The sequence below is a fragment of the Euleptes europaea genome, chromosome 6 (assembly GCF_029931775.1).
Source record: "Euleptes europaea isolate rEulEur1 chromosome 6, rEulEur1.hap1, whole genome shotgun sequence".
In the NCBI taxonomy this organism is placed as follows: Eukaryota; Metazoa; Chordata; class Lepidosauria; order Squamata; family Sphaerodactylidae; genus Euleptes; species Euleptes europaea.
Window position 1 is genome coordinate 49,620,368 of NC_079317.1, and position 144,179 is coordinate 49,764,546.

General features: G+C 43.6%; 3 protein-coding genes and 1 long non-coding RNA gene across 5 annotated transcripts in view; 3 read left to right on the forward strand and 1 right to left on the reverse strand.

Annotated features, from left to right (window-relative positions):
- Positions 1–6,146: 6,146 nt before the first annotated feature.
- CCDC9B (coiled-coil domain containing 9B) lies at positions 6,147–71,717 on the reverse strand. Its single transcript, XM_056851872.1, has 11 exons — positions 71,623–71,717; positions 63,521–63,634; positions 61,614–61,718; positions 55,601–55,765; positions 50,479–50,631; positions 29,310–29,384; positions 20,242–20,426; positions 18,313–18,368; positions 15,442–15,495; positions 14,288–14,393; positions 6,147–6,216 (listed from the first exon to the last, which is right to left on the reverse strand). Exons 1-11 carry the CDS (start codon positions 71,641–71,643, stop codon positions 6,147–6,149), a joined length of 1,104 nt encoding a protein of 367 aa, XP_056707850.1. The 5' UTR covers positions 71,644–71,717.
- Positions 71,718–75,100: 3,383 nt separating this feature from the next.
- Positions 75,101–124,486, forward strand: DISP2 (dispatched RND transporter family member 2). The gene is made up of 11 exons (XM_056851873.1): positions 75,101–75,190; positions 94,974–94,987; positions 99,113–99,197; positions 100,676–101,274; positions 110,983–111,435; positions 112,701–112,730; positions 113,668–113,791; positions 114,752–114,864; positions 115,606–115,724; positions 119,698–119,795; positions 121,067–124,486. Exons 1-11 carry the CDS (start codon positions 75,101–75,103, stop codon positions 124,466–124,468), a joined length of 5,127 nt encoding a protein of 1,708 aa, XP_056707851.1. The 3' UTR covers positions 124,469–124,486.
- A 13,443-nt stretch (positions 124,487–137,929) lies between these two features.
- Positions 137,930–138,948, forward strand: LOC130479710 (uncharacterized). The gene is made up of 3 exons (XR_008933371.1): positions 137,930–137,967; positions 138,461–138,535; positions 138,859–138,948. It is a non-coding gene; the product is annotated as an uncharacterized LOC130479710 (long non-coding RNA).
- A 2,630-nt stretch (positions 138,949–141,578) lies between these two features.
- Positions 141,579–144,179, forward strand: part of IVD (isovaleryl-CoA dehydrogenase) — a 19,182-nt gene continuing 16,581 nt past the window's right edge. For both annotated transcript variants that reach the window (XM_056851228.1, XM_056851229.1), the window contains exons 1-3: positions 141,579–141,722; positions 143,300–143,389; positions 143,841–143,892. In XM_056851228.1, the coding sequence (XP_056707206.1) occupies positions 141,579–141,722; positions 143,300–143,389; positions 143,841–143,892 (286 nt within the window). The remainder of the gene's footprint in view (positions 141,723–143,299; positions 143,390–143,840; positions 143,893–144,179) is intronic.

Here is a 144,179-nt window from a genome sequence, read left to right on the forward strand (position 1 = left end):
TGCCACTGGCAGGAGGTTTTGGGGGGGGGGCGGAGTCTGAGGAGGGCAGGGTTTGGGGAAGGGAGGGACTTCAACGCCATAGAGTCCAATTGCCAAAGTGGCCATTTTCTCCAGGTGAACTGATCTTTACCAGCTGGAGACCAGTTGTAATAGCAGGAAATCTCCACCTCCTTATTTACCATCACAGTATGCTGCATGCACTCACTCCAGTTTGTCTTAAGGTTTGTTTTCAAGGCCCCTCAATATGAATTAAATAAGCCTTCATGGCCTATAATCACTTGTCATCCCGATTTCTATGCTTCCAGAGCACCACAGTTAGCCTTTCCCCTACACCAGGGGTCAGCAACCTTTCATAATTTAAAAGCCAACAACATCAACATTCAGAGCAAGAGAGCCAGTATAAGAAAGCCAATTTGCATAACTGAAAATATACATTACTGAACGCTGACATGTTGATTAAAAATCTATAAAGTTTCTGCAGCCCATGCATTGGTTGTTGTGAATTGTTTATGAGAAAGCGGCACACCACCAGATCTCACAATAAATAATAAATATACATTGGTTTTTTTTTTGGTTTTTTTATTATTTTCTCCAAAATCTTAACTCGACTATTCAACAAGTTTAAAAGTCCATTGTCATCAAAATTACAACAGAAAAACAAAACTTTGTTGATATATTATAACATTAAATTTAAATTGCGTTTGACCTCCCTCCACCTCCTTCCATCTAGAAATAAAATTATTTCTCTTTTGTAAATGGTTACTAATCTTACATATCATTGCATTCACTAATATATTAATTACTTAATAAACCAGTTATAACATAACATTTTGCCCTTATTATAAATTTAACATATGATAAAAAGCTATTTTTACTTATATGTATAAAAAGATTAGTTTAATGAATACCCTCTAAACAACCCCATTTGAAATTCAGTTTCACAATAAGTTTTCCAAGCCCCCCATTCTTCCGAAAATTGCGTATTATCTTTTTGATTCATTAAAGCTGTAAGTTTCGCCATTTTCATCAGGTCCATCATTTTCTGTATCCAGTCTTTTTTATCTGGTATTTCAGTCAGTTTCCATTTAGCTGCATATGTCAATCTTGCTGCATTAGTGGCATACATAAAAAATGATCTTTGGGTAATTATGGTGTCCGGTATCATACTTAATAGCATCATTTCAGGTATCTTTGGGATATTATTCTGTAAAATCAGCCTCATTTCATAATATATCATGTCCCAGAATTTTTTAGCTTTTTCACAAGTCCACCACTTGTGATGAAATGAACCAACTTCTTTTTTATACTTCCAACATTGTGGGGACATTGTTTTGTAAGTCTTTGCCAGTTTTTTCCGTGTCAGATTCCAACAGTACATCATTTTGTAAATATTTTCTCTTAATGATTGAGAGAATATGGATTTCATATCTCGAGACCAAAGTCTTTCCCATTTATGAAGTTGTATATCGTGACCCAACATTTGTGCCCAATTAATCATAGGGGCTTAACGCACGGCCAATTTGTCTCGCTTTTGTGCCTTAATAGTAGCGAATCTCTGTGGTCCACACGCACGACCGTCCAAGTGCTGCGCATCGGACCCACCTTAGTCGCGAATTAAGGCAAAAAAAACCGGGTTAAGCAATCCCTGTTTTCTAGCGATCTTTTCAGTGCTAAACCGCTACTTTTTAAAATTTCGCTACATTACTGGAACGCCGGCGTGCGTGTAATCACATGACTAGCCCGCTACTAACCTCCTTTCGTTCAAGGACACGCCCCTTACTGGTCTCCCTCACATAGGCGTAAACTTGGGGGGGGCTCAAGCCCTCGAGCCCCCCCCCGAACTTGCGAGGGGGGACTGAGCCCCCACCCAAGGCAAATGGCAGCTGAAGCACAGTCCTGTCCTACCTTCCTTTTGTATAGGCTGACCCGTTTTTTGTCACATTTCCTGGCCGTCCCGTCTTTTTAATTAAAATGCCCATTTTGTCCTGTTTTGAATAAGCCCAGCCAGTTTTGTTGCCTCGCCCTCACAACACAGCTTTATTTACACTCGGAAGGAAAAGGCACAACTTTCCAGCTTTGGGTGGAAGCAAAACGTGGTCCGTCAATCTGATCAACGCATTCCCATCCGCTGTGCTGTTGCGAGCCTCTGAAGTGGCACGCTGAAAAATGTACAAGGCTTTCCTTCCCCTCTCCTCTGGGCTGGCCACGAAGCAAAGAGGTGAAGTCGGGATGCACTAAAATGAATGACAGGCTAGCCGATTAGAAACAATGGGAGAGGATGCATAGCCTATTGAAGGAGCCTGGATTGCCAATTGCCTTGCATGAGCTCCATTGAAATACATTACAGCACAAACAGAGTTGCAAAGAAAATGTGGAATGGATTTTCCAGTAAGATCTCTAAACCCAGAGCTCTGGGACTGGAATGACAGCCCATGGGACTAGCACAATCCATCTTGTCATCCACACCAGCTTCTACTAGTGAGTTCGTTTGCAATGCCTGTAAACTTCTGAGGTATGCTAGCTTCACCAGATTGCCAGTTTTCTAACATCTCAGCAAAAAAATACCCACATCTTTTTTTCAGTAGCACCAACGCACCTCCCTCACTCTAGAACGCATTCCACTGCCCCACTCCAAAAAGCCATTTTATGCCTGAGAAGATCAATGCTTAACAGGTTGAGACGATGGTATACCGGAACGCTGGTGTTCCAAGAAAAAAAGGGGGAGAATCGCCCTTTGATTGGATAACCCCTCAGCCAATCCTTGGGCGATGTCACTCCCCTGCTATCCCGCACTGCGAACTATCCCACATTATATGGTTGGTTCAAACGCACGGGGAGCCTCCAGCAGCTACTTGTTTCAGACTTAATGTGGGATAGGCTGGCGTCATGCGTTTGATTATCCAGACTTAAATATTGTGGGATTAAAATATTGTGGGATAACAGAGGAGCGAACCAGGAACATTCTGCCCATGCGTTAATGCCCATAGTGGGTTTAATTCTTTCTTGCTCACAATAAAGTTCCAACAATAACTTGTAGTGTCGAAGGCTTTGTAGATATTTTTTTTTGTAGATAACTTGTAGATTTTCGATACTAAGTGTTCATTTGTATCCAATATAAGTTTTTGAAAGGTCGATTTATTTTTTGAAAATCCCACTTTTTGATCTTGAAGAAAAACTGATTTTATTTGATAATATTGGAACCAAGTTAGATTGTCTTTAACTTCTTCATGTTCTTTAAGTGAGCAGTGTACTCCTTCCCACTTTAAAAGATCTTGATAAGTAATAAAGGGCTGGTCTTAATGGTTTCAATGTCAACATTTCTTGTGATGAAATCCATAATGAAATCCATAATGAGTTTCTTGTAGACATATTAATGTATATTTTTGTTTATGCAAAAGTTTAAAAACCCTTTCCCTTTTAATTTTTTCATTCAGTCCATTCACATTCCATGAGATTACTTATGTAAAAAACAAACATCATGGCTAAAGCAATCTTATGATGCTTGTCCTCCAACTGCTCCCTGTAAAGAGAGATCTTCTTGTTGTTGTTCTTGTTCTCTCTCTCCAGGAGAGGTACCCCCTAGGTCTTTTCTGTACTTTCTCATAAATTTTCCAATGTCAACTAATGAGTTGATAGTGATTCTAACCCCTTTGTACAAAAAAGTTAGGCCTTGTGGTAATATCCAGCGGTATTTTATTCCATTTTTTCTTAACGTTGCCGTGAAATCTTTGTAGATATTTCTCTTTGACATCAGATGTTGAGGGATGTCTTTTAAAATTATAAGATGGACTCCACCTATAGACATTGGAGAATCATAATATAACTGCATTATAGCGTCCTTCATTCTGATGTCATAGAAGGTGATCATAACATCTCTTGGCTTAGATTTCTTTAGCCTTGCTGGTAAAGGAATTCTGTAAATCCTATTTATTGCATGATCTAAGGCCTGTTCTTCCATTTGGGTTAAGCCAGCTAATGTCTTTATTAAAATTCCTCTATCAGCTCCATATTCTTCAGGCAGATTGCGTATGCGAAGATTAGTCTCTCCGACTCTCATATCCATCATTGCCAGCTGATCTTTAGTGGATTCATCCTGGGAATGTATTGCATCAATCTGTTTTTCATGACTTTCTATTTTTTTCTTTATGTCCTTCTGTTCTTCTATAACTTTTTTAACTGATGTATCCAATGTTTTCATTTCTGCTTGAATTGTAGTGACTTGAGTCTTCACATCTTTAATTTCTCCTTTCATTGTATCCAGTGTTTGAGTGATAGATTGGGTAAAAGTATTCAGCATTGTAGTTAGTTGGTCCATCTGTTTTGATAGCTGCTCTTGTTGTTTGGACAGCTGATCATACTGTTCAGTATTTGATTCATTTTGTTTGGCAAACATCTCTGTAATTTTATTATCCATGACGACTTCTTGAGTGGGTTCTTTACCTTTAGACAATGCAGGTGAAACAGTATGAATGGATCCTGACCTTTGGCGAGGTGCTGACATTTGGCATTAGACGTTTATTTTTATATGATTTTGGCAGGTTCAGTGAAATGAGTCTCTAGAGTGTGGGTAGTATAATATCTTTTGGCAAGTGTGGCACAGTAAAAATTGCTGGCTAAAATTGCTTATTTCAAAGAATAATTAAGGTTTAAAAGATCAAGGTACCATAAAGTTTTCTGGACGCTCTAGATCGGCTTTTAATCAGGAAACAGGAAGTTCGCTGGTATCTTGGAATCGCGGACCTTCCGTCATCACCTTCTGTATGATTTTATAGCATGGGAGCTATTTGAGTGTTGGACGGAGATGATGCACTTCCGGTCCTACGAGGTGTCCGTCTCTTCCTGTCCCTCCTCCAAGGCTTTCTGATTGGAGTATCCCATTTTCCTAGAGGCTTTTCCGGTACCTCGTCTTAAGAAGAACGTGACTGAGAAATTCTCACAAGCCAAAACAAACCACAGCCATTAAATAGGAGGGCTTTAGCTCTCTTCCTCCACCGGCAATGCTAAATCCAATTGGTAGTTTGCCATGTCTTTCAAGAGTCAAATTGTTTAGTCTACCCACAGATGAAATTGATAGAATCTCTGCCGCTTTATCTGATAAGTTATTTGCCAAGGAAAATTCTTGTTCGGAAGGTAAGAAGACGCAGTTTTCGGTGGTGGTTTTATCAATCGGTTAACAAGTCTTTATGAAGATGAAATCAAAAGAGTTGTTGTCACTCAGATTTCAGGAGGTGAGGTATTCTTTTCTTTAAGATGATTAATTGGCCGGTAATAGGTAGAGGAAGTCCAAGCCTGATGCCAAAGAAGCGCTGACGGTGATGATTTTCCCCTTTTCCCAGTGGGACAGCATCCAGACCTCCGGGGGACTTATAAAAGCTCCCTCAGAGAGTGTGGGAGTCACACCGCTTTCTTCGGGCTGCAGGGGTATTCCTGCTTCCCAATTCACTAATTAAAATCAAGTTGGAGCGTTGAAACACTCCAAAATATAGCGTTTCTTGGATTTCCCTGGGAGACTCTCCCAGAGAACTAATGCTATGGACAAGCACACTACCGGAAGTCTCAGTAATAAATATACATTGGAGCACCCTGCATGATTTAGTTTTAGCCCGCTAGCATCAACCTGTGCATGGTTTGCCCTTGGCCTACTGGTGACTGTTCACCTCCTTTAGGCCCACAAAAAATCTCTGCCTGCCTTTCCTTTCACAAACTGGTTACTCTAGCATCCCACCCACCCTTCCAAAATACTGTCACTTAAAGATTTTGTTTTCTTTTTTTAAAAAAAAGCCATAGCTGGTTCCATACTGAGCCACATGTTGCTGAGCAGCCATTGGCTGCAGACTCCTGCCTTATTACTTGATCCCCCACACTGCTCTCGTCACATCTACGTCCCAGATCCATGAACAAATGGTTTCTCTCATGTCGGCATTTTCCCTTCTTGGAGGCTAGTGACACAGACGGGGTCAAAAGGCCTTACAGAGACTGGAAGCACCTCTCCCAGCATCTTCTAGTTTGGCCCTTGGGGACTGTGAGTAAAGAACAAGGGAGTGGTAGTGCTGCTAGAGGATGAATGCAAAGTGCATGAGTGTGGTTTTTTTGTTTTGTGAGACATTTATGTTATCTAGCTTGTTTTAAGCAGCTAAGCAGATATTCTATAGCCTCACCCGGTTATCAGGATTATCCTTTACGAAGGACAGCTCTTCAGCTTCTTTGGCATCCAATCTGTAAGGCAATACACAGGGTTGTTAGTTCTTCAGATAAAAGTTAATTTTTAAAAAATGTTCTGCCTTTCCACTGAACTGATGACTTACAACAACTAATTGTTTGTGGGCTTCCTAGAGGCACCTGGTTGGCCCCTGCGTGAACAGACTGCTGGACTTGATGGACCTTGGTATGATCTAGCATGGCCTTTCTTATGTTCTTAGGTAGAGGGTGGTGAAGGGTGGGGGGGAAAGGGAAAGCTTAAGACAGAGGGGCAGATAAAGGTAGGTTGGCTGTTGGATGGGAAGGAGATTGGGTTACCAACTCCAGGTAAGGAAATACCTGGAGATTTGGGGATGGAGCATGGGGAGGGTGGAGTGTGAGGAGGGGAGGGACTTCAGAAGGCTTTAATGCCATAGATTCCACCCTCCAAAGCAGCCATTTCCTTCATGGGAATTAAGGTGGCCAGCCTTCAGGTGGCAGCTGGAAAGCATCTGGAATTACAATTGATCTCCAGATGGCGAAGATCAATTCCCCTAGAGAAAATGGCTGTCTGGAGGGTGGACTCTATGGCATGATACCCTGCTGAGGTTGCTTCCATCCCTAAACCTTGCCCTCTCAAGGCTCGATCCCCAAATCTCCAAGAATTTCCCAACCTGGAGCTGGCAACCCTACAGGGGAAACTGATCTCTGTAATTGGGAGACCTGCTGTGTTTCCAAAAGATCTCCAGGGCACACCTGGGGGTTGGCAATTCTAGAAGGAGAGAAGGAAGCGGGAAAAGGGGAGAGGCTATGGGGGCTTTGCAGGAAAGAGGAAAGGTAAAGAGGAAATAATGGGAGAGGGGGAAATGAGATGCCACCCAAAAGTCCTTGCAGGTTCCCACTTGTACCTTCCGTTCCAAACACATTGAAAAGATCAAAATGAGAATATTCTGTTACATTTTCATGAGTGTGCGTTGCTAGCTGTCATGCTTTATGGGGTCATCTCCCTTCCCAAGATCTCTAAGAGCTACTGAGTACTATTATTTCTAGTACTGATGTACATGCATGAATATTAGAGCATCATGCAGTACATAAACAGAAAAGCACATTTCATACCCAGCAGGTGCTGATAACTTTCTGTGGGGACAATTATGTTTTTCTAAACAACAGAACCACCCCTGGCTTTTAAAACAGTGAAGGACAGCTTCTTGCAACATTAACTGCCTGCAAACCCCAATGAGTAACTGCCACCTGAGTACTGGCTCAGGCATGGCCCCATATTATTTTAATCTATGAAATGCTGCAGGGCATGCCAGAGAGAGAGAGAGAGAAGAGGGAACACTCTGCTCCCCTTAATATGCAACTTAAAAAGAAAAAGAAAAAGAAAAAGTGAAGAAGAAAAGTGCCAAAATGGTGGAAATTTAGTAAAAAACAACAACACAGTCAGGTGGGTTTTTTCAGTGAGAAATTCCTTTCTGTCCTTTAATGGCTGAGTCTGTTATTTTGTGTGAATTACTAATCTTCTAATCCCTCTTTTCTTGTTGTTTCAGTACTTCAGCAGATCTTGAAAGAGACTGAAGGCCTGTTACATCGTAGGATTTATGGTGCAATACCGTTTCCAATCCCTACCATATTTCTACACAACTGAGTGTTGAGCCATACACTACTTGTGTGTTCTTGTGACTGAGCCACCAGTTGCTTGAAATAAATGGAGGGCCCTATTGACAGACTGGCTGTCGTGTGAAGAAGAAGAGTCGGTTTTTATATGCCAACTTTCTCTACCACTTAAGGAAGAATCATACTGTCTTACTGTCACCTTCCCTTCCCCACAAACTGGGCCACAGTTTTCCTAGGTAGACTAGAGCAGTAATCAAATTGATCGTAGGTTTGCTACACACAAACAAACCAATTGCTGCTGGCAGGGTACAGAAGGATCTTCCCACTGCAAGATTTTCACTGAGGATCCTCAGACAGTAACCTTTGCAAGTGGGTCATATTTTGCCCCTGTCTCCAATATGCACTAGTACAGTTTTACCACCTCACTTGCTATCAGAATGAATAGGGTTGCCAACCTCCAGATACCCCAAAAACCTCCCGCAGGTGGCAAAGAGGGACCTGGAAACCCTAACAATGAAGTAGACCTTACTAAGGCAAATTATTACTGAATGATGACCAATTCCACCACAGTGAGCCAAGAATGTGCCACCTTAAGTGTAACAATAACAAAACAAAAGAAATCCAACTAATAGTGCTCATTCTTATGAAAGGCTGGAACAAACTAGAACAGAGAAGAGAGTAGGCTATCTGAAGCAGGGTTTCATGTTCCTAAGGGAAGGTCCCAGTCAAAAATAAACCTTGCAATAGAAGATGCTTCACTGACCCACCAGCAACTATCAATAGGTCGAGAGTGGGGGGACATAATTGCCACCATTTCGTTGATAGTGATGTTGGGGAAGAAGGTTTCAGTTGGGGATATCAGCACTTACTCCTTGTGGTTTGTTCAAGAAAAAAACAGCAGAAATAGCAAGGGAAGAGTTAAGGCCTCTCCTTACAGCTATTTATTCCTGCCCCATACTTTGAGTATTCTAGCCATTACAGGATCATCAGTGTCCTGCAGAAAAGGCCCTGTCCCTTTAACAGAGTCTTTACCATGTGGTGTCCATGTAATGAAAAGCTTCAATTGTCCACTTCCACACATTAAGCATTTAAGGTGTCAAAGCATTTTGCTTCAGGCCAGTTGGCAACTGTAGCCATAAATCATATCAGCCATCACAACAATCTCTGTTCTAGAGACACTCAAATTCTCCAATTTCAATTCAATGTTTCTACTTTGAGGCTCATAAAGATTCCATTAATTTTTAGAAAACTGGTTGTTTAAACACTAAACATAATAAACTCATAAAATCCCATTTCTGTTCCAGATACATTTCCATACATCTGTCTGCCACAGCATGGAAACATCTGTACTATAGACAGACAGATAGATAGCCTGGTGTACATTCCAGATTATGGCCTGAAGGTACATGATGGAGATCCCCTTTGGTGGATTTGGCCAGCACCCGGATGGGAGATCTCCTGCAAGCCTAAGTACATTTCCTTAAGTTCCATGATGGAATGAAGTTGCAGCCACGCTAGCCATAAATCTGGCTTTCTTTTGTGGCAGTAGTAGAGGTGGGGAGCAGAGAACTGGAGAACAAGAAAGTAGTGGCGTGAGGAAGAACCAGGCAAGCTGCAATAGGGGGGAAATATTACTACAAACACTGTGTAAATATTTTATGTTTGGTCAAAGGACCGTAATAAACAATTTATATTTATATATACTACAAACACTGCTTCCACACAGGTGTTTTTCTCTGTCTTCTTTGGTCTCAAACTGGAACATTGTTATGAGGAGCATCCACACATCTTAATCCTCTAATCATCTGCTTTCCAGATTTTCTGCATACTCAGCATGCTTTCCCTCAAACCTGGTTTACTGCAATATTTTCTGAAAGAATACATCCAAACTCCTGCTGTCTAGGATGGAAAGGTGCTCATATTCAAAGATCTATATTCAAAGATTTCCTTCTGTCAGTTCCTTGATGCTGCCATTTTCCCTGCTGTGCTACTGTTAGTTTTTTGAAGGCTTTAAAAAAACAGTAATTGCTATAGTGTTATAACGCTGATATTGTAGAAGGGTTAAATTTGTGTGTGTGTGTGTGTGTGTGTGTGTGTGTGTGTGTGTGTGTGTAAAGCATTGGTTTTTAGTGCTTAATCAGGGTAGAATGAGTGACTTTCTAAACACATAGTGCAATCCTAAACAGAGTTACACCCTTCCAAGCCCTCTGTTTAAGACTGCACTGTTAGTTAAGCTGTACTTACATTCACAGCCAGTATAAGAACCTGGTGAAGTAATTCAATGGACTCCAGTGGAATCCAGTTAAGCCACTTCCTGAAGGGTCAGCTGAATCGGTTCCTTATAATTAATCTAGTGAGTTTGTGGCTAAGCAAGTATTTAAAATGGGTTTCCCTAATCCAATATTCTAGCTGTTGTAAAGACTATGGTTCATAGGTAGGGCATCTACTTCGCAGAAGGCCCCAGGTTCAATCCCTGGCATCTCCAGTTAAAGGGATCAGGGAGATAGAATGTCAACTACCTCTTCCTGACACTCTGGAGAGCCACAGCCAATCAGAGCAGGCAACACAGACCTTGATAGACCACTGGTCTAATTCAGTACAGGGCAGCTTCATGTGGCTTGCAGGAGAAATGTTGTTGCCTCATAAAAAGTAATAGGAAGGGGGAGTAAAGAAATAATCTTTTTTAGAGTTCCCGTGGAGCCTTAAAATGCAAATACAGCTACATTGTCCCGCTCTCTAGTCATTTATGCTGTACATATAGTACAATATGGCTTAACTGTGAGGGGAAAACAGAGTAAGTGAAAGAGGTTTAAAATCAGTTTGCATTCTAATATAAATATTCTCTAAGGATTAGACAAGCTCGTTTACTGAAATTAGTCCAAAAATAATAATTTAAGTTGCTGTTTTTAAAAGAATTAACTCCAACACAAAAAAGGAGATGATAATAAATGTATATGTATGGTATATAGGGTTACCAGCTTCGGGTTGGGAGTCTGAGGAGGGCAGGGTTTGGGAAGCTACTTCAATGCCATAGAGTCCAATTGCCAAAGTGGCCATTTTGTCCAGGTGAACTGATCTCTGTTGGCTGGAGATCAGTTGTAATAGCAGGAGATCTCCAGCTGGTACCTGGATGTTGGCAACCCTAATGGTATATGCCTGTAAATGTATAACCAGATCACATCTAATAGGTCACAAAGGTCCAGCAATGACTCTCTTCTGGAATAAATTTCATTTTCTGTGTGTAACAAATGCTAGCCCTCTTATGGGTGAAATGTTTCCACTGTGGCTATGGTGCCAGTGTAAACATTCCAGCATTGCTAGGTATTGTCCATGTGTGGACAATTCTGAAATTCAAAATCATAGTAGAAAGGTGGCAATGTGTCAAGAACTGATCTGGTGTTTGACAGCGCAATCCTGAGTAGAGTTACACCCTTCTAAGCCCACTTACTTCAATGGACTTGGGAGGGGTAAATAAATGATATTTTTTACAGTTTTGCGCTGCTTAGACTAGACAATGGAATTTTGCACACACAAAAAAGGCAAAAACAAACTACACCCAAAGCTAAATCTTGGTGATACTGTAGTTAGAAAACACCAAAAAGAGCAGTCAAGACTTTGCCTCTCCTCTTGGTATGTACAGACTAGCTAGAAGTTACTTAGGAGGCACTCATTGTTTAAGGGGGACTTCTGTTTTCAATAGGGTTGCCAACTGCCAGGTAGTAGCAGGAGATCTCCTGATAATTCAACTGGTCTCCAGCCGATAGAGATCAGATCACCTGGAGAAAAATGGCCGCTTTGGCAATTGAACTCTATGGCATTGAAGTCCCTCCCCTCCCCAAACCCCGCCCTCTTCAGGCTCTACCCCTAAAATCTCCCGCCGGTTGCGAAGAGGGACCTTGCAACCCTAGTTTTCAACCCTCTGCAAAGAACAACTAGTTGCTTTCATTCTGCTAGTTCTTTATCAGATGAGCAAGCTAGCTAAATTCAGAGTGTAGTGAACTGCTGTTCTGATCTCTTTCACATAACTATTAATAATGTATTGAACTACCATTAAAATGATAATGTATAAATGTATAATTCATATTAACTGTTAGTTTGGTTACTGGAAATGCAAAAAGGGACCCCCATCTCCCACCCTCCTGATCAGAAGTGCCACTCAACAACTTTGAGTAAGACAAACAGACGTTGAGGATTACAGTTGAACTCATATTCTCAGTGCAATCCAGCCAGAGCAAATATAATTTGTTTGTTTCATTCAGCTTCTTAGAGTCATGGCCTTGGGGGATTTAAGGGTATTTGCCTGAGTGATACACTCTGTTCTTGAAACAGCTAGTTATCCAATGTATTCTACCGAGACTGTGACCTCATCTACATGTGTAGCAGAACTGGTAGGCACAAATCTGCCCTGGCTTCACAAGTAGGGTTGCCAACCTCCAGGTACTAGCTGGAGATCTCCCACTACTACAACTCACCTCCAGCTAATAGAGATCAGTTCACCTGGAGAAAATGGCCATGTTGGCAATTGGACTCTATGGCATTGAAGTCCCTCCTCGCCCCAAACCCCACCCTCCTCAGGCTCTACCCCAAAAACCTCCCACCGGTGGTGAAGAGGGACCTGGCAACCCTAGCTATTGTGTAGTTCATAAACAAAAGCTATGCTAATTTTATTGTAGTTCCAAATCAGGTTGTTTTTGGCCAAATCAGGTTGTTTTGATTTTGATGGCTGTTTTGCCACTTGAAAAGGTGGGGGGAAGCTCTGTGCCATAGGCCCGATCAAGATTGGGCCCTCACAGCGTTTTAAAACCACTTTTAAAATGGTGGTGGCAAGCTCACGGAGGGGCTACGAGTTCTCCGTCCCATTTTAGTTAAGCTCTCAGAGTCTTTGGGGGCGGCAGGTGCTTACCCAGTTTGTTTTTGGCACCTCTGGGGAGCGAGGGGAAGGGGCAGCAGCACGAGCAGAGACTTGGCACAGCTGTGGTGGTTTCCTGACCTCCCAGGGGCCAACCAGAAGGAACAAGTAAGGGCTTGTGAGTCTACTCCTTCACAGCAGAATAAAGAAGGATTGATCGGATTGGGAAGAGACTGATCAGAACTCAACTGCCCTTCTGACTAAATTTTGGAGACACCATAAAGGCCATTATAGAACTTTACTACCTTAAAACTTTTAGGCTGTTCAAGTAGCACAAACACAAGAAAGGAAATCACACAGATCAAAAGATAAACTTCTAGTTACTCCCCAATCTTTTTTTCTGACATGACCCACAACCAGCCTCTCTTTTTCTAGCAGCCATTGAGTTCAAGCACAGGGTTATTTTCAGTAAATATACCAAGGAAATGAAATAACATTGCTAAGCACACAGTTGAGCCGTTCATCTCATATAGTATACTGAAAGTGTATTTATGACGTATCTTTGTGAATTGGTAGGCAGTGTGTTATCACAGTACTCACCTGACTGTTGTTTATTATGATATACACTTACGTGGACTAGAGCCTACTTCATCAGCTGCATGGTGTTTTCCTCAATTGGCAGACATTTGTATATATACAGGAAAAATGTAAACACAGCAACCAAAAGGCCATAAAATGGAAGAATTATGCCATATGGTCACTGTTTAATTTCCCCCCCCTGTATATTTATGTGCCATCTATACGTGCCAACATTCAATAATACTTCATGCATCTTATGATGTGGACTTTAGTACACCAAAGCTTAAACCAAAACCATTAGTCTTTAAAGTTTCACAGGACTCTATTGCAACAGAGAAATACGGCTGCCCATAAGATATTTTTGTAGGAAAAATATATAATAGAAATTGATTTTTTCTATTTTTGATTGCAAAGGAATGTATGCAACACTTCTGTATAAGAAATGTCACCACATAGTGACTTTGCCCTATGATTACTGATCAAATAGATTTATGAATGCTGCTACTCAAGCACACCATGCCCACTCCCCTTCAGAACTGAGGAAGCTACTTAAACAAACCAAAAATATGATCTTGTTATTGGTTCCTAAGGTCAAGTTAAAAATTCAATTAACATTAAAGAGCTGACCTATCTCTTTAAATGCATGTCTGCTCCAGTCTCACAGAAAGCAGGAGGTGGGAGTGGGGTGGGGTGCAAGTCAGAACAAAAGGGACATATGGAATTCTTCCTCTACCCTTGGCTTTCTTCTCGGCACTGTGTTTGATTTTGCTATCACTGGGCCTCTAACACTAGAAAATGCCACAGCAGGACCCAGAAATCTATCCTGCCTCCAAGAAGCAGGACCCAATGTTTTCACAGACACCAATCGAAATCTTAAATACACAGACTCCATAGTTCGCAGGCATGTACTCTCTCTGCTAATAATTCAATTTTTAATGTTGTGATAATTCAATATGCTGTTATATAAACAAGCAACATATAATGGAACTCCATTCTTTTCATCCAAAGATAGGCAGACAACATACTCAAGAGGCAACTATGGCCCTTTTAGATCTTCCCCCTTACCGTCTGGCTCTGCCTGTTAATCGGTCCTTTCCTCTGGCTTTACTGCTCATTACTGGCAATGCTCTGGAAGCAGACTCACTGGTGCCCATTCTATGTGGTCCTCCACCTGAAAAACATGGCATATGCAGAACTGGTGTCTAGTCCCGCAACAGTCCAGCTCCAAGAGGCCTACCTTAGAGCTCTGAGCTCTGTGTTTGAAACAGAGCCCAGTAGCAATAAGGCCTGACTGTGAGGATAATTATCTTAATCAAGCCTAGACCTGGGAATTTCAATAAAACTCTAGAACACTAGAGAGACAAAGGCTCTCCTGCTCTCCCCCACGCCATGTTTCTGGCTCCTCCTCGGAGGCTTCTGAGTTGGACTTCTCAGCCACCTCAGTGGAGTCATGACATTTCCCTCCTGTTGCAAACTCCCACTTTGTGCTCCATACCAGTATGTATAGGGTTGCCAACATCCAGGTGGTGGTTGGAGATCTCCCGCTATTACAACTGATCTCCAGCCAATAGAGATCAGTTCACCTGGAGAAAATGGCTGCCTTGGCAATTGGATTCTATGGCATTGAAGTCCACCCCCTCTCCAAATCCCACACTCCTCAGACTCCGCCCCACAAATCTCCTGGTAATTCCCACCTGGGAGCTGGCAACCCTAAGTATGTACTTTACTATTCTGCTCAGAATGGTAGGGTACATGCCAGTGTTTGAAGCCTTCCTTCAGCCTAAGGGCCCTTCCTAGGGTTGCCAAGTTCCAGGTGGTGGTGGGCAAACCCCCACCAATCTACCTGGCTGCCCGCCGACCAGCTGAGGGTCGGCAGGCAACACATGCACGTGCGCCTGCCACTGCGCCACGTCATTTCCATTTACCACTCAAACTCCCAGTTTGAGTGGTAAAGGCCCCTTTGCGATGCAGCACTTCTGGTTGTAAACCGGAAGTGATGCAATTGCATCGGTGCGGCGCACTCACACCATCTTTCCCTACCTTTGCCCCAAAAACATCCTGCCAGAGGAGAGGGGGTACCTGGCAACCCTAGCCCTTCCTCCAACTTAAGTGGCTCTTCCTGCAGTGGAAGAAAGCTCCTTGACAGTTCACTGTGTAATAAGTCAGCTTTTACAATATAACTGAACTGAACTAAAAGACTATTCCTAGGTCCTACTCACTTTTTCCTTCAGACGGCAATGATCGAAGCTGGGATTTCCTGATATTTCTTGCACCTTGAAAATACAAAGCATAAAAATAACTCATATTAGTAGAATCCCCTGTTCCCCAACAGCATAGCATTGATTGCCTAATATGACAACACACACAAAAAGCTGTAACTTTAGGAAATGAAAGACTTGGAGGTTCCAACATCTGATAGCTGAAAATACAAACATTTGAGTTAAGTGCACTGAGAATGCTGTTTGTATAACAGTAGTGAGCAAGTAAAATGAACAATATGGTTTTGTATCTGTGCACAAGGTGAAAACTCCATCTTTTCATAAAATATTGCCTTTACATTTGTTTGGCTGAAAGTTTGGACACTATCCTCAGTAGTTTTTTCTAAATATCACATTTTCACATTTCAGCAGAAACTAAATTCTGAGACTAGCTACAATATGAAAACGGTTATGTTTGTGCTTCCCAAATACTGATTATCATGGTTATTTAGGGGATTTCTATCTTGCCATTCTAATAAGATATGTCAGGATGGCTCACAAGCAAATATTAACAGTGGAAAAACTACAATATAAAAATTAAAAGCCTAAAACATTGAATTCTTAATTTCTTTATTACCTTTGGGAGTTTGTCTTCCTGGAAAAAACAAGGCCACTACAAAATAGTATTCTCCAGTCTTATCCCAGCCAGAGTTTCTCAAAGGCTACCATGGTCAATTGAAACACCTGTGTTTGAGTTGCTACCAGTCACTCAAGCACTTTGGCCAAACAATGGGAAATCTGATAGAGTTTGGGGTCAGCACCCTGCCCTTTCGAGTGTCCCTGACTTGCTCCACAGAGCCCCACTGACCTCGGTATTCAGAGGGAAGGATGTTACAAAGACATATAAGTCCTCCTTCTCCCTGGCCTTCCTGCTTTTCACTTAAGGAGATAAGGACCAGCACCTCCTCCCTTTAAAGCCATCTCCTAGGCTGTGCAGGAAGGGGCTGGGGGCTAATCTGATAGAACCTTTCTCTGGGCACTTGGAAGCCCATCCCATCCCAACAGTAGCCATGTCCCCCACCCCAGCCATCAACCACTGTAAGGTGAGCTGGGCACCAAAGGCCTCTGCCACCATGGCTGTTGCATCAAAGCCACGAACCCTAACTCCTATGGGAGAGGTAAGTTCTGGTATCTCTCTGTTGTCCCCTGTGGCTTGCTGGGCAGTTGCAGAGCTCTTAAAGAGCCTTCCATCTATTTGCAGCCATAGTCTGGACTTTGCAACTGCTACTGAGCCAGAGGAGCTGCCAATTGGGGAGGTTATTGTTGATGCCTCCTGACACATTGCCATGGAGGAGGCTCTAAAATGGCATCTTGCCAGTTTTGGCAACTCTTTTCTTTTCTACCATCATTCTAGCTGGCATCCTTATTGCTTCATGGCCCCCAGTTCCACAGTTAACCAAGGAGTGAATGGGCTCTCAAGAAGGAACTGGGGAGCAATCACGGCCCCAGTTCAGACCCATTTCTCATACTGAGCTCAGCTACAATTGATGGGCTAGACAGTCATGTCCAGTGGAAACTCCCCAGAACTGTCAAGAAACCAACTCCATCCATCATTCTGCAGGGACAGACAATTTTAATAGCTCTCCCCCCACCTGCAAGGACAGATAATTTTAATAACACCTCTCCCACCTGCAGTGGTAGAAGCTCTCGAGTCTCCAGGGCTGCAATCCTCAATGAACTTAGTAGGGAGCAAATCCCATTAACTCAGTGAGACTTACTTCTGAGTAACCATTGCACTGAAACAGTCAGCCTGAGCAAACTGTGACTTACCCATAATAGCAGGATAACTATAAACTCTTCCACCTCCAGATTGCTTCAGTCCTGCCCAAATCAGGCAGAGGCTGCTGTGTGAGTTTCCTTTCAGTAGCGGTGTTAATTGGTGGGTTAATTGGTGGGTCAACCAGCTGCAGGCCATCCCTGCAATGTAGGACAGCTCCAAGGAATGCTCAGTCCCCACTTTTACCCCTAATTATTTTGATCCTATGTAACTTGACAGCCACAGGCATCTGAATGCTCCTATTATAGCACTGAATGGCTATATTGGTCTAGCACTATAGTGCAGAAGTTAGAACGTAAAAAAAAAACAAGATGGAAAAGAATGTGCCACAAAAAAGGCAAGGGGGCGGAGACATTTCAAACAACACACTACAAGCACTTCAGAAGCGTGAAGAAGACCTGAAAACTGAAGAAAGGTTGAGCCCTACTTTTTGAACAGGACACAAAAGGCTTTGTATGAAAAGGTTAAAAAAATTATGTTCAGCAGCTGGAAGCCAAAACAGTTGTGTCTGAAATGACACATAAATCCATTAGCAACTAGCTGCTAAAAGGTATTACAAAGGCTGTAGAGCTGCTGCTTTCTGAAGCTGCCTTTTCATTTGAAAGAGGTGCACACACACAGGGCTCTTGTGGGTCACAACTCACTCTGAAGACAGGAAGAATGAAGATTTTTGTCTCCGTTAGCTGTTTTTTGTTCTGGTTGGGTACTTAATGTTTATGTTTTTTATCAAGTTTCACCTTGTAAGGCACCTTAAGCAGATTCTCTGAAGAGGTGGCATACAACTTTTCTAAACAAATAAATAAGTCCAAATGACTCCTAGAATTATCATTTCAGGATTTTCATCACAAGTTAGTCCCCTCTGAAGATAAATGACTGTATCTTTATCCCCCCCCCGCATATCTTGAAGTATATGTTTGAAAGAGACTTTTCACACGCACACACACATACAAACTAGAACCACATTTTTAGCATCCTGACATCCTGACCCACAGCAAGATTTGCATCCCTTCACATCTGACAGAAACACATTTAAGGTTAATCAGGCTCTTACTGACCTTTCTTACTGTGGACACCATCCAACCCTAGTTCCTCATCCTTAGTATCTTCAAACCTTCAAGTGAAAAAAAAAAGACCATTTCAGATATGAAACAAATGAAAAAATGTACTGAAATAAAAACATCCTGTCCATCTTTACTTTCACACTATGGGCCAATAGACATAACGATGGCATTTACAATATAGAAAGTGAGCTGAGCTGGAAGAAAAATGCTTCAAGCAACAGAACATGCCAGCTAAGGTGGGAGAAGGGGCAAGGTTTAGGTCATCTCACCTGCAAACCTCATTTCCGGTAAAAAAAAATAGGGCCCACCCTACTTTACACATGAATGGGTACGTACACAAATAAATGCATATTGATTCTCTGCTGCATCTAGTTGGGTCCTAAAATAGCCATTGTATAAATCAGACATGAATCAAGTTTACCCTTCCATATGGACAGCAACGGGTTACCATGTAAAAACTTCCTACTAATTGTATGCACTGAATTAAAAGACTGCCCTCCTGTACCTTTAGAATCTTCCTTCTTGTAAACCAACCAACCTTGTAGCCATCATATATATATTTTAGCATGTCTAGAGTTGCTATTAAAACATGCTATAAGAAGAGTCCTGTTGAATCCAACCAAGGGTCCATCTGGTCAAGCGTCCTCTTTCCAATAAAAGCAACCAGAGGCTTCTAGGAAGCCTATAATGCTTCTGGGCATAAAGGCAACAGCTCTGTCTTTTCATATGTTCCCGGAATATGGCTCTCAGACATGTGCTGCCTCTGAATAGTAAAGTTTCACTTACCTACTATTGCTAATTGTCCTGACTTTATATAATCCATTTAAAAATCCATAAAAGAAAGGACTATCATAACATCTCGTAGGCTTGAATTTCATACGTAATTTTGTTTTGTGTGAAAAAGGGAGCTCCAGACTTGCTTTCACTGGATGGCCCAAAATATAGTACTATGAATCTAGGAAAGGTGTCTCATTACTCTGAGTGTCTCTAATTAAGTTATCTGGATACAGAATAATCCATGCCCCATTAGAATCACTTGGAATGTCTGCAAAGCATTCACTAATAGAACAGGGACATCAACTAAACTGGCTCTTGGCCAGCATGAAAGGAGCCATAAGCCCAGCGCACATGTGCAGGGAGGGAATGCAGTAAAGAGCCCACTGGCCACAACCCCTCTTTCTGCGCAATCATGGCATCACAGAATCATAGAGTTGGAAGGGACCACCAGGGTTATCTAGTCCAACCCCCTGCACAATGCAGGAAATTCACAACTACCTCCCCCTCACACACTCCCAATGATCCCTCCTCCATGCCCAGAAGATGGCAACAAAAAACCCTCCAGGATCCCTAGCCAATCTGGCCTGGTGGGGGGGGGGAAGCTTCCTGACCCCAAAGTGGCGACTGGCACTACCCTGGGCATGCTAGAAGGAGCCACGAGAGTCAAACACTGATGCAAACCTTCCTGTTCTCCCAACTGTCTGGCCATCTGCAGAGGCTGCCACATGGAGGAAGTGGCCATGCAAATTGTCCCACCCTGTAATCAGCTATGTTCCAAAACCAACTTCTGCTCTCCCTCCCTTACATGTGGGGCTATCATATGCACCAGGCAGACAATATCTGTATTTCTAAGGGGGTCTTTTCTGAACATCTTGAGATGCCCCCTTCCTCTATCAGTTGTGTACATCCGGGCATTATAACAGATCCACTGTGGGTCATTGAATTTGAGTCATCTGTTGATGCCGAGACACTGATGTACTATCGTCCTTCTCTCGCAATCACAAGTCACATAAAACTCAACCCCAAGAGTGTAAGTAGATATATTGCTTCCCCTTAGCAGACTACCTCCCACTAGGATATTGTTCCTATTGTTGACCTTTTTGCAGGCTTCAGCATTCAGGGTGTACTGAGTTGGAGATCACTTACAGACACTCTGATTTTTCTATGTCCCAAGCCCGCCGCCATTCTCCCCTTGCATTCTTGTGGCGCGCCAGTCGCTCAAGGTCAATCTGATCTCGCTCTTTCTTCCACCGCATATATTCTGACCTCTCTCTTCCAGACAGGGTACAACCCTTGTCTCCTGGACTCTTCTGGGGAGATTTCCCTCTCTCCTAATTGAACAAGAGGACAACTAATTAATGCATTAGCCCCCCCCCCCCCAGACACCCAGTATTTAAAGGTGACAATAGCAACCCTGCAGCAACTCAGCCTCTGTTGGACTGCAGACTCCTGTTCCGGTTTGCTTGCTGTTTACAAATCATTGCCCCTTCTTACATTATGGCCACCATATCCCATTGGAGGCTGCTTGGATGGCTTCTGAAGTAAAATTTCTGCACTCATATGCAGCTGTATTGGATGCTCAAGAACGAAAGTATTTCAAGGAAACAAGCAGACATTGCTAGACGTGCTCACATTCCATGTCACCTAGACCAGGATCTCCAATCTCACTGATCCTGTGGGCACTTTTGGAATTTTGAGAAGAGTAAGTGAGCACCACCACAAAATGACTGCCATGGGGGCTGGGACCAATCACAAAACATTTGGAGGTTCTTAAGCAACCATGCCATGACAGAGGCAGCTGTTTCTGAATGGGAACTTCCTGCCAACACAAAGGTAAAAACCTCCTGGGTTCTTCTGAAGTAACTCCTGCTGCAGTGAGGTAGAGGAAAGCCAGGACTTGCTGTTTACTCTGAAGAAAAGATGCTTTGTTGAAGCGTCGTGGTCCCCACCCTGTGGAATGGCCTGCCTGAGGAGGTCAGGAAGGTTCCCGCACTCTTGACATTTCACAAACCATGTTAAACTGAATTGTTCAGGAGGGCTTTTTTGAAAAAGAAATAGGGCTATAAATGATATAAATAAAATAAATAAATAAGAATGATGCAAACAGGCATCAGGAAAAATATTGGTTAGTGCCTAAGGACCTCACATTGACAGATGTTTGGCAGTTTAGAAGTACCACTCAGTTCCAGAACCATTTCACTGAGACTGGTTTTGCATAGTGGTTCTCAAACAGGTCTTTGGCTGCATCAGTAGGATGTGTATGGTGGCCATGAGCATGGCTGGTGGTAGATAGTGCTATCAAGTTGCAGCTGACTTATGGAGACCCCGCAGGGTTTCCAAGACGTGAGGGAAAAAATCAGGTAGTTTGCCATTACCTGCCTCTGCATAGCAACCTAGGACTTCCTTGGTGGTTGTCTCCCATCCAAGTACTAACAGGGACCGGCTGTACTTAACTTCCAATATCTGACGAGATGGCCGGGCCATCTACGTCATAGCAAAAGAATTTAATTCTATAGAACAATTTTCTGTAGTTTGGCCACAAACCTTTGGGTGCAGTCTTGTGGGAGCACACCTTGTGAATTGGTTACATCTCATTTGCTATCCTTTCCTTTCAATCTTTTGTGTCTTTTATTTTTCTTAAAATGTGAGCCAAACTTTGGCCAGGACCTGCCCATTTGAAAGCACTGTGCAGCACTTAGTCCACTATTATGTGCTTAACAAATGGATGGTAATAACATAATGAAAGAGTGTCTCTGCTCGAGTCCATCTCCCCTCTGCTAAGCACACTATGTAGACAGAGTAATGAACTTACAGCTGCGTAATGGTTCCCTTTGTGGTCTACAGAGATGGGTAGGTAATGTATTGTGAAAATTTAATTTACTGCATAGACTTACTCCCTTATCTCCTCTTTATATATTCCCTAATGACGATAAAGATCTGTTGCTTTACAAAATTGAGGGCCAGGAGTTATTCCGCATGGTGTGCAGTTACAGTACAGTGGTTATTTTGTTGAGTCCTAGAAGCTAGAGGCGTGTTTGGGAGTACCGTGTCAATGTTTTGGGAAGTTAGGGTACTAAATTAAGACAAGAAAACAGATCTGTAGCCTGAGGCCTGGTCCACAAATGCAGGGGAATTAGGTAGCAGTGGAAAATCATTTACCATTTCAGACTATGTGGGGGCGGGGGTCACATGCTTAATGCTCCCCTTTCCCATAAAAGCTTTCTGCAGATCAAATAATTGCACATCAGAAAGTATGGGTCAATTTCCCTCTTACTGAAATTATAAATCTAGAGGAATTTAGAAGAATGCAACCATTCCAAAATGCAGCACCTACATGCAATAAGTAGCATCAGAACTAGTTCCTTTATGTAGGTACTTAGTGCTGAATTAATAAACCTTTGAAAACACACTCCCTTAAGCTGATGAATGCAAATGGCTGAGTATCCATTTGGCTTACCCAGCTGTACAAATGGGTTGCACAACTAATCATTCAAGCGACTTGTTAAATATTATTATTATTATTATCAGAATCAGCATTGTTTAAATCTGTTTTAGCATTGTAGAGTGTTCAAAGTGCTTCAGTGTATTACAAGAATCCTGCAAGGTGGGATAATACCATGATCCCCCATATTGCAAATGGTAAGAAACATAAGAAAAGCCCTGCTGGATCAGACCAAGGCCCATCAGGTCCAGCAGTCTGTTCACACAGTGGCCCAACCAGGTGCCTCTAGGAAGCTCAGAGTCTTAATCATTATATTACACCGGCTTTTAATAAACAGCAAACTGTATATAAATGTGTCTTTGCCCGTGTAACTAATCCTATAAGTGCAGGGTGCTCAGAGCATGCCGCAGAACAATCATAAAGCGTGCAAGTCAAAGAATGCTCTTTCAGTAGGGAAGTGCTGGCTTGCATAGCCAGACACCCTCCTGAGCTATTGTCCCATCCTGTGCTGTAACACTGAGTGCTGGTCTCGCTTGAATATTTGAGATATTAACAACAACAACATCAAAAAGGCTGCTTAGAAAAGGCTGCATTTGAGAGCAATGCTATCAACACCGCAAGAGCTTAGCACAGTCCACCAGAGGTAGGAGCCAACCCTCAGTTCCCCAGTATCAAGTTCGACCCCCATAGTGGAGAGCTGAATATACAGCAAGTCCTATGACGTTTATTGTCTGTGGGCAATTCGCTATTTCATATTTCTCCCTTTCAAAGACGGCCACCCCCACCCTTTTCCCAAACAGAATTAATCTCCTTGGCATTTCACTGCAGATCAAAATAGACTGAAGGAAAATTAGAGGCTGAGAAACCTGTTGCCAAGGAGACACACCTGTGTGGGTGGGCAAAGGCGGGAAGGGAACAACAAACTCTTTCCTTCGGTACCACCAAAGGGAGCGGAGGGCCCTGACAGGCCCATCTACATGAGGGTGGAGTAACGAAGAGTTAGTACTACTATTGTGAGAGACCGGAAAAGCCCTGCTGGAGGCCGTGGTTATTCTTGCCTCAAAGACGTGATGGTTCTAAGACACCCTCCAGCAGATTTGTTTCAGCTCTCTCCCTAACTGCTTTCCCTCACTGCACTCCTTCACTTGACAGCCGTGGGAATTCAGTGCTAAAGAAGGCAGTACAAGAAATAAGAGATATATTCATATCAGAAAAGCTCTGAGGGCAATGGGATATTAGGCGTACGAAATAAATGAATGAGGGGGTGAAATGCCAGGTACCTAGAACTTACTATTAAATTAAAAAGAACAGGAAATGAATATTTCCTGTTTCGTATTACGTACAAAGCAGTCCGACCCTGGTCATTTCTTGTTGGTTTTGAACTCATGGGAGATACTCTGGATTTGGCCAGAAGAAAAGAATCCTTTAAGTTCCCTTTTGTAGCTTAAGAAATTATATACAACCCACCCTCCATGTTGAGAATAATCCTACAATATTATCTTTATTAAATACATGGAATATGGCTTAAAGGAAAATTTGTTCTGATAGATCACTTACCTCAGTCGTCTGTAATAGTATTCCTAAATAGGAAGAACTTGGTACTGTTTTAACCATATGGATTGTGTAATAACAGCTTTTAAGACGTTTCAAAATATTGATTTTTTTAAAAAGTGAGAAATTTGTGTGAAAATAGGTGTTGATCCCTGTTCTAGAAATATTTCTTGACAGAGGTATGTGATAATGGAATGGGTTAGGGGGAGAAGCGGTGGGAAGGAAGACACAGGGAAGAGTCCCTGAAGCCGACCTGGAGATTTGCTAACCTGCTCCCCCACCAGTGCTTGGCTCAAGTGATGCCCCCCCAGACCCTTCCCCAGCAATTGAGGAGGGGACAGGAAAAGAGGAAGGACTCCATCTGGACCCCAAGCTTGGCACACCACTTAGCAGGTGCCGCTACTTAAGTCCAGCAGTGGCCTCTGAACAGTGGAAGAGGCAGGAAGGAAGATGCAGGGTCAGGAAAATTCCCTAAAGCTGACCTGGAGATTTGCTAACCTGTTCCCCCCACCAGTGCATGTCTCCCAGACCCTGATTTTCAGAGTATAAGCTTTTGAGAGTCTAAGCTCCCTACATCAGACATGAGTAGGAAGCTATGGCTCTCAAAAGCTTATTCCTTAAAAATCGTTTTGGTCTCTAATGTACTACTGGGCTCTGATCTATCTGTTCTATTGCAGACCAACAAGGCTACCCTCTGAAACTACTAAAACCAGTATTTTTTAAAAAAAGAAAGAACAATGTTTTTTTTTTTTTAATGTATTCCCCTGCAGCTTACCTTTCCTGCAAGAAACTCAGGGAAGCTAGGACAAGAGTCATCCCATAAGCTTCAGGGATAAAGAAGAAGAGTTGGTTTTTATATGCCGACTTTCTCTACCACTTAAGGAAGAATCAAACCGGCTTACAAACACTTTCCCTGCCCCTCCCCACAACAGACACCCTGTGAGGTAGGTGGGGCTGAGACAGCTCTAAGAGAACTGTGACTAGCCCAAGGTCACGCAGCTGGCCTCATGCGTAGGAGTGGGGAAACCAACCCGGTTCACCAGATTAGTGACCGCAGCTCCTGTGGAGGAGTGGGGAATCAAACCCAGTTCTCACCCAGCTGGCTCTTAACCACAATGGGCAGGGATTTGTACCCAGGTCTCCTTCATTTACCGACACTGGTCCACTACATTATCCCATTAGCTCTCTCATATTAACAGACCCTCCCATAAGCATGTGTGCCATTAGCACATCTTCCCCTTGCCCCTTTGCCAGTATGATTTGATTCCAGCCTTTGCACTTCTACAGTGTTGCCAAAGTGCACAATACTTGAATCAAATATATAAATAAGGACTTAGGCCATTGCCAGAGTATGTACTTAGCTCCTTACGAACAGCCAACCAAAGAGCATGAGATACTTCCACCTGAACCAGTCCCTAGACAATCCACATGATTGGTATGGATCAGAGGAGTCAGGGAGATTGATGTTGGTAGCTTTCCACAATAAGTTTAAGAGTTCCCCAAGGAAACTGTACTCTTCTGTCTAGATTGACTGTACAAATAGTTTCCGGGATTTTTCCAGTCCCTGGGGTCTAGAATTGGGAGTAAAGGGAAAATACATAGCTCACTGGCAATAAACTGTTTGCAGAACATGGTCTATTAAAAAACTTCAGTTTAAAATATGGGCTAGTTTATGGGCAAGCCATCTACATTTATGGACAAGCCATCTACTGGGGAGGGGCTGTGGCTCAGTGGTAGAGAATCTGCTTGGCATGCAAGAGGTCCCAGGTTCAATCCCCGGCATCTCCAGTTAAAGGGACTAGGTGAGTAGGTAATGTGAGAGACCTCTGCCTGAGACCCTGGAGAGCAGCTGCCAGTCTGGGTAGACAATACTGACTTTGATGGACCAAGGGTCTGATTCAGTATAAGGCAGTTTCATGTGTACGTCACATGTTCAGGAAGGCATTTTCCTAAAGGGAAAAGGGATGTGGTTATTACCCGTGGAATTCTGGGCAGTCTTTGTTGAATTGCCCATTCTATATAGTATACTGTTTGTTGCATTATTCTCCAGTTCTTTATCCTACTTTATTTTACTTATTACAAGGGTATTCTCTAACTTTGTAAATCCAAGTTTTTCCCCCCTGCATTGTTTGCTGTGTGCACTGCACCATCCTGTTTCCGTGGCATTGTTTCTAACTGTGCATTCTACCTTGAGGCTCAATGAGAAAGACAGACTATAAAAAGAAGTAAATAAAAGACATTCAAATCTACAGGCTGGGATGGGATGCGAGACATGGAGGTGCCCCTTACTAGTGGCCAATGCTTTTGACCAGCTAACTATCGACCTCAGGCGCGGCTCAGCTTGGCCGCAGCTGTGCTTTCTGGGCCGCAAGGGAGCAAGATCAGGCAGCCTCCTGCTGCTCAGCAGGGTGCTAGTTGGGACTGATGCTAAGGAGCTCAGCTGTGCTCTCCTAATGAATCGCATCGCCAAGGAAGGGAGGCTTATTCAATTTGTGCTCCGTTAATTGTGTTTGCCTGCTCGAGGGAGCCAGGCCTTCCTTTGGGGTCTCCGCCAAGCAGCTTGCCAGCCCGGGCCATTGCAAAATCACCACCTTGCATTCCGAGCATGACATGTTGTTGTTTTTCTTCCTGGACACCAGCACTCAGCAGCCTCTCGCTCAACAGCCTCCCCTACAAGAGTTCACTAGACCTGTGAGAAGGGATCACTTGCAACCCACCTTAGTCACGTGGCTCAACAGAGCAGTGAATAATTCTGATCAGGGTGCAACGAGTAAGGTTGCCAGCTCCAGGTTGGGAAATACCTAGAGATTTTGGGGCGGAGCCTGAGGAGGGTGGGGTTTGGGGAGGGGAGGGACGTCAATGCCAAAGTGGTCAGTTTCTCAAGGTGAATTGATCTCTATCAGCTGGAGATCAGTTGTAGTAGCAGGAGATCTCCAGCTAGTACCTGTAATGAAAAGATTTTTAAGAATAATTTTGTATTGTTAAGGGGGACTGAAGAAGAGATTAATATAAGAAATCGAAACGGCCGTATCCCCATCGGTTTACATCTCCACTTTGTGGAAACCTTCGTGGGACCAGTGTTGACTGTATACACCTACCCTTCAAGGGATTGTTAATTACTTACCTTGTGCAGGATTGTACAAACTTGGGACTGTATATTGTTCTTTGGCTGCTTGTTGGTGATGCACTTCTTTGTGTTGTTTGTATTACAACTGTATATATAGTGTATTGTGTTATCGTGTAGCATTATAAAATTTTGCACTTTGTATACATCTTTTCGCCTCTATGCTGATTTCCAAACCTCAGGTACTAGCATAGAGGTGCCTTTTTCCTACCTACACAGTACCTGGAGGTTGGCAACCCTAACAATGAGGGCCACAAAAGCCTGTACAGAACAGACACCGCATGGATTTTTCTTTTACTGCCACTCCATGACTGATAATTCCCAAATGTTTTAAATGTCAAGCAAAGTGTTGTGGCCTTTGTACTCCAAAAGAAGCAGGTGATGGGCCCTCCAGCATCTGAGCAGCAGCAGCATCAAGCCTTGGCAGGAAACTTCCTCCTGTTCCATGAACATTACATTGTCACATTGCCAAGGACCGATGCTGAGGGTCACGCTGTGCTTAGGGTGCCCTCTGGTGGCTGATGTGCTGAACCACACAGTGGCCATCCTCTAAAACAAAGATCAGCTCTGCGCCAGGCTGAGGGCTGATTCACTTGAGGGCTCCTGTCTTTTTTCCCTTCAGGCTCTTGCAGCTCCCCATTCACAGTGAACAGTTCATGTGAGTCATTCCCAAAAGGCGCCTCAGTGTGGGTGAGTGGAAGCAAGCAAAATTGCTTACTCTGCTTATGATGAAGAGCTCTGTCACAAATTGAGCCTTTCTTTGCATCAGCTGGAATTAACGTCACTCCCTTTTCCCATCCACTTCTCTTTGGCACAGGCTGTGGCCAACACGTGTCCAACAGGACCACTGCTGGAGGCTCTAAAGCAAATCAGAGCACAAGACTTCTTCTCCCCTTCAGGGATTACTCAAGAGTGTCTTGTGGCTGTGGCTTTGCTAGCTAGGGAACACAAATAATTATCCCAGCTAGATAGATATTTATGCACATGGAGCCAAACAGATCCATCGCTTATTGAGTTCTATTTGTCTACATTGTGCAGAGCTGGTGTGCTTTTGCAAACATTTTTTGACAGTGTTGTCAAGAGTCCCTCCTTTAGTGATTGCTTTGAAAAGGCTTGGCTACTCAGGAAACACTGCCATCCACATTGAACTGGCTTCAATCACCCACGGTGATGTCAGCATTTAGCCAGTTTTGACTGAAGATGTAGCATCATGACATCATTAGGGTCGCCAAGTTGTGGGGACATGGCATTGTGTGCACCATGAGGTCAGCGGGTGGCTCTAGGAATGGCCAGAAGCTCTATGGTTTTCCTTGCAAGTGATATCACAGAGCATGCGCCACCAACAGAGTATTAAAAAAATTTCTCCCACCGCTACTTGGAATGGTGGTGGGCAAAGTGGGTTGTATGCAGGAGGCCTGGCAACCCCAACATTAACCCATTCACTACATTGTTTCCATTGCTTCAGATTGCCCATATGACCGATATGACTGGCCTTGCCCTTACCTGTCAAATCTGCGATGTAACACTCTAAGGTAATTCTGTTGACTACCAGTGCAATCCTAAGAATTCTTTCCTGAGAGTAAGCCCCACTGAACAGAGTATGGAGTTGAATTTGCACATCTACAATCAACAATAGTTCTTGACCAGATCTGGAATTCAGTGGGTTTTGGAATAGCGATTATTATTTTAGTTATACTGAGCAATTGCTGGGCCTGGTTGTACATGCATGAAGATCTTAAGGCACTGCCCTTAAAGTACATTATGATGCCTCAAGTACTGGTGTGGCATATGTAAGCATCCTACTAAACTCTTCAGAATTTAGCTGAGGAACTCTGACCCATGAAGTACTTCCATTCTACATATGATATCATCTCATGTTGATGTCTTTGATGTAAATGAAAGGAGTCAACTGTCAAATCTAAACTCATGGTTGATAGACCAACTTCAAACCAAAGAGAGGCCCACCAGTTTTTGCAAATGGTCAACTCCAATAAACCAAGATATTGCTTTCAAAGGTTCTAAGCATCCATAAGTCTTGTGAACAGTTAACCTGTTACCATTTCCCCAAGGCCAATTGATATGTAAGGCTCCTCTCACCTTTCTACCAAGAACATTTTCGGAATGATTGTCACCCTCTGACTTCCTCCTCTCCACCGTTCTTTTTTCCTGCACCTGAAAAGATATGGGCCAGAATATTCAGTCAGGTACAAATCAGTTTCTGTACAAATTAACAGGGATAGATTACCCTGCTAAGAAATCTCAAGAATGGTGCTTTAAGAAACAGGTGGAACGAAAGACAACAAGGAGGCTGTCGGATGAACTTAACCATAAGAGAAAAGGAAAAGGACGGGGAAACAAGGTAAGGAGAAAAGCAAAATTCTTACCAAATCCCTTCTACTCCACCCTGCTGCCAGAAAGGAAAAACAGATCTGTAGTTAAAAGTCCTGTCTTTACCATCAAGGGGAGCACTTTCAGCCAAAATCAGCACACAAATGCACCCCGACATTTTACTACTCCTTAGGTTTTATAGCACTTTTGATCTGAAAAGTGCTTTACAAAGCAGGGTACAATTCCACCAAACATCAAGCACTTTGAAGGATCAGTGGGAGAATCTTAACTCTCCCACTGAAATCAACATGAATTAGATTGGATCCAGAGGGTCCCCTTCCACTCACGGAAGGGTTGATTGATATTACACCTTGCATCTAGGATTGGCTGCTGGCTTATGCAGAATCCTACAGACTTCTAAGACATTTGTTGCTCATCAGCTCTGGCTATCTGTTACTTTGGTTGGTCTTAGCTTCATAACCATACATGGCAGCAGCAAAAGCAATCACACAACTTTATTAGGCAATCAGCTTTTAAAAGCTATGCAGGGTGGAAACCAGCAACCCCACCTGCAGTGACAGAGTAATAAGAGAAAGGCAGAAACATCCTGGAGAGCTCTCCAAATCTGCATCCATTCCAATTCAATCACATCTTCATTTTAGCTTACTGCCAATATCGCACATTTCCCCCATGCTGGCTGAGTGGTTGAAGCACGCACACACGGGCAATAATCAGAGGCATAACATGTGTTCCGCTGCACTGTGGTTAGCGAATTGTGTGTTTGTATTCTACATGGACCTTTTGGACACGGTTATGTATTTATATTTTCCCTCTGATTTCCATTCCTCAGCATTTGTGTCCTTCCAGTCTTTCCTCTTTTTTCCTGTCAATCATTATTTGTTTTGGTCTGTTCCTACTTCCTATCTGTCAGCATCCCCCAACATCCCTTGAGGCTGTTTATTTCCATAATATCCTCTTAAGGCTCTGCCAGTAGTATGGCAGCAGTTTTATCTGCTACTGTGATCCTGCAGCTGCTCTGATGTGCTGCGACAGAAAAGACACTTTAATGTTTGTATTGAACAGCGCATTAATTTGTGCTCAGTAAAGTATTTTTCTCCCTCTGTTTTCCCCCTGATTCTCCTCAAGGAATTATGACACTTATTCTTGCTCCCATAGGGAAAAAATTATCAGCAGCTGGATGCACAAATTCTTGAGCATAATGAGAGAAACAACCAGCAGCTGTTGAATCGGCTGCCTCTTAAGTGTTGAAAATTGTGTGTGGGCAGTTAAGAGCAGGAAGTGAGAGCCAGCATGGTGTAGTGGTTAAGAGAGGTGGTTTGGAGCAGTGGATTCTGATCTGGAGAACTGGGTTTGATTCCCCACTCCTCCACAAGAAGCCTGCTGAGTGACCTTGGGCTAGTCACAGTTCTTGCTGAACTCTCTCAGCCCCACCTACGTCCCAAGGTGTTTGTTGTGAGGAAGGAAATGCCTCCTTATTCAACAATTAAACAGTGGCATTCATTGCCAGGGCAATTTATTGGCCACTGTGTGAAACATGATGCTGGATTGGACAAACCACTGGTCTGTCCCAGCAGCACTGTTCTTATTCTTGCCCTCCCTTTAAAAAAAAAAATGCAGATAGCACATATGAATATTGCCATATTCTAAAGCCATCCTTTATCCCTATGCAGCAGATTAGAGTCCACCACTCCAAACCACCGCTCTTAACCACTACACCACGCTGGCTCTCTAAGTTAAGTCAGAGAAGGGCAACTTAGAATTATTAAACAGGAATTTAGCATAAAGAGTACCTAAAACATGTTTCTCTGGTTGCTCAGAACCACTTCTGGAAAGACTCTGGCAGATCCTGCTCACACCCAGCATTTAGGCTTCTATTTTTATAGAATCATAGAGTTGGAAGGGACCACCAGGGTCACCTAGTCCAACCCCCTGCACAAGGCAGGAAATTCACAACTACCTCCCCCCCCACCCCTGATTGCATTTGCCTTTTTAGCTATCACATCACACTGCTGACTCATGTTCTACTAAGACCTCAAGATCCTTTTCACACACACTACTGCTCAGTCAAGTCTCCCCCGTCCTATAATTATGCATTTGATTTTTCCTACCTAAATGCAGAACTTTACATTTATCTTTGTATTTTATTAGCCCAATTCTCCAGCCTGTCAAGATCATCCTGTATCCTGGCTCTTACAAGTCCTCTCCTCTAAGCAATACTGTCCAGATATGGTATTTGGCCCACACAGATCATAACACAATCCAAACTCCAACTGTGCCACAGTCACAGAAAAAGGAGAAAATAATCTACCAAACAGGCAACAAATAGGTGGGGTTACTGCCTGCCGGATGAGCCTGGGCAGCTTAGCTAATGGCAGATGACTGACTGATGGGGAGATGATAGCCAGCCAATTAGGCTTAGCCTTACCAACGAATCCCTCCCACCTTCTCCTTTTCCATGGTGTCATTTCAGTTATCACTCTTGGGAACTGCTGCAGCAGCCAAACAAATACAGTAGACAGCCGGACTCCTCCTAAGCACAGGGGAGACCCAGAGTGTGGACTACAGCCAGTTGTGGAACGTGGCTATTTCAGAGTTTCACCCAAACACAGCACAGAGATCTCCAAGATAATTCCCAATAAATCCACCCAAAAAGCAAGAAGAATGGTGACTGGGTGGAAATTTTTTGCACCACTCAGAAAATGCAGCAATGAGCGGCATATAAATGGGGGGGGGGGGGATATGGACAGTGTTCTTGCACTGCTTGCTGCAGCAGCATGTCTTCAAACCACCATGTGGATGCAGCCTCCTGAACACATCTTGGAGCTGCTTCACTGTTACCATCACGAAAAGCATTCTTTTGCTGAAAGCTACCTACTGTAGGTACGGAATCAGTGGCTCTCCTAAGGTCTGCATTATGAACATAAAACTAATGTAAAGAAGCCAATTCCCCCAGTGTCATTCAAAGAAATAGGAGATACTAAGACAGCAAGTTAGAACTTGAATGAAACATCCTTATTCCTGATAATTGCTTAGAGCCTTTCTTCAGTTGAACATCAAGCCTTTATATAGCAACACAGAGGCCATTTCAACGCCATACCTAAATTTTCTTCTTTTCTGTTCTAAGATGCCCCTAAGTCTCAACAAAGATGGGCTTATATGCTTGTATATTTTGCTGCAAAATTTGCTTCATTACACAAAGGCTCACTTTGCAAGACTTCTAACATTCATAGGACAAATGTACATTTTACAATAAAGTCAATATACACATAGCCTTTTGAAATGCTTTTATGCTATGATTTAAAAAGAATCTCTGTCCAGGGCTTAAGGTTGCTGGCTTTCTTACCTTTTCTGGCTCCTGTGAGCACTTGATCTGAAGGGTTTAAATAAAGAAACCTTTGTAACTCACCCTTCTATGGCCACACAGTTCTACTGACAACTATAAACAAGCCCCAGGATTAAAAGACAAAAAACATTAATATCAACAGTTGAAGAAATACTGGACAAACTCCTCAAGTACAACAGAAACCCAGATAACTACGGCTGTAATCCTAAACATGTTTAACTAGGAAATAGGCCCCATTGAACTCAATTAAACTTACTTCCAAGTACACATGCTTCAAATTACACTGTAAATAAGATCAGAGGTATGCTGAAATAGCTGTGCTTCACCTACATGTAAACACAGGCAGAGAGGGAGCTAGACTGGCTCCCAAAAATGCATTTGAGACAGTCTTTGAAAGGGCCTCATCTCATTTATCTACCTGCCTTACTTCCAGTAGTAAGGGAATGTGGAGCAAGGCCTTTGCTGATGACCAGAGTTGATCTCTATGCTGATTCCCTGATTTCTAAGCGGCCAGCTCCTATTATAAGAGGAAGCCACCTGGAATACAGTTCATATAGTTCTGAGAGTCAATTGCTTCAGAGAACCTTGGAGGGTACTATAAGAGCCTCCTTCACAGATATGCACAGAATTGCCAAACTGTTCTCATGCTTTTCACAGCAAAGGGTCTGTAGAAACCAACAGGGAAAGCTTTTTCACTGAGCCCAAAATGAGCATCATCACCTATTAATTCCTGCATATCACCAACTGCTAAAAGGAACACCTGTCAGAGTTCTAGGAGTTTCAGCAAGAGACAGCGAAGGCAGATAAGAGCAGGCTGGGATTAATTTGGGCCAGGACTCACTGTGGTTTACCTGCAGAGCCTTTTGAAGTGAACTTGCAGCCCTGGACTCTGTGAACTAAGAATAAAGAAAATGGTGCCTTTGAGCAGATCCTTTCCCTCTTCATTAAAGTACTCCCAAATGGAAGGCTTTTAAATATTTTGTGGACTGTGCCAAGTGCTGTATTGACTAATAACCACGATAGGATTGCCAGTTCCTTTTAGCAGCCCTCATATTTTATGATATAAGAGTGCGTTGATATGCAAGAATTAGCAGATGATAATGCTCATATCCATGCTGTGAAAAACTTCACAAACTGCTGTTAAATGCACATAAAGTGGGGATTAGCAAAATGAATGCCATAAATCTTCTCCAGGATTGCTGGAAACTCAAACACACTGTTAGGGGTATGCAAATTTGGTATATTTTGGATTTGAGTATATTGTACCAGGAAAATATTGGTATTCCCAATATTCCTGAATACCAAATACAGGTATGTTATTGGATTCAGGGTTTTTTTCAGGTTTCCAAATTGTTGGGTCCATTCAGGTTTCCAAATTTTTGGGTCCAGGTGGCTGGGAGAGTTGTTGTTAAAGATACAGGCACCAAAATTTCAGTGGAGTTGCTGGTGCCTGTCTTTTAAATAACCCCCAAATTTCAATTCAATTGGACCAAGGGGTCCAATTCTATGGGCCCCTGAATAGGGTGCCCCCAGCCATGCTCCATTATTTCGTATGGAGAGGGGACTCTCCAAGGTGCTTTCAGGGCAAAAGGTATGCTTGCAAACAGCAATCACTGGTCAAATGTCTCCCATGGAAGAACTAACACAACAAGCCCAACAGAACCATTGCAGAAACCAGTAATCCCAATAGAACCACAAGGCAATGTGCCAAGCCAAACAGAATCAAAATCAAACCAGAGAATCTTTGCAGTGGAAACTCCAGGTGGGGGGGTGGGCACTTTTGCAAGCCCAGCAGAACCATGGCATTGAACAGAAGCCCAGCAGAACCCAGAGCCACTCTGGCAGTGCAAGCTCAACAGGCCCAATGTCAATCAGAAACCAGTAATCCCAATAGAACCATTGCAGAAACCAGTAATCCCAATAGAACCATTGCAGAAACCAGTAATCCCAATAGAACCACAAGGCAATGTGCCAAGCCAAACAGAATCAAAATCAAATCAGAGAATCTCTGGAGTAGAAGCTGAAGGTTGGGGGGGGGCACTTTTGCAAGCCCAGCAGAATCAATGGCAATGTACGGGTGCGCTGCAGAACAGCAGAACACAGGGCCACTCTGGCAGTGCAAGCTCAACAGAAACATAATCAAACTGGAGAATCACATACAGCAGAATAAATCCAAGTGGGAGGGGGATTTTGCCAGTGCAACAGTTTAAAAAATCCATGCATAGATCACAAAGCAGCTCCAGCAAAGGGGGGGGGGAACCTAATGAAACTGACAAACAGACTTGAAACTGACAGGAGCAGCCTGACAAGCCACAGAAACCCCTGGGAGACAGAAACAAAAGAAAAATGGGGGGGGGGGGAACAGCCCTAGGAACCTGCAAATGCTGGCTCCTAGTGGCTTCAATAGATATTAAATAGCACTGGGGATAAGATCAAACCCTGCAGAGCCCACAGGCCAATGGCTATGGGGCGGAGCAGGAATCCCGCAGCACCACCTTTGGCGAGCGACCCCCCCCCAAGATAAGACTTGAACCACTGTAACACAGTGCTCCCCAGTCCCAGTGCTGAGGGGCAGTTCAGCAGGATACTATGGTTGACAGTATTGAAGGCTGCTAAGAGGTCAAGATCCAGCACAACTAGCAGGGTCACACTCTGCCTGTCTAGTTCTCGATAGAGGTCATCAGCCGAGGTGACCAAGCAGTCTCTGTTTCAAATCCTGGCCTGAAGCCAGATTGAAATGGATCCAGAAAATTAGTCTCTTCCAAGAGCCCCTGGAGCCAAGAGGCCACCAACTGCTCAAGCCTTTTCCCAAGACTAGAAGACTGGAGACTGGCCGGAAGTTCTCCAACATAATAGGGCTTAGGGAGGTCTAATAACTGCCTCCTCGAGCATGAGTGCAACAGCCTCTTCCCTCAAGGAAACATTCACCACTCCCCTTACCCGCTTGGCCAGTCCCCCTCTGGCAGCTCTTATCAGCCAGGAAGGGAGGCCTCACCTCTCTAAGGATCTTGGGAGGTCTCATGTCTCCAAGGATCTTGTCCACATCGTTAGGCTCCATCTTGTATGTTACAGTTTCTTGCTCCAAGAAATTTAGAATATGACTTTTGAAGTTGCGGGAGATAACAAAGGCAGGTTAACAGGAGATAAATGTGAGCAAGCCCAGTTGCATGGATGAACATTGTCCACAATTTGAGGCTCAGCTGAAATAAAACTGGAGAGGTTGAGAAGATAAGGAAATTAGAGTCAAGGCCACGTGGAATGCTCTGAGAGGAAACTGCAGGCTTACAGAGCCTTATCTTAAGAGTACTGGTTTATTCCCATAATCGCCCAGTAAGGTAGGTTAGCATCCAAGGCATCCCCACAAGCTTTATGACTGAACAGGTTTTCGAACTCAAGAAGTTTCACCATCCAATGCTCTAGTCATCTACACGTTCTTTCAATCATAACCAGTGTGCCAGGTTCATGGGACCTAAAATATATTTCTTCAGGCTATCAGGACGATACACGTATTCTTCCTGCGCGAATCAGTGAGCCACGCCAGTATCCACATCAGCAGCACTGGAGTCGAAACTGAATTGCAGTCTCATTTTCTGCTCCCATAGAAGGTAATAAAGCAAACCCGCACAGCCTTGGAAGCAGAAATGTGATCACTTTCACAGCCAGCACTCCCTCATTGCCTTTCTAAGATTTTTTTCTGTGGCACTGGCAGGCTTTCTTGTCAGCAGGGAGCTGGGTAATGCTTCTCTTCCTGGGCCTTTAGTATTAGATTCCCTCACAGACCTCTTTGTGCTCTGGCCTCCTTTTTAACAGAATGGTTGCATTTATCGAGCAGCAGTTTCTACAACAGTTTGTTTGAGTTTCAAGTGAGTGTGTCCAGATCCACTGGAGCATGATGGTTAATTAGCAGGCTACAAATCAGCTTGAAATTGGACAAGATATGTGATTTGTGGGCTCTTTAAATTGCTTTTTTATTTGCAAAGTTTATAGAGGTGCCATATTCTGAGCTAATACATTTTCTCACCTAAAGAAACAATCACCGTAGCAATAAGGACACAATGAAACTGTGGTCAGATCTAAAATGAAGCATACTGAGAAAATCCCATCTAGGCCACTCAGCCTTTAAAAGGCTTTTTAAAATGTAAACTAAAACAAACTTTCCTGTAACTCTTAGCATTACAGAAATGCTTGGCCTGTGTATGATTGTGGGCTTTTTCTGACTAGGCTCTTGGGCCTTTAACAGCAGCAGGCCCATCTGAAATTCAACAAGTAAGGCTTTCCTTGTTATTTTCTCAAGAGAGAGCCAGTGTGGTGTAGTGGTTAAGAGCAATGGTTTGGAGCGATGGACTCTGGATAACTGGGTTTGATTCCCCACTCCTCCACATGAAGCCAGCTGGGTGACCTTGGGCTAGTCACAGCTCTCTCAGCCCCACCTACCTCACAGGGTGTTTGTTGTGGGGAGGGGAAGGGAAGGTGACTGTAAGCCGGTTTGATTCTTCCTTAAGTGGTAGAGAAAGTCAGCATATAAAAACAAACTCTTTTTATTCTTCCCTGTTGGGAAAGCTATTGCCCCTTGACTGACTACTTGTCATTTAGCTGTTGAAGATACATACACCAGGCCCATGAGGAGGAAATATATGGTAACAATCATCTAGGCATTAAGGAGAGGGCAGTTCACAACATCCCAGGAGCCATCTGCCTGGGTTACAACAGGCTTTGGCCCTTTGGGACAGAAATATCTAACCCTGGCTGCTAAGTGGGTGATTCTTCCTGTGCAAATCAGGGCAACTCAGCAAATCAGAAAACAATTTTAAAGGCGAAAACCTATTACACATAGGACACGTGCATCAGGTCAGGCTGGACCTGTCCCAGGTGAAAGTTCAGAAGGCAAAGAGCTTCAGGTCCTTGCCCTTTTCCCAGTGTCCCTTTCCTACCCCCTTGCTGCCATGTCTAATTTGATTGCAGTATCCATGAACATACTTTCCCCCCATTCTTGAACTATGAGAGGAGGCATAGCTCAGCAACAAAATATCTGCTTTGCATGTAGAAGGTCCCAAGTTCAATCCCTGGCATCTCCATTTAAAAAGGAACAGGTAGTAGGCCATGTGAAAGACAGTACTGGACTAGATAGATCAATGATCTGACTTAGTATAAAGCTGCTTCAGGCATTTACCCAGAAGGGATACTCTATGGCCTGAAAATCTTTTACTCCTAATCTTGGGACTGCGGTAGTTGTGTTTTTTCAGGCTGTATCCAAATAGTATCTTTAGCTTCCTCATGACAGTTACAGCAGTTCCTCAGGAACAGGTTTTCTTGGGAGGTGATAGGCTTTCCTTCTTTGGAGGTTTTTAAGCAGAGGCTGGACGGCCATCTGTCAGCAATGCTGATTCCGTGAACTTAGGCAGATCATGAGAGGGAGGGCAGGAAAGGTTGTGTCAGTACTTGGCTCTCTTGGCCCTTTCTTACATGCCCAGGGAAATGCCGTTCATCACTTTGGGGTCAGGAAGCAATTTTCCTCTAGGCCAGTTTGGCCAGGGATCCTGGAGGTTTTTGTTTTTTGCCATCTTCTGGGCATGGAGCAGGGGTCACTGGGCGTGTGGGGGGGAGGTAGTTGTGAATTTCCTGCATTGTGCAGGGGGCTGGACTAGATGACCCTGGAGGTCCCTTCCAATTCTATGATTCTATGATTGAGGGGTGAAAAACAACAGAAGAATTTGCAAATTTTGGTTTTACAACCCTCTGGGGATTGTACATAGCAGGAATATAAGATGAGAAGTCTACCGATCCTTCCAAACAATCCTTCCAAGTCTACCAATCCTTCCCCCCCCCCATTTTGTGTTCATTTGCTGTGCCTGTTGTGGGAAGATCACATTTCCCCAGCACATAGAGTTGACAAATGAGCTTTTCTGTACATCGAGCTTGTCCACGGAGATGATGAGCTCTTGACAAGATGGTGGAAGATCCATGCTTTGCTTTTCTGTGTTGTCTTAAGAACTTAAAAGCAGAGCAGGGGCATTTCAAGTGGGGAGTTTGCTTTCCCCTCACAAACAAGGATTCTGACAGCGCATTCCTGAAAGGAATGCCTGCACCGGGCTTAGGAGGCAACACAGTGGTGTTGCCTCCTAAGGAGGTTTTGGCACCGCCGAAACCTCTACCTGGCGTAAAAAAAAAAAAAAAGCAAAAAGCTGGCATATCTCAACAACAACAAAAGGGGCGTTCCTGAGCCAAAACGGCTCAGGAGGCTGACTAACGTCGACCCCATCCCCCAGCCGGCGCCAGAACGCCCCGGGAATGCCTCAGCCTGTGCCGGTGGCCAGAGGCCAGCGGGGGGGCTGCAGCGGTATCCGGGCCCAGCGCTGCCGTGGCGGCGGCCAGGGACCGGCGTCCGGGCCTGCACGCCAGCGCTAGGGCCACTAATGCCAGCGTGCGCCTTCTGGGCACCGGCGCTGTGGGCCCCAGTGCCAGTGGAGGCCTTTGTCAGACTCCTAAGGACTTTGGTAAGTGCCGCCAGCACATTTCAGGAATGCGCTGTTAATCAGGATTAAACTACTGAGCCCTGGTTTAGATTTCCAGTTTGTGAGGAGGAAATGGGCACGGCTACAAGTTGGACTGGTCATGGCTGAATGAGTAAACGGATGTCTGAAAACAACCTCAAGCCCCAATAGGTTGTCAGCTTAGACCACTCCTGAGCTGATGTTCATAAATCAGCAAGTTGTTTCTCCAGCGCATGAAGGAAATAATTCTTTTATGCTAATATCAACAGAACAGGCTGCTGTTAAAGACTTGATGCCCACTTTAAATCCTCCACCCTCCAATCTGTAACCTGTAGGAAGTAAGAGCTGCTTCAGAAGTTACAGAACACAGGGGAACATGGGGGCTTTCTCCCATGTTTCACCTAATTGTCCAAAATTTTAAAAAAATCACATCATTTACCATGGGCAAACTTCCTATGCAAAGACATTTTGCCCATCTCCTTATAACATGAGATGTGAAATTTCTATTTTGGATGATACAGAGAAGTGTTTAGAGTACATAAGGAAAGCACTAAATAAATATTCAGTAAATAGGAAGCTGATTCCTATCTAACTATACAATTTACAGTACACTAATATTAGGCTACACCATAAATATAAATCCCTACAATGCAGCCAGTTTATTTGGGCAAATTAGTACATAGAAATGATCCCACAGTGCATCCAGTGCAGAAAAGTTCCTATGATGCACATAAGGAAACCTACACAGGATTGCCTAGATAGAAATTCTAAGGGTCATTTTGTTTGTTTGTTTGTTTAAAACATTTATACTTCTCTTGGCAAACTCGAGGTGGCAAACAAAACAGCAAAAGCTTCAGGACACAGACATTAGAAGTTTCCCACAAATTAAATCCAATACATAATTAAACACAATTAAAAACCAATATACCGAGCACAACAAACCCAAAACAGCTTCCCTTCTGAGAGGGATGAGGGCTTTAAAGTTGATCACCAGCAGTTTGGACTTAGCCCAGAAGTAGAAAGGCAGCCAATTTGGTGATATAGGACCAGGTCTTAGGTCTAGGAGTGCATCCAGGCTCTTAACGTGATCTGCTAAGGCTAGGAACATAAGAACATAAGAAAGGCCCTGCTGGATCAGACCAAGGCCCATCAAGTCCAGCAGTCTGTTCACACAGTGCCCAACCAGGTGCCTCTAGGAAGCCCACAAACAGGACGACTGCAGCGGCACCATCCTGCCTGTGTTCCACAGCTAAGCACTCTCAACCAGCATCACCCCAGTCTTGTCTGGATTAAGCTTCAGTTTGTTCACCCTCAACTGCTTGACCACAGCCTAAAGACACTTGCTTTCACAGCTGCCTCTGGAGGCTTAGTTTGTGATATATAAAGCTGGTGTTATCTTCATATTGGTGACAAGCCGCTCCGGAGCTTCTGATGATCTCAGCCAAGGGTTTTACATACCGATTAAAGAGCATGACATCTTTACTACAGAAAGGACAGCCTACCAACCCACTGCGCTACAGAAGCCAGGCAGATCAAAGCTTTCATCAGGGTCAAGTTTGGGATCAAAAGAGGAATATTATTGAAGAACTTTTGGATTCCAGAGCAGACCCATCACCACCCACTCATTTTTTAATGAGTCTTCTTGATATTCTTTTTGAGCACAACTTTTTCCGTTACCAGGAGGTTTTCTTCTTACAGATCAGTGGCGTTTCGATGGGAGCAGCCTGCGCCCCATCGATTGCCAACATTTTCATGGCTCGCTTTGAAAAGACGTTTCTCTTTCCTTCTGAGGTTTTTGCCGCTCATGTTTTGTGGTACAGGCGTTACATTGATGACGTCTGTACCATATTTTCCAATGGTAATCACTTTCAGAGCTTTTCTTCTTGGGTTAATTCCTTACATAACGCTTTGGACTTTTCAGGTTGCATCAACACACACGAGATTCCCTTCTTGGATGTCACCATTTTCCAGCTTCCAGATAATACCTTAGCGGTCAAACCGTTTACTAAACCCACAGATGCTGGCTTTAATTTACATTTTTCTTCTTTTCATCCCTTACACTTACGTGTAAATCTACCCTTCAGTCAATTTTTACGCATTAAGAGGAACGCATCCAGGGAACAAAATTTTCTTGCCGCGGCAGACATCATGTCCTCGAAATTTCAAAGAAGAGGATACCCACCTGAGGTCATTCGACGATCCTTTAATAAAACGCATTCCAGATCTCGTGCTCTCCTTTTGGGCACAGACAGCTCTACTCCGTCCACTCTCAATCTTTCTAAGCCTGACTCTAGAGTTGTAGCTTCCTTACAATATTCACACCTGACCCAGGATATCAAAAAGATCTTGATTCGCCACTGGCATCTGTTGAACACCATTCCTGGTTGCTCTCAACCACCCATCTTAGGTATGAGAAGGACTTCGTCCATTCGGGACATGCTCATAAAAACAGATGTGTGTCAACCTCAAGGACCATCTCAAACTATTGGCCACCACAAATGTGGCCACTGCTCTATGTGTCCCTACAGTTTACCTATCAAAGTGGTCCATTCTACCTCGCCAAAATTTTCTTACACTCTTCGCCAATTCAGTAATTGTGGTACCTCCATGTCTGTGTACGCGGTTCTGTGTCCATGTCGTCTTATGTACATTGGTTGCTCATCCCGTCCAATCCGTCTTAGGATCGGTGAACACCGTGCGCGAATTCGCACACGGAACTTGGAGGCTCCACTTGTACAACATTTCTTACATGCACGCCATGCTGATACAGACCTACTCTTTTTTGTTCTTTGGCAGTTTAAATCTAAACCTTTTCATATTCAAGATGCCAAGAAAATACTCTTGCAGCAAGAATCTCGTCTAATTTATGCTTTTCAGACTCTTATTCCTAAGGGCTTAAATAATGAGTTTGATCTGTCATGCTTTATATAATTGCATTTTTATTCCGGGGTTGCTTTGTTGCATAAGGGGCAATGTCTCTTTAAGAAGCTACACTGGCAGCTATATAAGAACTTCCTTCCTGTCAGCTCCCCACCGCGATTCCTGTACAATGCGCTATTGAGTTTCATTAAGACGCATTTTGGTAAGTTTCCTTTTGCATTAGAGCATCCACATGGATTTCAGTATTGTATGTATTTTATAAGTGACATTGTAATATTTTGCACTTCACAGCTGATTGTCTTTTTTTTCCATTGGAGCTGAAGAAAGCCTTTTGAAACGCGCACCAGCGACTAGCCACGCGTTCTCCTCTCCTCTCCTCCTCATGAACTTTCACCGTCCTTCTCACCTGTTGGTCTTTTTGGACTTGCGACTGTACCATCCCAGACAGTAGGAGGATTTGCCCCGCCCCACCTTTTCAGCTTGTTGCACTGGGGGTTACTGTCTGAGCCGCTTATGCTTGTTATTTTCTCATGTCTGCATGATGTAATGCTTGACTTTGTTTCATTTACATGATGGAATGTTTTATTTCAATATAAGTTTGTGTTGCAATTCCAGTTGGATTTCATTTGGAGCCTTTCGTGCTGCTAACCTCCAGGTACTAGCTGGCAATCTCCTGCAATTACAACTGATCTCCAGCCAATAGAGATCAGTTCACCTGGAGAAAATGGCTTCTTTGGCAATTGGACTCTATGGCACTGAAGTCCCTCCCCTCCCCAAACCCTCCCCTCCTCAGGCTCCGCCCCCAAAACCTCCAGGTATTTCCCAATCCGGAACTGGCAACCCTAATTAGTGGCAACTGTTCACAGATATCAAGCTCCACCCCAGCCTACGTTCAGACATTGGAACATATACATAGTGCCTACAAACATGCAATGGTACTTGCATAAGGCTTTTTCTATGAGACTGGAAAACCTGAAAAGAAAAAGATCCCAATTGCGTGAAGGGAGCTGTATGTGTATACTTATAATATGCTCAGTGCACTCTTTTCATGTCTTCCAGTGAGCATAGGGCAGTACTTGGCACCACAAGCCTGTTCTCCCCGCCACACACACTCATTTGACACCTCACAAGTTCTGTTTGCCTAATATATCTTCACCTTCTGCTAACGTATAAACAATATTAAGTCTCACACAGCTTTAACCAAACACACAAAAGGACTCTGTTGCCAAATGTACTGCTTAAACCCTTTTTGAACCCCAGGCCCAATGTATGTGTACTTCACGCTGGGAGGCATTGCAGACCCTGGGCTAGAGGACAATAGCCCAGTATTATTGGGAAAACGCTGGCGGTGAGAGAAAGCCTTGAGCTGGCTGCACTGACCGCCTTTCTCAGCGTGATTTACGCTCTCTGTTTCAATGTGTCCATGTGTTCCCTGCAGGGCCGTCATCCATCTTGCCTGAGAAAACAGCCTTGCCCATCTGGGATTGCAAAACTCTCACATGCTCCTGGGCAGGCTTTCATTTTCTCTCCTCGCTGAGAACGGGGCCGAGTGTAGGCCGAGCCTGCTGACTGCTGAGGAAGCACAGATTGTGCTGTTCTGGTGTTAATCCTCTATACCTTCAGCAGAATATCACACTCAGACACCATTCATTTGAGGCTGCTGAAGCAGGGCTTCAAAAAATCTAAAATCCCTGCCAGAAAGCATGAAAAAGGAATGAAAGGTTGCCAGGTCCCTCTTCTCAACCGGTGGGAGATTTTCAGGGCGGGGTTTGGGGAGGGACTTCAATGCCATAGAGTTCAATTGCCAAAGCAGCCATTTTTCTCCAGGTGATCTGATCTCTATCAGCTGGAGATCAGTTGAATTAGCAGGAGATCTCCTGCTACTACCTGGCAGTTGGCAACCCTAGGAATGACAGAAATGTGCCATCAGACAGTCTGATGACTGAACCATGTTGCTCTGAAGAAAAAGCCTGTGTATAGTGAGGAAAGACTATTAAGGGGAAAATCTGGCGTTCCATACTTGACAGCTTTGCAGTATGTTGGCCCTCCAGGCCTGGTATACTAGGGATTACTGGAATTCAGCCACTTAGCAGTTTCACTTTGGCTCTTTTTTAGTGGCCAGTTAATTTTCCTGGTGTTCCATTTGTTGTTATAATAAAATTGGTAATGTACCTTCTTCGTGGCCTCCCCCTCATGATAAATCACTGGGGATAAGAATGGGATCCTCCTGAGGCACACCGAGAGGTTCATTCTGGCCTAGAGGAAGTAGGAGCCAGGCTGAAGCAGCATCCCAGGCTGTGTGGAAATCACTTCAGGGAACTTGCGCTCAGTGAATTAAGGCACCTGACACAAAACTGCCGTTTCTCAAACCTGCAGGAGATGCTGTGTGGTTGCTTGGTCTGTTGCCTGCATGAAGTCCTGCAGAGATGCATGCTCGCATTCCAAAACGCACTCGCATGCCAAAATGCACTGGCTTCTTAGGTGAGAGCGGCAAGGTCCCATAAAGCGTGCTTGGCAAAGGAGTCCCTCTTGCTCTGAGGCCCAGCTGGTCAGATATCCTGATCTGCAACCAGTACATATTTATAGGCTGCAAGACGACAGCCTGCTAATCAGAACAGCTGACAAGTGCCTCTCGTGCAATGTAAAGTCTGTTGAGGATCCTGTGAATGATGGGTGTGCCTGCCTGTTTAGAAAAGAACACTGCTGACTTTGTCGACCATATTGAGTGAGTGTGAACTAGCTGCCTCCAGAAATACAGCAGAAAATAAGTCAGTTTGGGGGCTGCAAACCAGCTGGACCACCCACTCCAAACATGCCTCATATGACAACAGAAGATACTGTTAACCACTCTGAGCCGCCTGTGCAGCAATATCCCACTAGTCAGAAGAAGGTGACAGGGACAGTTACCATCCATGGTGTTCTATTCATAATAAAGGCTGGCTGGGGATCAGGGTTTACCATCATCTCATCAGAGACTTACCAGCAGATTTTTCTATACAAAGGCCCGGAGAGCAATCGGGTACAAGGTACCTGTGAAGTTGAAGCATTCCACGAGGCCTTGTGGCTGGTGATTATTCAGTGCCCTCACACTAGTCTTCTTAGCCTGGACTGGTTTGACCCACTGAGTATCACATTTAAAGGTATCTACCAAGGCCCCGTGGCGCAGAGTGGTAAGCTGCAGTACTGCAGTCCAAGCTCTGCTCACGACCTGAGTTCGATCCTGACAGAAGTTGGTTTCAGGTAGCCGGCTCAAGGTTGACGGCCTTCCATCCTTCTGAGGTCAGTAAAATGAGTACCCAGCTTGCTGGGAATAAAGGGAAGATGACTGGGGAAGGCACTGGCAAACCACCCCATAAACAAAGTCTGCCTACGAAACGTCGGGATGTGACGTCACCCCATGGATCAGGAATGACCAGGTGCTTGCACAGGGGACCTTTACCTTTACCAAGCTGATGACTCAGTATTGGACAACTTTCTAATACAGTTGGTTTGCTGAGGAAACTGGGGCATACAAGCATCTTTGTGCCTCAGTGGTCCGAGGCTCAACCACGGCTCCCATCCAGATGAAGCCCACCATCTCTCATGTTTGCTTCTAGGAAAGACTGATGCTGAACTTGATCATCAACTGTCACTGTCAATGGTCTGTTTTGTTTTTAAGCCTAATGGATTGTGGGAGTAGATTTATCCTCAATCATCTTGCAGCTGCCCTACAGATTTTCAATTTTTCAACCTAATATACTCAATTCAAATCAATAGTTCCAATCAAAGACCATTAAGCAAGCCATGCAATTCCTTTTATTTAGACCAAGAAAACAGAGAGCATCACAAAACAGTGTGCAAGTTTTCAAGATCTCCAGAACATCAGGCTGGATGCTAAAGTGTGTGTGTGGGGGGGGTTATTTCAGGCTCAGGATTAAAGCTTCTTGTGAGCATCTTGTGCAGAATGTTTTGGGGCAAGTCACTGGCTCATCTTAACTTACTCTACAGCAGTGGGGATCCTTAGGCGAATTGTGGAGCCCTCTCTGCTGGGACATGATCCATATACTGTCACCATATTTTTTGTGTGTGCTGCTTTCTGGAAGGACCTGCTCCTATTGTGCATGTGTAGAGAGCAAGGATCCATGCCCCCTCACCTCTCTTTGCAAAGCAAAGAGGAACAACAGGTCAATGAGGCGAGATCACTGTGTGGTGGAGAAGATTATTCCATGGCGCTAACCTTTGGTATGTTCCTCATTATGGTACACCACATCTTGCTTCGCTTATATTTCTGGGGTTCTTGGCTTGACCCTTTCACAGTAATGAGGCACCAAACCCACAGTAATTCCCAAGTCTAATGGAGAGGTCAAGTTCAGACTATTTCCAAGTGTGCTATCTACCCCACTGACTCTCAAATATTACTTGGGAAAGAATTGACAAGCCAACAATCAAGGTAGACATAGTGGTTTGAGAGCCCCAGCATGAAAGGTCTGGAATATATTTAGGTATGGCTTAACATATGGCTGCCACATTCACTTGGCACGGTTATTACAACATACTTCTAATGATGATGCTTCAAGCTGTCACTTGGTTACTTAACATGGGGAGCTGACAATTTGGCTACCCCAGATCCCTCTCTCTCTTATCACAAATGCCTAATATCAGAAGCAGAGTTAGATGCACAACCCTGGTATTCCAATAAACACAGTTTTCCCTGAGTATATGAAGGTGAATTCCCACCCCACATGCACAGAGGTGCAAGACTGGATGCATCATTAAAGGTAACAGTTGGTACTGTTAGGGATGCCAGCCTCCAGGTGGGACCTGGGGATCTCCCGGAATTACAGCTCATCTCCAGACTACAGAGTTCAGTTTCCCTGGAGAAAAGGATGCTTTGGAGGGTGGACTCTGTGGCATTGTACCCCACTGAGGTCCCTGTCCTCCCCAGGCTTCATACCAAAATCTCCAGGAGTTTCCCAAACTGAATCTGGCAACCCTACCCCCCATCCCCCACAGGTGGCCAGTGGGGACCAGGCAGCACTAGGTACTTACTACTTTAGGCCTGTTATTCTCAATAACACAATCAGACATATATGTGTCAGTGGCAGACATTTTACAAATGGTGTCAAACATAGCAAAAACTAGGGTAGAAGTTCACGTTGTAAGAAACAAGGGGCTGCTGGCAAAAGCAGAAGTTCTGCATAAAGTTATCCCCTCCTCCAATGCCAAGACTTGGATCCAGCAGAGCTTTTCTGTGGGCAGGTTTCTGCCCTTGGAGCACAACTTTCTTGCCTCCCCCCTTGCCCTCCAGGCCAAAATGCCCCCCAGTGTTGTTCCTAGGAGTCCTCTTCTGTTGAGTATTCAGAGATATAGGATGCTTTAGAAAGTTTAGAGCTTTGTTCTTTGTTCAGATACTTTGCCTGGGTGCTATGATCTATGCCGAGACCCTAACTCTTCTGCAAAGGGGCAGTACAGAGTTTGCTCCATCTCAGGTATCTGTCTTGTAACTTACTTAGACTGGTGTTTCTGTATTCCTTTCCTTAGATCTGTACCCATTGGGAATGACAGCTATTTTCCATGTATGTGCTCTAGTTTAACCTGTAGTAATAAAGTTTCTTTCCTGTTTATGAAAGCAGACTGTGATTCAAATCCTAACCACATGCCTAGATCACTTATACTTGCTAAGAACACATATGCACAGGGGGGCTTAAGTAATTGCAGAGCTCTGCCCTTTGTACTAAGAAACATACATAGAAACACAGAGCTGGAAGGGAACTCAAGAGATCTAGTGCAGTGGTCGGCAAACCGCGGCTCCCGAGCAGCATGTGGCTCTTTGGCCCCTTGAGTGCGGCTCTGGGCTGCAGGATCGCAGCCGCCCACCCGAGAGAAGCCACCTTCCCTGGGCACGGAGGGCGCGGAGGGGGGGCTGGCTTCCTTCGGCGGAGGATCGGGGCTGCATGGCGCAGCGGAGGAGAGCCTGGCGTCCCTTCCCCACCCCGGCCGGGCTCTGCACGCACGCAGAAGTCCCGCAAAAGTCCTCCGCCTTTCCGCCAGCCCAGAGCCGCAGCCGCCATGCTTGGGGGGGCGGGTCTTTGAAACGTGCTGGCCCGAGCACCGGGAAGAGGGAGTGAGGCCCCGATCCAGCTCACACACACACTCCCCCACCTTCCTCACCTGCAAACTCCAGAGCGTCGCCCTCGTGGCCTGCCCTTCCCTTCCACCGCTGGAGAACGCCAGCAAGAGGGGAGGGGGGGAGGACGCCCCTCCGCCTTCCTCCTCCTCTTCTTTCTCCTCCTCCTCCTCCTCGGAGGCCAAGGCACTGAGGAGGGGCGGACGGGTGGACGGCAGGCCAGCCGGGGAGGGAAGGAAGGAAGGAGCCCAGGCAGCGGCGAGGAGGAGGAGGAGGTCGAGGCCCGGGGGAGGAAGCCATGTTTAATTCATGCACATTTTCCCCATCCAGATTCTCAAAACTCTGCATGGGGGGGGGGTTATAGGCCATTTATGAATGGGAGGTTTTGCCTTGGATTTGCCACTCAGATGCACATTTTCCCCATCCAGATTCTCAAAACTCTGCATGGGGGGTTATTGGCCATTTATGAATGGAAGGTTTTGCCTTGGATTTGCCATTCAGATGCACATTTTCCCCATCCAGATTCTCAAAACTCAACAATAAGCCCCCCTGCAGAGTTTTGAGAATGCAGATGGGGAAAATGTAGTGTTTGTCGGTCATTGTCATGATTTAATTTTATGGATACCTTACTTACAATTTATTTTTTATCAATAAATAAGATCACTATTAAGTATGATATCAAGTTTTATTCAGTGTACCCATAGTTTAATTAAGACTTTAAACTTTAATTAAAGTTTATTAAGTTAATAAACAGTGTACCTACCTATATAGTTTAAGTTTAAGAAATTTGGCTCTCAAAAGAAATCTCAATCGTAGTAGTGTTGATAATTGGCTCTGTTGACTAATGAGTTTGCCGACCACTGTAGTGCAACTCCCTGCACAATGCAGGAAATTCACAACTACCTCCCTCCCAACTCCCCCAGCAATCCCCTGCTCTATGCCCAGAGGCAGACTTACCAATGTACCCCAATGTACTGGTTACATGATAGGTTGGATTTTATTACTTGGGTTGGTGGCACGAAGTACACTTTTACATGCAGGCAATCACACAACACACATGTGAAAACACACAGACCCAGGGCGGGTTTGTAACACACACACCCATCCCAAGGGGGAGGCAAGAAAGTTGCACTCCGCAGGCAGGAATCCTGCCCATGGAAAAGCTCCAGTGCAGTGGATACAAACCCACATCTTCCATTCTGTTACCACCATATCCTGAGTTATCACACTGAACATTTCTCTGCCACAAGCCCCAGCATCAAATCATGCACTCGGGGCAGAAAAATTACCAATATTTCAGGATATGAAGGTAAGTTATAATACGTACTACAGAGGGGGGGGTGCCTTTTCAGTGGCTGCCAGGTCATTCTGCCCTGCTTTATATCTACTGCACCTATTACTGCTCAACAGTAGCACAAATCACGCTTCACATGGTAAAGTCAGGACAGCATCATATCAAATTCTCCTGGTGAATTTTCATTTGCGCACAAGCAGGCCAGTGGCTCAGTATCTCTTTTGCCTCTGTTGGGCATCTGTCTGTGCACTCATCTCTGTCCACTGCAGTAAGTGGAACTTCTACTGAAGGTAGGAGAAGCAGATGGGCCATTACAGCACAGAAGCAGGAGACACAATTTCTAAATGACGTTTCACTTCCTAGGAGCAATTAGAGCCAGCATGGTGTAGTAGTTAAGAGTGGTGTTTTGGAGCTATGGACTCTAACCTGGAGAACTGGGTTTGATTCCCCACTCCTCCACATGAGGGGCAGACGCTAATCTGGTGAACTGAGTTGGCTTCCCCACTCCTACACATGAAGCAAGCTGGTTGACCTTTGGCTAGTCACAGCTCTCTTAGAGCTCTCTCAGCCCCACCTACCTCACAAGGTGTCTGTTGTGGGGAGGGGAAAGGATGGTGATTTTAAGCCAGTTTAATTCTTCGTTAAGTGGTAGAGAAAATCAGCATATAAAAACCAACTCTTCTTCTTCTTCTTCAAGAGTTGGCAACAACCTTGTTACATTACATTAGAAAGCTGCTTTCCATGATAGAGCCTAAGCTAAGAACTGGAGCCCCAGAAAGCTGCTATTTTGGAATAACCCTCACCTTGCTTTTGTTGTCCATGGTAATAGCAATCTGCATTCTTCTTCCTCTGCGGAAAGCTACCAGCTGATCCATCTCTTCCTCGCTGATGTCTGGGGCCTCCCCTGGGCTCCCAAGACACTGTGATCCCAGTTTTTCACTAACAATCCGCTTCCCCTAGAAAAGACAAGGTGAGAATGTCATAGTCCAAAGACATGAGTAGTTACCATTCACGTATAAAGGTACATCTTTCTAGTGAGCGTGGGCACATGTAAGTCTTCAATAAAAGCACCAGACACCAAATTCGATTTGGGCAGGTTTCTCCTGATGGTTCCTTTTTATGCTTTTAATGATTTGTTCATTGCATTTCATCTCTGTTTTTTAATGATGGATGTATCGCTCTAATTCTTACATTCTGTAGGAAGCTAATGCTTTTATATTTAGTGCATAATTTTCCTCATTCTGGGCCTCTGCTAGAGCTGAGTAAAGATCACCTACGGTAATTCCCATCAGAAGAAAGAGCTCCTTTCAGACCAAGTCATTTCTCCTCACAGGAATTGTTTTTCTGGCTGAGACAGGCATGAGTAAGCAAAATGTAGCAGAAATGGTATGAATGTCATTCTGGGTAATTGCAAATCTCACTGGGTTTAGATGGCTGCAACAGAGGGCTTTAAACTAATTGAATTTGTAGGCTGTGTTTCTCATAACGCTCAGTTCTGCTCTAGGGAAATGGATGCATGGGTGTGACGTTGCAAATTCAACATTAAAAAAAGACAAAGCCAAAAACTCCAGGAGGAGGCATCAGATAATACGCATCGCCAGAAAGAGGGGAAATGCAACACAGGGCGAAAACGCACGGTCTCTTTAGCCTCCTTTATTCCCTGTTTCAGCCAGGATTCAGCCAGGATCGAACGCATGCGTTTTGCTGAATGTGCGTTCGATCCTGGCTGAATCCTGGCTGAAACAGGGAATAAAGGAGGCTAAAGCGACCATGCGTTTTCGCCCACAGTGTTCCAATCCAACCAGTTGCACATAAATGTGTACCTCTAATAAAGTGAGGCCATATCATTAGAACAATTTAGTAGTATCCAAGTGGAAACAGGATGTAGGGTGCAATCTAAGAACACTTTCCTATGAGGAAGCCCCATTGGATAAAAGGGGAGTTCTGAGTAAACCTGCTTAGGATTGCTCCCATGGTACAGACTGAACCTTCTTCTCACACCTATATTAACTGTAGATTGCATGCAAAAAATGCTGGTCTGAAATAGCTGCGCCAGTAGAGCCTGATCCAATGCGCATTGTGCATTGCTCAATGGGACTTACTTCCAGTGAATGTGCACAGGATTCGCAGCCTTAGATGAGCCAACACACCTAATCAAAGGGAGTGCCAAGGAGGAGGAGAACACTGGCACTCTAATAATGCAACACCATGAAAATAAATGAGAAAGGGATTGTAAAGCATTTTTCGTACTGTGGACTGGCCCAACAGTGACCAAGATAATAATCAAACTGAAAACTCCAACAGCTTCTGACGTGCAGCACCTGTATTAGTACTGGTGGACAGATTTTTTTAAAGCCGAGGAACTGAAAAGGCTTTTATTGTAACCTTTCACACTACTGTGGCTTCTCTGCATTAATCAACCTTCTTGGGCTCTTTCCAGCCTTTGATGGGTCAGTTCTGATGTTAGGTAGCTGAATCCAAACATAATGCATAAGTCAAGGATCTGCAGTCACTTTGTTTAAGACGACCTTACACAGTTCTATACGATTCCCAGCTCACACATCAACACAGTGGTGGAACACAGGCAGGAAGGTGCTGCTGCGCTCGTCTTATTAATGGCTTCCTAGAGGCACCTGGTTGGCCACTGTGAGAACAGACTGGTGGACTTGATGGGCCTTGGTCTGATCCAGCAGGGCCTTTCTTATGTTCTTATGTAACACATCCTAATAAGATGTGCTGTTTTGGTTCCCACTGTGAACAGAGCAGCTGTCTTCATTGAACTGTCCCCCCCTCCCAAGATGTCTAGAGAGCTTTCTGGAATGGCTGGAGTGAACTCAGGATCAGATCTGGCAGTAAAAGACTTGCTCTCACAATCTGAGAGCAAGTGGCTTCTTTTTGATCATGGAGTTTGATATTCAGGACAATGATCCCTCAGTAGCTAAAGCCTGCATGTTGTATAGTGATTACACTCCCATAAAGTTTACAGTCCAAAGGCTGATAATACAAATAAAATTGCAGTTAATGTTAATGAAATCGTCTTCACTATATACGTTATGCTGTGTTCATTGTGTTGTTTTCTAATTTTATAATCCAGCTTTGTTATATTATCTAGTAGATGCAATATACTGTTACACTACATTGTTCTCCCAACTCCTGCTTTACTTTCTGTATTATATTGTGCTTTTAGTGCAATGTTCTTTAATTTTGCTCACAATTACTATGGGGAAAGTATGGGTACTATCAGAGCAATCCAGAGAGGTGAATGGTCTTAGGAGCCGGCATGACCCCTACACCGGCATTAGTGCCACTTGCATTTGCTAAATGGGCACTAATGCTGGCGCAGGGCCACGTACACCAATGCTGGGTAGCCACACGGCAGTGCCATGCATGGCAGCATTTTTCTACTGCAAGGGCTTGCACCATTGCCAAAGGGGGCATTCCTGGGGCAGGGCTGACTTTAGTCCACTCCCTGAGCACTTTTGCCCCGGAAACACCCCCTTTTGCTGGCACAAGCTTGCACCAGCAAAAGTGGTAGCGCAGCCCCATGAAACTGAATGGAGCAGTTTCCCAGGGTTTAAAAAAAATTACATTTTGGTTTGCACCGCCGGGCCAGCAAGCCTCCCAGGAGATGGTGCGGTGGTGCTGTCCCTGGCCACCCCGCAACTACCCCCCCCTTAGGATTGTGCTGCCCATCTTCTACTGCCACTGCATTGCTTTTACTTGTAATCTGCCTCAGGTCTCAGTGAGAAAGGTGGACTATAGACGAAATAAATAAATACACGAATAAAATTTCAGGTGAGACTAGAGAAAGTGGTCTGTGAATGGCAAATCAGTCAAGGCCAATGCATAATATAGTGAGTAGTACTGAGGTGGGGCACGAATCTCATTGTGTGACCAGTGAAGAACTGAGTCCAGCATGAATCTGAGTGGATGTTTTTGGGTAAAACATCGCTCAGTTTAAAAAGGCTGAATAATGCAGTTTGGCACCAAACATCATTAATACATTCTTTAAGATGTTCATTATTATTTATTTGTTTACTTGCCTTTCTATGGGAAATCAGCACTCAAAGGGACTTCAAACATAAACAACACACAGGCTACATTCAAATGTCAAGAAGAATGTGAACAAACCACTGTAAATTTTGGAGACCCCTCTCTTCATGCATCAACCCATGACTGGATTTTTTTTTTTGTCTTGAACTAACTACAGATTGGTGTGCTGTTTGAATGGGTGGTTTAACAAACAAGGGTTCTGACCCAAGGTTTAAACATGGGTTGTTTAAACAAGGTTTAGAAACATGGGTTGACAGCAAGAAAAAACCATGTAATTTGTTGTCCAGTTCAAACATCACAATGAATTGTCGTTACTTCTAAACCAGGGTTCCTCTGTCTTGCAATGGCATGCAAGAGGAAGAAGAAAGGCACACAAGTTCAAGATCTTTTGAAGATCGTTCTTGGACTGGTCATCTGAATGCAGTAATAATTCATACAAATATAACACTGATGTAATAGTTGGATACATTGTTAGGGTTGACACTAAACAAACAAAAACAAGCAAAGGAAACTGGAAAAGCATCAGGATTAAAAATACAAAGTCACCAAAAATTAGAAAAAATTGTAAGTATACCATTTCCCTTGGTGAATCTCCAGTGGCAAGCATTTTACGCGACAGGTGTCACCACAAAGAATGCCATGCTGCGATATCAGCAGTAATCAGAGAGCTTTCTCCAAAATAGATTTCATTTGGATAGGAAACAAAGTTCCTTGCGTTTCTCCATCTTTATGGTACATACTGGATAGCCAGCAATTCCTCAGTAACAGGAACAATGTGCAATTAAGAGAAGAAGAATTGGTTTTTTATATACTGACTTTCTCTACCACTTAAGGAAGAATCAAACTGGCTTACAATCACCTTCCCTTCCCCTCCCCACAACAGACACCCTATGACAGGGGTGTCAAACTCAATTGTTACGAGGGCCCGATTTGACATAAATGTCACTTGGTTGGGCCAGGCTATGCCTCGCCAGCCCAGATTGAGAATGGAGGGGTGGCTGCCCCCTCAGCTGGCTCATGGGCCGGATAAGGTATCTCAAGGGGCCACACCTGGCCCTCAGGCCTTATGTCTGACACCCCTGCCCTATGAGGTAGGTGGGACTGAGAGAGTGTGACTAGCCCAAGGTCACCCAGCTGGCTTCATGTGTAGGAGTGGGGAAACAAATCCAGTTCACCAGATTAGCCTCTGCCACTCATGTGGAGGGGAATCAAACCCAGTTCTCCAGATCAGAGTCTACTGCTCCAAACCACCACTCTTAACCACTACACCAAGGAGAAATATAAAGTTCTCCAGAAATCTGCACAGGATGCTTTGAAAGTCATGCCTTCAGTGAGTGTGTAAGAGGAAGAGGAAGTGGACACTGGAGTTCACTGAGAAAAGGAAGAGCTACACAAGGATATTTTGGGCTCTGATTGCCTGCCTAGTTTCTGAGCTTTCTCCACATCATGTGCTTTCACATATTTTCCCTGAAATCACAAATGCTAGATTCCAAAAAAGAAGGATTTTTGAAAATGCCATCATATTCTGAGATAGGAGTCAGACTTTATTACTTCTGTGAACTGCTCAGCCAAGGAAGTTTTAACAAACATCAAACCACTGATGACAGTTGCTGAAGAAAGAAAGGCATGGCAGCTGGAGAAGACTTTGTGGCATTAAGCCACAAAGACTGAACTTTTCAACATCTTTCTTGATTTTGTGGTGCCTAAACAAGGGAAGGAATGTGGAACAGAAATGCTGTTGAGTTAAATATGTATCTTATATTAATATAATCACTAACAAAATAATAGCACCTCTGGAAACCTTCTTAGGCGCCTTGTCTTGCAGCTCTATGTAATTGCTCTGGAGTGTCACCACAAATGTTAAAGACTCACCTTGGCCTTATTGTCCATGGTAACTGCCAGCTGCATCCTCTTTCCCATCCTGAATGTAAACAAATGGTCTGCTTCCTCGTCATCTTCCTCCTCCTCACTACCAATCCCAAAGCTCGAGGCTGCAGAACAGCTGCTTCCCCGTTTTTCACTCACTACTCTTTTCTCCTAAAAATGGAGAAGATTATCAGTTCATGCCCACTTTTTATGTTCTTTCGCATTTATAACAGAAGAAGATGAAAAACTATGAAAGTGTCAGGGGAGATTTACAACACCCTTTTTGTCAGTGATACAAATACCTTTCCAGAGAAACACTGAGTCCCTTTGTTTGGTTTGCACAGCATCCCATAAATCTGGAAAAATACACCATACACTTACAAATCTGACATTTGACTAAAATGTCAAAGGATTGTGAAACTGATAGAACCATAACTGTGCGGGACTTTACTGCCCAGGGATAAACTACACAATAGAAGTGGTAGGCAGTCTTGCATGGGAGTTTTTTTCTTTTTTATCAGAACCCCCTTGCTCTCATGACATTTTAAATTTACAAAGGACAAGTGTGTACTCAGGAATTTTCATTAATTATGTCATACATCATCTCTGTTAAGGGGTCCTGAGTATGTACTCTGCTTACTTTAAAACATAAGAAGCAACCTGCTCGATCAGAGCAAGTTCCATTGAAACTGCAATCCTTGGCTCACTTACTAGGGCAGAGAGTAAGCCCTAGTAAGAAATGGGAAGGGTTATACCCAGACGGGGAGGGCAGGATATGAATAAAATGAAAAATAACTAAATAAATAACTAAATAAATAATAGAGCATGAAGGTAAGGGGAGCTAGGGCCTTCTTCCCCCTCCCCTTCACTCCTTGCTGCCTTCTTTCCTTTTAAGAATTTATTCCTCAGACCAGTTTAAAAAGTAAAGGTCCCCTGGGCAAGACCAGTTTACATCTGGCTAAAAGAAAGTGCCTCAAGCAACCTAGTGCAGTAAGATAAAGCTGGGAAAGAGCTCCCTTCACGCACATGCTCCTGTTTATGGAAAACATAGAGCCTGCCCCCATAAGATGCATAAACACATGGGTGCTTGCTCACATCTAATTTGACCTAAGTAGTCATTCAAGTCCGTAGTGAATGAATAACCCACAGGAGGTCAGAAAAAAACTGAAGGCCAAACCATAAATAACTTTTTTAGTGAAAGAGTCACTATAAGATTAGTATCTTCCTGCAAAGAGGGTGTCAGGCCCCTAAGGCCAGGAGCCACTTCTCTACCCATGCTTTCCGTTGTTCTACAATCTCTCCAACAAAAAGCAGACACTGGTGGGGGGGGGGTGGCAAGATTGCGGCTTACTGAACAGTTTACTCACAATAACAGAGTCTCAGGTTCAAATGCCCGATTACAGCCTGGGGGTCCACCTCCCACTTCCCGCTCCACTGAAGCTATGATCCTGCTCGCAGGCCTGGATTCCTGCCCAAGATTCCTTAATTCCCATCTCTAGCCCCTATACCTTTACCACAGGGTTAGGCTTTGAGGTAGGTAGAACCCAAAAGAGTAACTTAGGGTTGCCCCCAAGGCAGGCAACCAGCAGGAGTCCTACTGGCATGGAGAAGGGGGGAGGCTCATCAGCAACGTTATTTCCAGAGCAACCTGAGAGTGACATAATAGCATTTGCCCAAAATTCTATTGTTTAATCACATAGTTTTGTACAAATGCTACAGTGTCTCCTCTATATGATGTGTCACTTCTGGGATGCACTGCAAGTGACATCACATCGTTGCTGTTGATTCCCTCTCATTCCCCCCCCCCCACCAGCCCACCCAGCAGTGGTGGAGGAAGAGGGCGGCCAGAAGGAGGTCTTCCACCAGGTCAGGAGATCTGACACTCCTAGCTTTGTTCCCAGTCAGGAATGCTACATCCCTGGTTGGGGAGGGTCTGGTTCCCCTCTAACATCCCTTGCCTGCTATCTCCCCTCCTTCCCTTCTTCCTGTGCTGACCTTTTATTCCCCTTCCTCCTGCCACACACACTTTCTGTCTCTCTTGGCCCACACTTGAGTAGGCCTTTACTCCAATGGAGATTCTGCTTAGGGTTGCCAGTTCTTGGCAGATAATAATCCCCAGAGACTGGAGGGGCAGAGACTCATGTGAATGGAGTCCCACAACATAGTGATGTCATTTTTTGGCTGTGTAACTGGAAGTGATGCCACTGTGTCTAATGTCACCATGTTTTAATATTTCTAATATTTCTGGCAGAATGCTACAGTGTCTGGCATAACTGGATTGACACCACTCCAGTTATGCAGCTGGAAATGACATTGTGGAGTTGCTGGGCACTGTCTCACCTTCATTTTCTCCTGCAGGTCCACGGAGTACCAGTGGGGAACAGGGGCTGAAAGAGGGCAAATGGCACCCATATCTCTAGTCCCAAGGCAGCCTTTACTCCTGAGGAGTATTTATTCCTGCCTGCCCTTTAGGTGGCATCAAGGTTTAGATCAGTCTTTTTATCCTCCTCGTAGCATAAGATGCACCCTCTCTTGGTATTACAAAAGACAAGCGAGGGACTCTCAAGGGGGTCCTCCACTAGTTCCTCTTTCCCTTCCCTGAAAATCCCTATAGTATCTCCCCTTTTCCACTTTCCTTTTCTCATTCCCACCCACCAGCAAATCTACCACCATGTGCCCCCTCCTTCCCTGTCAGCCTCTACCCAGGAAAACTATGGCCCAGATGTGTAGTATCATCAGCCACCAGGACAGGGCACCTCACTTTTTCCAGGATCCTCCTTCATAGAATTATAGGCCATTTTTGCATGGTAATTAACAGCGCATTCCAGGCTGAATTGCCCCGCATCTTTTTTTGAATTTTCGCTCTGAACCGTCATTCCGGATGTGACTGCGAAGCCGGCGCATACCTGCTTTGCCTTACTAAAGAGCCCATTTAATGCGACCTTTGGTGTCTGCGAAGAATCCCCCTGAAGGAACCATGCAAAACAACAGCGGCGGGTTAGCTATGCACATGCTAATGGCTATGCAAACAGGAACACAGAAGCAGGCAAGTGGGAAGGGTGGAATTTCTCCTTTTGCATCAGGACCGTGAATAGGCACTTTTAAAGTCGCATTTTAAAAAAGAGCTTTGAGCGAGCATCAAAATTGACCATGCATGAATGGCCACAGAGTTGGAAGGGGCCATACAGGCCATCTAATCCAATCCCCTGCTCAATGCAAGATCAGCCTAGAGCACCCCTGACAAGTATTTGTCCAGCTGCTGCTTGAAGAGTGTCCTTCTCACACTATTTCCTCTTTCCCTCTTCCTGGCAGCCTTCATAGGCAGCCTTCATATTTCAACTTTCCCTGCTTCTTTCTCTCCTTCCCACCTTCCAACTAACCTACACTTATCTGCCCCCCATCTTGAGCCATATGTATTGTTTATTTCATTTATACCTTGCTTTTCTTCATAATGGGGACTCAGAGCAGCTTACATCATTCTCCTCTCCTCTATTTTATCCACATAACATCCCTGTGAAGTAGGTTAGGCTGAGAACATGTAACTGGCCCAATGTCACCCAATGAACTTCCATGGCAGAGTGGGTAATCAAACGTGGTTCTCCCAGATCCTATTCTGAAACGTTAACCAGTACAACACACTGGCTTTTGTGGGGTGACTGTTATAGAATAGTAGCAAGACACTGCAGTATCAAGCTGCTCGGTGGTTGCTGCCAGGCCTAGCCCCAATGCATCTTCCCTCAGAGGCCAAAACAGCCCTGGAAAGGACCCTGCCCCTCCTTCTGCCTTTTACTGAGAGAAACTAAGGTTTGAAGGCTGGTGATAAGGTTGTGGTTGCCTAGCAACACTCACAATTGCCACTGAGATGGCATTCGTTTTTTAAAGCTACAGGCTATTATTTTGGATGGGGTTAACTCCCCCAGTGTATTTTTAAAAAAAAATACATTTCAGCTTTTTCTGAAAACCTGGGTCATTTTCAGCTTTGTAGAAAGGTCTATTTTGTCTGCTGATGGCCCTATTCTTTGGATTTAAGTATCCACAGATATGGTCTTATTGAGAATTAGATATATTGATAATTATCTTGACCAATAGAGGGAGCTGCAGGGATGACTATTTTTAGTTAGTATAAGGAACTGGAAATGCAACTTCCAAACTGAGGTCAGAGAACTAAGGGAGGAGATATAGCTATTGAAGGTTTATTATGCTTGCAATAAAGCCCAAGTCAGTAAAGCTAGGCCTCTGTTTTGTTTGAATGATCCATTAAAACCCTCAGGGCTGTTCTTAGGCTCCCCTGCTTAATACCCTAACCTGGGAAACCATGAGATGTGACAGAAGGATAACATTTTTGCCCTTCCAATATTTATGTCTTTGAAAAGGTGTCTCATCTGGGATCATCACAAGTGAATACATTCTTTTAAAATGCATTTTTTCTAGTGTTTTTCAGGATCTAGAACTTTCACTGGCTATATTAACATGGAGATAAAAGTCACTTCTAACAACTATTACACGCCCAGAATAGTAATGTGTACACTGCCCCAGATATGGTTGCCAATCCTGTTTGTTGCCTGCAGCACTGGGGGGTGGGGGGGATGGGGGCATTCACTGGCTTTGTGCCAGTGTGTAGATGTCATTTCTGGTGAAAAACAGAATGATGTCATTAAATGTTTTTACAAATCCTAGAGCCTCCCATCACGTCACTTCCAGTGAAAACATGGCCAGTCCCCATCCCCTAAATGCCACTGGCTGCGGCCTGGCAACCTCAGCCCCAAAGCAAGCATTCCTCAGTGAAGAAAAGAAGTAGTGTTATGTGGTCTGGGTAGAGTATTGAATTAACGTGACTATTGTTGCATAGACATTACAACAGGGCTTTATGGTGTATTTTAAAGGAGACACAACTCCACTCCTAAAGCTGAAGAACAAAAACAAAAAAAAGGAGTGTCTATTAATGAGGAGTCCATAACCAATAATAATTTAGGATGACTGGAAAATGCTGCCACAGCCATTTTTCTCATGTTCTTTCCACATTTTCCATTGCCTGCTCTGGATACCACTCAAAGCAATGAAAAATATGATAACCTGAGTCAGTCCTGGCACCTTCTCATCTTTCATTGATCATTGGTTTAGGAGAAGGGACTGCTGTCAGGACTCATGTCTTAGATGAGGAGTCAGGCTAGGGGTGGAAATATAGCAGCTATAGATTAGGAACTAAGCAGAAGTTGTTTAACTGAGCACTTAACATTCTCACTCTGAAAACCAATCCTAATTTAAAGACCATAGGGGTTAGGAGAATAAATACATGAAGCTACCTTTTATGGAATCAGATTGCCCATCTATCAAGGTCTGTATTGTATGCTCTGTTTGGTAGTGGTTCTCCATGGTCTCAGGTAGCAGTCTTTCACAACACCAACTACCTGGTCCTTTTTAACTGTGCCAGGGATGGAACCTGAATACAAAGCAGGTGTTCTACCACGGAGCCATGGTCCTTCCCTTTGAATGCCATTCTATAACTGTGGGTTTGCTAGTAACCTGGCGGGGGGGGGGAATGTCCTGCCCCTTAATAGAGGCTTAATGGGATTTTTTTTTTACCTCCATGCCAGTTGATTTGTTTTACCTCCATGCCATGAAAAGCTTCACCTGCCCTTTTCCACACACCAAGTCTGTCTTCAAAGGACAGGATATATATTTTTCCAAGGTTGTTGACAATCCGACAGTCATGAGGTATGTGTCTTCATAATTTTCTTTTTTAGATCCTAACAGAAACACTGGGCAGCTCTACAAGCCTTCTTTTTTTTGCAAAATAGGTTTCTTGCATGTACACAGTTTCCCGTCTTGTACATTTGAGAACAGATATGCATCCCTCTTTGTGCTTGCATGAATCCTGAGAGTGGCCTGGGGCCTGCTGCTCCATATGTCTGTTCCAATCAAGTCTCATGATCTGTCTTGGCTTAGAGGTCAAACTTCATATGAATGGAATATGCAAAATCCCTTTTGCAGAGGGAAAAAAAGAAGAAAGGATGCTTACATTATGAGCTTTGGTAATCGTGATGGTGAGGCCATCTGATCTGGGTCTCCTTGAGGTGACAGCCATTCCCTCCTGCTCCGCACGCTTTCTGTCCTCTTCTATTTCCTGAAAAAGTGACATCCAGATCAAGTCTCAGGTGATATTAAAACATTAAAACAAGCTGAAAACCAAAAAAAAAAAAAAGAAAAGAAAACGAATGTGCTGAAACAAGGAAAGAAGCAAATGGAAACTTAGAAAAACTGGACTTTTCTCAAGAAAGAGCTGGTGCCATCACTAGATTTCATAATAGCAAAGTCCAGTTGACTTCTGTATTCACCAATGCTCAGTTTTTTCAAAGAACTGAAGAACGCTTGAGAGATGCTTCGTTATCTGTGGCATGTTAATCTAGCTACTTTCACCATCACTGAACAGGTTTTGCAGGTTCTGTGATGTTTCAAAAGCCTGCAAAATCTGTTTGACCACAGGCTTTCAGAGAAATTTGTGGCCACCATGGGAAGTGATGCCTCTTTCAAACCATTTTCAACTCTTACACCTTTGTCCTGTCTCTAGCCTATGAAATCTCTCTTACCCCAATATAGCTTCAAAACACTAGTTCATCGTAGAGAGAACCGCAACTGGCTCGTGAGTGAATACAATGTAGAGTTGACTTGTCATTAGCATGTTGATGACATCATACTCCAAAGTTCTGGAAAACCCACCCAGCAGATTCACACAGATGTTAAATAACACAGAAGACAATACTGACTCCTGTGGTTCACCTCATGTCCATGCTGCCGAACAGACATCATCTTCTAGAACTGTGCTCTGGCTATGATCACTCAAAAAAGAAAAACAGAGCATTCTGTACTGATACCATGCACTTCTGACTTCAAAGGCTGCAGCATCCCCCCTCTCCCATCTGACCAGCAAGGCATTTCTCGTGATGTTATCTGCTGTGTTGATTTCTCTTAGATTAACTTCTCCAGAATCTGATGTGAAATTTTTATTTAAGATGTTATCATGCTAGTACTGATGTAAACAAGTCTGACACAGGAATCCCATGCGTCTGATTGCATGGACTCTAAGTAGTTGGATTTTTGCCCCTATAAATTTTAATGTTTTTGTCAGTTTTGTGGAGGGCAGGATTAAAGGAATTTGAGTTACCAACTCTCACCTAATCCTGGCAGTAATTATACCAACTATGCTTCTAAATAGTGGTGCTGATTAAGCCAAGACCACATTACATTTAAATTGCAAAACACAGGAAGATTGAAGATCAGCTGTAAATCATCTTTTCGGTGTGAATTGTCTTTATGAATCCTTTTATTTACAACTGTCTTTCAGTTTTTTACACTTGGGCCTTTTATGCATGGGAAGTTTGACTTAGATTTGCTGCTCTCTAGATGCAGTTTTCCCATCTGAAAATTTGGGAAGTCTACCTCCAAAAATGTCTCCATAGGAGCTTAAAAAAAAAAAAAACCCCACAGACTATAATGGTCCCAATTTTTTCCCTGGTAAACCCAGAAATAAAGCCAAAATACCCCTTTGGGTATTCAGCTTATTCTGGGTTTACAAAAAAAAAATAGGCACAATAAACCCGAACCCAAAATTTGCAGAATTTTCTTTGCACAGCCCTATTTGATGTTTTTAAAAAAATTATACCTATTTTACTGTTGTTTATTTATATTAGTTTTAAATTATTTTATTCTATATTGCTGCTAGCTGTTATATGGTATTTAACTCGTTTAAATCACGTTGTTCTACATTGTTTTTAGCTGTCTTGAGCTATGGGAGATATGTGATATATATTTGAAAAGTAAATAAATGAATAAAAATTAGCACATCAAGTTGCTAAACTTTAAGACGGGTCAGAAACAGAACTATGGGGAAGCACAAACCCAAAGGAGTCAGACTAGAATCAGACTTACTTGGTATCTTCTCATAAGAGCTTCATTCTTTTTCCGCAAAGCTATGATTTTCTTATCCAGTTCAACATCTTTCTGCTCTTTCTTCTGCAACACTGCATCATCCACAGTGGCATCCTAATATTGCAAAAGAAAGTGCTTTAATGAATTTAGACATATGGCCAAAAACACAGCAAACTGCTCATCCTCTTTGTTTCCACTACAGCAGGGTAAATACAAAGGCAGATGGTCTTTACCCACAACAATGACCTATTCCTGTGATAGGGAAGTAGGGTTGCCAGCCTGCAGGAAAGGCCCAGTGGTCTCCCAAAATTACAACTGATCTCCAGACCTCAGAGATCCAGTCCACTGGAGAAAATGGCAGCTTTGGAAGGTGAACTATATGGAATTATGTTCCACTGAGGGCCCTCCCCTCCCCAAACTCTACCCCCAAATATCCAAGATCTTCCAACCTGGAGTTGGCAACTCTAACTGGAGGAGGAAGGTTGGGAACAGCTTTATAGCAGATGAATGAGCTCTGGGCTGAGCTTCTCTTGATTCAGGTATTTAGTCTGTATGTGGCCAGAGGGATAAGCCAAAGAGCTCTTCGGCTTTGACCTGTAGCCTGAGATCCTAAATGAAGCAGCTCAGTAGATCCAGACCAGCACTTGCCCGAGATGTGATGTCCTGTATTGTTTGCTTATCTTCTCTGTTTGCTTACTTAAATTGTACTTTTGTAAACTGTATTTTCATAGTTCCTAATTTGTAAGCCACTTTGGATCCCCATTGTGGAAACATAATAAATAAATAAATAATATTTAAAACAGGAAAGACCTTTGGAACCATCAGTGTTAAAAATAGTCATTAAAATGGATCAAGAGACAACCAGTACCTTTCTTTTTTTAAAAGCAGGTGTGTTTAAAATATAATCCAAATTTCATACAAGAGTAGTAGTAAAAGGATAGGATCCCGCGCAAAATCTCCATTGCCAGAAGAGATTTCCATCAGTAAAGCAGGACTTCCCTGCCTTCCCACCCCCCTCTTGCGGCATTGTAAAGACAAGCACATGTATTGGGGCAGATGGATTAGAGGAGTCCATCAATGAAACAGGCTCTAGGCCACAAAAGCTTGTGTCAACATTGATCTTTAAAAAGCCATAAGAGGTGGGGGTGTTTTTTTGCTGTAACAATGGTGTCCACGTATGCTTGGCCTGGTCTAGTCTTAGAGAATTCTAATTTCACAGTCTATTGGGGCCAACATGTCAGTAGATACTGACAAAACTGATTTTAACAAGCCACGTGTAATATTTTATAGACAAAAAATAAGAAACTGTAATAGAATATTGTCTTGTTTATTTGATTTATTTAAACCACTTATCCTGTGCTCTCAGCTAAATTGGCTCTCAAAGCAGCTTAAAAGTAGGGCTTCTAACAGATAATATATATTTTTAAAAACCCAGACAGTAAAAATGTCAAATACCTAAACCTCACAACAAAAAGAACAAGGAAACTTGCCAATAGTTTCTATTGGTTGGTCTCCTACCAAGGTGATACCTTAAATAATACCCTAAAGAAGTGGAAAATCCTAGCCCAAATACAAATCCTAGGCCAAATGCTTCAAACATTTAGGTCTTTAATGAATAACTGTTTCACTTGCCGTCATCCTTTTGATGACTTCAGGTCTTTGGATTATGCATGCCATTTCCAACCATTAAAAGGTTGCCTAGCTCTCCCCCTGCGTTTCCTTGTGTTTTGCCCACATTTTCAAATTTGAGATAAAACAGGTCCCTCAAAATCTGGGCAAATCGCAGGGGGAGAGCAAGGCAACCTCTGAAGGTCGCAAACAGCATACATAATCCAAACAAAGACCCGAAGTCATTGGAGGGGTGACGGCGAGTGAAACAGCCATGCATAAAAGACCGTAGTCTTACCTGGAAATACCTTGAATACCTCAGAGGACCAAATGGAAAGCAATTGGGGGGGGACCCTAAGGTCGGTATTAATTGAAAAAGTAAGCTCTGCATATCTGACCAAAATATGTAGAGAAACATCCAGCTAGTTCAGCAACCTGTCTCCCACAGTAGGCACACTGCATAGCTCACAGCATTTTGCCTCTGAACATGAAAATTTCACTAAGCCACCACAAGTAACAGCCCACTTACACTACACTCCATGAATTTGTCTAATCCCCTTTTAAAGTCATCACCACATTAAATATGCTTCCTCTGAAGAAGTACTCTTTTGCCTGTCCTGAGTCATCTATTTCATTGAATGACTCCAAGTTCTTATACAAGAGAGAGAAATAAAAAGTTTTCTCTATCTCCCTGCTTGGCCTGTTCTATATATATATTCTATAATTCCCCTGCCCTCACACACACACCCATCTTGGGTGACCTTTTCTTGTAGGGAAGATGTTCCAGATCATTTGATTTCCCATTTCTGAATCTTTTTGTGTACCTCAGTTAAGAAATCATCTAAAGTATTACTGCCATGGAAAGCTAGATCACACTCATCAGGACGAGAACCTTAAAGAAACAGCAGTCATAGAGGAAAATGAAGCTCCCCATTAATCTAATATGGTCTCTAAAACCCAGTTTAACTGGAATTTTCTTTTGAAAATAATAATATTGAATTTGAAGGCAAAAATGTTATTCCTTTTTTTAAAGTATGACTTTTAGATGTGATGTGGTTGTGGAGAATGATTTGTCATTGCATGATATGGGCATGACATAATGGAGTCTATATTTAATATAAGATTGTCCTATGACAGCCTGTAATATCTGGGATGTTTGAGATGTTGACATTTGTTCAAACACAGTCTCTTCCTAAGGACATTCTTGTCAAACTTCAAATAATGTTGTCAGGATAGATTGTTGTGTTCTGAAGTGTCAAATACCAAACCTGAATTTTGTATCCACATCTTGACAGGGTCATATCCTACTAGTTTTATGATCTTGCCTGGTAGTTTCTGAGGCAGGCATACTGTGACTAACCTATTCTGCCTTATTCCTTACTATCTCCCTGCAAAGGAGGAACTTTACTTCATTTTGTCATTAAATTTTAGGGCAAGACATGTCTACAGTTGTAGACTAGCCTTTCCACAACTTTTCGGAAACAGCACACTAGGAATTCTAGAGGAGTCCTGCATACAGACAACAGTACCCTAAAGCTGCAGGGGGCTCTCAAATGCCAGTAACTTGTCAAGCCACATGATCCCTCATTTGAAAATTACACTTACCCACCAACTATGTTGTAACACACTAGGGAGTTTGTTTGGGTTTGTTTTTGCACTGCAGCTTCTAGCATCAATCATCTGAGGCACTGTGACGTTGTTATGGGCTCTGGCATTTATGAGACTATTATGCCAATAGAAGCACTGTATTTTGCAGACTTTCACTATTTAAAGTTGAACGCAATTATGGACTCATCAGCTAAGAATGGAATGTTAGTCCTAAATCATTTAGTCTTGAAATATATACAAGTTGTTTGTAGTAACAACAGAAATTATTTTGTCTTTGAAATGCTAGGCTGTGTAGGATTTTCCTTTGTTACAGTAGAAACTTGGCAAGCCTAGACATGTCTGACCCTGTGACCCTGGTTGGAATACAATTGTCCTGGAATCCAAACTGTAGCTGCAAAGATACTGCTTAAGGTGTAAAATGAAGACATAAACCTGCTGTTAAAGAGGTTATGTCCAGAAAGAGGATCTTCTTATATGGGCATCAGGAAGAGGCTCTTTTTATATGGTGTCCATACGGAATCCAGCAAAAGTTGCTTTCCTACAAAATAGTGCAAATTCAGAACAAAACCGGAAAACCAGGTCTCAAAAAACATAAAAGAAGGGACTTTCTAGCCAAGAGTTAGAGTTCCTAGCAGGTTAATCCCTGGTTGCCTGAATGGATCTCTCCATCCCTTGCATGGCATGTGGGCTCTCAGACCTTAATCCTTGCATGGATTGAGGATCACAGATCTTCCATATGGGTTAAGACTTTGTTGCCTAAAAAGTCTCTCTAAGTATTTAGCCCTTGCATGGTCTAGGTACTTACAGATTTCTCTAACAGTCTTCTCATAAGACTGAGGAACTCCTTAACTGAGGATTCCTTCCAGATAGCCAGCCCTTGCTGGGACTGGATGTCTGGGCTGAATGCCTACAAACCTCTCCATCTTTTAAGTAAGATAGAGACTCTTAGAATCCATCAACCTTTGTATGCGTTCTAAGAGCTGAGATCTCTTCATCCTTTGTATGGTGGCATTGAGATCTCATTGATTCTAGTAGGGATTAATGGGTTTTCTCTAAGATCTATCTAGCCTTTGCATAGGCACCCCAGTCCTTACAGACATGGAGATTTTAAATCTTACTAGCTCCCTTTCCACAAGCCTCTCCAGCCCTTCTATGAGGGGGAGAAGGGGCAGACTGGCAATTAAGGCCACCAGGAAAAGTCACAGTGGACAAGGGTTGCCAGGCTGCCTGCTATGGTGGGCAATCTCCCTCTCCCAGTCTTGGGGCTCCAACTGCTGCTCAGTGGAGTAGCAGGTGCAGAATAGGTGTGTCTTGCATTGCTCTAGGAATTTTCCAAAACTCTATGGTAAAAATCATAGAGATCTGGGGGATCTGTAGAGTGTCACACAACACTGACTTCCACCGTCCCTGCCACCAAAAGCTCTTGGGGATAGCCAGCCAAGGGCTGGCAATCCTACAGTGTCCAATGGCCTGGCTGGCTACCCCCAACAGGGCTACCTCGGCCCCAAATGAGGAGTGGTCCCAGGCCTGTGCAGCCAGAAGCCTGCCAGGGGCAGGGCCTTTCTCCAGGGCAATTTTTGTCTCCCAGTGTGCCCCTGCCTTGGAGATTATGTGAAGCCACCAACCAACTGATAGCTCAGCTGGGATCTATCCTGTGAAGGCGCCATTTATATCTGTGGTGTTTTCCATTACTACTGTAAATACACTGGCCATAAAAATATGACTCCGCATTATACCAACAGACAATAAGTCCATATAGCTCAGTATTTGCCCTGACCTGGATGGCCCAGGCTAGCCTGATCTCGTCAGATCTCAGAAGCTAAGCAGGGTCAGCCCTGGTTAGTAGACCACCAAGGAATAACAGGGTTACTGTGCAGAGGAAGGTACTGGCAAACCACCTCTGTTAGTCTCTTGCCATGAAAACCCCAAAAAGGGGTCGCCATAAGTCGGCTGCGACTTGTCGGCACTTTACACACACACACAGCTCAGTATTTACCTATGTGGTATAGCGGTTTGAGTGCTAGACCAGGACCAAAGAGACCCAAGTTCAAACCCCTGCTTGCCATGAAATTCACTGGGTGACCAATCATTGCCTCTTAACCTAACCTACCTCATAAGGTTTTTCTGAAAATGAAATGGAAGATTAGAGAAACATGTATGCCACCCTGAGCTCCTTGGAGGAAGGGAGGGATAGAAATGCACTAAATGAGTGAATACATGAATGAATGAAATATTCCGACTGGCGGCAGCTCTCCAGAGTTTCAAAGAGAGCAAGGCCTCTCCCAGCACTTGCTAGATGGGATCCTTTAATTGGAAATGCTAGAGATTGAACTGAAGACCTTATATATGAAAAGCACATACTCTTATCACTGAAGTACAGCCATTCCCACTGATTTGCATAATTGCTGATCCTTTTTTTGAGCTGTTGCAAATTGCAGATTACACCGCAGTCCCTAAGTGATGCCAGCCAGCAGGTCATACAAAGGGCTCAACCAGATGTCTCAGGGCTGGCTCCAACCCCACCTGGTGCCCCAAGGGCTCCTGTAAGCAACTGTTTTGGTCAGCTGAGTATATGAAGTAGGACCATTTTTACACCATATGTCCCTGTGCACCAATGTGGTCTTCTGGTTGCCCCCTTCTAGTTATTCCTAGGGTTGCCAGATCCCTCTTCACCACCGGCGGGAGGTTTTTGAAGGGAAGCCTGAGGAGACCAGGGTTTGGGGAGGCGAGGGACTTCAATGCCATAGAGTTCAATTGCCAAAGCTGTTATTTTCTCCAGGTGACTTGACCTCTATCGGCTGGAGATCAGTTGTAATAGCAGATCTCCAGCTGGTACCTGGATACTAGCAACCCTAGTTATTCCCCTGCTTACAGTGGCCCCCAGCATCTAATAAAGTTTACTCTTTCTATATAGAGATTCCCACTTGGTAGGGCAGGCTCTCTGAGGAAGTGGAGGGGCAGCTAGGGTTGCCATCAGGCCTGTACCAAAAAAAGTGTCCAGTCTCTTTAATAGAGGCTTTATGTGTGGAAATGGGCAGCTGAAGTTTTTCATGACTTGGAGATAAATAACATCACCTGGTAAATAACATCCTACTGAGCCTTTACTAAAGGGAGAACATATTTTTTTCTCCTAACAGTTGGCAACCCTAGGGGGTGCCATCCTTAGAAGTTTTTAGGAGGTATTGTAAGGCCATTTTATTTGTGGGCTTTTAATGGAGTTTAGGCTGCAAGTGTTTTGGTGGAAGGGGATAAAATTTTATTGTATGTTTTTAATGTTGGAATTGTAAGTCACCTTGAGCTGCAAGCAAAAGGCGGGGGCAGTAAATGTTCTAATAAATAACATTGGACAGCTCTAAAAACTGGTCAGTCTTTGCCCAGAGAAGTGTAACCCACAAAAGCTTGCAATTACACCAGTATTAGTAGAATATTAGTAGTAGTAGAACTGATACCATCAACGTGTCTAGCAAATGAACACATGAAGCTGCCTTATACTGAATCGGTCCATCAAAGTCAGTATTGCCTACTCAGACCGGCAGCGGTTCTCTAGATTCTCAGGCAGAAGTCTTTCACATCACCTACTTGCCTAGTCCCTTTAACTGGAGATGGCAGGGATTGAACCTGGGACCTTCTGCATGCCAAGCAGATGCTCTACCACTGAGCCACGGCCCCTTCCCGCCGTGGAGATGATGGCCGACTCAGCCTCCTTTATGCTGTTAACTGAAATAGCTCCAGTATTTGTGCCCAAAGAAGAAATCTCATTCCTCCCTAACTTCTATACATTCACCTCCTCCCCCCCTAAAAAAGAACAGCAATAACAAGGGTCCAACTGAATTAGCAGATCTGCAGCACTTTGAGGCCTGAGGCCAATTCCCTGCTGGTGCGCAGTGACCAGCCCACAGAAGCGTGGTCAGCATTTTTCTTCCTGTCTGTTGCTGCTGCGTTGCAATCAGTAACAAGAGGGTGTTCCCACCGCCAGACTACTAGAAAGACAGCCAGCTCTGCTAATACTTGGGATGGGAAGGGAGTCTCTGACACCCCACTCTGGTGTAAAGCTCTTCGGGGAACCAAGCCCCCCACCCCTTTGTGAGCCATAGTGACTAGACCAGGGAGTTATAAATGGCTTTGGCAGCACAAACATGCAATGGTTGGGAATCAAAAAGCCCTGCCTGATCAGTCCGAGAGGCCAACGGGAAAGAAGGGGAGGGAGAGCCAGATATTCACGGCTCTATCTCTCCATTAAAATGCATCAGAAACAGGGTGTGTGGGGGAGCTAAACAAGAAGATATTAATGGAAGCTTAATGGAGATTTCCCATTGTATCCCTCACTTCATGCTCAGTCTTGGGTGGGCGATATTTTCTCACAGTACGTAGCTCTGCCTACACCATTTCCCTGCATGCTTTCCAAGTCAGCAATATGAAAGATTTCAGAGAGAAGCCAGGCTTGGGAGAGGGAAAGAAAAGCCGGGGGGGGGGGGGGAAGTGAAGATAGGGATGGAGCCCCAACGCAGAGATTCTTTCCGGAATCCCATGCGCACGCTCTCTAATAAATAGCCTTTGCTCTGACAGATGCAGCTCCAGGCTCTCTGTCTTGGCATGGAAAATGTCTGTCATTACCCAGCTTTCTGGTATTTATTCCCTTCCCCCACCCTCTTCCCTCTGATTCAGCTTGAGCTGAGATGATAGTCATATCAAAACCTGCTGTATGAAAGACACTTCTTCTTTTTTTCTTTTTGCCTTCCCACATCTTTCAGATTCATGTCTGGTGGCCAAAAGCAAAAATACCCCAAAACGACAACACATTTTTTTTAAAGTCATTTTTTGGCTTTCCTGAATGCGGGAAAGAATTCCCCCGTACCCCTCCCAGTCACAACAAAGGCAGCACTCACAGATCGGGGCATTTTGGACATCAGTGGTGAAGCCCGGCAGATTCCACAGCAGAGCTACAAGAGGAGAGCCATCAGTCGGCCTTTCTCAGTACTGGTTGCTCAGCATACAAGATCATGTTTTGATTACAAAAGCCCTGCCTGGGCTCCCAGCCAAGAGCACTGGCTGCCTAATATACCAAAGCAGAGGCAGGCAATTGGAGTGCTCGTGCCTTCCCCGACACTCTTCATTCGCCTTGCCCTGGGAACGCACCTCTTTCCTGTGCCCTGAGACTCCCTTTCACTCCCTAGTGCCATAACCAATGCACCAGAAAGCAAAAACCCTAAAAAAAAAAAAAAATAGGGCACGTTTGCACATCAACAACCAAACTTAATATGCAGCTATTCATAGGGTTTGTATTGTATGTTAAATACACAGCACTTCAGTTAGCAAGTGGGAGATCAGCTCTCCGCCAGAGAATTTTGTGAACTGGAACGCAAATGGTTTTTCATGGTAAATTTTGTGCCATGAAACATTCACTGTTCATTGCCCCCAAGTTTCTTCCATTGTTGGAGTGGGTAAATCGATCCACCTCTTGCTATAATGGTCAACTCAGTATGCTGCAGCAGTGAAAAAGGCAAACTCTGGGTTGAGGATTGTTAGGAAAGGGATTGACAATAAAACAGCCGATATTATAATGTGTTAACTGTATCCCCCTGCCAACAAAATCAATCATTTTATGAAAGAAAGAAACTGGCATGATTTATACTAATAAAATAATGTTGACGAGTGGGTTGAATCCTGCGGATTTCTTGTGTTAATGGTGGCTGTGCTTTCCACCGGCACAAGGAGACCTCCCCTGAGGCAGACTTCCATCTTGCACTGGTGGAAGAGTCTCATGCATCAGGGGACACCCCTTGTACAGGAGGAAAGTGCCACTATTTGTGAAATAAATCTGCAGGATCCAACCCTGCAACTGCATGTCAACATTATTTTATTACAAATAAATCATGCCAGTATCTTTCTTTGATTAACCTATTTATTTTATAACGTCAGTTTCCTCCAGAAGCTTGCAAATTATCTCTTCTAGGTTCTAATAAATGAAACACTAAATTCAGGCTCTCAGAGTCATAATTCCTCCTTCCACTTGCCTTCTGGGTCTACTTTATTTCTTTTTAAGTGCTCATATACAATAGCTGTGGGGTGTTCATCTGCTTGCTTCACGATCCTTCTTTGGTGCCCATCATCGGGCAATGCTGACTTGAATTGATTTAGATCAGTGGTGACCAAAAAATCGCTGACATACTCTTTTGTTGTCTTGTTCTGTGACATTTCTCCTCCTTTGATTTTGTCAGTATTGCTAAATGCTTCTTCACCATGGTTTTTCCCCATCAAGCCTGAAGTGAGACAGTTACTGAGTACTTCAGTTTCCTGAAAAATCATCTGTCAAGATCTCCTCTGGGAAAACAATGGATCTAGGGTATTATTTCTTTTGTCTCCCTGTGGTAACGTTGTAAAACTCCTTCTCATTCTTCCTTTTGGTACATCAGTTGCAAATTACTTTATGCCTTATTTTCCTTTATATCTGCACCATGGGGACATGCAGTAGCTCAGTGGTACAACACATGAACACATGAAGCTGCCTTCTACTGAATCAGACCTTTGGTCCATCGAACTCAGTATTGTCTACTCAGATCAGCAGCAGTTCTCCAGGGTCTCAGGCAGAGGTCTTTCACATCACCTACTTGCCTTGTCCCTTTAACTGGAGATGCTGGGGACTGAACCTAGGACCTTCTGCATGCCAAGCAGATGCTCTACCACTGAGCCACAGCCCCTCCCCAAAGGGCGCCTGCTTTGCAGGCAGAGGTGAAAGACCTTTTCCATGAGACCTTGGAGAGCCACTGCTAGTCAGAGTAGTCAGTACTGACTTTGGTAGACCAATGGTCTGACTCCATAGAAGGCTGCTTTGTGTGCTTCACTCTGCTCTGCTCGCACTGCCTGCACTCCTACCTAAAACCCTTACAATTAAGCATAAGAGGTGGAGGAGAAGGTGAGAAAGAAAAGAAAGGCAGTGCCAATACAACTACAAAACAAGATAAGAGCTTAAGTTGACTTTAAAAAGGAAGCAGGAGATTAAAAACCCAAATAAAATAAGCCCTAAATAAAAGCTAAAACAAAGAAAGATAAAAGCTCCAGATACGGAGCACAGCATCGAGTGTCCTGCAGTATCACACCTTTGTGTGCTTCATGTGTCAATATGTTTGGCCTTTATGTCCAAATAAGATGTTACATGGCAGACGTATTTCATAAACGCTGAACAATTTTTTAAGTGAAAGGTAGCCATAGGAAGCTGTGGATTGGAAAAGAGCAACTGTGGTGCAACACTGGGGCCATTTCCACCAGGGCCTTTCCCTTGGTGCCATTTTCCAGCTCAAAACTGCCTGCACACAGCCGCTTTTCAACTAAAGGTGGGCATCTTGGAAGGGATGGTTTTGACTAGAAATATGGCCAGAGGAGAAATGCTTAAGCAGGCTGTTTCTTCCCACAACATGTCTCTCCTATAATCTGTAGCCTCCCATCACATTAAAATTCATTTTAAAATATCTTTTGGAGATGAGTAGCAAGAGCCCCGTGGCGCGGAGTGGTAAGCTGCAGTACTGCAGTCCAAGTTCTGCTCACAACGTGAGTTCGATCCCAAAGAAAGTTGGTTTCGGGTAGCCGGCTCAAGGTTGACTCAGCCTTCCATCCTTCCGAGGTCGGTCAAATGAGTACCCAGCTTGCTGGGAATAAAGGGAAGATGACTGGGGAAGGCACTGGCAAACCACCCCATAAACAAAGTCTGCCTAGTAAAAGTCGGGATGTGATGTCACCCCATGGGTCAGGAATGACCCTGTGCTTGCACAGGGACTTCCTTTACCTTTTAGCTACATCTGCCATATTAACATGTAGTTTGGCCCTGAGCGACTTGCTTTACCTTTTGTTCCTTCTCAGTGTCCTTTCAGATCACTACAAAGATCCTTGCTATAGCCACATCACTGGTGCTTTCCTTCATCTCATCATAAACAGACTATCATATCTAGACCACCATGAGCATTTAGAAATGATTAACATAGTGGGTTGGAAAGAGTTAAATATAGAAACAACAGGAGAAATATAGAGGATTATACATTTAATGTACTGTCTCTTCAAAAAATATAAAATGTAAAGTTGTAACCTGGATTTATCAAAGATTCCCTCGATTTATCAAACATTGCATAATTAGTCAAGCATGCGAGTGTAACTGTATGTATAGGAGCAACTTCAGTATGCTAGATGAGTTATATGTATAGTAGCAACCTCAGTTTGGTTTACTATATCTGTCTTCCCAATTTCGGTTGTCTTTTGTATTCTACTGTATGTTCTTTATGTTCTGTATCTTATTTTATTTTTTTGGTATTTTTTCTATATTTATCGATATGTATTAAAATAAAAGTATAAATTAAAAAAAATATCTAGACCACCATGCACCAGGACAGAGGCCAGGAACAGCAGATTTCAATTATCAGCTCTTATTATCCTGAACAGGAGAAGCTCAGCATTCAGAATCCAGAGGTATTGTAATAGTGATGGAAAGTTCTTGTCAGTTCCCAGCATGTACGGTATATTGGCAGGAGCAGGTGTGTGGATTCAGCATGTTACTTCTCTAGTCCAGCTACTCTGTACGACAGGTTCATATTACAGACTCTCTGGAGTTGGCCCTTGGAAGCCCATGTCTCCTCCCCTTTGTGCCCAGATTTAAAAAATATTGCTTCAGTTTCCTGCCCCCAAATGTATCACCCCATTTGATACAAATATCTTTTTCTCTTGTTTTTTCAACAACCGGGTTGCAGTTGGAATTTTCACATTTATTGTTATTATTGAACAGGAAGCTGCCTTCTACTGAGTCTGACCATTGGTCTATCAAGGTCTTGTCTACTCTGACTGCCAGCAGCTCTCCGGACTCTCAGGTAGCGGTCTTTCACACCACCTACAACCTGATTGTTTTTAACAAGAGATACCAGGGATTGCATTTAGGACCTTCTGCCTGCAATGCAGTTGCTCTGCCACTGAGCCACTGGTCTCTCATGTCACCTGCTACCTGATCCTTTTTTCCTCTAAATGCCAGAGATTGAACTTTGGACATTCTGCAAGGCAAAGCAGATGTTCTACCCCTAAGCCACAGCCCCTCCCCAAAGCAGCTCAATTTGTTCATCAATTGGTCCGCATGCCCTTTGACCAGGCAGAGCATTCATTCCAGAGATATCACACTTTTTGAGGAGACAACAATCTCTTTTGTATCTAAGAAAATGTAAGACAAATCTCCTATGTCACACATTCATACCCTTTGAGAGGCAATGTGTTTTGTTTGTAAGAGTATCACTGGCATTCATTTGCTGTAGTCTGTTACACAATGCAATATCATTGCTGGTAGAAAATGACACAAATCTTCTATTTACCTACCCATTTTCAATCACATTTTGTTACTTGCACTGGTGTTTTGTGAATAATTTTAATTGGTGTTAGGGGATCATGTGTTACCCGACAACTCATACAATTCTATTTTCAGTAATTAGGTATGTGTGGAATTCTTTGAAGATATTGGGTAGGATCCCACAAAAAAATTCTGGTAATGGAAGAGGGCATAATTTTTACAAATCCCCCCCTCACAGACCCCCAGTTCTCCCCACAAGCTGCTTCTGGGGGTTCCCTATCTCCCCAGAACAGCATTTTGGGGGATGTTGGGGGCTTCATAAGAAGGGGAGAGGTGAGCCACTCCATGAATCCCTTCCATCAGCAGTGATCTCTCATGGTTTCTCATCAATGACTCAAATGACATGTGACCCAACTACAGCCATGATCAATCTCATTTTTGTCCCTTTTTAGTGAAATGCAGACTTGGAGACCTGAGAATCTCATCACAGCAGCATCATTGCCTGAGATGGTAATTACCCTTTCTCCACAGGCCATTTTTGCAATCAAAATAACCTCTTCCAAGATACTTTCTTGCATGGGTCCTTAATATTTTTGCCCATGGGTGGGAAAGCATGTGGGATGGGAGGGGCATTTTGGCCACAAAAATAGCCTACTCTTCTTCCTCTGCTGTGGCTGCAAATGATGCTATTGTGACTAAACTGCAGCTGGAGCACACTTGACTGGGCAAAAGTGTTCTTACTTGGCAGACTTAGGCCATTTATGCAGGGTCGATTATAATGCTCGCTGAAAGCTGTTTTTTTAAATGCAACCTTTAAAATGCCTATTCACGGTCCCAATGCAAAAGGAGAAATTCCACCCCCTCCCACTCGCCTGCTCCTTTGTTCCTGTTTGCATAGCCATTAGCAACCCCTGTGTGCATAGCTAATGCTCGGCTGTAATTTTGCATGGTTCCTTGAGGTGATTCTTCCCACCGGGGGCGGAGCAAACACAAACGGTTGCTTTAAAGGGACTCTTAAGAAATGCGAGGCAGGTATGTCCTGGCTTCGCAGTCACTTCCTGAATGACAGTTCAGCGTGAAAAACTAAAAAAAAAATATGCAGGGCAATTCAGCCTGGAATGCGCTGCTAATTACCAAGCATAAATGGCCTTAGCTTTGTCCTCATGTGCTGATTTTGGCTTTAGCCCCAAACATTTGCCTCCACTCTGACTCAACCACTATCTCTCATTCACAGGATTGTCCCCTTTCTGTTATCTGAATTCTTTTAGCATCTGAGGTTCTGATTTCCTGCATCCTAATCTATTAATTGTCTGAATTATATCCAATGATGGAGCAACATTTTAGGAACAGAAAGGTATAATCACAGCAAAATGAGGAAGTCCTCCATTTGGAACAAATGCCTATTTGCCTTTAGCTATTGTTCAATATCATTAATGTAATTGTCTGAATGCCACTCCACTATTCGTCCATCAAACCTTGATCTAAAGCCAGTATGTGAAGTAGGTTTATTGAAAAAATATTGTCGAAGGCTTTCACGGTCAGAGTTCATTGGTTCTTGTAGGTTATCCGGGCTGTATAACCGTGGTCTTGGAATTTTCTTTCTATATAGGAAAGAAAATTCCAAGACCACGGTTACACAGCCCGGATAATCTACAAGAACCAATAGGTTTATTGAGTTCAGTTATACATACCTGTAGCTTCTTGTGATGCCTGAAGGCAGGCATGCTGGCTTAATGCTGGTTTGTTCTCTGACAATGCCTTCCCAGGCAACAAAGAGAAGGAAATAAGTATTTTTCAAGACAAACCAATGGTTTGCATGATCATCTGTGAGCCAAAACATTGTGCCTCAACTAACCATAATTAAAAGAAACCATTATGTCTGAATCGATCTATCTTCTCAGCCTCAAACAAGAAATGTTTCTGGTGCGCAGAAGGAAGAGATGAGCAGCACTAATTGTCCATCGAGGGGACTGCATCTCCATTTTAAAACTGTCATGGGGGTGGGGACTGAGAATGGGTCCCAGAAGAAGGTATCTGTTCACAGAAACATGGTAACACACATCCTCAAGTTTCTTCAAATTAATGGTCCTCATGTTTTGGGCTCATCACTCAATTTTAAAATGACAGATTTCCTTTTATGTAACATTTAAACAAATAGGATTGGGATATCCTTGGTAATCTTCACACCCCTGTGCAGGTCAAGACTGCAGCTCCACATCGTCTCCCAAGCAAGTCGTACTGACAGATATGGGACTTAGCCCTTATTCCATCAAAGATGTGTGTGTGTGTGTGTTTATATATGAGGCCTCTGAAACTCATTTTTTATTCTGATCTGTAAAGCTCCCTAAAAACATTTACATTTTCAACTCTGGCTTACCCTCCAAATTAAATTATGCCCCAACACTTCTATTTCCATTATTCACAAACACCTGTTTTATTATTCAGGAGGCACTGGGAAATTAACATGCTGTAGAAAATCTCTGATTGGGTTGAATTTACTGTTGTAAACCTGGAGGGAAATGAAAGTAGCCAAGAAAATAAAATTAGTTTAGAGCTATCTTCATTTTTCTCCCAGGAAAACTTTGCTCCATGCACACTGGGGTGTGTCTGTGTCTGGCTACCTCTGTCAGCTCCAGTGGTTGTGTTTAATTAAAATTTGAATCCTGGTTGCTCTGATAAATGTGCTGGCTGGCTAATATATTCCCATAAACTTGCTATGCTTGTTATTGCCCTGGAGCCAAAACATCAACAAATAAATATACCAAACAATTCAGAATGGTATCCAGAAAGACTTGTCCCAACTTTAATAACTTGGCTGTATAATAAATGTATGGTTAAGATATCAGATCTAGGAAATGGCTCTACCCTCAAGTGACAGACCACACTTTATTTGCTGGGTTGGGAGGGGTGGGATGATTTTTGTTGTTGTTATTGCTTAGGACTGTCTTTCAAAATGTTCTTTAACTTCTGTTTGTTTGTTTTTTGCATTATATGCACTCACAAAAAATCTTCTAGAACTGAGCTTATACTAATTCTCTACCATACTCTGCATCAAAGTTGAAACCATCTCACACCGCTTAGAGTAATCCATAACATTGTAAGGTTCATAGTGCTGTCTAGTGTCACCAATCAGATAGCAAGTGGAAGGAGAAATATATGAAATTTAGCATAAGCAGGTACACAACCGCATGGTTTTGGAATAATTACTGGGGCAGCTCTTATAAATACATTGTTTTCTTTCATTTTCTTTGCCATGGTCATAAGGTGCCACATGCCAAGAATAAAAACAAAGAATTATTAGCAAATTATAAGGGTGTAAAAATGTGCCTGTGAATTAGTTTAGTTTACTTTCATGCAATTTATTGTCATTTAGGTCACTGAATATGTATGATGGGCTCTGATATTGATCTGAGGGACAGTACAGAGATTTATACTGAAACCTTTGCTATTTGTAATATTGTTACAGAACACTTTTTATTTCTCATGGATGTTACACTGCTGTGTTGTTGTGACTTATGGCCAAGATGAGTCAGATGAATAATATTTGATAATAAGTCAATTAACTATAAGAATCTGGGAGTCTGTGGGTATGCCAACACCAGCTTTTTGCTTAGGATCCATCCTGGGTCAGCCAGTGCAATTTGCAGCATATCCTGATAGAGTCACTGATTAAAGCTCCACCAGCAGGATATAGCCCTAAAACCACTTTTGTGGGAGTAGGTGCCATTGAATAAAATGGGACGTACCTTTGAGTAGACCTGCTTAGAAAGGCTCTCTAAGTTCCCTATTAAAGTCAAGTGACCAATAGAGTTGCTCGCTTGTCAAGGCTACCCTGCTGGCTGGGGAGGGCTCCAGGTCACCATTTCCAGGAATATGGTGGAGCCTTTCTGTTCTAACAGGACCACCCCATGGGAAAAGTTAAGAAAGCAACCCAGACTTGCCATAGGGACTGACAGTCTGAAGTGCTTATTGACTGATTTTGGGAGGGAAGCACCTGCAAAGAAGCCCAAGGCACAGGCACTCATGTTGGCACTTGTCTCAAAGAACATGGCCAAAAGAATCAAAAAATCCACAGACAAAAACGGTAGTACATGTAAGGTTTGCATCAAATAATTTTGTGGGACTTTAAAGAGGTGCTTTTTATCCTTTGTGCTAAGCCTGCAGAACCCTGATCTCTGATCTGGGTGCAGTGCACAGCCTCTAAGTAATTCTTCACCCCCCTTTCTCTCTGGCTGCGCTAGCAAAAGGTGGAACCACAACTGAAGAGATGATATAGAAACCCCACCATTTCACAATTGTGTTTATTTGATTCATTAGGAATTAATTAATTTATAACGATAGGGTTGATTGGGAAATAATTCTGGCTCTGATTCAAGTGATACACTCATGGTTTTCAGCACTTTTGATCTACTTCTGATCAGAGCACTTCTGGCTGTTCTTGTCTTCCAGCAATTCATGTGGCTGACTGACAGACTTGTAAACTGCCACAGCATTACATTGTACAGCCGCCAGAGGGACCCAAAGCAATAGGAAATTGCCAAGAATACGCAAACAATTGCATTTGCTACCTTCCACAAGCTAAGGTATGCATTTTTGCAACGTTTTCCAGATTTCTGGCATAACACAGTCCCTACTGTACTTCACACTGCTGGGTTCTCTCAAATCTCCATGCCATAATCTGTCCTTCTCATTATTAAATGGCATGTTACAATGACTTTTCATACACCTTGGTTTCTGCAGGAGATATCTAGGGATGGACAGCGGGGTCTAAATATGTTCCGGGACATATCTGTGATTTCCCTGGCAGCACTTGCATTGGGAACGGGCCTTGGCTCAGTGGCAGAGTAACTGCTTTAGATGCAGAAGATTCCAGGTTTGATCTCTGCCAGCACTCTGCCAGTCAGAATAGAAAAAACTGACCTTGAGAGACTAAACGATCCGACTCAATACAAGGCAGCTTCATATATGAGCAGCCAGACAAAGACTGTGGGTAGGCATCACATTCAATCTTGGCAGGGGAGGAAGTGGTGGGGGGAGCATGCTGGCTGGCTAGCATCAGAAGTATAGAATCTGGCTGAGTTTGTCTCTCCTTTGCTCATAGGTACACCAGTGTGGTGTGGTGGTTAAGAGCGGTGGATTCTGATCTGGAGAACCAGGTTTGATTCCCCACTCCTCCACATGAGCAACGGACTCTAATCTGGTGAACTGGGTTGGTTTCCACACTCCTACAAATGAGGTCTGCTGGGTGACCTCGGGCCAGTGACAGCTCTCTCAGCCCCACCTACCTCACAAGGTGTCTGTTGTGGGAAGGGGGAGGAGGGAAGGCGATTGTAAGCCACTCTGAGACTGCTTAAGGTAGAGAAAATCGGGGTATAAAAACCAACTCTTCTGCTTCTGCTTCTTAAAACGTGGGCAAGCCAGGACATTGGAGCCAAGGGGCTCTTGTCCTTCAGCAATTTGCTTGAGGGTTATAGCCTAGAGCTGGGTAGAAAGCCTGGCAAAGAAAAAGAAGATTTGCTGTTCACTCAGATGCCTCCCCCCCTTCTCTTATTTCCACTGCATTTTTTTTTTAAATTGTAAGCTGCTTTGGGTCCCCACTGGGGGGAAAAGGTGGGAAATAAATAAATAAATAAACCCTAGCCTCAGTACAAAAACCTCATAATTGCTTTGCTTCTCACTTTGAATTTCCCTGCGGCTAGGAATGAGCTCTGTTCTCTGTTGCCGTAAGAAAAGAAAAACAGCTTGAAAGTTCCTCACACCTAAAAAAGATGATGATTGAATACTATGAGGTTGATTAAGCACAACAGGACATGCTTGCAAATAGGATTTGGCTGCACGGCTGCAATTCTAAGTGTACTTACCTTGAAGTCCTACTGGAATCAATAGTTCTGATTAAACATGGTTATGTTCAGGCAGTTGGGTATTTCATTATGCACTTAAAGCCTGCTGGTTTCAAAGGACTTCAATGCACTGAATGTTCTCTGGGCACTGAATGTGCCCCCAGATTGGAACTGTCCCTAAGCCGGTGCTGTCAAGTCTATCTGTACAAGGCAGAGGGAAAAAAAGCTGGGAGCAGGGAGTTGCAACCCCATCTGTGCCAAATTATTTGCCTTTGGGATGAGGATTCAACAAGGAACTTTTCTGAACACTGGGGTTGCTCCTGATTTTCTTGGGAGTTGACCTGCAAGCATTGGAATCAGCTTGGGCAGGGCTCTTCTGCACGTCTGCTGTCCCTGTGCATTTTTACAGTTGTAGAGACTTTAGCACACGACTTAGGGTTCTTTCACACATGCTGAATAATGCACTTTCAATCCACTTTCAATGCGCTTTACCAATCATTTGCAACTGGATTTTGCCATGTCGCATAGTAAAATCCAGCTGCAAGTGCATTGAAAGTGGATTGAAAGTACATTATTCAGCACGTGTGAAAGCGCCATATAATAATGAGGATTTTCAAGGAAGGGTCCTGTCATCATTAGTGTCCTTATCAGTGGCAGCACAGCACCCCCCCTTATTTTTTTAAAAGCCCTAAAATATTGATATAACACTGTAGTGCTGTAATGATAGTTTAATCAGGTTCTTTCCAGCTTTCTTAAAAAAAAAGAAAAAAGTAAGTCTCTATCCCCCTCCCTCGCAAAGATATGCCTTTTCCCTTAAATCTCCACGAGGGAAGATGCTAAAGACTTACTTTTTGAAAAAAATGAAAGCTGGGAATTCAGAGAACCTGTTTAAACTATTGTTAGAGTACAGCATTATATACATATTTTAGGGCCTTTAAAAAAATTGAAATCACTTTCTGAGGGGGGAGAAGGAGTGGTTTAATGAGTCAGTCCAATCATTGAAAAGTGGGCTGGAGGTGGGTGGGAGAAGGCAGGACAAAGAAAACTGATAGAAACATTACACATTGGGTGGGGGAGGCTCAAAATCAGCTTCCAGAAAAACATTAGGGTAAAAGTGGTGTCAAAACAGCCAGAAAAGTATCAGGGGATAAAACAAAATAAAACAAAAATGAAGTGAAAACTAAAGGCACAAAAATGTGTGCGGATTTATCAGGGTATAAAGCAAAGCAATATGGGGCCAGAACTGGGGGGGGGGACCCATGCAGAAAAGCCTAATGTGACCCTTTGTTTCCTTCCAGCTTGAATTTTATGACCCTGGGCATTACAGCTTTTATATGGAACCTTTAATAACTTAGGCATATGCGCCTATTCTTGAAAATGCCACTACTTTGGCAGGATAAGATCAGACTGATAGCAGGACTCAAACTAGCTGCTGGGTGAATTCCATTTGCTCTAGCCTGAACACATGGACAGGATGCTTGGAAGGATGTAACCTACCCCATTTGTGCCTACCTTGACCCTTGCTCATCCTGGCTTATTGCATCTTGCTGGAGGAGACAGCCAGACTCTGCAGATGGATGCTCAGGTATAATTTGTAGATATAGCACCTTTAACTAACAGGTGTGCTAGCTGTGGTTTTCCTTGATCACTGAGACACAGTCAAAATTATCCTTGCTTAGTTCTCATCCCGGCTAGATGATGATAATGCTTCTATGTTAGACTGCCGTTGAAAACCCTTTAGAAACTGCATTTGATTCAAAATCCACTGGCAAAAGCGCTACTGGTAAAGATTATAGGGAACACTTACTGGCTGCCAATTTGTTTCTGGGGATAATTCAGAACGTCAGTTCCTACCTTTACAGCCCAAAATAGTCTGTTCTGGTATAAACCTGCTCAACAGAACAGAAAAACAGAAGCAGAAGGTAAATTTAACTGGGACAGGGGGTGGGTCCCAAAAGTTCTACTGCTTTAATCTGCCATCTAAATGTCATCTGGGAAAAGGTGAAGAAGATCTCTTTGGGAAGGGAGTTCCACAGCCTCAGTGTGGCTGCTGAAAAGGCCCTGTCTCATATAGCTGCCACCAAGCTTCCAGAGGTGAGGGCACATGAAGGAAGATCTTAACTTATAGACGTGGGTTAGAACATAAGGAAAGCTATGCTGGATCAGACCAAGGCCCATCAAGTCCAGCAGTCTGTTCACACAGTGGCCAACCAGGTGCCTCTAGGAAGCCCACAAGCAAGACAACTGCTTTTTAGTTTAGTTTATTGTTGTTACGGTCATAGACCAGCACATGTGTAAAATACAGTCTTAAACCGATGCTTATATAAAAAAGACTACTGCAGCAGCATTATCTTGCCTGTGTTCCACAGCACCTAATATAATAGGCATGCTCCTCTGATACTAGAACTATGTGGAAGTAAGTAGTTCATGTGGAAGGAAGTGGTCCCATAAGAATGCTATCCACTAGTTTTCAGCTGGACTACAAAACAGATCTGGTGGACTCCTGCAGCCTAGAAACCTGCATAGTTTAACCTCAGAACACTCCATTTGCACAGAGAAAAAAATTCAACATGAACGTACTCCCATGGGCTAGTTATTCCCATGAGAATAATTAGCAAAGGCTGGAGAACCTGAACCCCATGTCTGCATGCACTGGAGATTCCACACTTAATTGTCGTGTTAGATCATTTATCCTTTAAGGCAAATGTGGGCTTTGCTGGAAATTAAATTCACCACTTAGCACAGCTATAAGCCATGTCTCTTTCAATACCTTCTGCAGATTTTGTTCCAGATTCCAAGCTCGTTTTCAGATCTGAGTGCATTTAGGGAGACATTTTAAGAGCCATTGTGCACTGGAGGGCAGTAAATGGCAAATTAGCAGTATAATTTCAGTTATGCTACACTAATTCTAAAATGGTTCCAGCTGAACTGGTGGTATTTAAAGACTGAAGCAGAACCAGCAATAGGGTTTTATATAAATTGGCTTGCATTGTATATAGATACAAAATGTCTTACAAAGGTACTAGAGGTCAGAATCATTCCTAACCTACTGCATTTCCAAAGCATGTGTAAAGTTACTGTTTCTGCTTCAGATGTTTGCCCTGGTCTGTTTAACAGTGCATATTTATGAGGAAGTTTTTGTATCTGATGTGGATTGAAAGCAGGCCTGTATGATTTGTCTGAACATTATAATCCTGAAAAACCGTATTATCTGAGTATCCTTTGATTGCTGTAGGGATGCTTTGTAACCATATAGACTACTCAATCCCAGTTAGCTCCTGTCTTCATATCTATCCAATTTTTCAGGGAATCTCTTAAATTGGAAGGTCTGCATGCTGCCAATTCTCAACCCTGCCTCCTAATTATAGGTCTGTCTGGGCACTGAGATGACCATCAGAGGTCCTCCTCCTCCTTGTTACCCCACAGTCTGAAGGACAGTGGGAGGGGAAGAGAGAGCAAGGGCACTGTCTGTAGAAGTGTAATGACACTGGAATTCCCTCTCAAGGGAAGTCCACCTCCTCCCATCTTTGCTGCCCTTCTTGCCAATATGCTGAACATTGTCCTTTTTAGGAGGACCTTTGCTGATGATGCAGTTGAGTAATAGTTATGAATGGCTTTTGTGGCTGGTTTTGTAGTGGTAATCATGCAGGTATAGATGCCAGTTGAAGAAGAAATTATAAACCCTCTTCTTTTTATTGTGTCTGTACTGCAATGTTGTAAATTCTGTTTTAACTTCCTGTATCCAACACTGAGGATCCTTTTTTTTTTATAAGAAAGGGAAAATTACAAATTATTTGAGTGAGTAAATAAATAAATGGCACTGGAAAGGGCTGTCATGTTGCAGCTGACTTGGGGCAACCCTGGAAGATTCTTAGTGCAAGAGACAAACAAAAGTGGTTTGCCATTGCCTGCCTCTGCATAGCAATCCATGCAAATACTAAATCCATGCAAATACTAACCAGGGCTAGCCCTGCTTAGCAGCTAAGATCTGATGAGATCAAGCTAGTTTGGGCCATCCAGGTCAGGACAAATAAATACATATATTATTTATTTCCTTGTTTGTTTGTTGGGTCCATTTCTGGACTGCTTTGCCTGTGCTCAAAATGGTTAAGAATATAAATAAATGAGAGATAAACCAGTGAGAACCCGCAAGGACTTACGGGAGGCATCTCATTCCCCCCTCCCCTACTATTTCCTCTTTCCCTTTCCTGCAAGCTCCCATAGCCTCTCCCCTTTTCCTGCTTCCTTCTCTCCTTTCCACGCAACCGCCAACCTACATTTACCTGCCCCTTTGTCTTCAGCATTTCCTCATCCCCTGTAGCAGCATCTATCTAGGAAAACTATGGCCCAGTTGTGTGGTGGTAGCCACTGGGCCAGGCCCACTTGCATAAGAGGGAACCCTCAATGACTTGTGGGAGGGCACATCACTTTCCCCTATATCCCCTCCCTGTATCCCCCTCCCCACACTATTTCCTTTTTCCCTCCTCCTGGCAGCCCCCATATCATCTCCCCTTTCCCTGCTTCATTCTCTCCTTCTGAACCATTCACCAACCTAACTTTTATCTACCTCTCATCTTCAGCTATATTTATTCATTTACTTCATTCATACTCCACCTTTCTTCGCAGTATAGACCAAAGCAGTTTACATTATTCTCCTCTCCATACAACACCCCTGTGAGGTAGTTTAGCCAGAAAGTATGTGACTAATCTAAAATCACCCAATGAGTTTCCACAGGAAGATGAGACTCGAACATAGGTCTCCCAGACCCTACTCTGAAGCTCTAACTACTACACCACACTGTCTTTCAAAGGGTGGCATCTGTTGACCAGTGAAGCAGCTAGGCCTAGTTAAGTTGTACAAATCAGGAGGTATCAAGTCACCCAGTGGTTGCTGCCAGGCAGTTAGGGCTGCCAACCTCCAGGTGAGACCTGGAAATCTCCCAGAATTACAATTGATCTCCAGATGACAGAAGTCTGTCCCTTGGAGAAAATGGCTGCTTTGGAGGGAGGACTCTATGGCATTATACCCAGCTGAGGCCCCTCTTGTCCCCAAACCCGGCCCTCCCCAGACTTCACCTCAAAATCGACAGGAACTTCCCAACCTGGGGCTGGCAACCCTAGCCAAGCCTGGCCCCGATGAGTCCTCCCTCAAAGGCCAAAACAGCCCTGGAATACGTATGCATTTAACTGTGTAAAAGATTATAGCCATATTGTTCACACTTTGAACCTCCTAGGACATGACTGATTCACCAGTGCTGTGAGGTAGAGTGAGTGCACAGAGACTGAGAGGTATGGTTGCCAACTGCCAGGTACTAGCTGGAGATCTCCTGCTATTACAACTGATCTCCATCTGATTCAGATCAGTTCACCTGGAGAAAATGGCTGCTTTGACAATTGGACTCTATGGCATTGAAGTCCCTCCCCTCCCCAAACCCTGCCCTCCTCAGGCTCCTCCCCAAAAACCTCCCACCAGCGGCAAAGAGGTACCTGCCAACCCTACTGAGAAACACAGCAGCATAGGACAATAAAACACATAAATCATACTATGCAAAGATACTATGATTTATGTGTTTTGTTGTCCTATGCTGCTGTGTTTATAAGTTTGTAACTAACATTACAGCAGGCTGATTACTTATTTGCCATAACCCTACTGAGAAGGCACATGGGTTGGGGGCAGGCATACTAAGCAGACTCTCTCCAGGGCACCCTATCAGGTAGGCCCATTCTCAGAAAGATGCACTATGATTTTATATGTAACAATTGCAAACCATTCAAGATCCATACCCTAGTTCTTGCCCAGCAAAACCAGCCCTTTCCATGCAAGAACAACAGAGTAAATCAATTTTGTCAGCCTCTCTATGTAGTCCACTGGAGAGATTACATACAACAGGGATTATTGGAATTATGCCTCTGTATTCATCCCATGCTGTGTCATCAGTCCCGTATTTTTTTACTTACCTGTGCTGGGGGGGGAAATAGGGCACGCGCAGTAACCTTGTCTGAGAGGGCAACTTGGATGGAGGCCAATGATCTTGGTTTGAGAGCTCTGTTTAGAGTCCTGTGGTTGCTCAAGACCCAGGTGGGGCCCCAGGGAAGGCCACAAGTACAGAATTAGAGACAAAGCCAATGATCTGTTTTCTACAGACAACCAGAAAGTGGCCAGAAGCCAGTGGTTTGGCAGGTGAATCATGAGCAAGGCATGAGTAACAGGCCACAGACACAAAGCTTGCCAGGAGAAAGTGAGTAATGTGACATTTATTAGATTGCACAGCCCTGGCATCCATCACAGCCAGAGAGCCGAAGAGTGACATAACTGCCGGCAGCGGAGGTGGGGTGGGGGAGGCCGCCCGTGTGCATCCGCCTGCTTCTTGCACCTTTGGCGGTGGCTGCTTTTTTGGATGGCTGCCTGAAGGGTTGGCTGAGTCGAGGCACATTGACAGTGACAGATGCAGAGCAGTCAGTCAAGCTGTTCCTTCTCTGCTGCAGAAAGAAACGGGGCACCCTGCTGGCTGTGGTGACAGAGCAGGAGGCTTTGAAGCGGGAGCAGCCAGGGCTCAGGGCAGAATCTGCAGTGCTGGGCACCGGAAGAGGCTTCTCACCGGGTGCTGTGGAGAAATGGTGGAAAGCAATAGCTTGAAATCAACTCGGCTTTTGGTCTCCTAGGAGAGAAGCTGCAGATTTTGCTGCACGCAAGTTTGACAGTCAAATTTAACCTTGCTTGATAGTTATGAATGTGGTAAGCTCTGCTTCCCTGGAGGTTTTTAAGAAGAGGTTAGATGGCCACCTGTCAGCAATGCTGATTCTATGACCTTAGGCAGATGATGAGAGGGAGGGCATCTTGGCCATCTTCTGGGCATGTAGTAGGGGTCACTGGGGATTTTGGGGAAGAGGTAGTTGTGAATTTCCTGCATTGTATAGGGGGTTGGACTAGATGGCCCTGGTGGTCCCTTCCAACTCTATGATTCTATTAATTGATCCCCAGATTTGATACTTTGCAAAGCAAATGCCTTGAATGGCTTCCGAGGCCATTTGTGACTATGCAGTAGCCTGGCTCTGTTGCATCTGACAGAGGACTGAAACCGACAACAACACTCGCTGTGAAACCCCACCCTCCTCAGGCTCCACCCCAAAAACCTCCCACCGGTTTTTGGGGTAGGACCTGGCAACCCTAACCTCCAGTGCTTTCTTTGCAAGGGGACTCCAGTATTGACCCATGTAAGGGAGGAATAGAAGCAGAAGTACCTGCAGAAGACATAGGAGTCACGCTATATCAAGCTGCACCATTTACATTAAAAGTAAAGCCTAGTTTTCTGGGTTGCAGCTTGGCAACCCCAAATGTGACTACATTTTTCAGAACTGAGTTCCCGGCAGCATCTGAGCAAAGCTTGCCAAGTTGCCAGACCCACCACGCAGTGGCAGTCATTAATAAATGAATGTGTTTAATCCAGTGGCTCATTACATATCGCCCATTACACGCTCAAAACACTGAACATCCCTGGGGCTGGCACAGAGTGCTGAGATCTTGACTCACTCAGCTCCTGCATTAATCTTTACAGATAAGCAATTATGCACTTGCATTTAATCAATACAAATGGGCCTTTAAACAAAGCCGTGCCATTCAGATTGCTTGACAGGGCCTGTAATTTGCCAGATCATTTCCTCCTTACCCCTTCTCACACATAGCCCAGAGAGAAACCTGATAAAATATCCTCCTGCATTCAGAAAGGTGGAGATTGTTTGAAATCTGAAATATTAATCAGAAGGGAGGTGGCTGGTTTGCTTTTCTGGGTTGAGTCGATTACAAACATAGCATGACCTCATATAGTTGCAAACCTAGGGTTGCCAATTTCCAGGTAGCGGCTAGAGATCTCCTGCTATTACAACTGATCTCCAGCCAATAGAGATCAGCTCACCTGGAGAAAATGGCAGCTGTGGCAATTGGACCCCCGTCCTCCTCAGGCTCCACCCCAAAAACCTCCCACTGGTGGCGAAGAGGGACCTGGCAACCCTATGCAAACCTCCAAAGGGGCCTGGAGGTCTGATCTCCAGACTGCAAAGATCAGTTCCCCTGGAGGAAATGACATCACTGGAGGGTGGATTCTATGGCATTACGTTCCCACTAAGTTCCATCCTCTCCCCAAATTTTTCCCAGCTCAGGCACTCCCACCCACCACATCTCCAGGAATCTCCCAAAGAGGAGTTGGCAACCCCATACAGGGCTAGGCTGATAACTGGCTGATTCATCAATTGTGGCCATGTACAATGGGCATTTTACACTTCATTTCATAAGGAAGTTACTATGTTAAAGGAAAATTGTAAATCTGTGTTTTTCTAGTTTTTTTAAAAAAATAATCTGCAGCTCAAGGCTTTTGTGAACTGCCATGAACTGCTTTGGTTGATTGGAAAGGCAGCTTATACATATTTAAATAAATTGATAGACATTTGATGATAATGTTACGTACTAAGGGGTGTAGGTGATTAAAAGTTAAGATGGATATCTTAGCCTTCACTAATTTTTCACACAACACTTTGCCTGTACAGTTGGTGTACCACAACACATTTGGCTTTGAAGAAGAGTTGGTTTTTATACCTCACTTTTCTCTACCTTTAAGGAGACTCAAATTGGCTTACAATCATCTTCCCTCCCTCTCCCCACAACAGACATCTTGAGAAGTAGTTGGGGCTGAGAGAGTTCTGAGAGAACTGTGATTAGCCCAAGGTCACCCAGCAGGCTTTATGTGTGGGAATGGAGAAACAAACCTGGTTTACCAGATTAGAGTCCGCTGCTCATGTGGAGGAGTGGGGAATCAAACCTGGTTCTCCAGATTAGAGTCCACCGCTCTTGACCACTACACCACGCTGGCTTCTAGGAAACTTTGGTTCAACACCCAGGTCAACAACTGATTCATTGGTGGGCCTCCTCAACTTATTCTTTGATTCTCTTTGGACAACATATAGGATGTGCATTTGCTGCTGAAATCCACTTTGGCATTACAGGAGGTCCATTCTGCAGCCATAACATATGCAGCAAGCTTACATGCAGAGTGGCCCTGTTATGTGGAAAAGGCTAGCACAGTTGGCCCCTTAAAAAGGCAGGGCTAGCCTGGAGACTTAAGTTATGCAATAGACTGATCCTTTCATGATTTGGAAGTGGTTTGGGATGGCAACCTCACTGCCAATATAACAATATTATGGGTCTGTAACATGTCTCTTATTACAAATATGAACAATTATATCCTATAGTGCAGGTGAGGGCCAGGGTGGTGCAGTGGTTAAAGTGCTGGACTAGGACTGGAAAGATCTGGGTTCAAGTCAGTATTCAGCCATGGAGTGACCTTGGAACAGTCACTCTCGCTCAGCCCAACCTAGAATACAGAAGGGGTACATGTGCTGTGTGCCATCCTAAACTCCATGGAGCAAATGGGGGTGGTGGTATTTATTTTAAAAAATATAACTTGTCTCTCCAAAGATCAGCTCAAGGCTACTCACAAGGTGAAAAAATGCAATTGAAGCATAAAAAAACTCTAACAATAATCAGTATAAAAACAATCCAGGTGCTCCCTATGTGCATAAAATGACTTAAACCAACATTCAGCAGCCTAAAATGATACCCATAAGATACCTCTCAAGCTAGAAGCAGACCATAAAAACAGGGTGGTGGGGGAGATGGAAACCTTCAATTAAAGCATGGGTAAAGGAAATATTTTTGACCTGGTACCTAAAGGACAGTAAATTAGGGTGGGAGAAAGCTTTTAGTGTGCTTTCCTCCTAACAAGCTATTTTTCTGTGTGCAATAAGACAGGGGAATATTCAACCACATCATCTCACCTGTCGTCTGAAATACAACTGCATTGCTTAGTTCTTCTCATGTGTGTCATGTTCTGGAACGCTCCCCAGGGAGATTAGTCTGTCCCCTACTTTGCCATCTTCCACCAGAGGGTAAAGACTTTTGTTTTGTTTGGCATTCCCTCAGCGATCCCTCTTTTCTAACCAATGCTTTAATTGCTGCATGTATTTTAACTGTTTTTAATTGTTTTAATGATTCGTGTTGGGAGGGTTGATTTTAAGGATTTTAAAACATGGTTTTGTTACGTATGTTTTAAATTGTTAGCCACCTTGGTGGCCCTTGTGAGGGTAGAAAGGCAGCATACAGATTTTGATGATGATGATGATGTGAAGTGACTCTGTGACTGCTTCATCTCACACCTAACTTACAACACTAATATTTCCCAGGGGGCAACCCTTCAGCAGTTTGGTAAAGGTGCAATATTTCACATAGACCACTTCACTCTATGCTGAACTTTACTGGGTCCTAGTCATTGTACAAACAACATCTCCTGGACTGCGTTCTTATAAAATTATCGTTGAGCCTGTCATCACTTTGGTTTCAGAGAAAAGCAGCTCAAAAATGCTCTAAACAAACCAGTAAATGTATCTACTAAAGGGAGTTGCCTTGGCTGAGTTTTGCATAGGGGGTATATCTTTTTCCTCCAGGAGCACTTACAAATGTGATTCTCTAAGAATTGCATAGACTTCCTATTAGTAAATCCAGCCCTGACTGACATGCTGTAAACTACCAGCAGCCCCCCCCCCTTTGGTTCCCTCTGTTTTCCTTCTACCCTCTTCCTTTCTTTACCCATTTGCTTCTGTTAATCTACTTCCTTTCTCCAAGGGCACTGTTCTGTGCCTGTCTGTGCCACTCCTTTCCTTTCTCCTAGTGAGTTCGCCTTTTCCAAATATACTCTCTGGGTGTGGTTGAGCTATTCACTGTTCTATAAAAACCCAAGCAATACCATTCTCTTCTCTGAGAACTGCCTTCTGCTGTTTGGCTGGATCAGTGGCCCTGTTTTTGTGAGTATAAATTCAATGCTGTGTGGGTACTTAACTGGCAATATTACAGGGGTGTTAGTGAGATCCTAAGCATGGTTACGCATTCTGTTTAGAATTGTACTGTATATCTCACAAGTTCTTTTTGCTTGTTTGGTTAAGTAAGCCTTAGACATTTTACAATCCATCTAGAAAATCCAAAATAACTCTGTTCTTGGGAGAGAAACTAGTATTCTTTGAGAAAACCTATGGCAACATTATTTCGATTTCTACTTCTAGGGATTTGGACAGCTTAATTCTGTTATATTGCCATAACATATAACATTGGAGCATTTCCTCTGTGTACAAGTCCGTTTGGATGATTGCTTGACTATTCTACAAAGAAGGAAATATTTGGCACTTCTCATGAATTAAAGAGTTTCTGAACTTTGGTTCCTTGTTCCTATGTGTTTATCTTCATAGTTACTATCATTAATACAGCACAGGCATAATAAGGCCCACATTTGTGAATGTGTTAAATTAAGGGATAGGCTACAATGGTCCCTGTAAAAGACCTGCTTGCATCATCTATTAACATTAACTGTGTTTCCACTGTAGCGGATTCATTTATTCTGTGTTTCAGGTTTGTGTGACTGTTCCTATTATAACACCGCATTATGGATTCTGGTAAGAGATTTGAGGAGTTTCACCTTGATGTTGCCAGAGTTCATTTCATATGCTTATGCCTTGCTTTGTTTGGTATGCATGTGCTTACAGCTGTGTACATTCTGCACCAACTAGCCCCCTCCCCCAATTCTTCAACAGGTAAATTGTGAGTCCTTCAGAGCTGCTGTTGACACAGTCTGACTGATTTGTTGACTAGCGCGTAGTACCTATCGGCAGAGGTAGTGGGTGGGCTCAGAACTTGGGATCTCTACAAACCTGGTGCACTTGGGTATCTGCCAAAGGATTTTGCTGCCTGCTGCTGATGTACTAACTAGGTTTATTCATGCAACTCCAACTCTTGCCTACCTCTAGGAATGTTGTGGGTTCAATCTTGTCTGACTCAGACTGGATATGCTGGATTAGAGCCAACCATCCAAGGAGCCGTCCTCGAACTTAAGTGGTTCTTCCTTGGATGAAGGCTCTTTAAAATGGAGGAAGGCTTCCAGCTTTGTTCACTGGAGTGAGAGGATAGGGATCGGATACTCCCTAGTATTTAATATGGACAGAGGTTTGAAATAATACATTTTCTTTGTCTTATGCATTGTATAGGCAGGGGAGTGGTTGGAGTACAATGCTGTGCTTTGTCCAAAAGTCCAAACATCCTAGCTGCCCCTCTGACATGTCATGAAATGTTTGACTTGATTGCAAGAACAAAAGAGCTAGTGGATAATACAGAGGAAATACTAGAGCAGTGGGGTATGAGAAACATCAATCATATGGACGGAAGGTGACAATCATTATGATCAGCCATCCAGCTCTGTGGCCATTGAGAAGTCTATAGATCTAATGGCCCAACACATTATTGATGTTCCCAATAGAACTACAATATTAGTTTATATGTAGAATGATTTATACACCACCCTTCCATAAACCCCAGGGTTGCTTACAATGCAGGAAATGACATCGAGTTTCACAGAAATTTTACGACAAACTTGAAAACCATTCAGAAACTTTGTGTGTTAGCCTAGTCTAAAGTTTTCAGAAGAATGGATTGGCATGGCTAAGTCAGCTGAGTCTACAATGGAAGAAAATGCATGGATAAGATTAAGAAGACAGAGCACCATCCTGCTTCTCTGTCATCAGGGATGGGTTACTCTACATCTGATAGGCCAATGTCAGCTACATCTCATCCAGAACATCACCTCTCCCAGTCAGTTTTCTCCATTTTGTCTGGATCCATTTCCAGTGTGTTTCCTCAAATCCACCTGATCTTAGCAGGTGGACGCTGGCCTGAGATAAAGACAGTTCAGAAGCTTTTTGTCTCTTCAGGATTATTGCCTACTACTAATCACTTCCCTGGAAGCTACTATTAAAAGCACAGGAATTGCGATCAGTTGAAGTTGGCAACTGTTACGGAGCAGCCCTAAGCGACCCTTGCTTAGAAGAAAGCCCCATTTTATTCAATATGGCTTACTCCCAGGTAGTATTCTTAGGATTTCAGCTATAGTGTAAGCAAAGCCTGAGAGATGAACTTAATTTTGTTTAAAATGCTCCAAATATGAATATTTTGAAAGGGGAAAAATCAATTTCTCTTCTTCTCCTTTCTTCACAGCCAAAAAACCACAGGTAAGAAAATTATCGTTATTTGAATGGGATGGGAATGGAACTTGGTCCCAGCTTTTGAATGTTATAACCAGATGGCTGGGTACTGGGGGTTGAACACTGGTGGAGGTCATGCTCAGTATACAGAAGGCCTCAGGTCAATTGGTATTATCTCCAGTTCAAGGAACTCAGGGCACAAGTGTGAAGAGAAGCCTTTCTCTTCCCATGAACTCAGAAAGCCAGACAGAGAAAGCAGTGCCTAGTGAGATGGGTTAGCAGGTCTACCTTTGTCATATGTTCATCTGATTCATCTCACAGCCTCTTTGTGGAGGGTTCCCTATTGCATTAGATGGCTCTATTCTGTTCCTGGGATGTGGAATAGTATAGTATAGCTGATCTCATCAGATCTCGGTTGGTATTTGGATGGGAGACCACCAAGTAAATCTACAGAGGAAGGCACTGGCAAACCACCTCTGCTTAATCACTTGCCTTGAAAACTCTATGGGGTCACCATACGTTGGCTGCAATCTGACGGCACTTTACACACATACATTCTGTTCCTATCACTTTACCTCTTTCATGATATTACTATTGCTTTAAAAGTCTCCCTCTGTGGTTCAGCCATGAGCAAGGAAAGAGAGGAAATAAATTATTAGATAAAAATGGCTACTAAAAAAGGTGAACCTGGACCTTTAAGTGCAATGTGTTAGGAAGAAGTTCCCGAACACTAAATGTTCCCTACTGTTCACCTTTTCAGCAGAGGTTGCCAATCTTTCTGCTTGAAAGGTACACAGAAAGGATTTAGGGGATTAGGAACATCTCTCATAATAACCTGCTAAGCCTTTCACTAACATGCAGCTCGTCAAAGTGAAAGGTTTTTTTCATCTCCTTCTGGAATGGCACTCTTTTTATGCTTGCAGACCACCATGTTGTCTGAACTGTGTCATCTAGCAGGGATTCATAGTTATAGAGCACATGCGCTCATTGCATCCACACATGTTCCTTTATAGGTATGTTACATGTACAAATATATACATGGAGGAAAGTGGGGTATAAAAATCAACTCTTCTTTTTCCTTATGGTTACACTAGCTCTAGCTGAAGTCCTGCTTCAGTAGCTGGCTAACCATTCAAGTATGAGAAAAGAAGAGACCCTTGCTTTAGAAAAGATTGCTTTTCTGAAGAGGAAAAATCCTATTCACTCATTTTTTTAAACTGAAAGATGTTATTGGTTCTTGTAGGTTATCCGGGCTGTGTGACCATGGTCTTGATATTTTCTTTCCTGATGTTTCGCCAGCAGCTGTGGCAGGCATCTTCAGAGGAGTAACACTGAAGGACAGTGTCTCTCCTCTGAAGATGCCTGCCACAGCTGCTTGCGAAAAGTCAGGAAAGAAAATACCAAGACCACGGTCACACAGCCTGGATAACCTACAAGAACCAATGAACTCTGACTGTGAAAGCCTTCGACAATATTTTGAAAGATGTTAATTTTTCTGCTGGAGAGCAGAATGCACCTTGTTTAATGAAAAAATGTTTTGGATTTTTTTATTTTTTAATGAGAAATAAGGAAAAATATGTGAAAATGGCAGAGCTTTGGCACACATATATCCTTTAAAAACAGCTGTGCAATCAGTGTACAGATGGCAAAATGATATATTATTCTGTAGTAGTGAATGCTTGCTAATAGCAGCTGTAGCAGCTGCACACACATCTGTGGAACTGGCCTGGTCTAATTTCTGGAATGAATCTGGGCTTCACACATTTACCTTAAAATAAAGTTTGGAAAAGCAGTTTCACCAGAGCCTGCAAGTGGGGCAAACAAATATATGCTCCCACAACTTTAAAAATGGCCTAACAGCTTATCATTCCAGACCAGTGCATTTTTGCTCAAAAGTAAGTCCCCATCATTGTATCCACTGGAGCTTGCTCCCAGGTGACTGCTGTGTATGTGAAGCTTTGCCTATGCATTTCTCCTCCTTTTCTGGTGTAATACCTTTAAGCCAGAAAACCAATAGTGAACATCAATCATAAGGGCAATCACCTTTTCAAGGAAGTCACGGATGTGTGTTTAACAGTGGTTCTGTGGAAGGGACTTTGCTGTGTCCCTTGAGAAATTTTACAGGTGGCAGTTACAAAGCTCTTTGCTCTGTCAGCAGTAAAAACAACCAATCTATGTAAAAGAACCTTGCTGAGATCCCCATTTCAGACTACAAAGTCTCAGCAGGAGATGCTGAAGAACATACAGTCAATCAACGCAGACCGGTCATCCTGATTTTTCTGCAGTGTAGATTGTCAACAAAGATATGGAGAAGTTATGGGAGCATTTTTCAAAAGACATCAGAAAGAAACGTATATATCCTTTGCGAATTTAAACTCTAAAGGACTCAAATAGATTTAGTGTGGTTCTTTTGGCAAAAAAAAAAAAAGTACCATCTGACATTCCAATGCAACTGCCTGATCTGGGATGCTGCTCCATCACCATGACCCAAGGTGTTGCTTTGCTGTGCACCGTGATCCAGAGCGTTGTGTGGAGTCAGTGCTGCCGATGGTCTCTCAGAAACAGACACTCTCACCACATGCAGCAGAGCAATAGCTTCTGCATGTTACCAACTACCCAAGAGACAGGATGCAATGAGGGCAAAACTGAGGAGATGATTCAAAATGCACCATCTTAGAGGTTGGGACTAGCTATATTGGCAAAAACCAATGGATCTAAGAAACTGAGAAACAGACTCTGTAGTAGAGCATCTGCTTTGCGTGAAGGAGGACCCAGGTCCACTCTTTGGAATCTCCAGGTGAAAGGATCAGGTACTGTGAAAGATCTTGACCTGAGAGCCCAGACAGCTGCAGTCACTTAAGAGGAGAGAATACTGGCTTTGGTAGACCAAAGGTCTAATGCAGTGTAAGGCAGCTGCCTGTAATGACATGGCTATCTGATTCAGTAATATTTCAGCTGATACACAGCATACGAAAAGACAGACCTTCCCTCCTTGCCTTACACAGGACATTAATGTACTTACATCTGTGCACAATGGCTTGGCTTTGCCACATGGCAAGATGCCATTTTCTTACACATGTATATTAGGAGAATTGGGAGGACCCACTGGAACCCATTTCCTAGTAAACATGCATCTGATTTTGCGCATGTGCTAAGGTGTCTCACCACCACACTAGGGGTGCAATCCTAACAATGTTTACTAAAGAGTAAGTTCCATCCATTGCAATGGTACTTAATTCAATGTAAGCCTTAAACTTAATGTCTGAGGTCCCTAGTTATGTGACAAAGAGGAACTTCTAAGTGCCCATCCTCAGCTTTAGTTTCAGAATTCTGACTTGCCTCTTGTTGCAGATGTGACCAGGAATGTAGGGGAACAGTTGCCAGTCTTGACCGAAAAGATAATGGAGAATGTTTTTGCACACCAGAATCAGAGCTTGCCTAGTATTTCAGCTTACCATGCCAAATAGGGAGCCTATAGACCCAGAATAGCGTTGGAGTGGGGAAAGAAACAGAGAAACAAACTTGTGAAGCCCTTCTTGTTTGGACTTCTTAACTCCGTTCTTTCAAAATATAGCCAATGATAGAAGTCTCTTTAAAACTGAGTAAAATGTAACGATACACATTTATAAAATCTTGTCAATCAGCTTGTGCATTTCAGTGTCTTTCTTTCATTCTTTTTTTAAGGAGTCTGGGAAAGAAAAAGAATTGGTAAGCACTGCTTTTTAACTTCACATAGATCTTCTGCTATCTTTTTTTGTCAGGTGGTTTCTGAGGCATGTCAACAGTCCTGGAGCTGTCAATTGCTGTTGCTCTCATGTCGATGATGATCAAGCCAATTGCTTAGCTAAATCAGACAGCATCTGTGCTGCGAATTCACTCAGCATCATCCAAATTGCGGGTGGAACCTGTCATTATGAAAGCACTTCCACTCCCCCATCCTGTTCTTAGGACTCTCTTCTTGGCCTCTAAAGCTCATTGCCCCCATGCTAAGAGAAGGCATCTAAACTGGTATCACAGAAGGGCTTATGTTCTTTATGCTGCCTTAAGATTTCCGTGGCATTAAGAGAGGAAGGGCTTATTCTAAATGGCAAGTGGGATTAGTGTGACTTTACTACGTCGATCTCTAATACCTTTTGCTCTGGCTTTTCACAGCACGAGAAGCACAGTGGATGCCACAACCATGGCCAAACTCATTGTCATGAGAAGGGCCAAGGTCACGGACAGTGTCCAGGGAAAGGTGAGAGTCCAAAGTGCCAGGCTCATTGCCACGGCCAAGCTTCCACAGAAGGACAGCACAAATGAAGCCTGTCTTGGATCGAGTGGCATCTAACACAGCACCATACCAATGCCATGCAATTACTTTTTAAAATTCAGATATACTTATTAAGCTTTGAGGAAACAGAAACCTTGGTTGTGTTTTCTTTATCCTGTCTTTATTCCTATCAATCCAATCTAATAGCAATTATTTTAAAAACAATTAAATTGTGGCTTTTTGGTTTTTAATACCTCTTCCCCGGGTGAATCTTGAGTTTGCCACATATGTAGAGAGGCTATTTTTCTAGAACTGTATAATTCAGAAGTATATTAAGTGATTTCTAACTAATAGATTAGGACACATGAATTAGTCATAAAATAGCTCAATTAAATGGTTAATCTATTAACTGATTTCTTTTAAGGGTATTAACTGTATAATGTTATGCGTATGGATGAGTCAAATTTTTACTTCTTCAGATTCTTGGAAATATGTTTTATGTTACTGTTTAAAATTATTTTTGTCATCTATGGTCATGCAATAAAATTGTATTATTACTTCTACACTGGGTGGATCTCTAAACAGCCATGGCTGGATGTGAACCCTGATGAAATATTTTGAAAAGGAGTGCTTTAAAGGTTACCCATCTCCCTCTTTCTCTCTGCTTTGTTGTGGCACCAACTGAGAAGCTCTCCATGCATCGAAGGTCTTTCTCTGCTATTAGCCTCTTATTGACAATGAAACGTTCTTTGAAACTCCTGTTAGGCCTGATTAAGCAGCCTGTCGTTTGATGACCAGCCACCAACACCAAGAGAGAGCAACTGAACAGTACAAGCCCCAGGGAGCAAGAAGCACAGTAATGCACAACTGTGCAACACTATCAGTTCACATGTATCAATATCACAAGGTGGAAGACAAGATCTCAGAACAAATTTTAAAGAAACTGATTTTAAATTGAAAGAGGGACATTCAGGCTCAGCACTTCTAGTTATAAGGAATAATCCAGAAACCCTACAGGGATTTGATTTTAATAGGATGGTAAAGTACTTCCTGTTATTAAAAACTATTTTTTCATTGCCAGGGAGGATTTGTAAATGTATTCTTACTTTTCGGGAGGGCTTTCCAAAGTGGCTCACGGCATCCAGAAATCCATCCAAATACTCAGAGATTTAAAATAAAACCCTAAAAGATTGTGACCGGAGGTGCAAATATTTGAACACTGTGAACATCCCCCTTCCTCTTTACTCTCTTAGTTGTTTTAAGAGTAATGTTGAGTAAGTAAGACCATACTTCTTCAACCAGCTTATTGCAGAGACAATGACCCTTTTAAAACACAAAAACTTTTACACAGTAGGGCTTTAACGTTTAGAGAAACCATTAGAAAGTGAACAGTGTTCCAGGGCCAGACGACCCTTACTGGGACCAACCCTCAGATGGCTGTGCCCCCTTGTGGGATAGGATAGGGGTTGAGAGCCTCCAGAGGCGGAGTCCGAGTGGCCAGCCGCCCCGCCCACCCTCCCGCTCCCTCTGCTGCCATTGGCCCACGCGCCCGCCTCGGCCCGGTCCCCTCCCCAGCCGGCCCCGGCAGGGTCGGCGCAGGCGCTTTGCCGGCCGAGGACGCAGCCGCTGCGGCGCTGGGGAGCGCGTCCAGCACCGCGGAGCTGCGGACAGCGCCCGCCGCCCAAGAGCCGGGACCATGGCGGAGGGCCAGGCGGGCTGCCCGGCGCCGGAGGCGGCGCGCCCGGAGGCAGGCTGCTGCTCCTCCAGGTAAGGCGGGGCGGCCAGGCGGGGCCGGGGGCCGCGGGTCGGACCGGCTCCCCGTTTGCGGCGCGCCCCTCCCCAGGCCCGGGGGCCTCCTCGCCCGCCTTCCTCCCTCCCTGGCCCCAGCGCCCCCCACCCGCCCCCTCCCGGGCCCGGGGCCACCCCCGAGACGAGCGGTCCCTCTCCCAGACAATGGAGGCTCTCTCCGCTGGGCGGTGGGAGGTGGGGGCGGGGCCCTGGCCGAGCCTCTGCTCGGCACGCAGGAGGTCGCAGGTTCCATCCCCGGCATCTCCCGCTCAAGGTAGGTGATGGGCAAGAGCCCTGCCCGAGACCCTGGAGAGCCGCTGCCGGTCTGAGCAGACAATACTGGCTTGGGTGGACCGAGGGTCGGATTCGGTAGAAGGCAGCTTGGTGTGTCCATGTGTTCATTTCCGGGGAGTTACATAGGGGAAGGGCTCAGTGGTCGAGCCTCTGCTTGGCACGCAGAAGGTCCCAGGTTCCATCCCCGGCATCTCCAGTTCAAGGGGCCAAGTAAGGAGGTGATGGGAAAGAGCCCTGCCGGAGACCTTGGAGAGCCGCTGCCGGTCTGAGCAGAGAGTAAGGACTTGGATGGACCGAGGGTCGGATTCAGTGGAAGGCAGCTTGGTGTGTCCGTGTGAGCTGCTGCATCTCCCGAGGCTGGCGGCTTCAGCCTGCCTTGGCATTGCAGAGCCAGGGCCGGGCGGGGGTTTCAGCTGGGGCAGAAAGGACCTCTTGCCGAAGGTCCCAGGCTCCAGCCCCCTTGGGCCGGGCTCGAGGGGCGGGCGAGGCTGTCGCCGCTTGGCGAGTCCGCCCGATGCACCCAGGGCCGCTTCAGGAAGCGAAGCCCCGACTCAGCCGGGGGTCGCCGCTTGAGCAGGAGCGGGGCTGAGGGCGGAGCCCGCTCTACGAGCCACATCAACGGAGCCCTTCTGCTCCTAGGCGGCTGGGTGCCTTTTTGCAATGCTCGGTTAAGAAGGGGTGCGCTGCCTTCGATCCCCAAAGAGGACCTGCCGCGTGCGTCGGGAAGAAGGCCCTCTCCCAGCCCCGGGATGAAACCAGACAAAAGAGGGGCGCTCTCAGACAAAAGAAACCGGAGGCAACTCTCCACCAGGGCCTCAGGGCAGAGAGGAGGAGCAGAGGTCGGGCCAGGCTGCTCTTAACTAGGGTGTTGCAGGGTCTGTCATTCCGGCTGACCCCCACCCCCACCCCCAATGCCAGATCTGTAACAAGCATTAATGCTGTCCTGATCATAACTAGAGCCCTGGGAGGATTGTTTGGCTCTGCGGGGTCCATGAGAATGAAACCAGCGTTATCAGACGTAGACAGCCTAACGATAGTCATTGGGGAAGAAAGCAATACAGAGCTGGGATATGTGGATTCAGGACGCATTGATTGAGGGGCAGTTCTTGGTTGGATTACTGAAATGGCTGTGGAGTAGTGTGTCTGTGTGCGTGTGTGCACAGTCAATGTACATACACTCCAGATTAGGTCTGCAAATTTGAATCGATTCATTAAACTGGAATCAATTCATTAACAGATTTAGTGATTGATCCCTCTACCCCCAGTTATGCATGGGGCAAAGACTCAGGACAACTAGAGGACATGCCAGAGATCGGTTTGCTCCTGCCTGCCTCTGCCACATGTTATAACAACAAATAAAGATGCTTTCCCCAGATTGCGACCAAACCTGGCACATATTTTGCCTTCCAAACTGAAATTATAGCTTCCCTGCTAACAATATGAACCACAGGCAACTCATGCTGATGATTATGCTAATTGGAATTGAGATGAACTCCATTTTGAGTTGATCTCAAAATTAATGAAGGCAAAATCTGTTAACAGCTGTGATTTGTGATCTCTAGAATCTCCATGTTGACAGCACATAACACATGCACACATGTTAAATGGCGTATGCTTATGAATCCTAGATGAACTGCTGCCCCCATGCGCTGCTTGCAAGGTTCTTGAATGGTCACCATTGAAAACATATCACTAAACTAGATCCCCTGTAGTAGGATTCACTTCTCATATTTAATATCAGTATCATTTAAACCAGGATCTTCCACAACACTGACAAATATTAAACTTGTTTATTTTTTAAGTAATTCCCAGATTTGATTAAAAAGAAATAATTAAACATGTGAAGCAGCCTTATATTGAGTCAGATGGTGGTGGAAAGTGCCATCAAGTCACAGCTGACTTATGGCAACCCCATAGGGTTTTCAAGGCAAGAGAAAAACCTTTGCATAGGCTGAGAGAATTCTGAAAGAACCCAAGACCACCCAGCAGGCTTCATGTGGAGGAGTGGGGAATCAAACCCAATTCTCCAGATTAGAGTCTGCTGCTCTTAACAACTACACCACACTGGCTCCCTACTAAATTAGGCCATCTGTCTAGCAATGTCAGTATTATACACTCTTTCTGGCAGGGGCTCTCTGGGATCTTTCATAGTACCTATTACTTGATTCTTTTACCTGGAGATGCCAGGATTAAGTCTGGGAATTTCTGCATACAAAGCAGATGCTCTGCCACTGAGTCACATCCCTTTCTCTAGATGACCACTTGTTCATAATGGGTAATAGCTTTTGTTTCTCCAACTGCAAATTATTCAATGTAAAGAAAAATAGCCTGTCCTTTAAGATCCTCAGAAAGGTGATTGCATCAGGGTTTTGGAAAGTATAATTTTTTAAAATTAGTGACTTAAATTAATTGATTGTAAACCAGATTCGTTGAAGGTTTTTTATTAAAGCATCAGTTAGTTGACTATTATAGGCAAAGAACTGCATAATACTCTAATGGAATATGTGCACATGAGCTCATATATATACAACATCTTGCCATGCAGTACTGGCTTAAACACATTTACAGTGCCATCCTAAACAGTCTTCAGTGGATTTAGAAGGGTGTCATTTTATTTAGGATTACATTGTTAGGATGCACCCCTGGAATATTCTATAGTTGTTATTTTCTAGTTTTGCCTACCTGCCCTGGTAATTCCCAATATCTTTCCCTTTCTCTAGAAACTCACAAATCAGACAACTAGTATTAAGTAGTTAGATCTGTTCTATGGGTACATTTATGGAAATAGACACAGAAAAAACAAATGGGGAGAATGGAAACATTTCCATTATTTGTTTTGCTATCGATATCACACAGATAAACCACGCAGATACAAGAAGGAATTTGTTATATGACCGCTGAGCTAGTCCTGTGTTGCAAAATCCCTCTAGAATATGCTCTGCAAGTATAGAATGCATGTTCAGCGCTGTATCATTGCTCATGCACGATGTGAGTTCCAATTGACCTGGGAATTTGTCGTCCTCCAGTGGCTGACAAGGATCAGGTGCACAGTCCGGGGTGCTTTGGGGCTGCTCACAGCACTGCTCATGGAATTTCAGTTGGCTGCCATGGCCAGGAGTGCCACTGACCATCTTGAGTTGATACCTACAACTGCTCCAAGAAAAATGATTGGTTGCTGCCATATTGCATGCTTTGGTAATCTCCAGGTTGGAATAGTTTCGTATGCTCTGAGCGACACTACCTTTATAGACTATTTGGAAATGTCAATTTAATTTATTTACATTATTTATAGTCTGCCTTTAACTCAAAATGTGGCAGTCTGAGGGAGTGAGCTGTTGACAGTATATAACACTGGTATTGAAAGAACTGCTTTGGTTTCCCTTTTTTTCCCATATGCGCAATTGCTGCTTACCTCCTTGACAAATTACTCTTAGGGAAAGCCTCCTTCCATATGAGCTTGCTGCCACCACCACCCCTCACTGTTAGCTAAGAATCTTGGAGAAGGATCTGAGTCCCATTTTAGTAATCCCGCTGCAAGAGACATTTGGGGTCCATGGCTGGACTAGACCAAGGAACTAAAGTGATAGGACTGAGTCACTGCCATTTACAGCCAACACACTGAGTTCACCAAGAGGGGTTTTAATGAGCATGAACATGGTGAAGTGAGGGACCAGTACATCTGCCTGATGGTGTTGCATTTCCTCTGCAAGGGTTGTACAGGAGATCAGCAGGCTCAGAGGATTCCTTCCTCTCCCCCTGCACCATCCCCTCTTTTTAGTCTCTATGTTGCAACTTGGCTTTGGCATCACACAGCATGAAAAATTACCTAGTGTAATGCACTGTGTATGCACCGTGGCCATACACTGTGGGAGTCAGACTCACTCATTCGTTAAAGTGATGCTTTAGCAGCTGCTTTAATGGACTCAAGAGTCTCACTTTGAAAAGCTAGAGTACCTCACTTCTCCAGAACAGATTCCTGTTTTGATATGGAAGAGACATAAATGTCACTCTCTTCAGAACCACCAGATTGCAGAAAGTTCCAAGCCCTCCATCTGGAGCAAGGCGGCCCTGTATCCATATGTCCTGCATGGGTAAAATGATTCACCCTCCCCCAATAAAATCATATCATTCTTGTGTCCATCTGTACAATTATCCTCCAAAGACAGGCTCTTGCAGATGGAGAAATGAGGCCAAGTGTATACCTTGCCCAAGATCTCCTACTCAATCTGCGGTATCAGTTGAACTCAGGTGTTCATAGACAACATAGTACGTGGGTGGCTTAGCAAAATCGGGGAGAGGAACCAGCAAACGGTCTGGGCAAGATTAAAGTTTCAATTATATCATACACTCAGAGCAAATCTGAGAATCAGATCAGAGGACCTAGACCCAGCCAAAGAACTTCAAGCAGGGGCTCTTCCAGCCACATTTCTGGCTTCTTTTTACATCTCCTTTTTCCTCCTCTGGGAGTCTGCTGCCAAGGAATCCCAAGTAGCCTGTATTAAATTTGTATTCCAAGACAGGGCAGGACTGAGGAGTAATCCCTGACATTACATCTGTCGAGACCCTTCAATGTACTAGATGGTCCTTTCAAACTGTAATCCCATGCACACATACCTGGAATAAAGCCCAATGAAACACCTCGAGTCTTTCAGCCAAACTAGATGATCCATCTGCCAAGAGTCAAGTCAGGGTTCCCTGACTCAAACTGCAGACAGACATTAAAGGTAAAGGTCCCCTGTGCAAGCACCGGGTCATTCCTGACTCATGGGGTGACGTTAAGTCCCAACATTTCCAAGGCAGACTTTGTTTGTGGGGTGGTTTGCCAGTGCCTTCCCCATTTATCTTCCCTTTACCTCCAGCAAGCTGGATACTCATTTTACCGACCTCAGAAGGATGGAAGGCTGAGTCAACCTTGAGCTGGCTACCTGAAACTGACTTCCGTCGGGATCGAACTCAGGTCATGAGCAGAGCTTTTGACTGCAGTACTGCAGCTTACCACTCTGCGCCATGGGGCTCCTGCAGACAGACATTACTGCTAAGTAAACATGCCTGAGTCTGAGCTCTACCATGTCCTTGGGAACATGCTCACACAGGATGCTTTGTGTTCATTTTTCTCCAGTGGAGTGAGCCTAGCATCACCGTGCTTTTGGCAGATATGGGGACCAACAAATCAGATGCTTGTCATGCCCTTCCCTCCATGCTTCAGGTTCTTTAAAAAAAAAAAAAATAATAACACAGGTTGTTTATGTATTTGAATATTTATAATCTTTTTTAAATAAAAAAATTCAAGGGAGTGAGTTAATTACAACACAGGTGCCAGCCAATCAGTGCTGTGTACAGCTGGCTTCTTTTACAAACACCCCAAACCAGTTTCCCCCAACTCGGTTCTGAAAAGAAGAATGTTTGCTTGAACCCAACATGTTTTCCCAGAGAGCCCCCCACTCAAACAGTGTATGCTTGTATGCCCCCTTTGTCTTGGCTTCCCTTCTCCTCCACAAGATTTGATTATGTAGTAAATTTTTATTTCCATACTTCCTCCAAGGAGATCGGGGCAATGTACATTGTTCTCACCTCCTCCATTTCTGGTCAGAACAGACATCTTCTCTGTATTGGCCTAGAGAAATGATGTGTGTATGTAAAGTGCCATCAAGTCACAGCCAACTTATGGCGACCCCTTTTGGGGGTTTTCATGACAAGAGACTAACAGAGGTGGTTTGCCAGTGCCTTCCTCTGCACAGCAACCCTGGTATTTCTTGCTGGTCTCCCATCCAAGTACTAACCAGGGCCGACCCTGCTTAGCTTCTGAGATCTGACGAGATCAGGCTAGCCTGGGCCATCCAGGACAGGGCAGAGAAATGATAGGAGGACAAAAAGGAGGCACACAAGCAGCTGAAACACAAGAATCAGAGCTCCTGACTCACACCTTCTCTGTGTTCTCTGCTTAGCTGACTCTCTCCTTTGTTTCTCTCAGAGTTGCATCCAGCTGGGCTAGACAAAATGGAGCTGTCAGACAACCACTTTGAAGCTGCAGGCAGCTACTGTTTAGCAGATGAGAGAACCGTTCTGCTCACACCGTAGACCCAAAGTTGCTGAATGCGTAGCACAGCTACAAGTGGGAATCACTGAGCACCCCAGTGTTTGGTGGCTGCTCTTTTCAGTTGCACCCTCACCAATTAACGGATTAAAACATACAGGACATTATTGCAGAGTTATCTAGAGCACCGCATGATGATTCAAGAGAGCTGTCATATTGTCTGTTCCTTAGGAGAATCCTCTGCAATGTGCTGCCCTAATAAAAAAGACACATAAATTGCTGCTAACAGATAGAGCTGGTCATTCTGTTCAGCAATGATGGCTGTAACAAAAATATTTAATGAGCTGGAAAGCCAGCGCTAATTGGCTTAGCGGGCAGTTAATTGGCCTGTCATTTTGCTAGAATCAGCAAGTGTGAAACTACAGTTGGGAAACAGGGATCCTCCACTTATTCTTTTAACATTTTTATTCTGAACTGTTTGCACCCAAATGTGGAATCTTGGAATTAGTGCTTGAATGCAACTTCATTCCTTGACTCTCAGCATTAGAATTTGGGTCTTTTTAAAAAACCCATCTCCCTTTGTATGAGAAGCGAGCATTTCTATCAACACATGATCACACTGTTGCCAGGAAGAGAACTAGAAACTTGCATTTAGAAAAATGAAATGGATTGTCAAAGGATTCTAGCAGGACCTTGTAAGTGACCCAAAATGCCTCAGGACCGATATGCAAATTACATGAGCATTGTGTTTGCTTGTTTTACAATGTCAGCCTATTTCTTTTAGGTTTTGATTCAATATATAACAGAAATGGGCAATGAACCCCCCCCCCCAGCTTTTCTTAGCAGTTTCTCAGTCACAGCTATGATAGCTTATGGTTTATAAAACTGCTGATCCACATGCTCGCCAAGGATTTTTATTTCATAGTCCAGAAATATCAATAGTCCACCACCATGGTGTAGTGGTTAAGAGCAGTGGTTTGGAGCAGCGGGTTTGATTCCTCACTCCTCCAAATGAGTGGTGGAGGCTAGTCTGGTGAACTGGGTTGGTTTCCCCACTCCTCCATGTGAAGACAGCTGGGTGACCTTGGGCTAGTCACAGTTGTCTTAGAGCTCTCTCAGCCCCACCTACCTCACAGGGTGCCTGTTGTGCGGAAGGGAAGGGAAAGTGATTGTAAGCTGGTTTGATTCTTCCTTAAGTGGTAGAGAAAGTCGGCATATAAAAACCAACTCTTCTTCTTCCCCTTTTCCTTGCCACAGAACATATATTTATGTGGTGTTGGACTAGGATCTGGGAGGCCTAGGTCTGAACCCCCACTTGTGCCATGAAAGCCTGCTGTGTGACCTTTAGACAGTCACATACTCTTAGGCCTTTTATGCAGGGACATTTCCCCACGGTCACCTTGCTGACTGCTTCAGGGCTTCCTTTTGATTATGCTTGTCCTTTCCAGACCGTCAGAGGTCACCTCACTCTCCCCGTGCATTTTGCCCACATTTTCCAGATTCTGGCTAAAACAGCATCTGGAAAACATGGGCAAAATGTGTGGGGAGAACGAGGCAAGCTCTGATGGGTGGAAAAGGCATGCATAATCAAAAGGAAGCCACGAAGCAGTTGGTGGGGGTGACCATGGGGAAACATCCCTGCATAAAAGGCCTTTGACTAATCTATCTCACAGGGTTTTTGTGAGGATAAAATGGAGGAGGGAAGAGTGATCCAAGCCACTTGGGGACTCCATTGGGGGGGGGAAAGGTAGGGTATAAATGAAGTAAATAAGCATATAATGCAAAAATGGTGCATTTGCCCCTGAATCAGAAGGCCGGTATGATCTAAATTCACAGGGCAAGTATTGTTGATCAGCAGATGAAAAATGCCAATTGCTGCATTAAATCCATAAGGTGTAAAATTAATAAGTGTTGACAGAGTAAATATTCCATCAAAAAGAAATTACAGTTATTTTGTCATGTGCTCTTTTCTCAGGCCATTGGGAGGGAAAGAGAAAGTGTGAAAATAAAATGTTTGACTTGGTAAATGAAAATTAAATTTAGTCAGCATAAGTTCTTTATTTTGGGGATTTGGCTTCCTGTCTATTGAGAACATAACTTTATGGACCGCAGAATTTGCTATGCTGATTCCTTGTGTTTTCCTGAAATCACAGTGATCTTGTGGTTTAGTTTTCTCTCTAGAGACAGATCATAGTGCCTGAAGGAGAAGAGCAGAATTAAAGATTATCTACCTGTAGGAATGTACCAATATAATATTGCTTGGGTGGGACAAAGGATCTTGACTCATTTTAGTGGGTAAGAGCAAAGCGGACAGCTTTCTGTTGAGGATAATACAAACACCTCAAAACTGAGGCTGAGGAATATTCAGACTATGTTTTCAAACAATTAAAAGACTAACATTCTGGCAAGATAAAAGAGCAAGAGTCCAGTAGCACCTTAAAGACTGACAAAATTTCTGGCAGGTATCTGAAGAAGTGAGCTGTGGCTCAACCAAAACTCATACCCTGCCAGAAATGTTGTTAGTCTTTAAGATGCTACTGGACTTTTGCTCTTTCCTACTGCTAGTGACAGACTAACACAGCTACCCATCATATTCTGTCAAGAAGCAAGGTGATTTAGAAGGAAAAGCTTTAGTAAGCATCAGGCACATGGTTGATGAACACTGAAAGCATACAGGTAGGATCCAAAGCTTTGAGGGAGACTCACAAAGAAATACAGGGAACTGTCCCTTCACATGTCAAAGCTCCCTTCATCATATACAAGTAGGAACTGAAATTCCTGAGCCTGTATATCCCAGTCTTATAACCCAGGCTGCTTTATAAGGGCTCAGGGATCTCCATTCCTACCTGTATCTGATGAAAGGAGCTTTGACTCTTGAAAGCTTATACCCTGGAAATTGTGTTGTTCTTAAAGGTGCTACTGGACTCGAATCTTGCTCTTCTACTGCAGACCAACACAGCTATCCACCAGAAACTGCCCTTTCATATGTTGCTTTTCAAACACAATATGTCACTTTTCAACACACAGCTTGCATCTAAAAGTCTGTTTTTCAACTTTCTATTAAAAAAATATATAGCTTACAATACAAAAGTTCAGCAAAAGTCAAGTCTAGTAGCACCTTAAAAACCAACATAATTTTTTCTGGGTCTAAAGCTTTTTTGAGACAAACGTTGCTGTACAGAAAGCACGTGATCGGCATCTTGAGAGTTCACATTTCCATAACTAATCAGAGAAGACCAATCTTCCATTAAACTCTTCTAAATTCAACCTCTTATCTCAAACATGGATCATCATTGTTAATCTTCCCATTGCTTAGTTTACGTGCTCTGTGACCTGGAAGGACAGGCTAGCCTGACTTCAGAAGCTTAAGAGGGTCAACCCTGGTCAGTATTTGGAGAGAGACTGCCTAGGAATACCAGGGTCCTGATGCAAAGGCAGGCAATGGAAAATCACCTCTGAATGTCTCTTGCCTTGAAAATCTCATGGGGTCACCATAAGTCAGCTGCGACATGATTGGAGGGGGGGGTTACATGCATGCATGGATTCACCTGCATATCCGAAGGATCACTGTCTTGCACTATAACAACATCCACATACTGTCTCTAATGCCAGAAGTTGACAATTCACATTATCTGCCTTTGTTTCTTTTTACAGAGAACAAATAAACCCAGAACCTTGTCAAAACTGTCTTAATGTGCCAGAGATCAGGAAGACAGAGCCAAGCCACAGTGGAGTTTTTTGGGAAAGAAGATGTCCAGTCCATCACTGCCCAATCGATACTTCTCCCAGCTCAGTGAGATACCATCAGCCCTCGTCTAGCCACATGCACGCGCCGATCTCCACTCGATCCAATGGCCAGGTGCCGTCTGGCTCCCAGGACTCTTTTCAGCCTCACCTGTATTATCACTGCAACCAGCAAGAAACCCGAAGCAGCTACGCCTTGCCCCATCTGCCTGGGGATGGGGAGAGAGCTACGTTGTGCTCCCATCGCTCCAGTGGAGATTCGTCATCCTCTCCTCAGCATGAGTCCGCTGAAAGCAGATGGAAACAGTGGCCACAAGACCAGCAGCAGCTACGGCCGATTCAACACCATATTGTAACAGTCAGGTAAGGCTTAGTCCTGACAGCAAATTGGAATCTCTCCGTGGGCTTCTGTGGGTTCACAAGAGAATGATACGAAGTGTTTCATCTGCTCTGTGGAGCAATATCTCTTATGTCATGATTTTTTTTGGGGGGGGGGGTATGTATCTCCTACACATGAAGCCAGCTGGCTGACCTTGAGCTAGTCACAGTTCCTAGAGCTCTCTCAGCCCCACCCAACTCACAGGGCTGTGGGGAGGGGAGGGGAAGGTCATTGTAAGCCGGTTTGATTCTTCCTTAAGTGGTAGAGAAAGTCAGCATATAAAAACCAACTCTTCTTCTTCTTCTCTTCTTATGCAGAAAGTGATGTTGGTGTGCTGCAAACCACACGACACAAAATGACTTGTGCCCCTGATTTAAAAAGTTATCCTCAGATCTGAATTTCAAAAACCAAATCTGAAGATTTTACCATTCAAAGTCAAATCTGAATTCTGAAATGTTGATGAGTTTTGAATTTGTGCAAGATTTAATTTCTTCTCTAACATTAAAGGTCGTTATTATGTCCTTCATGGCAAGGGTGCGACTGTGTAGATCCCTTGACTTCTTTGCTCATGCCTGTCTTGTTCCTGAGGCACTGCAATGATAGATCTCCCTGGCAGCATGTGCTCGTTCATCTTTATAACAACCTTGTACTTTACCTGATCTATAGGGCAGTAAGAGCAATTGACTTGCTATAATGTGATATTTAGTAAGCTGCTGTGAGTGGGAGAATTTAAAGTACGACCCCCTGGGACCTCTTGCTGTTCTGCTGAGAAAACATCAAAGTCAAGACCCTGGAATAGCAGAGTAGCTAGAAATTGCATCTATTTATCTCCATTGGAAGTCTCAGTAGATTATTCTATGAATCTCAAAATCTGTTAAAAGAAATCCACACCGCCAGACACAGTTATTACCAAAATCAGCCCCCAATTGTCAAATGGAGGAAAAAAATATGGAGGGGGGAAATCCCTTTAGTTGAATGAAAAAGAAAGAAATTTCCTCTGTAGATACTACAGCTCAGCTGAAGGTTCAACCAACCTATTCATTACTGGCCCACAATAAGCAAGAGGGTAGACAAGCCAACAATCCCCAGGTGACCAGCCGCATCCTTCTAGCTGCAGTTCTTTGGCTGCTGCTGCGATATGTTGCTCCGACTTAGTGCTTTGCCTGCCCAGAAGGGTTAACACTCTCATTAACAGATCACTCTGGTTGGCATGAAACTAATAAGCACACAAATATCTTTCTCTCTGCAGACATGACAAAGCATTCCGGATGCCAAAGAGGTAGGTGAATATCAATCATGTCCTGTCTTTCTAGCCTGTTACCATTTTTCCTCCTCATACTCTGCTATTAGGAAGGAGACAATGTATTATTCTTGGTGACATCCCAGGCAGGTAAAGAGCTGTAGCAACATTAACAAGTTCACAGCTCCTCATTAAGATCTGCCCATCTGTTTGGAAGTGATTTTTCTTCTTCTTCTTCTTTCAGTGGATGTACTCTTTTGACTAATTGCCAAGCTGCCTGCCTTTCAGCTACAGCATCATAGAAATGTTGAAAGGGAAAGTCAGCTAAAGGCAGGTGTCGCAGGGGTCACTATGAACCACTGTTTACTTTATTAAATCAACCTTCTTTGTTTGATACTGCCTTAGAATTACAACTGGGGATTGAATAATTTAATCTTAGAATTAAAAAGTTGGAAGGGGATTAAAGACCATTCAGTCCAACCCCTTGCACCAGGCCTGACATTCCCCAAATCTCATCATTTTGGGTTCTCCATCCACTTTCCAAATACCTCCCTACTATCAAATCCCCCCTCTAACTCCACCCCTCCCAGCAGACATCTCCATTCTCCTCCAACATCAACACTGTATGCTCCCTGCATATATGGAAGCCATTTTGTTATGGCAGCCACAACCAGTTCTTCAAAATTCCAAAAGTTGCCACAGGTTCAACAAGGATGATGACCTCTGGCTGAGTGTATCACCAAACTTCACAGTTACCGCTCCTAAACTGTGGTTTACAAGTGCAAGGACAGGCAGACCTATCATGAGGTCTTATATGCTAGTTCAGTTGATCCCACCATTATGATCCTTTTCAAGGAAATCTTTAACTGGTAACACCAAAGGAAAGAAGACCCACTTCTGCTTCATTTATTGTTTCCTAGCATGTCTCCAAAAAAAGGTTAAATCGGTGATTTTTTTCCTCCCTTGCTTGTTGCAGTTTTTCTCAAGTGATTGCAGAGTGGCCGGTTGCAGTCTTGCTTCTCTGTTTGGTGACAGTGTTGATTTGTACTTTGGTGGGTCTGTTGGTGGAAAATTTGCCAGATTTTTCTGAACCCTTAATGGTGAGTTCATGCTGATGATATGGCTCTATCGTAGTTGATTGGAAGTAGTGATGATGCTGGGTTTTGGAATTGGAGAGGATCAGAAATGCGCACAGCTTACAAGTGATATGTTTCCAGTGACCTGAGCCCAAGCCCTTTTAGATTTTAGTATGGCTCATAAATAAGTCTGCCCATTCTAACTGTCCTACCACCAGCTTCTTACCAAACCTATCTTCCAGCTGCAGCAATGGAAGGGTACAAAGGAGAGGACCATCATTATTAGTTCCTTGTGGAAAGATCTCCAGAATCTGTAGTTTGTCCAAATTTCTGAACCTTTAGTAAGGACCCAGAATTCCTAGTAAAATCATGTCCTGGGAAATTCTATTAGTAAGTCCCAACAAACAACAAGCATTTGCTATTCACCCATCAGTGTTTCTGGAAGTTTTAAGGAAAAAGCAGGACCTCTCATAAGAGCAAAAAAAAAAAAAAAAAAAGTCAGCTGTGGGGGAAGGCTTGGGGCAGCTGGCCCTTGACAGAGAAACATTTGGACTAGACCATTCAGAACAAGACCAAGCTTTCTCCAAAATTCTCTGGGGGGAAAGCTCAGAAAAGGTTAGCCTGACCTGAATCAAGATAGGGGGGTTCACCTGTTTTTACCACATGACATGGTTTGCAAAATGGAGGGGTTAACACAATTGTGTTTTACTGTTGTCCTAGTATCATCCATTTGATTAACCTGCATTATCTGGAACCCAGAGCTGACCTAGTCAGCTAATTTCTGATCCCTTCCCCAGCTAAATTAGGATTAATACTTGTCCTGCTGTCTCATGGCCAGCAATTTGGATTTTAAGCCTGTACATATTCGAGAAACCGGGGTAACTTGAAAAGGTACTACAGTTCTGCTTTGCCTAATGAGATGTGATAAGATAATATACTGTAATCATGTTTAACATCTGAAAAACGTTTTTTGCATAAAAATAGGGATTTGAACCACGAGATACTGAGATTGGCAGAAAGCTCACAGTCTGGAGGAACGTGAAAGGCCAGACAGGCAATGGAAAGACTCTGTCACTATTTCCCTACACTGATTACAGGTATGATGGATTTTTTTGGTTTGTTTAAATCCCAGATCTCAGACTCCTACAAGGAGATTGTTTTGTTGTTAAACAGATAATCAGGTGCCAAAGATAGTTCAGTGGAGTCCAGTGTAACATTTTGCATAACTGCACAGTGATGCAACCAAATCCAGTTATCTAAAATAGGAAAATTCTAACAAACAGTATAAGTGATCTAGACCAATAGCCCATTTATTATTCTCGCACCATTCATGCAGATAGAAATTAACATAGACAAAAAAAAACCCTCCCAACAACACCCTAGATCCCTGCTTCAAAGAAATTAGTACCTATATTTTGAATGTGTGTGATGCAACAACAGGGAGGATAAGAGAGAGGTAGTGGTAACAAATAAGGGGTTTTTATTAAATTAATTTACTTCATTTCTACCTTTCTCCCCAATGAGGACCCAAAGCAGTTTACATTGTTCTCCAGGCTTCCACGTTTTCCTCACAACAACCTTATAAGGTAAATTAAGCTAAGAAAGAGTGACTGACTTGCCCAAGTTCACCCAGCAAACTTTCATGGCAGAGTGGGGATTTGAACATGGATCTCCCAGATCCTAATCCGACACTCTAACTACCATACCACAGTGGAGATGGATAGGAAGAGGAGAAACCCATCTTCTACCTCTGCATTGGATAATGATGTCACTCAGCTGAGCTTCACAAAGCTGCTCAGATCACAAGTTTCATAAAGGACAATGTTTTCTTTTGTTAGCTATGGAGACATGAACATGAACAGAGGGCAGAGGTTCATGCAAGGTGAACGAGAAGCCAGAATAAGGAGGATGGTGGAGCCAGACTATGAAAAGGAAGGTTTCTTTTGTGGTCCTCCAGGTAAGTGATGTCTCCCGTTAGGCTTCCAGAACATCACAAGAACAGAATGAGGAAAGTTTCCTTAATACAGCGTGGCTACAAATTCCTTAAAGGATGCTTCCCCATATACTCATCTAACAGTGTCTTCAGTTGGCATTATAAGTAGATAGAGGGATAATTTCCTGTTTTAGAAATAAGAACCCCTAGAAATGGGAGGCTATACAATTGATCAAAGGGGGAGAATGAGTAGCTGGACTTGAAGATACTTCTATCCTCTACCACCAAAAACCAGTTCATACAACCTGGTCCAAACTAAGCTGATTTTTTAAATCAGCCCATTTTAACTTAGACCAGAGATGGTTGTATGAATAACAATGTCATCCTAAACAGAGTTACAGCCATATAGGTCTATTGAAGTCAGTGGCCTTAGAAGGGTGTAACTCTAGTTAGGATGGCACTGTTTACATTTTAATCCTGCCCTTGCTCCAAGGATAGGCTGACCATATGTACCATTTTGAAAGGGACAGTCCCGTTTTTATCATATTTTCCAGCCGTCCTGCCTTTTTAATTAAGATGTCAATTTTGTCCCATTTTTCACCTCATTACACTTCCAACATTTGTTTCCTTCAGTTCTGACATTTCTTATGCTGCACGCAGGCATGGCTGGGTAAATTCTCATAGAAAAAGGACTCCGATTGGGTTACACTAATATTACATAACCCTTGTCCCATTTTTGCCACCCCAAGGTCCCGTTTTTGTCTCAAGGAAATATGGTCAGCCTATCCAAGGAGCTCAGGGCAGTAAACATAGGTCTCCCCTCCTCCATTTTATCCTCTCAACCAGCCTGTGCTGTAGGTTAGATTGAGAATGAGACTGGCCCAAGAACACCCAGTGGGTGTGATGGCAAAACAGAGATTTGAACTCAAGAGGTTTCTTGAGTATTAGTCTGCTGCTCAAACTACTATACAACACTGGTACATCTCTGCCATGTCCCTAGATAGCCAGAGTACAAAGCAATAGTGGTCTACAATATCCCATAAACTGCTGGCAGGGAAGGTTTCTTCCTTGTTATATAGGAGAGTGATTCAGATGACCAGTGACTGTGCTAATTTAAGGCAAGTTAACAACAACAAAAAAGGAATCATCCCAGTTTTGAAAGACCCAAAGTAGGCTGTGTGGATTAGTTCCATAGCCCTTTGACTCTGTTAGTTTTTTTTGCAAGTGGTTCTTGGGTGTTGTCTTGCTGCTTTACATAACTCACTTCCATGGGAGTTGGTGATGAGTTGGCTTCTTCCATTCTCAGGAATTTTATCAGTTCTTTAATCTTTTGCTCGTGGTTGATAAGAAAACTTCCATCTTCTCCCTTCTGTACTTGGATGCCTAGGTAATGTGTGACGTGGCCTAGCTGATTGATTTCTACTTGTTTGTTCAGATGATTCACTATTTCTTTGCTGTGATATGGATTTTCATAAACTACAATCAGGTCCTCTACATGAGTATATAAATCCATTTGCCATCTTTGTGTTTGGTTTATAGGCAAAGATCGCATTTGCTTCTTCTGAAGTTTGCTTGAAGTAGCATCTCATTCAGTTTTAGTGTTCCAAGCTCTTCCATCCTCGGTTTCTGAGCTTGCCATCGTTCACCTATGTGATTCCACCGGTAACTTAAGCACACACCCAGAGCTCAATACAGCTCAATCTTCTGTCAGATAAATGGCACATCAGCAGACCCTCTCTCTGGGAGATTGCTGGAGACAAATATAACTCTTTAGGTACTGCAGTTTAGTCTGAGATTACCATAATCTGGGCTCCATGACCTGTTAGATTTTTCTTATAAAATCTAGTAATTTAGCAGCTTGCTGTTGTGCACAGCAAAGCCCATCTAGTCTGTGTGTGTGTTCAGGAACAAAAGTACTCTGAGCCTTTTTTTCTATTCAAGCTAATATACTTCATTTATTATAGGAACTCAATTTTTGGATAGGATATTGTAAATATAGTTTCCTAATAACAAGGATGGAGGGAGATACAGAACCTGCTTCATGCTGTCATGGTTGCAAGATGGAGAAGAAGGCGTGCCTGCGTGGGGAGGTGGGAAAAGGAGGAAAGGAAGTTTCCTGAGAATAGCAATCTACACATCAAAGGGATAGTGTCAGAGCTCTCTGTCTCTCTGATGACTTTCTCACACATGCCGAATAATGCACCTTCAATCCACTTCCAATGCACTTCACAGCTGGATTATACTGAAAGTGGATTTAAAGTGTATTATTTGGTATGTGTGAAAGTGCCCTGACTCTCTAGTCAAGTCTCTATCTGAAGTCTGAGGTGAAGAGACACCTTCACTTCCAACAAACTCTTTGCTGGAGGCACTTAATTTCTCAGTGTTTCTGTTGTTACTTCCTCTGATTGGCAGCAAAACATTATATAGACACTCCTCTGAAATCAGGGCTTTTCTTCCATGTAACTGGCTTAGAATCAAAGTGCTAGCTGCACTACTCTCTTGATTGTGTTGAAATGGCCAACAGCAGGCTCTTGATAATTTCAGTGGATCATGACAGCTTTTATTAAAAAGCTTTGGAGAATCACTTCACCTTTTCTTTCTGAGAGATGCTCTACAATGTATAGTGGTTCCCAAAGTGGGCAATACCACCCGTTTGGGTGGGTGGGATTACATAGGGGGACACTACTGCAAGGGGGCAGTAGGGGGTGCTAGAGGTGGGCCCCTTCAACTGTGTTGTTGGGTAGGGTGGGGGCGCTGGGGTTCAGTTTGTGGAACCAAGTGGGCGGCTGCCTGAAATGTTTGGGAACCACTGCTCTACAAAATGCATTATCTGTTACACATTAATGGAAATGATACATGTGCACGCGCACACGCATTACAATGTCTAATTGAGGCTGTTATGCAAAGTGCTTCTTTGGCATGCCCCAACAGCCAGCACAAGCATAGCAACTTTATGCATTAGGAAGGACTCACGTGGTCATTAGCACTCAACATGGCAGCAGAGGAAGGGGTGGATGGTCAACAGAAGAAACAGCCAAGACAACCTAACATGTAGGTTGGCCTCATTCGGCAGCACAAATAGTATTCACTGAATTTTATCAGCCTTGAGCCTGACTTTATTAATGGAATAAAACCAGCTATTAATTGTAATAATCAAAATTTAAAAGGCCTGTACAACAAAACTATCCTGTGGGTTAGAACAAAAAAGATGTGTTGCATAATTGCAGGACATTTGCATTCAAGTGAGTCACCCTCCTCATCATTATTCCCCATCCTTCCCCTGCCTGGAGCAAGGATTACACTTCAGTCAAAAAACAATAAGAAATAATCACAATAATGCTAATGAGGGAGACAGGGAGTCTCACGCACACTGCCCAGTATAGTGAGCTATTAAAGCTCAATCAGTGTCATTCTAAGCAGAGTTACACCTTTCTAAATCCCTGGGCTTAAAAGAGTTTAGCTCCACTTCACATGGCACTGATAGGCCTCTAAGAGGGAAGAGGGCCAGATCCCATTCCATTTTCCAGATGTACCACTTTTGTTGAAGACTGTTCTCTTTTTTGACAATGTCCAACCATTCTTCCAGTCCTTCTTGTTCAGAGAGAGGTCATGTTTTGTTTGGGCCTTTTTGCTTTCCAACACTGTAGAATGATTCTTTTCACTATCAGGGCTGTGCTAGCCCTCCTCTTGTCCTCCCTCTGGGGAAGGGCCCAGTTACATTTGGGTGACAGCAAGTAAATAGTAGCTAGCAAAGAAGGACATATTTATTCATCCAGTGATCTCAAAAGGATGCACTGTGTTGTGTTACTTCAGTCAGTTTTAATGATATTGCATGGCTTTCTTTTTGGACTTCTCAAATCAAAGGGTATTATAGAATGACAAGACAGGCAATCTCTAGAGCTCGTTTTCACCTTCAAAATACAGTGATTATTCCAAACAGTTTGTCGGATTTCTCTGCTCTTCTTTAACTCTATGTATATTGTTGTTCTGCCTGTAGGGAAGAGTTATTCTCAACTGGTATTTATGTCCACAACTGCTGGGAGCTTATGGAACTTGCAAGCAATAAAGTCCATGTGTCAAATGGAACAAGACAAGGTTGGTAGCACTGGAGGGAATCTGCACACAGTTATTTCCCGGGTTGATTTCATTTCATGCTGACACTTTCAAGTAACATAAATTATCTTTTTATTGTTTTACGGACACACAAAGGCATTAGGATTCTGCATTTTGCACCAACATGACAGAATGATGCCCAAAGGAAACACAATTTATCTACTACCAGAAAAGCATGTCTGAAGAAAGTACAATTAGAAAGAGAGAATATAATAAACTGCCTATAAAAGGTAAAGGTCCCCTTTGCAAGCACAGGGTCCGTCTTGACCCATGGGGTGACGTCACATCCCAACATTTTCTAGGCAGACTTTGTCGGGATCAAACTCAGGTCATGAGCAAAGCTTTGGACTGCAATACTGCGGCTTACCACTCTGTGCCACGGGGCCCCTCAAAACTGCCTATAACAATACCATTAAAGAGCCAAAAAGTGAATGTGTCCCTAGATTAAGTGGCAAGACATTTCATTTCATATAAAAGAATGAGGTTTAATTCATTAGCCAAATCATAATTTGAAAATGGCTCTGGCACAACAGTATTTACAGTCACAAAGAAGAACTATACCTGGTGAGATCTTATTTTGTCCAGTATGCAAGCTCTTAAGAGCCCCGTGGTGCAGAGTGGTAAGCTGCAGTACTGCAGTCCAAGCTCTGCTCACCACCTGAGTTCGATCCCAACGGAAGTCGGTTTAAGGTAGCCGGCTCAAGGTTGACTCAGCCTTCCATCCTTCCGAGGTCGATAAAATGAGTACCCAGCTTGCTGGGGGTAAAGGGAAGATGACTGGGGCAGGCACTGGCAAACCACCCCGTAAACAAAATCTGCCTAGGAAACGTCGGGATGTGATGTCACCCCATGGGTCAGGAATGACCTGGTGCTTGCACAGAGGACCTTTACCTTTATGCAAGCTCTTGAGTTACACTGAGTTCCTTATCAGGAAAAATGTTTGTTTAGTAGGACTGCATCGTTCTTCTAATGCATCCTAATAATTTGGAAACAGCAGGCTTTTGTGCATAAGGAGGGCCTTATCCCCATTTCCTCCAATCCTCAATATTGTCCCCAGAACCAGCAGTGTCATCCTTCTAGAGGGTGGATCCAGTCGCTAGGGCTGCTGCTTGCCAATCACAACATTATCATAGTACTATATACACACATATAATGACCCCAATGTCAAAAGGTAATGATAACAATAGGATAAAACAGAGCTACAAAGTCTTGGGCAGGCTTAATTAACTATTTTATTTTTATCTGTTTTCCAGATCCGTTCTCATGCTCAGTTTGGGAATCTCTGCCAACGGTCTGAATCCAATGAGTGCTGTCCCAGTTGGTCTCTTGGAAACTATATTGCTGTCTTATACAACCGGTCTTCTTGCTTAGAGATTACCGAAGCCGATGTGTCCCAGACCCTCGCCCTCCTTCGTTTTTGTGCTCCTGACTATCACAAAGGGGTCCTCATTCCTTCTTGTATTGGCCCCAAGGCAGAAAGAGAGAAACATGTGCAGTGTTCCAAAGTCCCAGAGAAATGCACTCGCTTCCATGCTGTTTACCAGCTTCTTCATTTCTTAGTTGACAGAGATTTTCTCAGCCTGCAGACAGTGGGATACCAAGTGCCAACCCTGAAATACAGCCTGCTGTTTTTACCTACCATGAAGGGAGACTCTATGATGGGAATCTACCTGAACAACCTTGAGTCATGGGACTTGTTTGATAATTACACCTCCATCACTGGAATGGATCTGGGCCTTAAACAGAAATTATTCCAGCATTACCTTTTAGTAGATACTGTGTATCCAGTCCTGGCAATTCTGGCCATATTTCTAAGCATATTATTTTATTTACGCTCAATCTTTATTACTTTGATCATCTTAATGATAGTCTTTGGTACCTTGATGATTTCCTATTTCTTGTACAAGGTGGCCTTCAGATTTGCCTACTTCCCTTTTGTAAACCTAACTGCAGTTGTCATTCTCAGTAGTATTTGTGCCAACCACACCTTTGTCTTCTTTGACCTCTGGAACCTTAGCAAGAGCCAAAACCCATCTGCTGGGCTGCTGCAGTGGGTAAGTCTAACCATGCACCACTTTGGCTATCTCATGATGGTTTCTTGCTTGACAACCAGTGCTGCTTTCTACACTAGCTACATGAGCAACATCATTGCCATCCGCTGCTTTGCCATCTATATGGGCACTTCTGTCTTGGTAACCTTGATATTCATGTTGACATGGCTTCCTTCATCGGTTGTGCTGTATGAACGTTACATAGCAAGGAACTGCATTTATAAACCAGAAGATTATTGGGATAACAGTGGGCATAAGAGTGTCATTCTCTCTTTCCATCACATCCTCAGGAGACTCCAGAATACCTGGTGCAAAACCTCCAAGCTATTATTTGAAAAAGTGCTTCCTTGTGGGGTCATAAAATTTCGTTATATCTGGATCTGCTGGTTTGCTGCCTTGGCGATAGGTGGGGCTTACATTTCTTGTCTCAACCCTAGACTGAAACTCCCCACTCTTGAGATGTCATCTGTACAGGTGTTTAGGTTGAGTCACCCATTTGAGAGGTATGATGCTGAATACTGCAATGAGTTCATGTTTGAAAGACTGGAACGAGGAGAAGATCTGCGCATGCCCATCACTATTGTATGGGGCATACTTCCTATAGATAATGGGGAACATTTTAATCCCAAGAGCAATGGCACTCTGGTGATGGATACAACATTTACAGTCGACAGTCCTGAAGCACAAAGGTGGCTGTTGGACTTTTGCCAAAAAGTGAAGAATCAGACTTTCTACTACTCTGACCTAGAGCAAAAGGCCACAGTTTGTTTCATGGAGGAATTTCACCGCTGGATGGACAGCCGCCAATGCTCTAAGCGGGATCATAGCTTCAACCTCTGCTGTAATCACGTCTTCCCATATGAAAGAGAAGTCTTCCTTCATTGCATCAAGATGATGATAATGGAACAAAACAGAGATGAGGATGAAACTCATGACCTAGGTCTCAGATTTGATGAACGGGGAAATCTAGTTGCTTTGGTGCTACAGTTTCAAACTATTTACCACTACAGCTTCAACTACAGCAAAACCAAACATTTCTATGATGAAATTGGCCTCTGGGTAGGAGAAGAGATGAGGACAGCCCCTATAGGGCTTCGGAACGGCTGGTTCACTAGTAAACTGGAACTTTATAACCTCCAGCACAGCGTTGATACCGAGACGATGGTCGTGGTGGGTTTGTCAATAGCCGTCTCTTTTGTGGTTCTGTTGCTCACCACTTGGAATGTCCTTCTTAGCATCTTCTCCATTATAGCGATCACAGGAACTGTTTTGGTAACTGTTGGGCTTTTGGTCCTTCTGGAATGGCAGCTCAGTGCTATGGAGTCCCTCTTTGTTTCGGCAGCAGTGGGTCTTTCCATAGACTTCACAGTGAACTACTGCATTTCCTACCACTTGTGTCCTCACTCAGATCGCCTGAATCGTGTGGCCTTCTCCCTGAAACAGATGAGCTGTGCCACCGTCATAGGGGCCTCTGCTTTGTTTTCTGCCGGTATCATCATGTTGCCTGCCACCGTGCTGGCATATAGGAAGCTGGGCATTTTCCTGATGATGATCAAGTGCGTCAGCTGTGGATTTGCAAGCTTCTTCTTCCAGTCACTGTGCTGCTTCTTTGGACCAGAGAAAAACTGTGGTCAGATCCTTTGGCCTTGTGCTCATGCTCTCAAGGACTATTCGGACGACCCCAGTTCCAACAGAACATTTGCCTGTGATGTAAATGAGAATCAGAAACGACTACAAAAACGTCAAGAATCCAACAGTGCCAATGAACAGTATGAGCTCCAGCCACTGGCCAGGAAGCTTAGCGACAGCTTTGATAACAGCACATCCACAAGCAAGTTATCCAACCGGCCATCTGTCCTGTCTGATGACCTCCAGCTCCAAGACAGTAGGGACCCTAGAATGCAAATCCACCCTTCCTTTGAAAGGGACGGACAGAAGCTAGAGCAGACAGGAGGACACCATGTAGCTCTCTGTCAATGTCCTGCCTTGCAAACATCTTCTCCTTACAAACCTGGCGGTAACTCAGGAACTGAACCAAAAAGTCATAGAAATGGGCTGTGCAGAAACTGCAGATGTCAAAAGTACACCCCAAAGATGTGGGATCATCTTCAGTCAACCAGCACAATAGACAATGGACTCCTTAATAAATCTCACTGTTCAAGCAACACCGATCAACAGAAATCAGATTATACCTCAGAAAACAGTGATCTGCCAGAAGCAGAACTGTACGAACTTCACAGATGCCTTTATTCTACTGGCAGCTCTACCAGTGTTCGGAACATCTCCAGCGAGACCACCCTCAGTGACTTGGAACCAAGCATAAAACTTGTGGAGTCAGCTAGTTCTTGTCCGAGCCACTTAGACATCTCCGATTCTTGCTGTTCGACCCAGAGAGGTCAACTGAACGGAAAGAGAGACACCTTGAAGCTGGATCTCAGAGAGACTGTCTTTGACACACCTGCATCGGTGTCTCAGCAAAACAGCTGTCTGAGGAAAACTCGGTTTGGGACAGGGGGAGAGAATCCAGTTGTTTTGCCTAACAGCAAACCAGATATGCCTGATGTTTGGATCAAACGCTCTGGTTTGCAAAACCCGGGATACTGAAGCTGAAACCTGAGACAAAACAAACACTTGTTTCAGGAGCAAGGAAAACAAATGTTGCTTTTGCTGCAGGGAGTACAAAGCTGTCCTTGCTCCCTTCCCCTGAACTGAGAACAAAAGAACATGTTTTTAAAAAGCCAGCAAATCTGATGAGGATTAGAAATGATGCAGCCTGAGGTATTTGACCTCCCAGGAGCCAGTGCCATATTCTCAATTACACTGTAGGATTATTGAGCAAGGGCTGTTTGCCATTCCCCCCTGTGCAATTTGTTTTCCTGACAAGTCAATGGAGAGGCATAATGATTAGGGGAATAAACGATGACTTGTGGTAGATATTTAAAGACAGAGGGAAATATTCTATTCAGTAGCAATTGGTGTGGTAACTATGCTACTAACAGACTGAGCATACTCAACGACACAGAAAGTGTCTTTTAATTTAATCAAGTCAGTTTTTACCATCCTTCATGCAATCTCCTTCAGGGAATCATATTGAAAAGGTGTTTTTTAAAAAAAAGAGCTTGGACACATTAAAGGGAAGAGGGCTTATTAGTGGTCTTTAAAAATAATGCTGCCGTCCTGCTCACCCATGATATGTAATTTATCTCCAGATCAGAAATGAACCTGGATTTGGAGACAGGATACTTTTTACTTTTCTTCATTGTCCGTGTGCTTAACGTTCAGTGTAAATGTTTCTTTTCTGGGAAGGACAAGTCACTCTTCACTCTCTGACATGGGTAGCTCATACTTCACTTTAGCCATTAGCTTTCACACAACTTGTTTCATTCAATGCTGTACAATGTTGTTGTTTTTCAAACTTCGCATATTTATCAAACTCTGCCGTTTACTCCCTCCCTCTACCAGCCATATTTCATCACCCATCCCCTTCCAAACACTGTTTTTTTTACCTCTTCCTATTAAACTGTTAATCCCAACATAACAAATAAACACAATGTTTGATAAATTGGTCTAATGCTTTCTGCTGTCATAATTAATACAGTTATTTACTTTATTAACTGAGGCAGCTCTCCACAGACCTGAGGTACCTTAGTACTTTCAAGCTTTCTCATCTCCAAGAAAATATTACTTAGCATTCGTATCGTTCTTTCTAAGGGTGCATGGATATCATCACAGCATTCCTTTCCTTTCCTTTATCCCTTAGAAGCTTTTTGATCCACTGATCTTGAGCAGCATAGTTTTAAATCTATCGTTTGGGGGATATAAGGACCGAGACAAATTTTGCCATTGCCAGTGTAGCCTTAGGATAGGCATTATATCAGACAGAGGCATACGATTTATCTATTAAAAGAGGAAAGATTTATCTATTAAAAGAGGTAATCTAAGCTCCTCATAGAAACAACATTCCAAGAGCACATGAGCTAGTGAATTGATGGAACCAGAAGAGCACGGACAAGTCCTTTCCGAATATGGTAGGTTCAAAAATCTACCTTGTAAAACCATAGAAGGGTCATCACAGCATTCCTTATAGTAGCCTCGTAAAGTGGGCGAGGACCATATAGCACAATCTTATCTCATGCCTAACATCTTTGGCAGTTGAGTCAAATGGGGGAAAAAGATTTTAAGCAAGAGAGGAAAGATTCCCTTTGCACTATAAATTAATCCAAATCCTGCACAACTCTGTCTGCTTACATTGCTCACCATTCTGGAAGTTTGCCATGGTTACCCTGCAGGAGCATAATCATTAAGCCTCTTTCCTTAATGTCATCTTTAACATTAAATTCAGATTAAGGATGTACAACACACAACCCAACAAAGGAATTTTGCGTGGCATGGGATTAGCAATAAAACCAGGAGAATTTGAGCTACTTTTAATGCTGGTTTCTAGCCATTACTTCAGTTGCAGAGGAAACTAGAAGCAGAGCTGTGAAGTGCAACTTGCATTCACTGAAATGGAAGAGCAAGTGGGGGTAAAATCATATGCACCTTCCATTTTGAATATCATTCAAAATAAATGTTCACATGGTTTATGAGCCTTTGAGATCTGCAACATAAAGCCCTACATCATCCATCGTGCCCATACACTTGCAAGAAAAACTAAGTAAAACCACAATTTGTATCTGGCTACTGCAGACAGCCTTGGCTCAAAGTATGGCTTTTGGAGAAGGGCCATTGCCCAGTGGTTGAGCGTTTGGTTTGCATGTAGTAGATCTCAGGTTCAGTCCCTGGCATTACCAGTTAAAATGATGTGATAGTAAGGGATGTGAAAGACCTCTGCCTGAGACCCTGGAGAGCAGCTACCAGTTAGAGTAGACAATACTAATCACGACAGACCAAAGGTCTGACTCAGAATAAGGCTGATTTGTGCGTTCAAAAGGGTGAGCCCCATGCTTGGAATCAAGGAACCCAGTTGGTCGAGTGACACCCTTTCCCTCCTCTTATCAGATCTTGAGAGGACATAGATTACAATATATAAGACTGGAATTTAAGAGAAATAGACTCTCAATCAGTCTTCAGTTCTGGAGTTAAGCTGTTACTGTCAATCTTTTTTTTAAAAACAAAACAATACTCCTACTGATTATAGATAAAAACAAATGTAATGGCTTTGGCTAGAGAAACCTACACCGCCCTTTCTCCTTGAGCCTGGAAGTCTTACAATAACTTTTGTCCCAAGTCCCAATTAACTACATTTCACTTCAAATTGTATGGGAAGGCAGTTCCAGCTATTTCCATTAATGTTGTGGGACAGAACATTTTTGCATAGATCAGGGATTCAGGGAATAACTTTGCTACAAGAGGCAGAGCCTTAATTGGGCGCAACAACAGTTCTGCTTTTCATCACATTAAAAAAAAACTAGCAAGAGGTATAGTTAAGCCAAAAAAAAAAAGAGAGGGAGTCCACATTGATTCCATAGATTAGCACACACACACACACACAAAGTTGTTTGAAACCGGGATAAAGTATCCTTATAATTCCTCACAGCTTCTTTTTAAACATTAAAGAGTGGATTGACTGGTAAGCATGGAAACTCACAGTATCCCATCTTCTTTTTTTAAAAAGCTCATAAAAAGGTGCCAGCAGAGACAATTTCCTGTCTGTGATTAAAGGTGTGTGTGTGTGTGTGTGATATTGCAACTCTTGCCAGCGTTATTTTCAAAGGGGCTGTTCTTGTCTATTGTTGTTTTATTTTCAAGGGGAGAAGGAATGCTCAAAATCAAGATTCTGAAGGTGCAGTATGTCACATTTACTTGGGAGTTAAGTCTCACTGGTCTCAATAGGCCTTAATTCTAAGTAATATTGAAGTCAACAGGCTTAGAAGGGTGAAATCCTATTTATGGTGGCACTTTAAGCCACAGAAAATATCCAGGAAGTACATATAACACACAGTTATGTGCCATATAGTAGTCGCATCAGCCACAATGAACACTATGCCCAAAGAATATCAGCTTTCTAGGTGCAAAACCTTGCATTTTGAGTACTCAGAAAATCCAAAAAGTAGCATCTCAGCAAGCAGGTGTTGAAAATGACCTCAGAGTAGGCAATACTGAGCTTGATGGGCCAATGGCCTAACTTGGTATAAAATGGCTTTATAAACACAGACCGTGCACCACAGATGAGAGACAAATATGCAGTTGTTGCTAAAATAAATAATCACGTAGAATAGCGTTTAAGATTTGCGCCAACCATTCTCATGTAGTAAACTCCACACCATATCTATATATTTATTTATTATTATTTCAACTTTCTCCCCTGCTGAGGCTGGGCTCTGACAGTCTTGACAGTCTGGTCACCTGCGATGCCTCCTTCCCACTCCTGTAAACACAAACTCTCAAAAGATGGGGGTGGGGGCTCTGGTAAGCTGAAAGTCAGGGTATAAAAGTAAACAAAAGACCAGCCAGCGTGGTGGGCGGTTTAGGATGCAGGGCTGGTTAAATCCAGCTCTACAGCTGCTGCTGGACCGTTGCTTCCAGCAGTATCGTTATGAAAGCTAGAACAGGAGCCAGAAAATGGGTGACACAAGGGAAATGAGAGGGCCTCTCCCTTTGACAGTGATGCGGGAAATGGAATTTGTACAAGTGCAATTTATGAGGAAAGGGGTAAGAAAAAGGGGTTGCACCTCCTCCTACGGACTGGAACCCAATAGACTACACTGCACGGATGCAAGGGAGGCGGAAAAGTATTGCTTCTTTGGTGCCTTCAGACAGCTGCATGACAAGCAGAAGTTCTACTGGTGGAGTTTTTCTCATCTGAAGACTGTAAAATAAAAGTTGGCAACAGGAGATGCAAAACAAGAAATGGGAGCGCTGGCATTACAAGTCAGCCACTGGGGCAAATAATGCCCCCCACTGTCCGCTGTTGAAACTTCCTCTTCTACAAAACTATTGAAAGGAAGTAAAGTGCCCATCCAGGTCTATGAAAAGCCATCATCCCCCATTTCAGTCACACTGGACCACTTGGCAAACAGCGTTGCTCCAGAGGTTCACACTAGAAGCCCCCGGCATGAGACCCGGTGACCCCAAGCTTAGTAAATGAGACTGCAGCAAACAAAGCTCGTCCTTTTGTTTTGAGTTTCGTTATGCAAAACCTGTTTTGCTGCCTCTACTAGGTCCACACGGCAGCGAACATCAAAACATTCAAAACACAGACACTTCTTCAGATAACTCACACCCTGCCAGAAACCCAAATTCGCCCAGCCGAAAGTACCCAGCCTCGTTTTGCACGCGCCGGTCCGCCCTTCTGCAGAGTGTGTGGAGCGTGGGGGGGGGGAGAGATGGTTAGCGCATGCGCTTTTGACGACTTCCGCGGCTTCTTTCCAGTAGCGGCGCTGGGGGCGGAGACAGTTTTGTTTTAAACCGAGGCGGGAGCGGGTTGGTGTCGCCGCCGCCGCTTTTGTGTTCCTGATACTCGTAAGTCAACTTGTTCGGGGCTTAGCCTTCCGCATGTTGCATAACGGGCGTTTGGTGTTAACAGCATCGGGTCAAGCGTTGTTGCTTTGAATCTGAGTCCCTTTTTGCCGGGAAACGGACTCCTCAAAAGGAGGGTTGGGGATAGCCGTAGTGTTGAGCGAGCGGTGTGCTGGATGCGGACCCGGAAGACCTAGGCTGAGATTTCTGCTCAGTCAGGAATGTCACTGAGGACCTCTTGGGGTAGTTGTTAACTCTTAGTTTAGTCTACCTGGTAGGGTTGTTGTTGTTGTTGTTTTTAAAAATTATTTTCTTCATTTAACATATCAACATAGAAACAATATCCAGTACTAAAAATAATAGTAGTAATTAAAAAAAAACAAGTAATATCACTAATTTAACAATAAAATGACTTCCCCCTCTCCCATCTAAAAATAAATTGTATAAACTTTTGCTAACTGAACTAATCCCAATATTATTTTAATTAACCTGTTCTTATCCTATCCAACATTATTAAATCAATTCCTAATATAAAATTAATACAAAGTATCGATAAGGGATTAGATCAAAGAGTATCTTCTAAATGGTCCCACTGAAAATTGATTTTCACAATAAGTTCTCCAAGCCTTCCCTTCCCCCCAAAATTGTACATTATCATTCTGGTTTATCGAAGCTGTAAGCTTCGCCATCTCAGTCAATTCCAGCATCTTTTTTATCCAGTCTTTTTTGTCTGGTATCTCAACTGTCTACCTGGTAGGGTTGTTTTAAAAGTTAAAGGCCATTGGAATCGGGTCGTTGTCGTGCCCTTCTTAGAGGGCTGGTGGACGATAAATATTCTCATGTAATACGTAGGGTTGCCAGGTCCTTCTTCACCATTGGCGGGAGGTTTTTGGGGTGGAGCCTGAGGAGGGCAGGGTTTGGGGAGGGGCTTCAATGCCATACAGTCCAGTTGCCAAAGCAGCCATTTTTCTCCAGGTGAACTGATCTCTATCGGGGGAGATCAGTTGTGATAGCAGGAGATCTCCAGCTAGTACCTGGAGGTTAGTAATCAAAAAACGGCTTGCAAGTGCTAAGTAGGGAGTGTGGAAATCAAGAAAGTAGCACAAGACAATTCTTTATAATAAGAAGACCAAACTATAGCAATTAGTTCTATTAAGAATATGTATTGGAAACATACAAAGAACAAAATTCTGGACCTACTGATGCACTTTATGAAATTTCATGTGGACTCTATAAGGACTGAGTATTGTTCCCGTGGTTCACTCATGCACTTTATGAAATTATTTATGTAGACTGAATAAGGATTGAGAATTTGGGCTCATATTTGTATTGTAAAGCCCTTATTGAAAGTTGGGGTCTTAATTACCTATGTGATACTTTTTTGCTCCAGAATTTTGTTCTTTGTATGTTTCCAATACATATTCTTAATAGCACTAATTGCTATAGTACCTGGAGGTTGGCAACCCTAGTAATAGGGGAGAGGTGTAAGGGAAAAAATGGAAGTTTGGGTGCAATTTCTGCTTTCTTATAAAACCTAAACTTCTTTTACTGATGTTACAACAGATAATGCACTATATATGACTTAACTAGCCTACAAAATATTGCATTTTAAATGTTTTTTGCTTTACAACTCAAACTGCAAATATGCTTAGTATGAGAGAGAGAGAGAGAGATGCAGACTGCAGCACCTTCAGTCTTAGTTCTTGCCTTCTGAAACAAAGACATTAAAATAGAAAATGCATGTTTTGTAGTAAACAGAAGAGTATTATTTCAATAGAAGGTCTCTCATACATACATGTTTATTTACTTAACCTTTTTCCCCAATGGGGACTCAAAATGGCTTACATTGTTCTCTTCTGCATTTTATCCTTGTAACAGACCTGTGAGATAGATTAGGTTGAGAGTGTGTGACTGGCTCAAAGTCACCCAGTGAGCTTCTATGGCAGAGTGGTGATTTGAACCTGAGTCTTCCAGATCCTGGTCAGATTCTCTAACCACTACACTACATTTCTCCTGGATTGAACAGAGACCTGGGATTCATGTCTCATTGCCATTGCTGATTTCTCCATGCCTACTGCCCCTCGGTATATCACACCATATCCAATCACACCTGCTAATGTCATTTGCCTGCTATTGATATTTACATGCTATTGCCAATGGATGTCTGAATTCACTCTTCTCTACTTATCTAGCTCATACCCTGCTAGAATTTTTTTAGTCTTTAAGGTGCTATTGGACTCTTGCTCTTTTCTACTACTACACTGAGTTTCAGTTATGATAGAGTGAGTAGCATATTTGGAGATCAAATTGAACTTTATAACCTTTGAACTTTATAACACCTGCCTTTTAAAAAAACTCACTTAGTAGGCATGCAGGGGCCTAATTCAGCCTGGAGCCATGGCATATAGGGGGCTGCCAGGAATCTGATGGGAAGAGAGGGCTGCTTGGCCTCCCGGTCTGGAGGTGAGAGTAGCTTTTTTCCAGGCCCTCATTTATTTCAGTCATTACCCCTGAGATAGACTGCTTCAGCTGCCTGTGTTTCATGAACCTTATGCACTGAATTGGTTGTTTAGACAAGGCAGCAATCCTTCCTTCCTTGTCTTTCAGACTTTAAGCATCATGTGCAGTGAGAGGTCCAGAATCCCTATCTTCAGATTCCAAGAACCCAAAGTGATCGATGTGGCTGCAGGTGTGTTAACCTATTAAGATCATTACATTCCTGGATATCTCCTGTCTTACAATCCCCTTTCACTAGATGACTTCTTCAGGGATTTAGCTGAATAGCGGAGGTAGTCAGGATGAGGATTCTTTTAGAACACATGAAGCTGCCTTATACTGAATCAGACCCTTGGTCCATCAAAGTCAGTATTGTCTACTTAGACTGGCAGTGGCTCTCCATGGTCTCAGGTAGAGGCCTTTCACATCACCTGCTTGCCTTGTCCCTTTAACTGGAGATGCCGGGGATTGACCATGGGACCTTCTGCACGCCAAGCAGATGCTCTACCACTGAGTAAATAGATTTTTTAAAATGTGAGTTTTACCATGTGCCCGTAAAATTGCGTCTTGATTTTCCAGTTATACAGAGCAGTGTTGTCCTCCTGTTTCTTTGAACTAAATCAAATGGAGTTCCCACAGAGCTGTAGAGACTGATGAAATGCAAGTTATCCAAATATCTCTTAAACAAGTTCAAGTTTCTTAAAGTCTTCCTTTATCTCTCACTCTTTTTTTTTATATTAGAATCCCAATCTGTGTTACAAGAATCATATAGTTGGAAGGGGCCATGCAGGCCATCTAGTCCACCCCCACCCACCCTGTTCAATACAGGATCATCCTAGAGCATTCCTGACAAGTGTTTGTCTGTGTTGATGCCCATTGAAAAAACTAGCTAAAACCCTGAGCTAAGTTGTGCTGCACAAGGAAAAGTGAATCTCAGAAGAGACACTGACCAATCTGGCATTTTTTCCTGATAGAATTACTGGTGACAAGTATGTTTCCTTTTTGGTGAGATCCAGTGAGTGGGTATTTGCTTCATCTGGGATCTAAGTGAAGTACATAATTAATTCCAACACCAGATTGAACTTTTCAGCATCAATAGCAACATTACATAGTAATGACTCATTACATATCTCCTTGTAGTGATTATATGACCTATGTTTATTAGATGTCTCTTTGTATGGACCATTGTGTAATCCACTTTGAGTCTCAGTGAGAAAGGCGGGCTAAACATTCAGTCAGAAAATAAATAATAAATATTAGGGGAGTCTTGTTACAAAAATAATACACTTTACATAGAGAAAAGAGACAGGCCTTATTTATTTTCTTTGTTTAGAAAATTTAGGTGCTGCCTCTTCAGACCTGGTTGAAGTGGCTCACAAAAATAAAACAAAATCCGACAGACAATAAAAACAACAGAACAAATCATATCCCCCCAAAATCAATGATAAACCATGTCAATAAAAACAGCCAATTAAAGCAATTTCTGGCATAACAGCACAAAAAATTGAGCTGTCTAAAATGCTATTGATGCTAAATGTTATTGCTAAATGTTAAAAATGTTATTGATAAAACATTTCTCAGGCTAGGAGCAGACCATAAAACATCTAAAAAGATGGAACCATTAGTTAGCACCTCTAGCTGCAGACTCCTAATCTGAGAAAATAAAGGAATGGGGAAAACACAGAAAGGCAGAGGAATAAGGGGAAATCTCCAGGAAGCTGGGTCTTGAGCTGGAGTTCAAGTGGAATGTTACGAAGCAGGGTGTTCGTCAGGGATGGGGAATAGAGGCAGAAGATGGAAGAATAAACCAGAGTCAGTGAATTTAAGAGAACTAGTAAGATAAATTTTTTAAAAAGGATATATATATAGAAAGAGAGATAAATACATGTATTAATGTTATACAACATTGGTATATCTAATACCGCCCCCTGATAGGTTGTAATAATACATTAACTTTTTCCTTCTGTATCCCATTTTCTATTAAAAACCAATAAAAATATTTATTTAAAAAAAAAGAACTAGTAAGATAGAGGGAGAATGAGGGGAGATTAGAGGAAAGAGAATGCAAGCACTTGGAAGCAAGGAGCAAAAGTTGAAAATAAATGTGATGCTGGAAAAGCGAGTCAGTGAACACTAGAAACAAGAGAAGAACCGTGATCAAAGCTAGAGGCAGAGAAAACAAACTGGGTGGCAGATTTGGGAATGAAGAAACAGGTAATCTTGGAAAGTGCGCTGCTGTCACAAAATAAGAATTAACCAAGACTTTAGTTGCAAGAAAGGAAGAATAGGAAACAAAGGGGAAACTCCAGGGGTGGGGATTCTCCTGTGTTTTTCCTCTCCCTAGCCAATGTTTTTTGTTAGCCAATTTTGCCTACATTTTGGCTGGTATTTAATCTTGGATGTCCATCTCCTATGACGTCTCTCAAAAATCAGACTCTGGGATGTTGTCCGTCCTCACTTTTCATCTATTTCTTTCTCCTTTGGCTCTGCTTTGTTTGTTTTTCCCCAGTCTGCAGTTTTGAAGATCATCTGATGCTTTAGTCTCATCTTTCCTTCATCCAAGCTATTGCTGAATCTTGCCATTTCCATTTGTTGGCTAGTTCTTCTAAACCTGTTCCATTTGTTGGCTAGTTCTTCTAAACCTGTCACTGCAGCATGCTCTCAGGTCTGCTCAGCCTCACCTCCAACCTCATTCTTCCATGCTTATTACGGAAAGTCCAGTCCCGGCTCAGTTGTGAAATTTGCTTTTCTTTTTGTGCCTTATTTGCAGAGCGACAGCCATTGTTTCCTTCAAAAAAATATCTCAACAGAACTGTCAACCTAGAGCCCCACAGAGATCGTCCTTTTGTGTTTGGGTCAAAGGCTCCAGAATGTATTGCCTTCAAAGGGGCAACTCAAGGGTAAAGTGGAAGTTTACTTCTATTGACACTGTGACAACCCTGGGTGTTGAACAATAAATGTGATTCTTATGCCAGATTTACTTAAATGACTCAAGGTGTGCATTGGCTGAGCCTTTTTATTTTCAGAAATCCAGAGTATCATACCATGCTGTATAGTGGTTAGAGTGCTGGACTAGAAGGCCCAGGTTCAGAGTTGCACTCTGCTTTGGAACGTTAGGCCAGTCACTCTCAGCCTGACGTACCTCCCAGGGTGGCTTTGAGGATAAAATGGAGGACAGGAGGTTGAACTCATTGGTGGAAGTTCAGGGGAAAATGTATGAAATAAACAGTCTTGTTTGGAATGTGATAGCAGACTTGATTTTGTTTTTAAAATATCCCCAAACCCACACAATGCTAATTGATATCCCATTCCTCTTAAGGGTCACGGAGGTAGTGCCACCGCCCCCTAAGAGAGCAGCTGTACAATGGTGAGTACCTGTTTTGTGCATCCCTTTCTACTCCTCCCCCACTTAGTATGGCAACTTCAGTTGACGTGTTAAAGCACAATCTTAATTACGACAATACACTACTATACAAACATCATAGTATAAAGCTAATAAAAAGAAGGTTGTGTAACCCAAACCAAATGCTAAACCACTTTACAATTGAGGAGAGCACATTTAGACCTCTCAAACGTCTGCTGCCAATGGATGCTTGGAGCATTGAGAGTAGTAAATAACAGAACTATCAATGCTTTTAGCATAGGCTGGCCACAGAATTTTGTTTCTTGGCTAGAGTATTGGACTAGGAATAGAAAGACCTGGGTTCAGATATGCGTCCCTGGTAGTCCCATGCTCCACTCACTGGTTTTCAATCTACTCTACCTCACACAGTGGTTGAGCCTATAAAGTGGAGGAATATGGATGCTATTCTGAGCCCAGTGGAGCTCCATGTTGGAAGGGTGGTATAAAAATGTGCCATGTCAATACATTCTTCTCATCTGTCATGTTGGAAATATTATCAGCCTGAATTTTAAGTGCAGCGAGACTGCTATCTATGATGCATTAGTGATACATTTAATTCTGTAGCCCAGTGAGCAGACCCAAGCGGGAAGCAGAGCTCAGAAACAAAAACAAGCTCTTGGAGGCTGCCAAAAGTGAAATGATGGTGCAGTTGGAGAGAATGCAGGTAGGAAGCATCCTTCGCTCTGGTTAGCATACGATGGTGCATGTGGTATGGAAGCTTCTCACAGCCCCAACCCAGAGGAATAATGGCAAGTACAAGCAAATTTTCATTCTATATGTACTCAATGGAATAATAACCAAGGCTCAAATTGGTAGTACAGGATTACCCAATTATATTCCCTTATGAGAGGTTTATACCAGATGGTTCTTCGAAAGATGTCTGTTTTACAAGGAGGTTCAGTAGGAGCCAAGTCTTAAACCGTGTAAGAGCAAACAATGCCCCGTAGCTAGCATTGCCTTCATCAAGTTGTAAAGTGTTGTGCTGGAGGAGGGTCTCCCTGCTCCACAAAGTTAGATGAAATAGACAACCAAGAAGACTAGGATGCTTCAGACCAAATCAGAACTCTCAGTTGATCTAATAGGTGGAATGAACTACTAACAGTTGAGACCAGGGCATGACCTGCAGGTCCCCAGAATGGTCCTCAATTTCTGCCTGGAGGACTTCCTGCAAGTCGAGCGAGAGGCAGCCCTGCATGAAAGTGCTGCTTTTGGTCTCAACAAAGCTGTGTCATGTGTCACCAGAGTGGTTAGCATATTCCCAGGACCAAGGAGACCTGGGCTTAAAACAGCTTGGCCAGCTGTAGTCTCCATCTGACTTAACCTCACAGGGTTTTTGGCAAGGATAAAATGAGTGACCGTGGGTGGGCTGGGGTGGGCGGTGTGTGCTGCCCTGAGTCCTTTAGAGCAAGGGTGGAATAAATATGGGTAGAATGAGTGAAGCTTGCTTGGGCAAAGGTGTTAAGAATGCCAAAAACAGCACTGTTTTTCTCCTGGTAGCTGTCTTAGTGGGAGGGACACCTGCCAAGCGAGCAGCAGGTGTGAGGGGACTGGTAATAGGAGCTAGGGGAAATGGTTGACAGGGCCAGCTGCTGTCCTTAGGCTAAGGGATCTTGTTGGTGAAGAACGATGCATCCAGTACTTGGGCTACATGCTCTCTAGTTTTTGCCTCCTGCTGTCTCTGTGTTGTTTTATAGTGGGAGGGTTATATTGTGTGTAGGAGGATGATAATGTGGTGTTGGAGCAGAAGAGGCCCCTGCAGGAGCTGACTGTTTCAAAGGTGTAAAATTAGCTAAATGTGCTACCAGCTTTTGCAGGCTTCAAAAGCCATCCAGTACATTGTTTTGTACAAATACAGTTAATGCTTTGTGAAGGATTTGCATAAATGTTCTTGGGCTTTAATGAAAAAGTTGGCTCAGCTTTTGTTGCGCCAGTATGTTGTAGTAGCTAGAATGTCAGACTAGGATCTGGGAAACCCACGTTTGAACCCCCCTCTGCCGAGGAAGTTTGCTGGTCAACCTTGGACCAGTCATACCTATCTCACAGCGTTGTTGTGAGGATAAAATGGAGCAGAGGAGGATGGTGTAAGCTGCTTTGGGTGTCAATTGCAGGAAAAGGCAGGCGATAAATATTGTGCAATTCCTTGCCTTTCCGTGCTAGTCATTCTGGCAAATGACTTGGAAGCCAATGAAAAAATAAGGGCTCTTCTGAGGGTTGCTGAGGCTTGGTCTCTGTACTTTCAGGGAACTGTAAAGGAGCTGAAGGAGCAGTGTGAGAATCTACAAAAGGAAAACCAGGAGCTGAAGCAGTTTCAAAAATGCTGCATGCTGGTCCTGGAAACTCGCAGCTGTATCTCGGGTAATTATTCATTATAGTCTGTTCTGAGCTCTCTGTTGTACAATAGGCTTGTACGTTCTTTCCATTGCCTTTTCCCCTTCCACCTCTCTCTTCACAAGCTTCCCAGCTATCTAAGATGGATTTATAAATGTTTTAAATGAATTCTTCAGAGGCGGCTGCTCTGGTAATACAGGCTGGATTTCAGTGCAGATGGAAAAAGGAAACATACCTAACTATCTTGCAGTGAGTCAGACCACCAGCCAAGGGTTGTGCAGATGTAGCAATGAATAGACCCGGAATGTATGGCTGTATGTTTCTTGGAACTGAATGAAGCATTTGTGAATCAGATGCAGGTAGCACAATTTTGGAAAAGGAGGAGAAGACGAAGGAAGAGCAGGCTGAGATGATGGTAAGATTGAACCTGCTTCCTTTTCTATCACTGATGGGTAGCATAAAGCTGCTTCCCCTGCTCACCTTTATTGTTGTTGAAAATGTTCTGCGAATCATTATTGGCTATTGTAACTGAGAAGCTATGCATTGAATAGGTCAGACTTGTGTGGGACAGAACTTGACAAAAATGCCATTTCTGGTGTTAATTCCAGAGGCAGCCGTGTTAGTCTTGTAGGAAAACTAAACAGAAGGCCAGTAGCCACTTAAAGACTAACAGCATTTATTCCAGAATAAGCTTTGGCTAGTCACAGCTCACCTCAGATGCATAAGGCTATCCTTCCAAAGTAGTAAAATTTGTATAATAACATTTAGCTGATAGGATAGACACTCCTATGCATCAGAAGAACTGAGCTCTGACTCACAAAAAACTTAGGTGGGAATAAACTCAGACCTTTATAAACCTCAGGTGGTACAGGACTCCTGTTTCATTTCTGATGCGGCTTTCCTTTCAGGTTTTGACTGAGAAGCTTAATGCTGACCTGGAGCTGTTCTGCAAGATGGCTAAAGAGAAGAAAGATCATTTCCAAGTAAAATTAAAACTATTTTCTTCCCCTGGGAAGTCTGAATTTTCATTTAAGCACACATCTGCATGGGCAACACAGTATAACTTCCCTTCTACTAGAGATCTGGTCTAATCCTTTATCCTTGTGCCTGATAGAACCTTTGATCTTTTGAATGAAACTGGCTATTTTGATATATTGCTACAATACCTCCACTGCAAAAGGAGATTTATTTGGCAAGAAGAGAAATAAATGAATAACTATTTGGTGCTGGGCAAGCAAAGTGAACTTGTAGCCATTAACAGTGAAAGGCTGCATTACTTTGACTACATGTTTTATTTTCCCCATAGACTGCAAAGATGACTTGGAAACAGTTGGAGGAGGAGCGAGCCCGCTTCAGAGAGAAGCAGGGGTGTTTTCAAAGAGAAATGAAAGAGCTTGCTGCTGCTATCTTGAATCAAGAAGATGAATTTGTAACAGCAGAAATGGAAACGGCTGTTCTTACACTATAACTTTTAATCTCAATGTAGGGCTTAACGGGCTGGGAATCAGTGACTTACATAGAACATTAATTTGGGGTTTGAGTTCGTTTGACCATTGCCTCCCACTATCCTGATGTTTATGTTTCTATCTCTGTTGTTCATGTGTGGGTCTAACTTATGGAAGGTGTGAGTTGAGATGTTCTACCTTAATAAATGTTGGCTTTGTACAATTGTGCAACAATTCTGTATTCTTACACATTAAATTTAGTGTGCAAAAATGGGAGTGGGGGAACTCTTCCAGCAGGATAGTGAAGTAGCCAAACTTAGCTTATGCTGGAAAAAAATAGCAGATGTAATCAAGGGAAGTGTTCAGTGACTAGGGGCAATGCTAGAAATTTACCAGAGAGGTGTGTGCCTATGTAAAGGTTCTGATGATGACTAGCAGAATGACCATGCAAGACTTCTGCTGTACAGACTTTGGTTAAGCCCTGGCTTGTTTTATAGTGGCTTTGGCTTGTGCTTTAGTGCCAGTGTTTTAATGGTATTGTGTTAATTGTAAGCCATCTGCTTCTGTTCATCTCAGTAACCTTTGTCTTCCATCCCCCCATCATACAGACAAGTGCCAGTAATCAGGCTATAGTGCACTTTGAAGACCATGTCCTTCCCTCTAGCAGCATGATGCAGTGATTAAGAGTGGCAGACTTTAATCTGGAGAACTGGTTTTAATTCCCCACTCCTCCACATGAAGCCTGCTGGGTGACCTTGGGCCAGTCACAGTTCTCTCCTAACTCTCTCAGCCTCACCTGCCTCACAAAAGGTGCCTGTTGTGGGGAGAGGAAGGGATTGTGATTGTAAGCTGCTTTGAGACTCCTTAAGGTAGAGAAAACCAACTCTTCATTCTCTAAAACAGTGCAGACAGTAGAAGATACTCTCAGCCTTCTCCCAGTGTAAATTCTATCGTGACTGCTGAGGCCAGTCAGCAGCAGGGAGTGGGAATAGATCTATCAAATCTCAATTGAAGCACTACACAACTCTGAAACAATCTAGACATTTATTGAACAGAAGCAGGATAGAATTCTGAAAGCCAAGCAAATGAATGGGGTTGCCAGCTCTTTTTCCAGCAAGGTTCCTGTTCCTCTGAAAGCTGCACTGACAGACTACAGAATCCCAGGCAGTGCTGTCTCTATTGCTGCATGCCAATGAGAAGGGACAAACTTGTACTGGTCAAACAGTTGTCTTCAAATAGCTTGTGGTGGTGCAGGAGCCCAGCAAGAAGATGAGTTGGCTATCCTGTAGCATAGCAGCTAGATGCACTGGTCACAGCCCATGTTGGTTATGTTGTAAATTCAGCAGGTGTACGACATTGTACTGTGACCCTGTAAGCATTTTGAGCAGTGAAAAATGTCCTCTCTGTGGGGTTTCCATTACCAAAGGTTCCTTCATCATGGCTTGTCAAACAAGCCAATGAAGTGTAGTCCTGTGTGCGTGCTTTAGCACTTGAGATGCAGGGCTTAAGAGAGCTGTGATTGGCTGGAGGCTTAGTTGGTATCCTAATCTGAACTGTGGTCTTCAGGCATGGGAGATGGTTTCTTTATCTCCATGATTTCTGTGGCAGTGTTTAGACCTCCCAGTGTTATATGGAATTGGGGAGCAGCCTGGTTGATACTTAGGTACCAACTAAGCTCTACATCTTTCACTTCCCCCTCCTAGCCTAGTTCTACACTAGTACATGGGGTTACATGTGTCTGAAGACTGTGCATTGGTACAGGCAAAATTCAGAACTGAATGCATGAACACACACATGACTGCCGAACACAGAATCAGACCCTTGGTCCATCAAAGTCAGTATTGCCAAACTGGCCGCAGTTCTCCATGGTAGAGGTCTTTCTCATCACCTACTGTGTGTGCAAAGTGCTGTCAAGTCGCAGCCGACTTATGGCGACCCCTTTTGGGGGTTTCATGGCAAGAGACTAATAGAGGTGGTTTGCCAGTGCCTTCCTCTGTATAGCAACCCTGGACTTCCTTGGTGGTCTCCCATCCAAATACTAACCAGGGCCGATCCTGCTTAGCTTCTGAGATCAGGCTAGCCTGGGCCATCCAGGCCATCACCTACTACGTGATCCTTAAGTGGGGGTTAAACTTGGGACCTTCTGCATGCCAAGCAGATGTTCTACCACTGAGTCACAGTTTCTTTCTAATTTCACTGGCTGAGGGGTAATTTTGTATCCAGAGAACTTCAGGAGGGCTTGGGTTTATTCCCACGTGGCCTGCGCAGAAGTAAGTCCCACTGAGTTCAATGTGATTTACTCCCAGTGAAAGGCAAAAAAATCCAAAAATTGTCTACAGGGAAAAGGAAAATAATGGAGAGGAGCAGGCGAAGGAAAAACACACAGGGCAGTCTTGTATTAAAAAGAGATTTAAACCTACTACTGTTCTGGGTAAAATGCACCCGGTTGGCCGCCACACTAGCAGTACCGAGACTACTATTGGACGGCCAGCCACCTCACCCCTGCGTGTTGATTGGCGGGAAGCGCTGGCGGGGCGGGGCTGGGATCCCCGGGCCTGTCTGTCGAAGCTGTGCTGCAGAGATGGCGGCTGTGGCTCTGGCAGGGAAAAGGGTCGCCGGCTGGGCCTGGCGGCGCGCCCGTGGGGGGCTTCCGCTGGTGCGGCGAGGCTGCGCCGGGGCCACTTTGGACGACACGGTGAACGGGCTGAGCGAGGAGCAGCAGCAGGTACCGGGGGGAGGGGGAGGTGGGCTGGGCTTCATCCGGCCGCAAAAGTGCTTTCCAAGTTTTCACTTCCCCGGCTCTTTTCCCTGATGGGGTCCTTTAGATGCTGGGGTGCGATCCGGAACTGCCTTTAATGCCAGCACTGAAGTTCTAGCACGTGCGGCATAGTCCTAAAGAGGCGAGTGGCTCTGAGCATGTGCAGAGCGCCTGCTCCTTTTGCGGCTGTCCTGGTTCCCGCACTTCTTATGCGGGTTCCCACGGTGGAGAATATAGGTCGCAGGTGGACTTGAGCCGCCTGGCCACTCTCGCCTTGGGAATCCAGCTGCGCGGCGTTCTACTGTCCTTTAAAACCAAGCTGGGGCTGCTTTTCTTGCAGGACGCGTAGGGGGTGCTTGGAGCCAAGCCCTACACGGTTCGTTTGTTTGTCTTAGATCAAAGAGATTGCCTTTTTAAAGCACTTTATTTGCTATCACTTAACATGGGTTAAGACTGCGGAGAAGAGCGTTGAACATGTGGTGAAATACCAGCCTCTTCACCCTCCTCCAAACTGCTCAGGGTTAAACGTGACCTGCAAAAACGCCGCTAAACTGCAGGTTGGCTTGCTCCCAACAGGGCTGCAACATAAAACTGGGACGTGGTAAACCCCTCCCCCTTCCTTTAGGAGAAACCTGTCAAGCCAGATCTAAAACGGTACAGAACTGTTAAACAATTAACAAATGGGGCTTAAGGGCCGCAAAACGGTGTTTGTTTTTGTTTAACTCTGAACCAGCTCTTGCCCTGAAAACCCTTCTGGGTTGCCATAAGTCAGCTATGACTTGACAGCGCACACGAAAAAATAGTGCTTAAGAGATCGAGTTAAAACCTCGTAATTTATTTTTTAAAGTGCGTCCAAATCCTGTACAGGAGCCGCCTTCTTATTTTGGACTCTGGTTTTGAACTGGAAACTTGATTTGCAGATCTGAGGCAAATGTGGTTCTGTAATGCTCATTCAGAGGTGAATTCTCCAGAGTGCTGATTTGATTTCCGGACCAGATAGGCATGGACTTACTAGCTGTCTTGAGCCTTGTGTTGTGTGTGCCTCTCTCTGGACTGAGCCATAATTTCATGCAGGCTTGGGATATTTGGGCAACACTGACTTTTCTTTTTAAAAATAAACACAATAACCCACTGACAATTATGTTGCTTTCTACCTTGTTAATCACGTTGCACTAACAGGGTTGGATGGAAGAGAATTTACCCCTCTTAAGTATTTGCTATGCTCGAGCAGAAAATAAGAATGTACTGCTAAAGTAACCTGTAACTTCAGTTGCAAAATATTAAAAATATTTCCTACTACAGCTACATGACAAGTGTTCAAAAGCAATATAAACCCATTCTTAAAACTCAAAAGATATACACATGGGAAGGGACAAAGTAGTCCACTCAGTTGTTCCACCTAAGTACTTTCCAAACAGCTCCATGGACAATAGAGGTACCACAGAGGCTCCATTCTGAATTTCAGTAGATTTAAAATTTAGGCTTCAAGTTATCGCTGGGATTTACAGCTTTTTTTTCCCTTGTTATGTTGCATCTTTTAACAGCTTAGACAAACCATGATCAAATTTTGTCAGGAGCATTTGGCTCCAAAGGCCCAAGAAATTGACCAGCAGAATGAATTTAAAGGCATGAGGGTAAGTGCTTTCTCTAGCCTGGTTCTTAGCGTGGTGGCAGAGGAACTGTACTTTTACCGTAGACTGACTGCATGCCTGACTTTGGGAGATGAGCTTAAGAATGCGAGTACAGAGGATTTTGGAAAGTGAAACTTCTTTTGTGTGAGGAAATTAAGCTGATAAGAGGGAGAGATTTGGGGGGTATTTTATTTTGGTTTTAACTGGAACTGTTTTTAAACTATTATTGTAAGCTGCCCTTTTTAAACATAAGAAAGGCCCTACTGGATCAGACCAAGGCCCATCAAGTCCAGCAGTCTGTTCACACAGTGGCCAACCAGGTGCCTCTATTATTGTAAGCTGCCCTGAACCATGAGGAAAGGTGGGGTAAAAATGTTTTAATAAATAAATAAAATATGCTCAAAGTCGTACCAACTGTCTACCTTGCTAATAGCTTTTGTCCCGCTCTTTGTAGGATTTTTGGAAGAAGCTAGGAGAGCTGGGAGTTCTGGGAATAACTGCTCCTGGTGAGTGTCTCTTCAGCCTGTTCTGAAAAGCTCATTTCCCAGTCCTGAGAACACACCCGTGCTGTAAATAAGGGCTGCCTCCTGTCACAAACCAACAAGAATACAATGGGATATTTTAGAACACCACTTGAACAGCATAGGTTCTTGCAGTTCATTTTCTGTGTCCATGTATGAACACATGAACCTGCCTTATACTGAATCAGACCCTTGGTCTATCAAAATCAGTATTGTCTACTCAGTCCGGCAGCGGCAGCTTTCCAGGGTCTCTGGCAGAGGTCTTTCATATC

What these genes read in the sequence shown, in the direction of transcription:
- CCDC9B (XM_056851872.1), bottom strand. Translation starts at nt 71,643, where the DNA reads ATGTCCAAAATGCCCCGATCT. An exon ending in ATAGAAAAATCAGAGTGTCT is followed by an intron (nt 18,369 to 20,241) that starts GTAAGTGATCTC and finishes TTTCACTTGAAG; the next exon opens with GTTTGAAGATACTAAGGATG. An exon ending in ATTGCCGTCTGAAGGAAAAA is followed by an intron (nt 14,394 to 15,441) that starts GTGAGTAGGACC and finishes CATGTTTTTCAG; the next exon opens with GTGGAGGACCACATAGAATG.
- DISP2 (XM_056851873.1), top strand. Translation starts at nt 75,101, where the DNA reads ATGCACCAGGACAGAGGCCAGGAACAGCAGATTTCAATTATCAGCTCT. An exon ending in GCATTCCGGATGCCAAAGAG is followed by an intron (nt 112,731 to 113,667) that starts GTAGGTGAATAT and finishes TGCTTGTTGCAG; the next exon opens with TTTTTCTCAAGTGATTGCAG. An exon ending in TTTCTTTTGTGGTCCTCCAG is followed by an intron (nt 115,725 to 119,697) that starts GTAAGTGATGTC and finishes TTCTGCCTGTAG; the next exon opens with GGAAGAGTTATTCTCAACTG.